The sequence below is a fragment of the Muntiacus reevesi genome, chromosome 3, assembly GCF_963930625.1.
Source record: "Muntiacus reevesi chromosome 3, mMunRee1.1, whole genome shotgun sequence".
NCBI classification, from domain to species: Eukaryota; Metazoa; Chordata; class Mammalia; order Artiodactyla; family Cervidae; genus Muntiacus; species Muntiacus reevesi.
This window is the reverse complement of record NC_089251.1, coordinates 232,089,461-232,233,639: the sequence shown is the minus strand read 5'-3', so window position 1 is coordinate 232,233,639 and position 144,179 is coordinate 232,089,461. Positions and strand designations below refer to the sequence as shown.

General features: G+C 37.7%; 1 protein-coding gene across 1 annotated transcript; it reads left to right on the top strand.

The window, feature by feature from the left end:
- Nucleotides 1-62,742: 62,742 nt before the first annotated feature.
- ACVR1C (activin A receptor type 1C) lies at nt 62,743-141,736 on the top strand. The gene is made up of 9 exons (XM_065927865.1): nt 62,743-62,792; nt 91,572-91,802; nt 114,218-114,457; nt 119,920-120,150; nt 122,746-122,913; nt 124,224-124,380; nt 126,224-126,348; nt 130,656-130,786; nt 141,238-141,736. The coding sequence occupies exons 2-9, from the start codon at nt 91,649-91,651 to the stop codon at nt 141,364-141,366; spliced, it is 1,335 nt and encodes a 444-aa protein (XP_065783937.1). The 5' UTR covers nt 62,743-62,792; nt 91,572-91,648; the 3' UTR covers nt 141,367-141,736.
- The last annotated feature ends 2,443 nt before the right edge of the window (nt 141,737-144,179 follow it).

Genomic DNA, 144,179 nt, shown 5'->3' with positions numbered 1-144,179 from the left:
TGGTATTTGTGTGTGCTGGTGGAGGGATTGTGAATAGGAATTAACAGTAGGGAACAGGCTGGAGAGATAGAAGCAAAGAAACAAAGACGAAAGTTTTCCAGGAGCCCCAATATTATTTGGTTAAGTCTCAAAGTTTGTGTATTATTATTATGAACCAATTATTTGGGCACTAGGAAGTTTGCAAAGTGATTTTATAAAAATTTGATGGGAGCAGTAGCCATGTTTCCTGATGAAGAAAAAAAGTTTAAGTCACAGAACTGGTACGACGCTAAGCTCAGACAAGGGATGGGTAAACTACAGTCTTCAGGACAAAAATGGTCCACTGTCTGCTTTTTTTTTTTTTTTTTTTTAATAGAGTTTCATTGGAACACAGCCATTCCCAAGTCTATAGTCTTGCCTGTGGTTCCTTTTGCTCTATAACAGCAGTTGATTAGTTATGACAGAGAAGTCTTGACAGGAACTGCACAGTGCACAAAACCAAAAAAAAAAAAAAAAAGCCATGCTATCTGGCCCTTTACAGAAAAAAATCTGCTCCAGGATCCCATTATGCCAGCTGAGTGAATTTGATTTATGCCAGTAGTGTATAGGACCACAAACATGAAACAATTTTAGGAGTATTACAGATCTCTGGTGCAAAAACAATACCAAAGCAAGACCAGAGTAATAGCTAAAATTCCTACCATTCATTAATCACTTCTGGGAATTAAAGCATGGAAAGCTTTATTTAAAATATTATCTAGGGAAAAAGTAATAACTTAAATATTAGTTTTTAACATTCTATGAAATAAACCTGATTTATTTCTTAACCAATAGGCAGGCATGTCCTAAGTGGACAGGCCACGAGATATAAAGTTGCAGTGACACAGGGGATGTCATCTAAAGAACGTAGAGACTTGAGATGAAAACCAAGAGAAAGCATGCTCCTTTGTGACCCAACAATCGTGTTATAAAAATACAAGTTAAGAATGGCCTTGGACCATCGTAGGGTTACAGAAATATTCTGTTTGACCCAGCTGATGGTTACATGGTATACATATATATAAGAAAAAAAAAAGGCCAATCATTAAGCTGCATACTTAGAGTTGTGCATTTCACTATGCTAATTAAACCTCATTTTTTTTTAAAGAATAAAAATAAGTGAAGATTTGAGAGAAGATTGCCATTGGTAGTCAAAGAAAGCTATTGGTGGGTTAAGAAAACATCTAAATTAGATTTTCTTTATTGAGAAAATAAGCAAATTTCATCATTTGTGATACACCAGATGCCCCCATTCAGGTTTCACATCTGATTAACCAGGATGCCTAAAGTTGCAAAAGTCTGAAAAATAAACACACATGATAAAATCTATTTCTCATTTCCACTGTATAATTGTTAGGGATTCAATTTAGGTTATACCTGAATGATCTGGTGGTTTTCCCTACTTTCTTCAAATTAAGTCTGAATTTGGCAATAAGGAGTTCATGATCTGAGTCACAGTCAGCTCCTAGTCTTGTCTTTGTTGTCTGTTTAGAGCTTCTCCATCTTTGGCTGCAAAGAATATAATCAATCTGATTTTGGTGTTGACCATCTGGTGATGTCCATGTGTATAGCCTTCTCTTGTGTTGTTGGAAGAGAGTGTTTGCTATGACCAGTGAATTCTCTTGGCAGAATTCTATTAACCTTTGCCCTGCTTCATTCTGTACTCCAAGGCCAAATATGCCTGCTACTCCAGGTGTTTCTTGACTTCCTACCTTTGCATTCCAGTCCCCTGTAATGAAAAGGACATCTTCATTGAATCATTCAACTTCAGCTTCTTCAGCATTACTGGCCAGGGCATAGACTTGGATTACCGTGATATTGAACGGTTTGCCTTAGAGACAAATAGAGATCATTCTGTCGTTTTTGAAGCAACAGTTAGAACTGGACATGGAACAACAGACTGGTTCCAAATAGGGAAAGGAGTACTGTCAAGGCTGTATATTGTTGCCATGCTTACTTAACTTATATGCAGAGTACATCATGAGAAACGCTGGGCTGGATGAAGTCCAAGCTGGAATCAAGATTGCCAGGAGAAATATCAATAACCTCAGATATGCTGGTGACACCACCCTTATGGCAGAAAGTGAAAAGAACTAAAGAACCTCTTGATGGAAGTGAAAGAGGAAAGTGAAAAAGTTGGCTTAAAGCTCAACATTCAGAAACCAAAGATCATGGCATCCAGTCCCATCACTTCATGGCAAATAGATGGAGAAACAGTGGCAGACTTTATTTTGGGGGGCTCCAAAATCACTGCAGATGGTGACTGCAGCCATGAAATGAGATGCTTACTCCTTGGAAGAAAACTTATGACCAACCCAGACAGCATATTAAAAAGCAGAGATATTACTTTGCCAACAAAGGTCCGTCTAGTCAAAGCTATGGTTTTTCCAGTAGTCATGTATAAATGTGAGAGTTGGACTATAAAGAAAGCTGAGGGCTGAAGAATCGATGCTTTTGAACTGTGGTGTTGGAGAAGACTCTTGAGAGTCCCTTGGATGGCAAGGAGATCCAACCAGTCCATCCTAAAGGAGATCAGCCCTGGGTGTTCATTCGAAGGACTGATGTTGAAGCTGAAACTCCAATATTTTGGCCACCTAATGCTGACTCATCTGAAAAGACCCTGATGCTGAGAAAGATTGAGGGCAGGAGGAGAAGAGGACGACAGAGGATAAGATGGTTGGATGGCATCACTGACTCAGTGGACATGAGTTTGGGTGGACTCTGGGAGTTTGTGATGGACAGGGAGGCCTGGCGTGCTGCAGTTCAAGGGGTTGCAAAGAGTCAGATACGACTGAGCGACTGAACTGATACAATAAAGTCTGAATAAATATATTAATATAGCTTAGTTGTCTTCATAAAAAATAATATTAGCTAACATTTAATGAGTTATGTGCCAAGGAATATGGAATTTATCATGCATTAATTCATTTAATCCTCACAATAACCCTGATATAGATACTATTATTATTCCATATTATACATGAAGAAATTGAGACAGTAAATTGTGAACATCGTAAACATCAACATTTAGGAATCAGTGAACATTGACCTCTTAGGAATCAGTGAACTAAACTGGTTGGGGAGGGACGAATTTAATTCAGATGACCATTATATGGGCAAGAGAGCCTCCCAGGTGGTTCTAGTGGTAAAGAACTCACCTGCCAATGCAGGAGACTTAAGAGACTTGGCTTCAACCCCTGGGTTGGGGAGATACCTTGGAGAAGGGCATGGCAACCCACTCAAATAGGGAAAGGAGAATCCCATGAACAGAAGAGCCTGGTGGGCTACATGTCCATAGGGTCATAAGGAGTCAGACACGACTGAAGCAATTTAGCACACACTGTGGGCAAGAATCCCTTACAAAAATGGAAAAGCCCTCATAGTCAATAAAAGAGTCTGAAATGTAGTACTTGGGTAAAATCTCAAAAACGACGGAATGAACTTGGTTCATTTTCAAGGCAAACCATTCAACATCACAGTAATCCAAGTCTATGCCCCAAACACTGATGATGAAGCTGAAGTTGACCACTTCTAGGAAGACCTACAAGACCTTCTAGAACACCAAAAACAATGTCCTTTTCATCACAGGGGACTGGAATCCAAAAGTAGGAAGTTAGGAGATATGCGGAGTAACAGGCAAATTTAGCTTTGGAGTACAATATGAAGCAGGGCAGGGCTAACAGAATTTTGCCAAGAGAACACACTGTTCATAGAAAACACCCCTTTTCAAGAACAGAAGAGATAACTCTACACATGGACACCACCAAATGGTCAATACCAAAATCAGATTGACTATGTTCTTTGCAGCTGAAGATGGAGAAGCTCTAAACAGTCAGCAAAAAATAAGATCTGGAGCTGACTATGGCTCACATCATGAGTTTCTTACTGCAAAATTCAGGCTTAAATTAAAGAAAGTAGGGAAAACCACTAGGTCATTCAGGTATGACCTAAATGAAGTCCCTTATGATTATACAGTGGAGGTGATGAATAGATTCAAGGAATTAGAACTGATAGAGTACCTGAAGAACTATGGACAGAGGTTCATAACACCGTACAGGAGGCAGTGACTAACATCATCCCCAAGAAAAAGAAATGCAAGAAGGCAAAATAGTTGTCTGAGGAAGCTTTATAAATAGCTGAGGAAAGAAGAGAAGCAAAAAGCAAGGAAGAAAGACAAAGACATACCTGATTGCAGAGTTCCAGAGGAAAAAAAGCCTTCTTAAATGAAAAATGCAAAGGACTAGAGGAAAACAACAGAATGAGAAAGACTAGAGATCTCTTCAAGAAAACTGTAGCTATCAAGGGAACATTTCATGCAAGGATGGGCATGATAAAGGACAGAAACAGTAAGGACCTAACAGAAGCAGAAGATATTAAGAAAAGAATGCAATAATACATAGAACTATACAAAAAAGTCTAAATGACTGGGATAACCATAATGGTGTGGTCACCCACCTAGAGTCAGACATCCTGGAGTGTGTAGTTAAGTGGGCCTCAGGAAGCATTACTACCAACAAAGCTAGTAAAGCTGATGGGATTAAAGCTGAGTTATTTCAAATCCTAAATGATGCTGCTGCTAAAGGGCTGCACTCAATATGTCAGCAAGTTTGGAAAACTCAGCAATGGCCACAGGACTGGAAGAGATCAGTTTTTATTCCAATTCCAAAGAAGGGAAGTGCAAAAGAACGTTCAAACTACCTCACAATTGCACTTGTTTCATGTGCTAGTAAGGTTATGCTCAAAATCCTTCAAGCAAGGCTTAAGCAGTATGTGTACCAAGAACTTCCAGATGTACAAGCTGGTTTTAGAAAAGGCAGAGGAACCAGATATCAAATTGCCATTGATCATTGGATCACAGAGAAAGCAAGAGTATTCCAGAAAAACATCTACTTCTGCTTCAGTGACTACATTTCTGCTTCACAGCCTTTGACCGTGTGAATCAAAACAAACTAAGGAAAATTCTTAAAGAGATGGGAATACCAGACTCCTTTACCAGCTTCCTGAGAAATCTATATGCAGGTCAAGAATCAACAGGTAGAACCTTATTTGGTACAAATAACTGGTTCCAAATTGTGAAAGGAGTATGACAAGGTTGTATATTATCACTATGTTTACTTAACTTCCATGCAGAGTACATCATGTGAAATCCTGGGCTGGATGAGTCACAAGCTGGAGTCAAGATTGCCAAGAGAAATATCAACAACCTCAGATATGTAGATGACACCACTCTAATGGCAGAAAGTGAAGAGGAATAAAAGAGTCTCTTTGTGATGGTGAAAGAGGAGTGTAAAAAAGCTGCCTTAAAATTCAACATTCAAAAAAATAAGATCATAGCATCTGATCCCATCACTTCATGGCAAATAAAAGGGGTAAAAGTAGAAGCAGTGACAGATTTTTCTCTTGGGCTCCAAAATCACCATGGATGGTGACTGCAGCTATGAAATTAGAAGATGTTTGCTTCTTGGGAGGAAAGCTATGACAAACATAGTTAATATATTAAAAAGCAAAGACATCACTTTGCTGATGAAGGTTCATCTAGTCAAAGCAATGATTTTTCCAGTAGTCATGTGTAAATGTGAGAATTGGATCAAAAAAAAAAAAAAAAAAAGAAAGAAAGAAAAAGGGCTGAGCACCAAGGAATTGATGCTTTCAACTGTGGTACTGATGAAGATTCTTGAGAGTCCCTTGGCTTGCAAGAAGTTCAAATCAGTCAGTCCTAAAGGAACTCAACCCTGAATATTTGCTCGAAGGATTGATGCTGAAGATAAAGCTCCAATACTTAGGTCACCTGAGGAGAAGAGCCAGCTCATTGGAAAAGACTCTGATGTTGGGAAAGACTGAAGGCAAAAGGAGAACAGAGTGGCAGAAGATGAGAAGGTTAGACAGCATCACCAACTCAATGGACATGAACTTGTACAATCTCCAGGAGACAGTGGCGGACAGGGAAGCCTGGTATGCTGCAGTCCATGAGGTCGCAAAGAGTTGGACAACTTAGTTACTGAACAACAAAACTGTCTAAGATATGCTCAACATACATAGGCAGACAGGCTCCAGAATTGCACTTTTTATCACTTTGCTATATAGTCTCTCAACAAAGATGGCCATTTCCTTGGGAATCCAAATTTATTTGAGGACTATAAGATTATCTTTTTTATTGAGAAACATGGGTTTGCTTCTAACCACCTCCAGGTCTTCATTTGGTCTCTGGATTATATTTAATAAATATGCAATAAATAATGTAGAAATTAAAGAACATGCAGGATATGACACCAAAGCACAAGTAGCAAATGCAAAAATGAAAAGTGGGCCTACATTAAACTAAAAAGCCTTCATAATAATCAACAGCATAAAAAGGCAACCAATGGGAGGAAATAAATGCAAACCATATATTTCATAGTTGATAGTCAAGATACATAAGGAACTCCTACGAATCAATAGCAAAAAACCAATAAAACAAATATCCCAATTAAAAAAATACTCCTTTTCCTATTTGGAACCAGTCTGTTGTTCCATGTCCAGTTCTAATTGTTGCTTCTTGACCTGCATATAGATTTCTCTTGAGGAAGGTCATATGGTCTGGTATTCCCATCTCTTTCAGAATTTTCCAGTTTATTGTGATCCACACAGTCAAAGGCTTTGGTATAGTCAATAAAGCAGAAATAGATGTTTTTCTGGAACTCTTGTGCTTTTTCAATGATACAGCAGATGTTGGCAATTTGATCTCTGGTTCCTCTGCCTTTTCTAAAACCAGCTTGAACATCTGGAAGTTCACGGTTCACGTATTGTTGAAGTCTAGCTTGGAGAATTTTGAGCATTACTTTACTAGCATGTGAGATGAGTGCAATTGTGTGATATTTTGAGCATTCTTTGGCATTGCCTTTCTTAGAGACTGGAATGAAAACTGACCTTTTCCAATTCTGTGGCCACTGCTGAGTTTTCCAAATTTGCTGGCATATTGAGTGCAGCACTTTTGCAGCATCATCTTCCAGGATTTGAAATAGCTCAACTGAAATTCCATCAGCTCCACTAGCTTTGTTTGTAGTGATGCTTCCTAAGGCCCACTTGACTTCACATTCCAGGATGTCTGACTCTAGGTGAGTGATCACACCATTGTGATTATCTGGATCGTGAAGATCTTTTTTGTACAGTTCTTCTGTGTATTCTTGCCACCTCTTCTTAATATCTTCTGCTTCTGTTAGGTCCATACCATTTCTGTCCTTTATTGAGCCCATCTTTGCATGGAATGTTCCCTTGGTATCTCTAATTTTCTTGAGGAGATCTCTAGTCTTTCCCATTCTGTTGTTTTCCTCTATTTCTTTGCACTGGTCATTGAGGAAGGCTTTCTTATGTCTCCTTGCTATTCTTTGGAACTCTGCATTCAAGTGGGTGTATCTTTCCTTTTCTCCTTTGTTTTTTGCTTCTCTTCTTTTCACAGTTATTTGTAAGGCCTCCTCAGACAACCATTTTGGTTTTTTGCATTTTTCCCCCTTGGGAATGGTCTTGCTCCCTGTCTCCTGTACAATGTCATGAACCTCCGTCCATAGTTCACCAGGCACTCTATCAAATCTAGTCCCTTAAATCTATTTCTGACATCCACTGTATAACTGTTAGGGATTTGATTTAGGTCATAATTGAATGGTTTAGTGGTTTTCCCTACTTTCTTAAATTTAAGTCTGAATTTGGCAATAAGGATCATTAAACCTTAAAAAAGAGGTAGTTGTGCCATATGCAACATGGGTGAACCTGGACAACATTATACCAAGTGAAATAAACCAGTCACAGCAAAACAAATTTCACATGATTCCATTTACATGGGGTATCTAAAAATAGTCAAATTCATAGAAACAGTGTAGACTGGTGGTTGCCACCATCTGGGCATAGGGCAGGGGAAAAGGGAGAGTTGCAGAAAAGGTATAAAGTGTTAGATAAGCCAAATGAGTAAATCCTAAAGTTCTCTTGTACAACATTCTGCTTATAATTAACAATACTGTATTGTACACTTAACAATGTGTTAAGAGGGTAGATCTCATATTGTGTTCTTACTACAGTAAAAATAGAGGAACTGTCACCACATAATATATAATTAGATTGTTCCATTTACTCAAAGTTTTATAGCTCTTCCTTTGATGTTTCAACACTCCACGCAACTATAGTAGGTACATTCCATTTTTTTTTTTAATCCAAGTCTTCCTTTGTTTAGTTCCCTGACATACCTTATCTATAAAGGAGCTCAAACTTCTCAGAAATTTAAAGATAAAGCACACAGGTGTATCAGGGGGATTTATGGAGCAAACATGTTTAGTCATCCCTTAAAAGCCTATCTCAAATGTTACCTCCTTTTTGAAGCAGTCCCTAAATCTTAAGGCAGGATGAATCTTTGTCTCTCTTCTTCCAGATCTGTGGCTATTGCCATATGTTACATTTTAACTCCACATGGAGAGGAAGTGTATCATAACCAGCCCTATATTCCAGAGCCTAGCACATCTGGCATGCAGTGGAAGCTCAATAAACATTTGATTTCTGAATGAAGGAAAACACTTTTAGAGGTGCTTGGAAACTTTGTGTTATTTTGTATACAAAGTAGCATCCTTAGACTGATTGAGCGGTAACTTAAACTTACAAATACACTAAGATTAGGTAAGGCTGATTGCTAATTAACAGTCTGCTCTAATAGTCCTTGCATTTGTTTGGTTACAAATAAGCACAAATTTTCCCCCAAAAAACTCACAAGTGATTGTTGAAGTCATTGACATAATTTTTCGAATGTATTTATCCATGGATTTCCCCAAGCCCTGCCTCCAACTAACAATCTTGAAGAATCCACCAATGTGTTTCTCAGTTTAATTCCTACAGTATTTGACAGATTAAAACATTTTATAACTCTGATTTCTTGTTCCAAGCATCAGTCTAAGTATTTGTGTTTAGGTTTGCATTCTGAACATCTCCTTAGACCATTCTACCAAATGCCCTTGAAAGAATTACTAGGCTTATATATCTTCTATCATACCCAGAAGATCATGACTGATCTTCTGAACTAATTACAGTTCTCCTCCCTGCAGCTTCTGAACCCTTTTCAACACAGTGCTCAGGACAGTCACTACCACACAACCAGATGAGGCCTAGGCAATATCTCTGATGCCCAGGTTTTTTTCTACCCATACCACTGGTCTATGTTCCAACATGTTTTCCCAATCATCGTACCTATCTCTCTCTTTCATATGTACTGGAACCACCTAAAAACCCTGAATCTGAAAAGCTACAATAGTTATTAAGGTTTTAATTGTCCTGGGGCCTTGAAGTTTTCCCTATCCTTTCAACTCTTGGAGGTCTTAAGGCCTCGGTCTTTCGCCTGGGACACTCGCATTCCTTTGTTTTTCTCCTGACATGAAACAGGATTCAGAAGATTTAGTTCTTCCTCTTAGGCTATCAAAGTCTAGGAAACACGAACAAAAGTACCTAAAAAGAATCACCCTTTTCATCAGCACCTTATTATTGTGAGTTCCAGATTTATTGATGGTCATGATAGGAGCTGAGTCCCCAGGAAGTTACATTCTCAACAGTGGGATCTTCAACGACAGAAAATATCTAAAAGTTGGGATAACTCATAAATGTGTAATGCCCCACAACTGCAACACTCCATTCTTTTACCCATGTGTAAAGTCAGTGGTGACTTTTACTATATACAACGTGAAACTCAAGGGAAAGCCATGTTTAACTGCTGAATGGTATAAATTAAGCTAAAATGAGTAATTTCGGGTCTGTAACAACACTTTTCACTCTCCCTTCCTAGAGCTCCTTTTCCCTGAGAAACTGCTCTGTCCCTGGTGACTAAGAGTATCAGACTGACCTGATAAGGCACCAGACTCAAGCTCTTCTTTTCCCATGTGATTAATACTCAATTAATCATTCTCTGTCCCACATGACTGGTCCATTAAAACAGGCCAGCAGAGTTCCTCTCATGACACTTCCTAAATATAGGGGCTAAGAAGGAAGATTCTCTGATATGGAAAGTTTTTCCAGCCACTTATGACTCCAGTTGATGCTCATAATTTCAACCATATGGAGAAACTCACCAAAAAAACAAGCTAATGCAAGCAAAACCAAGAGATATAGAGAAGGAAATTCCTGAGGACACTACCTGAGCATTGAATTCTTATCATACCTGATCCATTCTATCATTGACCTTGTCAATTACATTGGTCAATAGAATTTTCTTTTTGGCTTGAAGTAGTTTGCAATGAGGGGCTTGCTTGGTGGCTCAGATAGTAAAGAATCTACCCACAATGTGGGGGACCCAGGTTCTATCCCTGGATCAGGAAGATCCCCTGGAGAAGCGAATGACTACGCACTCCAGTGTTCTTGCCTGGAGAAGGCCACGGACAGAGGAGATTTGAGGGCTTCAGTCCATGGGGTTGCAACGAGTCAGATACAACTGACTGACTTAACACTTTCAGTTTTACAATGCATTTCTGTTACCAGAAGAAACTTGATTACTATTATACACATATTTGAAATATATACTATTATACATGAAATATCTTAATATTTGGGAAACCAAAGTTATACCCCAAACTTTGCTCATTGGAGCCGCTACTATATTCCAACTTGCTGCATCTATATGACTCCCCTGAATTCCTACCACCCAAGTCCTAAGGATCAACTAAGAAGCAAAAGCAAGAACCATATTGATGAATTCCTTCTCTGGTTAGATAGAGTCATCAGCCTCTTGACTGAAGTCTTTCTATCTTCTTTGCATGCTCGGTCCCTCAGTTGTGTCAGGCTCTTTGCAGCCTCATGGACTGTAGCCAGCTGGGTTTCTCTGTCCATGGAATCTTCCAGGCAAGAATACTTGAGCAGATTGCCACTTCCTACTTCAGGAGATCTTCCTGACCCAGGGGCCGAACCTGAGTCTCCTGCATTGGCAGGCAGATTCTTAACCACTGAGCCACCTGGGAAGCCCACCTCTGTAATATCTAAAGTTTTTAACATCCCTATCACAAACACAGCATACACTCCTCTACTTTAAACTTAACCCACAAAAGTTTGTGTATTAAATGTCCTGCTCTCAGTCTTTTGCCCCATTTGGATTCCTGAGCATTGGCAGCCTGTCATATACCCTTCAGGTCAAAGATTGTAAGAGTTTTCTCTACGGGATTTGACCAGCCAAGAATTAAAGTCTTTGAGATGATGTTGAAAGCTCTTTAATTAAATATTTTACCCATGCACAGAGAGCTTCCAGGCAGCTTTTCAGAGTTCCACTCTTAATTAGCAAACACCTGGAGAGCAACACTAATACAAATACAGAGGTCAAAACTAACAAGAAAAGATAAACATAGAGGAAACAAAGACTTCATTTTTATGAAGAAGAAAACCCAGAAAACAACACATGCACTATAATTAATATTTCAGAGAAATCAGAAACAAATGCTGCAAGCACTGAATAACATCCAGTATGTGTACGTGTGTGTATGTGTATACATAAATACATATATTCAGAAACAACAATCAAGTTCTTTGTCAATTTAGATGTGAGTGGAAATGAAGAAATACAAACAATTGGAAGGTGGGGCTGAGAAAATCTCTCCAAAAGTCAGGCAATACAATATAGTATGTAAACAATGGAGAAGACGTAAGATTTCAGGAAAAAATCAGAAGATCCGAATTCTACTTAGCAGGTGTTGCAGAAAGGGAAAACAGAGAAAATGAGGAGAGGGAATCATCAAAAAGTAATTTGGTACATTTTTTTGTAAACTCAGCATCACTTTCTAGACTAAAAGGGCTCACGAAAACCCCAGCATGATGGAAGCAAAAAGACCCACAGTGTATCAGCTACCTCTTAGGTAAAATATCAGATCCTCCTGGTCTCTTGTTTCAGTCACTGCTATGGCAACCAGATCTGGTTTACATATGTCTCACTTCAAGCCAGTACTGCATGCCTCTTGAATCCTGCCCTGAGGCTTTTCTATTGGCACTAACGGTGGGAGGATGTCCCAGAATTCTACTTGAAACTCATACAACCTTAACTTTTTCTTATCTGGAAAACCAACACTAAAACATACAAAGATGCATCATCATGAAATTTTAAAACACTAGGGATTAAAAAAAACCCTAAAAGCTTCTGGAGAGAAAAAGAAATAAATCACATAGAGATCAAATATCACAACAATACTAGAAAGCTAGAAGACAACAAAACTTTCCAAGTTTTGAGGGGGGAAAATTTCATATAACCAGGGGCAGAAAAGGCATTTGATAAAATTTAACACCTATTTATTAAGAAATTCTTAACAAACAAGGAAATGAGAAAACGCTCTTAATCAAATTAAAAATATTTATAAAAATATAATCTGCAGAACTATTGATCAAATATTCAGGTAAAATAAAGGCATACAACTTCACAAAAACCAAACAAATAACAGAACAATTTCTCAGGTATCTTTTCTCAGGTAGTTACCAGAGAATTTTATCCACCAAAAATGATGTGGTAAACCAAAAAGAAAACATGGGATACAGGAAACAGGGAATTTAAACCAATAAACAGGCAAAGGAAATCTCTAGGATTATGGTAAAGGGAGCTATCAGGAAAAATGTTCTAAGGACCTGGATGACAAGACCAAATAAATGCAGGTCAAAAGGCATTAGGTTCTAGAAACTTTATCTTCTTCAATAAGATAAAGCTAGAATACCTTAAGTGTTTAAACATAACAAGATGATAAATATATAACTAGAGGAGGTTTTGGTGATTAAAAAAGCAAGATAGTTAACAACTATGGCAACCCACTCCAATATTCTTGCTGGAGAATCCCATGGACAAAGGAGCCTGGAGGGCTACAGTCAGTAGGGTTGAAAATGACTGAAGCAACTTACCACCACCACCAGGGAAACAAAAATGTGTCCAATAAATAAAAATAATCATAGTATGTTATATGGTCCAGCTATAAAAATAACCACAAACCAACACAGTGTAAACACTGAATATTTACTCAACCAAAATTATGGCATTAATGGTTGTTGGGAAGATGGAGTGATGCGAAAGTTTCATGTATGGAGTAAAGCTGAAGAATATGATAAAGAGCTGCATCTCTGTATTCCACAGTAGAAATTCAGAGTTTAAAAACAAAAGTCTCAAGAAATAGCAACATAAACAAAATGGAAGTAAACATGAAAACAACAGAATGATTTGGAAGTGATTGCCATCAGAGGAAGTATTGGGGTCAAGGGCAGGAGACTGCAACTGCCTTGTTTCGCTTTATAAAAAACATTCGGGTGGGGAGGGAGGTGGGAGGGGGGATCGGGATGGGGAATACATGTAACTATATGGCTGATTCATGTCAATGTATGACAAAACCCACTGAAATGTTGTAAAGTGATTGGCCTCCAACTAATAAAATAATATTAAAAAAAAAAAAAAAAAAAAAAAAAAACATTGGAAAATGGACTCGAATCTCTGTGCTGGTATAACCTTGGATAAAAATGAAAATTTGGACTTCTGCTTTAAGCCATTAGGAAGAAACAAAGTTTGGACTTACTGTCAGGCCACAGTTAACTAGAAACTTGAGCAAACCATACGAACAACAGGTAGCACAAGACTTTGATAGCTGATTTACGGGAAACTCTAATGAAGGTGAACCCTATGAGTCCTAGCAGTTCTGCTGGAGGAAATTTCCCAAACTTAGCGCAGAAAGAGGGAACCCAAAGGACTCTTGCAATCTCACTAGATAGAGGAGAAAATTTACAGTTCAAGGAATCTGAGGGAGCTAGAGTATGTGGAGAAGAGAAATGGAGAGAGAAATATTCACTGGGTCCCCTTTATAATTTGGCTAAGTATTAATCCACACATCCATAAGGTGAAATTCTGTAAGTATGTAAAGGACAACTTCTAAGGAGAACAGCCGCCAGAGAGTTGCAAGCAGAACACCCCCAGAGCTCACACATCACTTTCCAGTGAGTTCACAAATAGCCAGGGTAAAAAGTTCCTATGAAATAGAAAAAGCACTCAGTGGAAACCACAGTAGAAGCAACCTCATGGTGTCTTAACTAGCCATAAAGTTATAAAGTCTATTCTAGATGTGTCTTATTGAAGTCTTTAAAAAAAAAAAAAAACCTTTAAAAGAATCAAATTTATCTGCCAATAAGCTAAATGATTAACAGAACAAAGCTCAACAAACACTCTTTGAAGGACTACAACAAAATTCAGCTCTCAAATAACATAAAATTTACAATGTTCAGAATCCAATAAAAAAATCACTACACATGTATAAAAAAGAGAAAATATAACCAACCAAGAGAAAAATCAGTCTATAGTAACAAATCTAGAAATTGCACAGAGATGTGGAATCAGTAGACAGGAATTTCAAGACACTTATTATAATTATGCTTTAGAATTTAGAGGAAGGGAATTCCCTGGTGGTCCAGTGGCAAGAACTCACGCTTTCACTGCTAAGGGTGTGGGTCTAATCCCTGGTCAGGGAACTAAGATCTCGCAAGTCATGCAGCCAGAAAGAAAGGAAAGAAGAAGGGAGGGAGGGAAGAGAGGAAAGGAAGAAAAAGGAATAGAGAATCAGAGGAAAATGAATACAAAGAGGATGGAAATATAAAAAGGAACTAAAAAAAAGAACTTCAACATGTGAAAACTACAACATTGAAAACATCTATTAACATCTCCCTTGCTGGAGATAATTAACAGCAGATTAGGAACTGGAAAAAAATATGGTGGACTTAAAGAAAATGCAATATTTATTCTCAAAAATGAAGCATAGAGAGGAAGAAGACAACAGCAGCAGTAGCAACAACATAACTTATCTCCTTTCTTCTCTCTTTTGTGGCATAATTGTTAAACATTTTTCACTATAAACCTCTAAATATATTATTTTCATTATTATTTTAAACACTAACACCACCACCATCAAGGGTCCAACAAGACATACATGTGACTGGAATACCAGGAAGAGGGGAAAAAGGGGGTGAGTGGGGGTAGGTAGAGAGACATGTAAGCATATAGTGCCAAAATTTTTTCCACATTTGAAGAAGGCTATAAACGTTCTTCAAACCTTCTGGGTTTGAAGCAAAAGCAAGCAGAAAGAAGGAGATAAATAAAGATACGAGTAGAAATCAATGAACTAGAAAACAACAAAAACCATCTGTGAAATGAAAAGCTTGTATTTTGAAAAAAAATCAAAAAAATTGATAAATTTGTAGGTAAGTTGAACAAGTAAAAGGAGAGCAGATACAACTTACCAATATCAGAAATGAAAGGGGATTTTACTATAGATTTTTTAAAGTGAATAGTAAGGGAATACCAGAATAAATTTATGCCAATAGATTTGACAAACTAGAGGAAATGAAAAAAATTCCTTGAAAGGCACAAATCACCAAAGCCAACTCAAGGGGAAAAAAAAACAAAAAAAACTTTGAATAGCCTTATGTCAAAACAACATAATTTAAAACCTGTCCAAACAGAAAATATCAAATTGAATCCAGCAATATATCTATGGACTAGTATACCATGACAAGTGGCATTACTGCACAAACTCATTTCAGAAATGTATAATGAATTGATAGAAATCATCTTAACAGAATTTTAAAAAGTACAATCATATCAATAGCTGTAAAAACAAGTATTTGACAAATCTGAATACCCATTCACAATAAAAATTCAGCAATCTAGGACTAGAAACTTTTAAGCCAGATGAAAGGCATTTACAAACAACCTACAAGTAACTTAATGGGAAGAGACTGAATAAGACAGGATTATCACTCATACTAATTCTCTTCAATTGTTGTACTATAGGTTCTAGCCAGTGTAAAAAACAAAAATAAATAAAAGCATACATATTAGAAAATAAAAACAAAAGCTGTTTATTTACAGATGATATTATTAGCCACGTACACATATAAAGAAATCCACATAAAAAATCTGTAAGTAGTAAGTGACTTTAGCAAGATCTCAATATCAAATGATGTTAATACACAAAATCAGTTGTTATTTCTTTCCTCTAGCAGCAAACAATTAGGATGAGAAATTCTAAAAAAAATAACATTTAAAATAACATCTAAAACATTTAGGTGTAAATTTTTCAAGAGACATTCAAGATGTCTACACTAAAAACTAAATTATCTTACTAAGAAAATTAATAAGATCTAAATAAAGAGATACATCATACTGAGACAGGAAGACAATATTTTTAAGATGCCAGTTTCCCCTAAATAGATTCAATGAAATTCCAATGAAAATCAGAGCAGGCATTTTTTGTAGAAACTGACAAGCAGATTCCAAAACTCGTGTGGAAATGCAAAGAACCTAAAGTAGCCAAAAGACTATATTGGGACAAGAAAAACAAAGTTTGAGGGCAGATACACATCTTATTTTAAGACTATTAAAAAGTCACAATAATCAAGAGAACTTGTTGCTGACATAAGGCTAGACATACAGATAATGGGACAGAAATAGATTTTCTCTCTATATATATATTTATACACACACACACACACATATACAGTCATACAATTTTGGACAAAGGTGCCAAACAATTCAATGGAGGAAAAGAAGACTTTTCAACAGGCGGTACTAGAACTGGATATCAATATGGAAAAAAATGAGACTTGTACCTTATATCATGTTAAGAAAAAAAAAAAGTAACTTGAAAGGGACTATCAGACTAATTGGGAAACCTAAAAATGTAAAACCTATGCCACTTCTAGGGGAAAATATATAAGAGAGTTTTTGCAACCTTGGAGTAGTCAAAAGATTTTATAAATAGGACACAAAGAGCATTTTAAAAGAAGAAATAATAAATTGGCCTTCATAAAAATTTAAAACTTTTCTGAAAAATGATCTAAAGAAAAATAAGACAAGGCAAAAATTGGGATAAAATATTTATACTACATAATCTGAGAAATAATTTACATTGAAAATACATGCCAAAAACTATACAACTCAGTAATAAAAAAACAATTAAAACCCGGTAAAAATATTTTAACAGACCAATCACAAAACACACACAAAAGGCCATTAAAGCGTGAAATGTTATTAGTCATCGGGGAAATGCAGATTAAATCACAATGAGATACTTTTACTTCATATCTATCAGCATAGTTACAAAAGACTGAGAATGCCAAGTGCTGCAGATAATGTGGGGCAACTGAAACATGCACACTTTTTTAGGTGGAATGCAACATGATATTGGCATTTTCTTATAAAGTTAAATATACACTTAACATACGATTCAGCAGTTCTACTGGAAAAGAAATGGTGACTTATATCCACACAAAGACTTGTACCTAAGTGTTCACGGCAGATTTATTCATGGTAGCCAAAACTTGGAAACAGCCAAATGCCGAACATCTGATAAATGCAGAAACACTGCAATACATTCACAAATAGACTACTGCATAGCAACATAAAGGAACAAACTACGGTGCACACACAACATGGATAATCCCAGAAACATTATGTTGAGAAAAAAAAAGCAGCCAGACAAAAAAAGTATGTACTGTACCTTTTGTGATGATGGAAACGTTCTGTATCTTCATAGTGATGGTGGATCCACATGTGTATACACTTTTCAAAATTCATCACCTGAACAGTTAAAATGTATGCATTTTGTGTAAAATGGACCTCAACAACACTGATTAAAGACTAAATAAAAATTAAAAGGGGTGACAAATGAAGAGACAGAAAACAAAGAGGAAAAGGAATATATGAGACAACAGCAAAAACAACTGGATTAGGAAAAGGAAGTGGGAAAGGTAAATTGAAGACAACAGAAGGGTAAAATAAAGGGGGTTTCAAATTAACTCTTAAAGCATTCACTACTAGGGACTTGGCCCTTTACTCTTTCCCTTAATCTTCATAATACATTGCATGTTAAGGATAGTTACCTTCATTTACCTAATTTCCATTTGATAAGGAAACTGAAACCCTGAGAATTCAAATGTTTTTCCATATTTTTATATTTTGTCATTGCTCCCAAATTCTTCCTGCCATATGTCACTAACACCCTTTGCAAGTCAATTTTCACTGGGTGTGCTCTCCAGATGCTGAGATGGAGTTTACAAATAAATGGAGTATTTATCAGGGACCAACTTCTGTGTGAGGCAAGAGGAAGATAGGAGGGAGAGGAAGATAGGATGGGCAGGGGGAGAAGTCAAACAATGCAGGCCCAACAAAGCCTCTGCCAACACTGGGGGACAGTGAAGAGTATATGGATCCTCAGAGTCTCCCACATGGCATCTGCTGTCATGCAGGTCTCTGGGCAGAGTCTCTTCCTAGAGATCACCCAACTTTCACTGATGTGATTCCAAGACAAGAAATAATAACAAAAACAGTAGTGAATATGTTTTATGTGCCAGGCATGGTCCAAAGCATGTCTTAACTCATTTAAAAACTCACAACAATCCTCCCAGGTACACACTTTTAATATCCACTTGATATCTAAAAACTGAGGCAGAGAGAGATTTAGTATCTTGCCTAAGGCTACACAGCAAAAAACGTGGAGATGTGAGGACAGGGTTCCAGAGTCTGCCTTCAGACTATGCTTTCCCAGCATCAAAAAGACACTGAGCCCTTTTCAGCGACATACTCTAGATATACTTGATCAAGTGCTACCTGGAGTTTCATAGGTAATCAAAGAAAAGCCACTCACCACATCCTTAGATTGCTCTCCCACATGAAACGAAAACCTTATAATTAAATACATCTTCTGCCTCTGGCAATTGGTTCTGACCCACCTGGCCTTGAAGCCAACATTTTTGCACGTAGGAGCCTCCTAAGAAAGGCTTTCAGTTGTGAGGGGAAAGTTCTAGCTAAAGCAAAGAGCCACCTTTAAGAAAAATAGAGTGAATTTACATTTAATTTGAAATGAAGGGGTTTTAGGTGGGTACTTATACTCTGCCTCCACCAGGCCCAGATTGGTCTGTAATACAATCTGACTGTTGAATACTTAAAAATAGAGATAATTGAACACCCCACGCTGTGATGTGGGGCCTTGAAATTCAGTGCTGAGTTCAGTGGTGGGAGTGCTGATTTGCATTAACTTAGTCATGCCCACCTCAACAACTTAGGTAACTGATGTTTAGGTCCCTAGAGTTTCCTAGTAACCTAAGTGTTCCTAGGAACACACTAGACCAGAAATCAGATTTAGATTTTAATCCTAGTTCTGCATTTAAGTAGTTCTGTAACCTTAGACAACTCAGTCAGTTTTTTTTAGGTTTCAGTTCCTTCATCCACAGACTCAGGGGTTTATATTGAATAAGTTCCTTTATTGTTAATTCTGCAATTCTCTGAGATCAAACAGGGAATATATAGGAGCTATATATAGTTATAGTTATATAGTTATTTATATATATATATTATATATATATATATATAGTTATATAGTTATTTAGCTCCTATAGTATAGGAGCTAAAAGGCTTTAATTGGAAAACTGTCCTTTCATAAAATGTTTATCTGGGGCTTGCTTCATATCTACAGGGGCACAGTCCCTTCTTTTATCCCACAATAAGCCTCTTAAAGCAAAGAGTCTCAACATTCTTATGTTGAGATAAATGAGGTAACAGGCAAACCCTATAAAAGAGTCAACACTCTCTCAAGAAGCAGCATAATTCATGGAAGAGTCAGGATTGCTAGAGAATTCTAGCAGAGTTCTTCCATAACTCAACTTACATCCTCATTGTTAGACAGTCTTCATGATAACTGTGTCCTCCCAGTATAAAGGATCAGAGAACAAAAGAAAGAAGACAAAAAGAACTCCAAGGGAATAAATTTTTCCTATAAAATGATTTGAGCTCAAGAACAAAGAAAGCAGAGTTTGCTTCAATGAATGTGTAGGATGTATTCTTAACTCACTAGATTTCATTCACCTAAACAGAAGGCATGTATTGAATATGGCTACCTTCAAATCCACAGAAAATCAAAGGGACAGAAGGGAAAACTGGACAGGTCCTTTTAGAGACCAGCTTCTCCATTTTACTATTAGGGAAACTGATGGTCAGAGAAAGAAAGTGACTTGTCCAGATTTACACAGAAAATTACCTACAGAATTATTACCAGGACCTGAATCTGCATTCATTTATTTATTCAATGAATATTTATTGGTCAACAGATGGGAAAGACTCTAGCCTACTCTCGTGAAGAGGCAATCAAATAATAAATGTAGGATTAGAACTGTGACAAGTGACCCAAAGGTACACAGTGCTGTGAGAACATATAATAGAGAATCTGGCCTGCCCATAGATACAAAAACCCTTCTTTGACATTTAAGCAGGCAAAGAGGGATGAAGGGAAAGTATATTCCTAACAGACACAACAGAATGAGTAAAAGGTCCTGGTGCAGAAGGGAACATGGCATGTTTCAGAAGTTAAAAGCTAGAGCGTGGAGAAGGAGAGGAGTGACGGCAAGAGAGAAGACTGGAGGCAGACTTTGAAGGTAGACCATGAAACTATGAAGGTTATGTTCATTTATTCATTGCTTTATTCATTCATTCTTACATCACTGATTTAGTCATTCAACCATTTTTTTGGAACATCCAATGAGAAACAAGTATTGTTCTGATCATTGAAGTTTGAACGATGAACATAAGATCTCTGCCATCATGGGGATGACATGGGGAGGGAGACAAAGATAATAAAGAAATAAAATGTAATGTGGAAAGTAGTGATAGGTACCATGAGAATTAATGAAGAAGGGAAAGGGGAAAAAATAACAGTGGTGCAAAGTCCTATTTTATTATACAAAGGGTGACAAAGATTTTTTTGTTATGATAAATGTTTAGCAAAAGATAGAAGGGTGAAAAACACTTAGCTATAAGAAGAAAAAGTGTTCTAAGAAGAGGAAACAGCTGAGGCACAGGTCCTGAGATGGGAATGTACTTGAAATACTTAAAACAGCAGAGAAGCCAGTGTTCCTGGAACAGCCAGCAAAGGAAAGAGTGAGGATTTTAGAAGAGATCTTAGAGGGAGCAGGTAATAGGGTCTTGGAGCTGAAGTACAGTCCTTGACTTAGACTCTAAATGGAACGGGAAGTCCTTGGAGCATTTTGAGCACAAGACTAATAAGATATGACTTATGTTTTAGAAGGATCACCTTGGCAGCTCTGTGGACATAGACTGTAAGAGGGTAAGGGTAAAAGAACAGTTGGGAATCTAGATTAATCACCCAGGTAAAACCAATGGTGACTTTGATGACGGTGGCAGTCAGAGCGGTGAGGAGAGGTCAGATGCTGGGTGTGTTTCAAAGATAGAGCCTACTACATGATACATGGAATATAGGATAAAGAGTGTTGGAGAAAGAAAGAGAGTCAAGGATAACTTCAAGGGCCTGACCTGAACCACAGACTGAATGGAGTTGCCATTTACTGAATAAGGCAGGCCACCAGACATTTTAAATTGGGAAGGGGAGACAGCATGATCACACATGTGTGTCTAAAGGATCACTCAGCTTGCAATATGGATAATGGGTTGGAAATGGACAAGGGTGAATCTGAGGTGCCTAGTTAGGAGTATAAATAGGTTGACCAGAGGAGAGAGTCATTAGTGGACCATCTGTGAAAAAAATTTTTCCCCATTTTAACAGCTTCATTTAGTAGTTATAGATGTATATTAATGAGTAATAGAAAAAATAAAACACACCAACCCTGAAACTTAGAAAATTGCTTAGGAACAGGCAAATATGGTATATTAAATTTGATCTAAGAAATAGGTTAATAAGTAAATAATGGGATAGTTGTCACTTGGAAAAATTGTGATGGTGCTATCTAGATACAAAAGTTTGAAACAAATATACTATATTACACTGCCTGTTTGGTAAGCCTCATTGGTTAAGCGAGATTTTTTTTTCATTGAGTCAGACTTTGGGGTATACACTGAGCACATAAGCTAAATTATCCTGCACTGTCTTGGGAAATCTCCTTCACGTGAGCTGCAGCCATGTCTATTTGGTGTGACTCAGCCACCTGGGTATGGTAAATGGAACCAGGCAGAAACCAATCAGATGCTCTCTTCTGGAATTCAGATTTATGATAATGACAACAAGCTCACTTCTGTGAATAGACTGAATGAGAATCTGCAAACCTGGGAGCTGGGGGTGGTGGTTGTCTATTCTGTGGTCTGGAGAGGCAAAGGAAGCTAGCTGCAAAGAGAAATAAGAAGGAAACAGATGCACATAGAGATGCTAAGACAGAATGGACTGAAAGATTTTCAGTATTTCGTTCTTGTCTTCTCCTGAAGCCCAGTAGCCTTTCTGCACTGGATGCTTGAGACATTCTGTTATAGTGATAATAAATACAACTTTTAAATTTAGCTCACTTTTCATACTTGCTACCAAAGTGTTATACCTAACAGATATTTCCATAATTAAGAAGCTGAGGGTAGAAACTTTGTCTTTAGAATAAAGTACCACCTAGGGAACTCTTGGAGTTCCTATATCCAAACTCATCACTCCAATAAAAAGAAAGCTTCAAGTTGCCCAACTTGGTGATAGAGGATTCACATGGCTTTGAACTAGCTTACAGAAGCAATAAAATAAGTGAGTCTAATAGAGAGACGTAAGCCAACATTGGTTGAGAGAAAAATTAAGATGCCACTGTGATTCTATCTAGGAAGAGGAAAGAATGAGAGAAAGAAAGAAATCAGTGATGAAGTTTCAAAGAAATTATTTTAAAAGAGAAATTTATTAAAATAAGTTTAAACATTCAAATGTATCAGAAAACTTCACATAAAAATCATTGTTTGAATTCCCACAATATATGAGAGTAAGGGAAATCATGGAATAGAATGAGATGGTTAGATAGCATCACCAACTCAATGGACATGAACTTGAGCAAACTCTGGGAAATAATGGATGACAGGGAAGCCTGGGGTACTGCAGTCCATGAGGTCACAAAGAATCTGACAAGGCTTAGCGGCTGAACAGCAACAACAAAGGGAAATCATATCAAATTGAGAAGTCTCTTCCCGGAGGAAGTAATGTTTTAATATTTCTGTTTACAAAATGTTCTAAATCACGGTATACCAGATTCCCTCACCTCATCCCTAACACCACCTTATCCTCTCTGCCATGACTTTTTCTTTTCTCCCCAAAAATCTCAAAAAGTGTGCTGCTGACAGAGATACTACAGAGCTGACCAGAAAATAAGAAACTGCATCTAGAGAGAAGATCAAGATGGTGGAGTAGGCGCGGATCTCCCCTCCCCTACAAGCACATAAAAGTTACATCTACATATGGAATGATTCTCAATGAAAATATTAACTGAAAATTGGCAGAAAAGCTCCTCCACACCAAAGCTGTGAGGCAGGTCCACGTGGACTCCGGTAGGAAGGGAAGGGACCTGTGCCCCTGGCGGGGACTCAGAGGGAAAGGGAAACTGTGGAGATCCTCCCTGAGGAGTGAATGTGAGACCCCAGTCCTGGGGACTGACGCAGGAAACACAGGCCACCTTGGCCGCTCGGGGGGTCAGTGGGACTAACGGGGCGGTGGGAAGCCCGGGCTCCACTCCTGAGCGCACACTTGCTCGCTCCTGAAGCAGGGAACATAGGCTGAAAACTGCCGAGGAGGCTGGCCAGTTTCCCGGGCCTGCCCTGGTGTGCAGCCCAGCCTGAGACCAGCAGACGCTCCTGCCTCACGAGTTCCCCAACGGGAAGGCTCAGCGGTGAGACCAGGAGGCAGTTCACACCCAAAGCCACATCTGCCTAGGGCAGAGGCAGCCTTGGGGCGCTCACACAGGGGGCACCTCAGAAGCGTCCCTGAGCCGTCTATGGCCAGGCTGCCACAGCTTGCCTTCCAGCCTCACCCCACGAGCCCACGCGGGCCGTGACTGCCCGGCGAAGCGCCGCTCCAAACCAGGGCAGGGTGGCATAGACTGAAGGCAGAGTTCAGCTGTGAGAGAGGCAGAGGCTCGGACTCAAGCAGCGTCTGAGCAAGGCAGGGGAAGCCTTTACTGGTGCTTCACAGGCAGCCATTAGACCCAGTCTGGGACTCTGGCCCCGGCCGGACACCGCAGTCCGCACCCTCACCCATGCCGAACACCCACACCGGCCGCTCTTGCTGGGGGTGATGGTGGCGGTGCTGGACGAGGGGAGAACGCACGTTTAAAGGAAACAGCCTCCTCAGACCTGACCCTCACGGCTTCTGCCCCAGCAAAGCGGGACCCAATCCCACCTTCGATAGGGCCATGTGTAACAACTCACCTGCCGAGTCAAGTCGCCCCGAAAATGGCTGAATCTGGAGCCTGCGGCCCATACCTGCCAAGGCTGGCAGTCGAGAGAGCGGAACACGGTGGGGAGGGCGCAGCCTGACGATGCTGCGGTGGCCTCGCGCGGGGTCCTCGCGCTGCAGCTGCGTGCGGGCATCGTGCCTGTGCGCGCCCCTCCCGCCGCCGCCACCGCGGCCCCGCTGTGCTGAGACTCCGGGGTGGGAGGGAGCCGCAGGGAGCCGCGAAGCCTACCGTGTAGACCCGGGTGGAGTGGCCCCGGGTGCAGATCGTGGTGGTAGCAGCAAATAAATAATGAAAAAAAAAAAAAAAGTGGAAATGTCAATATAAAATTTGAATCGTAAACTCTTGGAAAACAGAATACTGAAACTCTGGGCCTTTATTCTCAAATGATATTAATTGGATCTGAGTGTAAGCTGCCAGATTTGGGTGGAGCACTGTTCCTCCAGCCTGCGAAGCACTGAGGTCCCGTTTTGGCTTGCTTCACTACTCTCTGTATCTGCCTGTTTCCTCTAGGCACCCGAGTTTACAAGCCCCTGACCGTAAGCCTGGGGCCAGGTGGTGGGGGATGTAAATATACCATAAAGTGAGGCAGCTGCTAGTTTTTCCCAAAGTATCTAATCCTGGGCTGGTTCAGTGATGCTGTATCTTACAATTCTTCAAGTAAAGTTGGAAATAAAACACATCTGTGAACCACCTCCCCGAGCCTACCGGGTTGCCATTCTTCACTGAACTATAGGACCCAAGTCTGCATCAGAAAGCCCTTGGTATTTTAGGGCCGGACCTAGGCTCCACTTCCAGAAATGCTGGTGCAGAAGTCAATTGTGGTTTTCCAAGGGTAAATTTAGTTTAGTTGAATTCAACAGGCATATTTACCAAGCATTCACTGTAAACAGGCCTCTTAGCTAAGCACCATGAAAAGGGTAGACGGTACAAGACCATATGTCAACTTTAATGAGCTGTCAGTCAACCACATCTTTGACACTACTGACAAATAAGTAGGTCAGTTACCTTGCTCTTTTATCCCAGTATTACTTTTTCCTTATGGAGCCCACTCCCCCAGATTCCAGTGTTCTCTGTTACTCAGGTACGTCTTTCTAATTCTTCACTACTATTTCTATTTCTACTATTATTACTACTTTTATGACTACTATCACTCCTATTATTATTATACTAGTGGGAGTATCTACACTACAAGTACCCCTACAACAAGTATTGCTACTCCTGCAACTGCTGTTTCCATCATATTATATATTGTCTTTGTGTTAATCACTTTATATGGACAATTTCTAATGTTCACACAATTTTAGAAGACAGTTGCTATTTTACCCATTTTACAAATGGGCCAATTAGGTTAACCAACTTTCTTGAGGTCATGCAGAACTAATGTTATTTTGTGACTTAAAATAAGAAATATATATTTGACATTCATCCCCGTTCCTGATACAAAACTCCTAAAATCTTTAGAATTTCCTGTGATGAGAGCAATACAAGTGGCTTTTGTTATGTGGATGAATGACTTTTGGAAAGCATGTGAGGATGGGGCAGGTTGCCAGTGGAGTTAACTGTGTGGTTAGAAGGTTGGAAATTTCAGTCCCCTTCCCCATACCCACTGGAGAAGGAAATGGCAACCCACTTCAGTACCCTTGCCTGGAAAATCCCATGGACAGCGGAGCCTGGTATGCTACAGTCCATGGGGTTGCAAAGAATTGGACACAACTGAGTGACTTCACTTTCCTTTCCCCATACCCACACATGTTCTGTCACCTCAGAGGAGAGAGAGGCTGGAGATTGAGTTCAATCACCAATGTAAGTAATTTAGTCAATCATGCCTATGTAATGAAGTGTCCATAAAAACTCGAAAGCACAGGTTTGGAGAGCTTCTGAATTGGAGAAGATGCAGACCCAGAGAGAGCACGGAATTTCTCCCCACTTTCCTTCTATCTTGTCTTCCATATGGTTGTCTTGATGTGTATCTTTTTATAATAAGCCAATAATCTAGTGAGTAAAGTGTTTATCTGAGTACTGTGAGCCACTGTAGAATCAAATCCAAGGAAAGGATCATTAGAACCACCAATCCATAGGCAGTGGGTCAGAGGTACAGGTGACAACCTGGATTTAGAATTGGCATTTCAAGATGGGGGATGGGGGGGGTGGCAGTCTTGTGGGACCAAGCCCTTAACTTGTGGGATTTGATGCTATCTCCAGTAGACAATGTCAGAATTGAGTTGAATTGTAGGGCACTCAGCTGGTGTCTGAGAATTGCTTGGTGATGAAGAAAAAACCTCACACATCTGAATGTAATTGATGAATGCATACTATTGTTAGTAAATAGCAAAAATGGGACTGAAATACAAGTCTGTTGGATACTGCTGTATCTGAGTGTCAGGACTGATCTTTGCAAAGTAGTAGCTCTCTCCTGAGACTCCGGAAACTTAGAATATTCTCCTAATGCTTGGGTGCATTAAAATTACTCCAATAACTTTGAAAGCCAGACTCCACTCTCCTTGCTATAATGCAGCCAGGAGATTGTTTTGAGACACACATCTGGTCACCACTTACTCTAAATATTTAACAGCTTCTCATTACTTCTCTATACACACCTGTCTCCTTCATATGGTTTATAAGTAGGCTGACCCTAAGTCCCACATAGTCTGTTTTAGACTGCTATTTCAGCATAATTACTAACAAGCCCTTCTTTCACTCACAGATGTGTCCTGGTTGGCTAATAGATTTTAAGTTCATCCTATTTATAAGATTTTTCATTATTTGGGTTTTGCATACCTCACTAGTCTTACCTCTCATCATTTTCTAGCTAAATTTTTTGTCTCAGTCTAACTAAATGTCTTTCCAGTCTCCTGACACATTCTTTCTTTTGCTTCCAGACTATTGCCCACACTTTTCTTCTGGGTCACTTTTCATCTTCTTTCAACACTGCTCATTCTTTAGTTTGCAGCTTAGATCAGTTACATGTCTGCCTTGCCATCACTTGGAGAGCCAGTATTCTTGGCCTCATGGTTCTTAGCACTGCTGCTGCTAAGTCACTTCAGTCGTGTCCAACTCTGTGTGACCCCACCCCTGGGATTCTCCAGGCAAGAACACTGGAGTGGGTTGCCATTTCCTTCTCCAATGCATAAAAGTGAAAAGTGAAAGTGAAGTCGCTCAGTCATGTCTGACTCTTCGCAACCCCATGGACTGCAGCCTACCAGGCTCCTCCGTCCATGGGATTTTCCAGCCAAGAGTACTGGAGTGGGGTGCCATTGCCTTCTCTGGTTCTTAGCACATTGGAGCTCAATTATGTATATACTTGTCTGAAGCCACCACTATACCGAAAACTCTATGGTGGGGAACATGTCTGTTTTGCTCATGTTTCCCCCAGGAGTTACAGCTATCCCAGTTACAAAACAGATGCTCAGTAAATATTTGATGAGTAAATGAGGGAATTTGGGTATATGAGAATGCCTATGAGAGTATCAACACATCTGGGCTGTTAAGTATGGAATGGCAGTTTAATATTCAGCAAAACAAAGGGCAGGGCCATCTGTGTCACTGTGAGGTGAGGTCTCATGGACCTCAGCGCCCATCAGGAATGTCTTTTCTCTTTCTGGCTTCCAAAAAAAGTTTTAAGTGTAATTTCATCTGTATCAACAAAAGACTGGTGGTTGAAGCCTGAGCTCACAAAATGTAAACTTGCCTTGTTCCTTTCCCACACCTAGGTCCCATACTACACTAGGGAAAACACAGTGAGCACAAGGCAAGTTTTAGGTACAGTTGTGAAATGACAGGTGGCTAGGTTTTCTTTCACATCCACTTCTCAGGTCCTATCCATTTAGGGCACCGGGCTAGGTTTCTGAAAGGCTTTCTAAATATTCTATTGTGCATGTGTGTATGCTCAGTTGTGTCCGACTCTTTTCAACCTCATGGACTGTAGCCCTCCAGGCTCTTCTGTCTGATTATCCAGGCAAGAATACTGGAATGGATTGTCATTTCCTCTTCTAGGATCTTCCTGTGAGGATATTCAAACCCAGAATTTTGCTGCCTGATTGCTCTCTTGGTTGCATTCTGAACACATTTTTCTTTCCCTTGATTAGGTATGAAGAGAGCAGGGGTCTGGAAACCATGGACAATGGGTCAAATCTCGTTTGCTACTTCATTTTGTAAATTAAGCTTTATTGAAACAGTTATGCCCATTTACCTTCTCTTGTGGCTCAGGTGGTAAAGAGTCTGCCTGCAATACAGGAGACCTGGGTTCAGTCTCTGGGTCAGGAAGATCCCCTGGAGGAGGGCATGGCAACCTACTCCAGTATTCTTGCCTGGAGAATCCAATGGACAGAGAATCCTTGTGGGCTACAGTCGATGAAGTCATATAGAGTCATTACCTTCCTTTTTGTCCATGGATATTTTCTTGCTATATGGAAGACTTGAATGGTTCCTCTGAAGATCCTGTAGCCCACAAAACTTAAAATATTTATAATTTGAACTTTTACAATAAAAGCTTGCTGACCCCTGATCCTATACCCCAATCTGGGAGGCCTTGGGAAGAATCTAGAAGCTTGCTACTCCAAGTGTGGTCTGTGAATCAGAGACAACTGCATCATAAAACTTATTATGAATCTAGAAATCTTGGACCCAACCCCAGACCTATTGAATCAGAAACAGTATATTAACAAGATTTCCAGGTGATTCGTGTGTACATCAAGGTTGGAGAGCAGTGATCTAGATGCCTCTGAAGATTGAGGAGACTCCTTAAAGAACTCACTCTTGAGAACATATTGCCTCTAAGATGTGCAGAAAGTTTAGATGGTGGTTGAACGTTTATGGGTTTCAGAAATATCATTATGCGAACACGCCATACTTCAGAACTTCAAGGAAGGGGCTTCCCTGGTGGTCCAGTGGTTGAGAATCCGCCTGCCAGTGTAGGGGACATGGGTTTGATCTTTGCTTCTGGAAGATTCCGTCTGCCGTGGAGCAACTAAGCCTGTGGGCCACAAGTATTGAGACTCTGCTCTGAAGCCGAGCAGTTACAACTACTGAACCCATGCACTGCAACTGCTGAAGTCTGTACACCCTAGATCTGGTGCTCCACAACAAGAGAAGCCACCACAGTGAGAAGCCCACACACTGCAACTAGAGAGTAGGCCTGACTGGAACAACTGGAGAAAAGGCCCCGTACAGCCAAAGTCCCAGAACAGCCAAAAATAAATAGATAAATAAATCTTAAAAAAAAAAAGAACCTCAAAGATAAAAACCTCACCAATGGAATCTTAAAACTATGAAAACTGACAAGGTGACTATTTGGGGGCCAGAGAAACTGTAAGTTCTCCTAAAATTACATATTGCTGCTGCTGCTGCTAAGTCGCTTCAGTCGTGTCCGACTCTGTGCGACCCCATAGACGGCAGCCCACCAGGCTCCCCTGTCCCTGGGATTCTCCAGGCAAGAACACTGCAGTGGGTTGCCATTCCCTTCTCCAATGCATGCATGCATGCTAAGTTGCTTCAGTCGTGTCCAACTCTGTGCGACCTCATGGACAGCAGCGCACCAGGCTCCCCTGTCCATGGGATTCTCCAGGCAAGAATACTGGAGTGGGGTGTCATTTCCTTCTCCCAAATTACATATTAGGCAGCCACATACTTTGATGGAGGCCAACCCTGAGTATTTTTGAATCCAAAAGGGGCTCTGGGGGATCAGTGGTGCTGGTCAGAAGCAGTTGTTCTTTTATTACATGGCTCGGTGCTCTATTTTATTGCAATGACAAAAATACCCACTCCATGTCCATCTCACTGTTTCTGATTTCTTTTTTCCCTGTATCTGTACTTGGTACTAATAACTTTGTGGGGGAGAGGCAGAGAATTTTCTTTAAAGTTATTTGCTATCCATAATGTGTTTTGGTGGCTCTAAAATGAAAAAAACAGTCACATCAAAAAAAGCTATTTTTCTATTGCTCTTGAGACATAGCACTGGGGACAATTCCTGGAAGCCTGCAAAAATCATATTAGCCATAAGACAGCATGATAGAGCCTGTTCCAACAAAAGAAATAGGTTGACTGCCATCAAACAATGCTTTCTGTGAATACCAGTGAGAGTTGTAGAATATTCTGTAAGTTACTTAGAGACAAGTATGAATGTCTCCAATAGCAGCACATGGTGTTCCGTTTTAAAGCAGTTGTGTCTTCCCTCCCCAAACAACCCAAAATAAAATCTGGAGCCATGGACACAGAGTGCTCTTTTGTTATGGTAAGTGAGTGGTTCTAGAGCATCAACCTGGGAAATTGAATAAATCTCTCGTCATCTTCGTCACTGTAACATTTTGTCACAGCGAGGAACACACAAGAAGTTGGTTTAGTTTGCCTGCCTGTTTTTGTTGCTGTTGTTTTGCCTAAGATTTTTATTTCACTAACCTTGGGTTCAGATCTTTTTGTCAAAGAGAAAAGAACACAAAATTTTTTAGCTCGTTAATTTGGACAAAGTACATTTTGTTTATTTTGGAATCTGAGAAGAATAGTCCTAATCACTCTCAATTCAACACTGGAGCAGGGGACAGGGTTGGTTTAGAAACCATGGTTTTAATGTCATCTATTCCTGCCCTTACTATACCCATTTCAATAGTTAGGACTTCATAAATTAGATGTTGGATATCATTTTCTTTATCTCACTTACCATTTCCCTGATGCAGATTCAAATGAGTCAGTTAAAATAAAAATTTTGTCTAGAAGAAAAAAAAAGAGAGAAAGAAGAGATTTGTACACTCCAAAATGGATCTTCAGGTCCTTGCAATAGGATGCTGATTGTATAGATTCATTGAAGCAGTTTCTCAGTTAGGCAGGGTTGAGGATGCTGGTCCAACTGGGTTTACAGACCTAAAGGTCAGTTGTGCTTGAATGACTCAGTGCCCCAGAGCCTAGGGAGCATATAAGTGGATTTAAGATTCTGGACTACAGCAAGTTTTTCTCATCAAATCCTTTGCTGTTATAAATTTAGCCTCCATGTCTTGAGAATGAAGACTATCTAAAAATATTCCACATGTCAAGGGAAAGTCCACCACCTCTTCTTGAGGCAGGCTGTTCTGATCCAAATAAACTCTTGGAATAAGTGGAATTCATGTATTTCCTTGCTTATTAATTGATTTAAAAAGTGTTAAAGATTCTAGTTCAACAAATGGTAACTACACTGGGTTAGGTCCTGCATGAGTACATGTGTTTTCCGTTACTCCTTACAATTACCTTATAAATTAAATTGTTTACTCCATTTACTGATGAGGAAACACTCTCAGAAAGTGAGTAAACTAGCCACTACATCATGCTGTATCGGGTTATGAGTGAATTAAAATATTCTCCTTTATTAATTCATTGTCAACAAGTAATGATTACGGTAACGAATATACAATGTGCTAGGAACTGTATTCAGTGTCTGCAATACAAGGTCTTTGCTCTCAGGGCACCTCTACCAAATGGGGAGATATGGATTTCATCTTTCAACAAATCTGAGTTGTTGTTTTTGTTGTTTTAACTCTCTTTTATTGCTTTTACCTGGCTTTAAGAGTGAATGTGCATTATGGCCTGTGCTGAGTAGGACCTTGGTCAGTTGGTTTGGGCAGAGCCTTTGCCCTAAATGTTTATACTTTCTAACAGATATACTAAACATGGAGATGACTGCACAGCTGTAAGGCAATGGCAAACATGCTCATTAACCACAACAGCTAATTGAAGAATCTCGAATTTTGAAAGACAACATTCATTCAATAAGTAAAAATAAACTTTGAGTGCCCAAAATAGAAGTCACTGAGTCTATTTACTAAAGCTCACGTACTTTATTTGCAGGAAAACAATTCAGGCCCTCGCTTTCAACCAATTTACTCTTATCTCACACAGAATTTTAACACAATTGGATATCTGCCTGCAGCTTACAGTAAATTTAAAAAGAAATGGTGTTTATCCTTGCTTATTGGATGAACAAAAGAAGAGATTAGATTTCCACAAACAAACTTATTAATAATTTTGCTGAAGGCTGATTTTATCTACTGGAACTGGGAGATAGTGCAGAAAATGTGTTTGAAAGAGTTTAAAACAAACACATTTGATTTGCCTTTCCGTGAAGAGTATGATCGAATTTGTTGTTTTCAAAACCACCATCTCTTTCATTGAAAATAACTGCATCCTTTACCCTTTTGTTCCATCCCCTCTCATTTCTTATTGGTTGGTGTGCATGGCTCTCATGATGTTGATAATAGCCCCAGTCAGTCATTAACTAGAGAATTTTTGCCAATCTAATGAGAATGACTTTTACTCTTATACCCTCACAGTTTCCCAGGAACCTGGGCTTGAGGTGGAAAACACCAAGCTAGAGTTTCACTATCTTTTGGCAAAATAGTACTTCCTGGAGGCTTGCCTAAGTTGCTTCATGTTGTCAGTCACTAACTAGGCTTTTCCAGGGAACAGCTACTCTAATAAGAAAGGAGGTCCTAAAAACAGAAGGGAAACAGATGGGCATGCTAAATTCAAGGACAAAATTGCTAGCCATCTAGGCAAAGGGATTATGGATCTTGGTTTAGGAACTTCATTCCCAGGTGATACACAGGTTACTTTGTTGACTTGTGAAGAGTCTTTATTATTATTATTATTATGAGTATGTGACTAAATATTTCTCACAATATAGTATCTGATGGTGGCTCTGTTCTGGAGAGAGAAAAAGAGGAAGTGAAAAAGGTACCAGGAAGACTTCATTTTGATGATTTGAAGAATTACAATATGAGTTACCTAAGGGAAAATGGATCTTTGAAGGTGAGAAATCAACTACAAATTCTTGATTTTCTTTGAATAATGTAGGAAAGGGATATGTAGTATTCTTGTCATTTTTAAGAATTACTTAGATGGACACAGAGTAATGTAGAATTTTGACCAAAGGTATCAGAGTAATGTAAAATGGGGAAAAATACAATGCAGATCACTTGACTAATGTTTACATGTACTACAGACTAGTCTCATGTTTTTATAACTCATTTTGATAAGATTCCCACTCTTTAAAGGTTATGACCTTTATGACTAAATGACTGAGAAACTTCTGTCTTTGAGTCAGGATGGTGAGAGAAACATGTATGAGGGATATCACTAGATAAGACTAAAGTGAAAGTGAAAGACACCTAGTCCTGTCTGACTCTTTGTGACCCCATGGACTATACAGTTCATGGAATTCTCTAGGCCAGAATACTGGAGTGGGTAGCCTTTCCCTTCTCCAGGGGATCTTCCCAACCCAGGGATTGAACCCAGGTCTCCCACATTGCAGGCAGATTCTTTACCAGCTGAGCCACAGGGGAAGCCCAGATAAGAGTAAGGCAAGGAATAATACATGCAGTATCACTCTCAAAGAATATCTATGTCTAGTGAAAAAATTTATTTGACTCTTTTTCAGTGTTTCTTCTTGAACTCAGATATTTAAGTTTCATTAATTTTGTATTTAAAATAATTAACAGAATCAGGGATTTATTTATCTAATGATTAAGTGTCTAAGACAGTTACCTTAAGGTCACTTACCTTAAAAATGATAAACATCGATGAGACTTACATTGCAAATTTTCTCAACTTTAATTCTCTTTGGCCACTGTATATAATCACATTTTATATTTTCTAGAATTTTATAGTTTGTAGATGATCCAAATATTTTTACCTTCCATTTTCTTTCATAATGCTCAGTTCATAAAACCATAGCCATCGCCGCCACCACCACCACCGTCATCATCATCTTCTTCATTGCCATCATTATTATTGAGACTATATTAAGCTCGTGACACATATTAACTCTTTGTTAACTCCCAATAATCCATTAAAGTAGATGTTATTATTATCTTGATTTTTCTGAAGAGGAAACTAAGGCACAAAAAGTTAGTTATTGGCCCAAATTTATACACCATTGAGGATACTCTTTTAAACATCAGTCTGTATTGCTTTAGGCCTAGTGAGACTTTAAGGAAATTTTAATTTTAGCCCTTTATTTTGCAAAATGAGAAGCTAAGGACCACTGTGTATTGACTTTCCTTTGGCCAATTCTTAGCAGAGCTTTGATTAGAACTCACATTTTCTGATTTCCAGTACAGTGATCTTTTCAATACTACAATTTGCTCTTATCTTCTAGATAGTACAATCTTTACCAGAATATCCATTTCATAGGGGGAAAATGTAGAAATGAAAACACTTTGCTCTTCCATAAATAACATGTTTGGTAGGAATGGAGACAGCCTATTGTTAAAATAGGATTCTGGGAATACTTTTATATTCATTGCTACCTGTGAAGCTCTGTTAACCTGGATATTTCAGGGACAGCATAACATATCAGCCATCTTCAGCATTTTGGGGAAGTTATTTTTATCACTAACTTGTATATTATGAAGGGTTGTAAATCCAGTGATCTTATACTCATTCTCTGTAATATCATTGACAAATAAGCCACATTGAATTATATTGTAAGAACTTGTAGTATATAATACATTTCTCATACCTAAAACAATGAAATTAAATAACCACATCTCTAGAATAAGGTTGAACAGTACTTCAGTAAGTGTGAATAGAACTTGATTTGGCTTCTTCAGTCCTTGGAGGACTCCATAACCATCCAGGACTAGTTCTATAGGCATATGCAAGATAAATGAGTTCTTTTCAAAATGCAAAACTCATTGTTCGTTAATATATGTTAAATACAACTAAAGATTCAAGTACATTAAAGAACACGTGGAAACACTTTCTCTCTGTTAACAGCTGGCATTCCAAAAAATTTGAAAGTGAAGGAATTCTATTATTTTGGGGTACTCGGTCCTGGATGTTCATTGAAAGGACTGATGTTGAAGGTGAAACTCCAATACTTTGGCCACCTGATGCGAAGAGCTGACTCATTGGAAAGGACCCTGATGCTGGGAAAGATTGAGGGCAGGAGAAGGGGACGACAGAAGATGAGATGGTTGGATGGCATCATTGACTCGATGGACATGTGTTTGGGTGGACTCCGGGAGTTTGTGATGGACAGGGAGGCCTGGTGTGCTGCGGTTCATGGGGTCACAAAGAGTCAGACATGACTGAGTGATTGAACTGAACTGAACAATTGTATTTAATTGTGAAACCATAGAACATGATTCTTCTTATAAACTCTACTAATTACAGAGCAGAATTTCTGTATGAAATCAAATTAATTTTAATCCTTCTTTGTGGTGAGGAATTTAGATTATGAAGTACCCAAAGGACTTCATTATAAAGCAGCTTCACTTATAAGCAGGGTGGCAATCTACCTATTTTGCTTTTGAGCACGATTCAAACTTATGGGTAAAATATTCTCTTGGGGTAAAGCAGATGCCTTGAGAGGCTGCATTAATAACTATTTGCAGTAACTCTTTATGATTCATGAGCTAAGTGGAGTTATTTTCCTATGGCTCACCAGACCATCTGTAAATTGGCCTGACACAGAGCTTCAAAGAATAAATACATAGTAAAAAATTCAGAGTTAGAATTGAGGCTGTTTCTTAACTTAATATGAAATCCCAGTTGTTGTTTTTAACCTAATCAAGTGCTTTTTCTTTGCACTAAAGTCTAAATGTTGACTAATTTCAGGTCTAATTTCAGAATATAAACTTTAGCATTTGGTAAGCAAGTATTTCTCATTTACATACATTTCCTAAGGTTTGAGTATATTGCATATATTTAGTAAAAAAAAAAAGCATGTCACTTAAAAATTACCTAAAAATAAAAAATTAACACTAAAAAGAAAATATGCATGTCTAGGAGACCAGAGAAAAATAATAAAGTAATAATAAAATAATAACATATATTCTAAAATAATAAGATACTTAACCACAAGGTCACTGACTTCTCTATTTTCCAAACATAAATAAGCTCTCAATGACTTTAATTATATGGATAATTGTTTAGTTATCTACATATAAAAGTGTATATATTTTTGATAAATGAACACATGACCTTGTGCAATTCAAACAACACCGAGGTGAATAAAACATGAGAGTGATTACCTACCTCTAGCCTGCTTTTCCAGGTATCCACAGAGTATAAAATTCAGGCCCTCTTTTCACAGACATGCTTAGATATGTGCATATACACATACCTATATAGTCTTTGTTTTATGATCACTGGAACTTATTGAATGGTAACATATTTTTTAGTCTTAAAAGTGAATGACCATGTATAAGGATTAGTTTAACAGCAGTATTGTCATTCCATGTATCACCTTTTAAAAAATTATTTGTTTGTTGATAGATATTGAGGTTGCCTTCAACTTTTTTTCTATAAATAAGGCTTCCTGTTGAAGATATCCTTGTATATTTCCCAATAATATTTATCATTATAATTTTAATAAGTAAAATTTCTACTTAATTAAAAATTCAAAAGGTACAAATGAGTATATGATGAAAAATCAATCTCTCTCCTACTCCTATTTTCCAATTACTCTATTTCCTTTTTTTTCTTGTGAATCCTTCAGAGATTTTCTGTGTGTATGTGTGTGTGTACAAATTTTTCCCCCATATATGCTGCCATTATCTATGCACTCCTCTATACCTTATTTTTGAACTTCATAATAGATTGGTTTGTTTAAGCTACTTATTTCTTTTTATTGTCTCTAAGTATTCCTTTGTATGGATTAGTGATATTTATTTATCTTATTAAATATTAAGTAGTCCCTTATTAAGTTGTTTCCTATCTTTGCTATTACAATAAAGTAAATATCTTTATATGCACACCATTTTCACATTTCTGTAGCATCATGCTTAAATGGGAAATTGTTGGATCAAAGAGTGTGAGCAATTTTATTTTGAAAAATTTAAAATTACAAGCTTCCTTTGTAGACAGGCTGTATCAATATACTTTTCAACTGACAGTGTATAAGAAATATATATTTTCATAATTCATTTTGCAAAATGTATTTTTCCTTTCAACTCTGTCCAACCTAGTTTTTCTCTTTCTTGCCAAACTGGTAGATGAAAATGTAACTCCACTATGATTTTGCCTCCTGTTTTTAAAAAGTATCAGTGAGGCTAAACAATAATTCATATATTTAATAACCCTTGTATTATCCTTTCTATTAATTTCTATTAATTAATCATCTGTTAGTGGTGTTGGTTGCAAATTCCCACCCTCCTCCACAAAGTTGTCATTTTGGTCACTGTCACTTTGGTCACAAAATGGCTTTTGGTCACTTTTGCAATGAGGAAAGTTTTTATTTTTATGCAGTAGAATTTATCACCTATCTTTAGTGGTTTTGAGTTTTGGTTGATAATTAGAAAGTTCACATGCTTTTCAAAGTTGTTTAAAAAAAATCATGATCTTTGTAGCACTTCTATGGATTAATACTTTTCCATGTTTAGGTCTTATGTCCATCTGGAAACCCATATCAAGTTTTTAATTTACTCATACTAATTTAGTGCTCGACTAACATGGCACAAAACCCTACTTAACTAGATTCGAAGACCTCACCCATTTTGTTAGTGTCCTTAAGTTGTTTTTTTGGTTACTTCCAAAGGGGTTTTTCATAACCCATCTGATATGAGGCAGGATAACTTCTTGACTATAATTATAGCTTCTGAATTTTGATTTAAAATCTACTTCTGCTGTTTACTAGCTGTGGCAATGTGAGAAGTTGCTGAAGGTCATAGCAATAATAAGGCCTATATCACAAGATTACTAAGAAAATTAGATGAGGTGATACATGTCATTCTGATTCACCTAACTGGCAATGTGTGGCATGATTATTATCATCACTGTTAATGTGATTATTAATAATTAATAACAGTATTATTATTGCTATTTTTATTAAAATCAGTTTGCTGCATAGAGTCCCAATTGAGACAGATTCCTCTGCCAATCTAGAGAGAGCCTGAATGATGCTAAATGTACATGTAATGGGAATGTCATTGTCTAACTTGCAGTCTATAGACATGCCACACTCCCAGAGCCATGTGATTTTAGAGCTGGATTATACAGAAAAGTAGGTTCCCTGTTGGTCACTGCACATTATTATAGGGCCCCTGAAGAGCCTGGCTTGCCCACCAAGCTTTTAAGAATGCTGTAGATCCATTTTCATCTAATTATGAGCTTCAAGTACAGGTCAGTAGGCCTGGTGAGTAACTGGTATAGAAAATAGGGCTTCCCAGATGGCACTTGTGGTAAAGAACTCACTTGCCAATGCAGGAAGCATAAGAGATGCAGGTTCAATCTCTGGTTCGGGAAGATCCCGTGGAGAAGGGCATGGCAACCCACTCCAGTATTCCTGCCTGGAGAATCTCATGGACAGAGAAGCCTGATGGACTACAATCCACAGGGTCTCAAGGAGTCAGACATGACTGAAGCAACTTGGCATGCATGCATGCAGACCCATGTTCATCTAATTATGAGCTTCAAGTCCAGGCCAGTAGGTCTGGTGAGTAACTAGTATAGAAAACAGAGAATAAGAGTATATTTATAACTCTGAAAGAGATAAAGCTTTCCTGAATAAATTCAGGAAATTTAATAATTTATAATTATTAATTTAAAATTAATAATATATAATTACAGAATAAACTCAGTAATTATAAAGGAAAACATCAAATGATTTTAATATTTAAAAGTTCAGAATTTCTATGCAACAGATATCAAAAGCAAAGTCAAAAGACAATTGCCAACCTTACAAAAAATTTTTGCAACGTATGTACATAAAATGATATTAGCCTTAATATCTAAAGATTTCATGTCAATTAATAAGAAAAAACAACCTAATAGAAATTTGAGAAATTACATATGGTTAATAAACATGTGGAAAATACTCAAATGCAAATTCAAACAGAGATATATTTTTGTCCTTAGATAGACATTTAAAATATTTATGATAGCCAGGAACACAGTTTGGGAATACCTACAAAATTATACATTCACTCTGAACTGGAAAATGCCACTTCAGGACATCTTTTCTACACACGTGTGTACTAAGATATATGATTAAGAGAATTAATTGCCACATCATGAAGAAAATATACAAACAACCTAAATATCCATCAATAGAACAATAGTTAATATGGAATGCTATATAGTGGTTAAAAAATCATGTGGTAAATCCTGACAAGGAAATGTTTCACAAACATGCCATTATATGAAAGTGCAGGTTGCAGAACAAAATGTATAGTGTGATTACAGAGTGATAAGAAATCCGCTGGACAGAAGTATATATCATGTATATAACTACATTGAAGAATGTCTGGAAAAGTCGTACCTTGGGTTGGCTAAACTGTTCATTCCATTTTCTCTGTAAGCTCTTACAGTGAAATGCTACAGAAGAAAGCCGAATGAGTGTTTTGGCCAACCCAATAGTTTAGAGTGCTTCTGATAAGGAAAGTGGGATCCTTTGAGGGAAGGAAGGTGGGGGGTAGGAGAGAGAATATGGGGGATTTTCACTTTGTATCCTCTGTATCTCTTCATAGTTTAAAGGTTGATGACTGACTGTATCAAGTACTTGTGTATCTAAAACACGAACACATCATGGTTGTCCTTACACAGTACTGCTCGCTGCAAAGTTGAATGGAATGTGAGTGCATGCTAAATCACTTCAGTTGGGTCATACTCTTTGAAACCCGATGGCCTGTGGCCTGTCAGGCTCCTTTGTCCATGGGCTTCTCCAGGCAAGAATACTGGAGTGGGTTGCCATGGCCTCCTCCAGGGAATCTTCTCGACCAAGGGATTGAACCTGCATCTCTTATGTCTCCCACATTGGCAGACTGGTTCTTCACCACTAGCGCTGCCTGGGAAGCCCTTAATGGAATAGTTACTTCTAAAGTCTCACCTAAGATAATTTATATTTTCAGAATACAGTTGGAAAACCATTTATAAGGTCACAAATAATCAGGGTGTGTAACAAGATTGTTAATAAACCACTGAATTTAGGACTGGCTTCATCGCAGTACGTGTTTTAAGACAATGCCGAGGTCTTCATTAGAACTGGTGCCAGGTTATAATGAGATGATTTTGCTGACAAACTGCATCCAGCCACATCGTACTAAAGTCTTCACTGCACCAAGCAGTGTCACATTCTGGAACAGGCTTCTTTCTCTGCTGCAATCCTACTGAACTTTTGCTCTTTAACATATAAGAAAAACAGGGGCAGAATGAAACTTCCTTAGTATCATTAAAATTGTGAAACTGAATTACAGTTGTTTGGCAAAACTGTTGCACAAGAACATCATTAATCTTTCTTCACATTTCATGACAAAGGGCTTGATGCCCTAATATTCATGAATATTTTGCTTCTAAGAACGGCCTTTTAGGTCTGTCATTTGTTTTCCTGCTTTTTGACACAGACAAGGGACCAAAAAATATTTCACGTTCCTCTTGTCTGTAAACACTATTTGCATTAGCAAAGCAAGAGTGAAAATACAATGGTAAACAGCAGTGATGTTCACCACAGTAGCAGGGAGTTACCATGGAATGAAGAAAACTGTGACAAAACAGGAAGTGCATGCTCCTCCATCCAGAGGCAGCATTGTTTAGTTCCAGCTGGTTGTTATCATTCTGGAAGACCAGTGTTGCAGATTTTCTAATTTTCCAGGAGAAAAAAAAAATTCTGAGCTTATGTGATTCTTAAATATTGGGAAATATGAAATATATACGCAAAATATAATATATAAAAATCACTTAGCCAGCCCTGTAAAACATACAGAAGCCAAATTTAGCTTGTGGATCACTTTGCGACCTTGGTTTCATGTCACTCTTGTCCCAAATGCTCTGCAACATAGGTCCGCAAGCATGGCAATGAAAAAGGATGATCTGTGAAAACTATTAAAAATTCAGATTACGAGGCCCCATTCAGTGTACTAAATTTGCAACTATGTTTTTAACAGGTTCCTCTATTGACTGTATGCAGCCAGCCCAACAAGAGCTTCTGGATAGCTCCTTATCAGTTACAAATTGAAATGGAAGATGAAATCCATCTTGAATGCAAATTGCAATCCGTTTATGGTAGTTGCCTGGTGCACTAATTTGAGGAGGACTATCTATGTCCAGGTATAGTGGAAGCCCAATGACTGTTAATGATGTCTACCTTGGGAATAGACAGGGAGGAAGGTGGTACATGTGCTGTTCCTTTGCTAACCATGACCAATTGGTTAGGATCTACACTTTTTAAAATAGCATTTAAATCATTCCATCATGCGGCCACACCTTCTTCTCTAGTCTCATCATCCACTATATCCTGCCTCATATGTGAAGCTCCAGGATCAAGAAAGTATTTGCTGCTTCCCAGATGTGTCATTCTATTGCAATGCTCTGTGAATTTGCTCCTGCACTTTCCATCTCTCACCCCCTCCCTTTCTGGCCAGCTCTACTCCCTGACTGTGGCTCAGCATGGACATCTTCTTTCAGAGGAAGATTTTTCTCACTTCTTCTCCCTCCCCCTTCATTTCAGGATAAATTAAGTGCTTCCTAAAAATATCTCCATCATGGAATTTGATTAATATTATTAAAATGACCAACTTACACTTGCCATTTCCTCCCCAAAGCTTCAGGCCCTAACTGGAAGCTTTCCCATCTTGAATATTTTATTAATATATGTATAAATACACAATGTACTATCAATTACATAACTAAACTACATTTGCAGTACTGAATTGATGATTATTAAATTGAACTTTGCCATTTTTACAATGGATAACCTTGTATTGTGTATATATTTATAGTGGAGACTTATGTTTCTTGCTGAATTATACCTTGTAAGGCAAGATTCCTGGAATCAAAAATGTTAAATTATTTCATTGATTTATTTCTCTTGTTATTATATCCAAGAGGAAAATGAGGTTAGGAGAGTCAGGAAGACTATCTGTGTAGTTGAGCTAAGTTTCTGGAATCATAGTATCAGGATTCAACTCCTGGCTTTACCACTTCCTAGTCATGTGAACTAAGCTGTAAATTCTAAGCTTCAGTTCTCTTTTGAGAGGATGAGGAAATAATACTAAGTCCTTCAGAGGGATAATATGTTGTTTCAATGAGAAAACCCCTTTTTCATGCTTGGTAAAATTCCTAACATGTTGTGAAAACTAATTAAATATTGGTTTACTCCTAAAATACATAGTAGTTAGTGGAAGAACCAGAAAGAGAACACAGATTTTCTGACTTTCATTCCAGCTACTTTAACAAGTTTAACTGATCCTCTGTATGTAGGTCAGGAAGCAACAGTTAGAACTGGACACGGAACAGCAGAGTGGTTCCAAACAGGAAAAAGAGTACATCAAGGCTGTATATTGTCACCCTGCTTATTTAACTTAAAAGCAGAGTACATCATGAGAAACTCTGGGCTGGAGGAAGCACAAGCTGGAATCAAGATTGCGGGGAGAAATACCAATAACACAACTGAGTGACTGAACTGAACAGAACTGACTAGACGGACCTTTGTTGACAAAGTAATGTCTCTGTTTTTTAATATGCTATTTAGGTTGGTCATAACTTTCCTTCCAAGGAGTAAGTGTCTTTTAATTTCATGGCTGCAATCACCATCTGCAGTAACTTTGGAGCCCAGAAAAATAGTCAGCCACTGTTTCCCCATCTATTTGCCATGAAGTGATGGGACTGAATGCCATGATCTTAGTTTTCTGAATGTTGAGCTTTAAGCCAACTTTTTCACTCTCCTCTTTCACTTCCATCAAGAGGCTCTTTAGTTCTTCTTCACTTTCTGCCATAAGGGTGGTATCATCTGCACATCCGAGGTTATTGATATTTCTCCCGGCAATCTTGATTCCAGCTTGTGCTTCCTGCAGCCCAGCGTTTCTCATGATGTACTCTGCATATAAGTTAAATGAGCAGGGTGACAATATACAGCCTTGATGTACTCCTTTTCCTATTTGGAACCACTCTGTTGTTCCATGTCCAGTTCGAACTGTTGCTTCCTGACTTGCATACAGATTTCTCAAGAGGCGGGTCAGGTGGTCTGGTATTCCCATCTTTTGAAGAATTTTCTCCAGTTTATTGTGATCCACACAGTCAAAGGCGTTGACATAGTCAATAAAGCAGAAATAGATATTTTTCTGGAACTCTCTTGCTTTTTTGATGATCCAGCGGATGTTGGCAATTTGATCTCTGGTTCCTCTGCCTTTTGTAAAACCAGCTTGAACATCTGGAAGTTCATGGTTCATGTAATGCTGAAGCCTAGCTTGGAGAATTTTGAGCATTACTTTACTAGCGTGTGACATGAGTGCAATTGTGCAGTAGTTTGAGCATTCTTTGGCATTGCCTTTCTTTGGGATTGGAATGAAAACTGACCTTTTCCAGTCCTGTGGTCACTGCTGAGTTTTCCAAATTTGCTGGTATATTGAGTGCAGCACTTTCACAGCATCATCTTTTAGGATTTGAAATAGCTCAACTGGAATTCCATCAGCTCCACTAGCTTTGTTTGTAGTGATGCTTCCTAAGGCCCACTTGACTTCACATTCCAGGATGTCTGACTCTAGGTGAGTGATCACACCATTGTGATTGTCTGGATTGTGAAGATCTTTTTTGTACAGTTCTTCTGTGTATTCTTGCCACCTCTTCTTAATATCTTCTGCTTCTGTTAGGTCCCTACCATTTCTATCCTTTATTGAGCCCATCTTTGTATTAAATGTTCCCTTGGTATCTCTAATTTTCTTGAAGAGACCTCTAGTCTTTCCCATTCTATTGCTTTCCTTTATTTCTTTGCATTGATCACTGAGGAAGGCTTTCTTATCTCTCCTGGCTATTCTTTGGAACTCTGCATTCAAATGAGTGTATCTTGCCTTTTCTCCTTTGCTTTTCACTTCCCTTCTTTTCACAGCTATTTGTAAGGCCTCCTCATACAGCCATTTTGCTTTTTTGAATTTCTTTTCCATGGGGATGGTCTTGATTCCTGTCTCCTATACAATGTCATGAACCTCCATCCGTAGTTCATCAGGCACTCTGTCTGTCAGATCTAGTCCCTTAAATCTATTTCTTACTTCCACTGTATAGTCATAAGGGATTTAATTTAGGTCATACCTGAATGGTCTAGTGGTTTTCTCCACTTTCTTCAATTTCAGTCTGAATTTGGCAATAAGGAGTTGATGATCTGAGCCACAGTCAGCTCCTGGTCTTGTTTTTGCTGACTGTATAGAGCTTCTCCATCTTTGGCTGCAAACAATATAATCAATCTGCTTTTGGTGTTGACCATATGGTGATGTCCCTGTGTAGAGTCTTCTCTTGTGTTGTTGGAAGAGGGTGTTTGCTATGACCAGTGAATTCTCTTGGCAGAACTCTTTTAGCCTTTGCCCTGCTTCATTCTGTACTCCAAGGCCAAATTTGCCTGTTACTCCAAGTGTTTCTTGACTTTCTACTTTTGTGTTCCAGTCCCCTATAAAAGAAGGACATCTTTTTTGGGTATTAATTCTAGAAGGTCTTATAGGTCTTGATAGAAATGTTCAACTTCAGGTTCTTCAGCATTACTGGTTGGGGCATAGACTTGGATTACCGTGATATTGAATGGTTTGCCTTGGAAATGAATAGAGATCATTCTGTCATTTTTGAGATTGCATCCAAGTACTGCATTTCGGACTCTTTTGTTGACCATGATGGCTACTCTATTTCTTCTAAGGGATTCTTGCCAACAGTAGTAGATATAATGGTCATCTGAGTTATTTCACCCATTCCAGTCCATCTTAGTTCACTGATTCCTAGAATATCGATGTTCACTCTTGTCATCTCCTGTTTGACCACTTCCAATTTGCCTTGATTTATAGACCTAACGTTCCTGGTTCCTATGCAAAATTGCTCTTTACAGCATTGAACCTTGCTTCTATCACCAGTCCCATCCACAACTGGGTGCTGTTTTTGCTTTGGCTGTATCCCTTCATTCTTTCTGGGAGTATTTCTCCACTGATCACTGGTAGCATATTGGTCACCTACTGACCTTGGGAATTCATCTTTCAGTGTCTTATCTTTTTACCTTTTCATGCTATTTCATGCTGTTAGCCGTCTAGTCAAGGCTATGGTTTTTCCAGTGGTCATGTATGGATGTGAGAGTTGGACTATAAAAAAAGCTGAGTGCCAAAGAATTGATGCTTTTGAACTGTGGTATTGGAGAAGACTCTTGAGAGTCCCTTGGACTGCAAGGAGATCCAACCAGTTCATCCTAAAGGAGATCAGCCCTGGGTGTTCATTGGAAGGACTGATGCTGAAGCTGAAACTCCAATACTTTGGCCACCTCATGCAAAGAGCTGACTCATTTGAAAAGACCCTGATGCTGGGAAAGATTGAGGGCAGGAGGAGAAGGGGACGACAGAAGATGAGATGGTTGGATGGCATCATTGACTCGATGGACATGGGTTTAGGTGGACTCTGGGAATTGGTGATGGACAGGGAGGTCTGGCGTGCTGCGGTTCATGGGGTCGCAAGGAGTTGGACACAACTGAGTCACTGAACTGACTTGAATGGCAAACTAGTTGTTCCCTAGTTTTGGCACTGGACTTGCCCTCTAAGCACCTAATACTTAGTAATAGGGTTGAGTAATGAGAGCTTTTTGTTGGAGCCTTTAAAAATAAGTGCAAGGTAAAGATAAAAGATTCTTAAACAAAAACTAAACAAAATGAGAACTATGATAGAAATTTGGATGAGATGAACAGACAAATTCTTTTCCTCACATGGAATATATTATGTAAAACATTCATGTAAGCCACTGAGTATCTTTCAAATCAAGTTTGCTTCTAGTGGTTTAAAAAAGTCACCCAAGGTGAATTGAAGGGAGACATGTCTGGCTGTGTCCTCTCAATGCCAACATGCTTGTAAAATGGTGAGCATTTGTGAATCCATGCTGAAATCATGACAACTATTTGAACCATATCATTGTGAATAGTATGAATCAATTATTCTTTTAAACACTGTAGCATTGCATCATGTTGAAGTTCTTGTTTCTAAATCAATTTTTCAGGATTCTCACTAATCTGAAGAAACCAAAGAAATATCTTACCATTGAAGTGGAGCAACTAATTGCTTATCAACTCAACTTTGCATATAATGTTCTGCTCAATAAAACGTCCTGCATCCCTTTCATGCCTTGCCTACATTATCCTCTAATAAGCTTCAAGACATTATTTAATGTTAGCCATGCTCACTGGAAATTGATTAGTTTGATCATATATCAAATTAATCAGTTTTAAATAGATATTTTAATGTTATTAAAATTAATCTTTTAATAGTTATCATCAAATATGTTCCTTGGACTGCAAGGAGATCCAACCAGTCCATCCTAAAGGAGATCAGTCCTGGGTGTTCATTCGAAGGACTGATGTTGAAGCTGAAACTCCAATACTTTGGCCACCTGATGCAAAGAGCTGACTCATTGGAAAAGACCCTGATGCTGGGAAAGATTGAGGGCAGGAGAAGAAGGGGATGACAGAGGATGAGATGGTTGGATGGCATCATCGACTCGATGGACATTGGTTTGTGTGGACTCCGGGAGTTTGTGATGGACAGGGAGGCCTGGCGTGCTGCAGTTCATGGGGTTGCAAAGAGTTGGTCCCGACTGAGTGACTGAACTGAACTGATGGTAGGAACCTAAATCCTTTTGAAAAAACTGTATATGTAGTCTGTGCAGAGTTGAGGCTGGTATGGAACACTTGCTTCTTTATGACAATGTGATCTATCAAACCAGTGCTGAGACTACCCACCTCCAGTTTTTTTTTGTTAATGAGTAAGAATCATGTCATATGCCTATGTGTGTGCTAGTTGCTCAGTTGTGTCTGAAGCTTTGTGACTCCATAGAATGTAGCCAGCTGCCAAGCTTCTCTGTCCATGGGATTCTCCAGGCAAGAATACTGGAGTAGACTGCTATTTCCTTCTCCAGGGGATCTTCCCCACCCAGGGACTGAACCTGGATCTCCTGCATTGCAGGCAGATTCTTTACCATCTGAGCCACCAGGGAAGCCCCACTAGACAAAGGGGAGTGACTTAAACCAGTGGTAATTGATTCCACAGAGTTGAATGCATTGCCACCAACAAATCAGATAGAAGAGGATAATAAGGGATGGAGCAGTAACCAAAGGTGTGTGCTGTATCACCTTTAGAAATCAATTTAAAGAATAGATTCTAGTGCCAGGAGGATGTTATCTCACACCAAGATGGCATTCCTAAAGATCGGGCATTCACGTCCATAAACAGCTTGGAGGATAAAGGTGTGCAAAAGTAACAACTGTTGTGAATTTAGCTGTGGTAATAAGATATATACCATTTAAAAACTGCTCTGGTATCTATGCAAATGTGATATGTATTGAGGGAAACTTTTATTATTTCAGGCCAGCAAACTGGTAGTAGTTAATAAAGAGATTTTAGTTAATAAATAGAATTAGTATTACACCAGGAGGTTCAGTAAACACTAGTTGTTCCCAAACCTGGCTGTGAATCTGAATCACATGGACTTTAGAAATTCGAAGAGGCTGTGGGATGGATGAAGAGGCGTTAGTAAGAAAAGTGGGATGGTCCAAGGTATTTGTAATTTGAACAATAAAAAAAGCTTTGAGATACTTTGTGACCTATAGCATAACACTATATAAAATAAAGACACCTGCCCTGAGCACACTGGTATTCTTAAAGAGCAAATCAAGTGTACTCAGGTGTGAATAGAAACCTTCATTTAAAAAAAAATGGGACAAATTCGCTTGTGTTTGCCTCTATCCAGTGGTTCTTAACTTTCTTGATTCAAGGGCCTCATTGAGAATCTAACAAGGTTATGGAAGGCTTCCCAGAGAGATGCACATTTGCATATTCACACAATGCTTTGAATATTAATACCCCCTTCTCTAATGTTCTTAGTCTTATTAGAGAAATTGAAGCAGCATAACTAATAACTAACAACAGATACAATTGATCAAGTCCTTACCAGTTTTCCAGGTTATACCTAGACCTAATGAATTAGAAGCTTCAGGGGCTCAAAAATATATACTTTCATAAAGTTCCGTTGTTGTTTCTGATGAATTTAATTGGATCCCTCTTGATAAGTCAGAGAAACAAGGGACAAACAAGTTAAAAAGCCAAACTTTACATTCAATAAGCTTAAGTCATTTAAACTCTGTGAGCCTTAGTCCATTTCACCTATAAAATGGGGAGGGTAGCAGTCCTCACAAGAGTGTGATGAAAATAAAATAGGATAATGTATGACTGCACAAGAGCATGCATCTTGCATAGAGTAAGCACTATATGCGACTTTTATTTATTGTATGTACTTATAAGGGGCCCAGTTTGTTTACAGTGAGGATATTGTCCTAATATTAATTTCTTGAGCTAAGAAATTCACAACAATTTAATTTTTAAATTAAGTTGGTAATATCAAACTGTTATACTAAAATAAAAATAAAATAGCAAACGCAAGAGCTGGAGATGTCTTTTATTTGAGTCACATGATGCATAAACACATGACCAAGGCAGAGCTTCAGAAAACAAAGCTCACAGACCTCCAGATCCACAGGTTTCATCTTTAACCGTCATTTGGCAAGGCTTTTGATAGGTTTCCAATTTCTAAAGCTTTAAAATTTTCATGTCAATATAGTGAATTCTTGCTTGTGTGAAAGGAGACCAATTGTTCAAAAGGGTTCAGAGTTGAAAAAAAAAGTAAATCATATTTTCTGTCTAGCAACAAGAAAAACAAACCTCTGAGCATGATGCAATAAACATCGAAGAAGAGTTAAGATTTAGAGATGTACCCTGATTGTTTGGCCAACAAAAAAACAACATTCTTATTGAAAATGTTAGTTTTAAAAAGGACAAAAATGGATGGGGTTTGGGGTAGGGAAAAAAAAAAAAAAGGACTGTAGAGGCATTGAGTGAAATAACCAAGGAAATAGAAAAGGAGTGAGCAGCTTAAAACAGGGAAGCAATGATTACTGCTTGCCTTTTGAAAGAGATTTTAAGGTAATTTTCATAACTCAGTAACTTTATTTGGGAGGTTTTCTATCATTTCTTATGTTAATGTGTCTTTGACCCATTCAAGGATCTAAGAAGTGGGTCAGGCAAGTTAAGGTCAATGATGGTGTGTCCAGAAATAGATCACTTTTAACATTCAGTAACATTTAGTGACCCACGAGGCTACTACTGTCTCTCAGAGAGACAACATGTAAGGTAAATATTTGCCCTGAGCTGGTGAATGTCCTCTCAAAATTTTGAGTGGGGAACCGTGGCTGTGGATCAGTGCTTTCATAGAGAACAGTCAACTTGTGTTTGCCTTTTTGCCATGGTCTTTATATTTTTAACTCATGGACCCCACTGAAAATTTGACAAAAGTTTCCATATACCCTTCCTAGAGAAACAATTTACATTTACATAGAAGCATAGTTTGGATTGATCACCAGTTCTCTAATATTCTTGGTCATCTAGGGAAATAGAAACAATGTAACTAGTAGTAATAGTTTCAGTTATTAATTAAACTATTATTTCCTTCTCCAGTGGATCTTCCCCACCCAGGGATCGAGCCTGAGTCTCCCGCATTGCAGGCAGATTCTTTACCAACTGAGCCACTGGGGAAGCCCCATTAATAACTAATAGCTACTATTAAGTCCTTGTCATGGTACAGACATGGTGCCAAGCCCTTTTTTTTTTTTAATATGCATTACTTCATTTAATCTTCACCTTGACTCTATGAATTAAAGATTATCATGAACCCCATTTTATAGATCAGAAAACTGAGGCTTATGTAACTTAAAGAGCTTGCTTGAAGCTCCACAGATAGCAAGTGGCAGAACCTGGAATCAAACTGAGATATGTCTGATGGCAGTGTATATAATCTCAAGTACTCCTTCATAGTACCTCTAACTTTTTATAGAATTTTTTTTTAGGCACTTAAGATCCCAGATATTATAACCTGGATTCTAAAAGACTAAAGGATTAGTGAACCTTCTGAATTTATATGCTACATTGTATGCGTTTGTGCATGTAATGTGTGTTTTTCTGGAGATCCATAGCTTTAAGCAGATTCCCTTAGGATACCTCATCTGAGATAATAAAGAGTCAGTAATTTATATCTGTCCAATTTTAGCTGTGGATTGAGTTAGGCCATCACATAGCCACATGGACCATCTTCCCTCTACTTCTGTCACCTCATAGGATTGCTGTCATTGAGTTGTTTTTGGAACAATGTCCTAGTCTTGAAGAGTACTGTCAGAAATAGCTGTATAAAATCTACTACTACTAATGCATTTACTTTAGAATATTTTAAAATACATCTTTCAGTGTCTTCTAAACAAAACCCCAAGGAATAAATTATTTTTATTTTTATTTTATTAATTTTTTTAAAAATTATTTTTAGAAGAGAGAATTTACCTTCCTTATGTATCACAAAGAAAATAATGATGCATCCCTTTACCCAAAAGCCAAAATGTCAGGCTCATACCTACAGTCCAACTCTAGTACCTCTGGAGGGATCTTTGGTCTACATACTTACATTTTACCTCACCCTACTTATACTCATCTGCTTTGTGTATTTTTCCTTGTTTTTTTTTTTTTTTTTGTGTGTGTGTGTATGTATAAACAAATATTTATGTTTCATTCCATGAATTTTTGGGGGGTGGGGAGAAGGAAGGATGTACTATTTGTAGCAAGTAAGGTGAACACAAGTCCTCTTTCAGAAAGCAGTGTCTGAATTACATAAATTCTTCTAAAGCATCTCAAATTCTTTATAGAACACAGAGGACTATAAATTTAAAATTTAACTTTTCCTCCTTTCTTTTCTGTCACTTCAGGCTTAAAGAAAAGTAAAAGAAAGTGAAGTTGCTCAGTCGTGTCCGACTCTTTGTGACCCCGTGCACTGTAGCCTACCAGGCTCCTCTGTCCATGGGATTTTCCAGGCAAGAATACTGTAGTGGGTTGCCATTTCCTTCCCCAGGGGATCTTCCCGACCCAGGGATTGAACCTGGGTCTCCCACATTGCAGGCAGATGCTTTACCCTCTGAGCCACCAGGGAAGCTCTAAAAAACCCAGAAAGCTTAAAGAAAGGCAGAGTTTTAAGACCTTGAAAATATTTGTTTCTTAATTTCTTAACCCTTAAAGATCATTTCAAGGAAATGATCCCCAGTTAGGGCAATATAATCTATTAAAATAATATAAAAGCCTTCAATGACAAATATTTTTCTTACTGATTAACTTAGAGGACTGTATCTTGCTTCCTTCCTACCCCACAAATATTTTCTCAGGCAACATGGATTTCTTTCAATCATGATTGGATTTTCTGAGAAGCAACTGTACTGTAGCTATTTTGTGTTGTGACTCTAACAAAAATCATATGGTTTAAACCCAGATTTGAAAGGGCAAAGTTCTCTCCCGGCTATGTATACTTGAGTATCTAAAGGTGACGTCTAGCCAATCAAAAGATCAACATATCAGCATAGGAGTTAGCTAGTATGTTGGTATTTATGCATAGAGTGAACATTTTATCAGGAAAGAACTTTGGATTTTCTTAATGAGTTACAATAAGTAATTGGTTAAGAGTCTAAATGTTGGTACCGTAAAACATGATTCTTGAAAACATTTTAAATCAGATTGGACCAATTAGGAATTCTACTGGGAGACTGTAAAAAAGTCAGGAAAAACCGTAAGACAGCTTCAGTGGATGTCTGAAAAAAAATGTATATAGAAAATCTTATCCATAGCCTTGGTTTTAATTACCTCCTGTATATCAAGAGAACTCTCAAATTTTTGCTTCTTGCCAAGATCAGTCTTACAAACCCTATACTTACGTATATCACTACCAGCTCCACAGCTCTAATGGAATGTCTCATCATTCTGAACTCAGTATCTGAAATGGAATTCATACACTTCCAACTTGACTGTTTTTCTGAAGTATAGTTGATTTACAATATTGTGTTAATTTCAGGTGGAAGACAAAGACCCACGTGATCTGAATACTTTTTCAGATTCATCTCCAGCACTCAAAGTGAGATATATATATGTATATATATATAATTGAATCACTTTATTTTATATATATATAAAATTGAATCATACATATACATATGCTTTTTCAGATTCTTTTTCCTTATAGGTTATTGCAAAATATTGAGTATAGTCCCTGTGCTATATAGTAGATCCTTGTTGGTGATCTATTTCATATATAGTAGTGTGTATGTGCTAATCCCAACCTGACTCTCCTTGGTGTTTCCTCTCTGAGTGGAATGGTCCACCCAGGGCAGGCATCAGAGCCCCAAGGGATACTTTGAATCATTCTTCCCTTTCCTTTCTCCCCCTCCTCTTTCAACAAACTGCTCTTTTTTCTATTTCTTCTGCCAAAATTTGTTCCTGCCAAAAGTCTTTTTTCATCTAAATGACTGAGAAATCCTCCCAGCTAGTGACCTAGATTTCACTCTTGCCTAGGCACAGCCCATTCTCCACATTAGAAGCTGGGGTGATAGTTTAACATTTCAGTCTGATCAAGTCATTCCCTTTATTGAAAAATTTCAGTGACTTCCTATTACTTTAAAAATCAGGATACAAATCCTTAATGAGGCTAAAAGGTACCCATGTGATCTGAATACTTCCTCAGACTCATCTCCAGCACTCATATTTCTCTAAAACCAAGCGCCTACTTGCCTTCAGTCTTTCATACACATGTACATACACATACATGCACATGCATACAAGCAAGCACTCAACCTCTGACTAATTTCTATTCTAGTTTCAAGACACACTTCCTAACAGAAACTCACTTCCTAACAGAAACTTTCCTTGCTACTTTTGACAGATTCACCCCATTGTAATTTTTATAGTACCCTATATTTGCCCATTCTAATACTTATCACACTTCAATTAGTTATGTAACTAGTTTTTAAGATTTTCTCCTTTTGTTTGACATAAATTTCAAAGAAGTAGCTGACATTTCTTTTTTTTCCTACACTATATACCAGTGTCTGAAACAGTGCTTTGCATAAAATAGGCATTGGGTGAATTAAGAAAGAATTGATGAACCACCTGTGTAAGTTAGGGCAAAAAGCCACTCTAAATAGTTATATGATTTTTACCTTTCAGAAATTATTAAACTTTAATATTGCTATTTCTATTTCCTTTGCAGATAAGTCAAATTTAAACAAAATTTATAGTAAAAACTAAGAAAGAAGAGGATGGACATTTCCATGTAACTGAATGCTTATAGTGTAGAAGGGCTTTAGATCATCAAGCGATATTAATTCTAGAGTAATTCTCACAATTGCCAGTGAGAATTCATGAGACAGGAATGGAGACCCTGAGGATAAGTTGACCATTGTTACAGGGTTATCAAATGACAGAGATGGCAATAATTCAAAGGTCTCAGCAAAGTAAGTTCATATTTTGGAAACAATAGGACCAAATTTATCTTCTTACTATGGATAATATCTTTTAAGTTGTATGCATTCAATAAATATTTATGAACAATTATGTCAACTTATTTAGATTTTTGTTAAAAAAAAAAGAGACACTGGGATCTAGGTCTGTTTGACTCAAGTGTCAAGAAACCATTTGCATCACATTATGGTCACTTCATTTATGGAATGAAGAAAGGCTCTTAGCAGGAGTGCTTTGATATGCACACTGAAGATGTATTAATTTCCCATAAAACTTAAAACTAAAGTGAAAGTTTAGGGCTTTCTGGGAGCCATCTTAATTAAGTCATGATAAAGCATAGCAAATTTTCCATCTGTTTCCATGCCACGTGCTATCAGATACTTTGACCTTTGAGATTTACGAGAGTATGAAAAATCCTGTTCTCTATTTTGTTTATCTTCCCTTGTGGCTCAGCTGGTAAAGAATCTGCCTGCAATGTGGGAGACCTGGGTTCGATCCGTGGGTTGGGAAGATCCCCTGGAGAAGGCAAAGGCTACCCATTCCAGTATTCTGGCCTGGAGAATTCCATGACTGTATAGTCCATGGGGTCACAAAGAGTTGAACATGAGCTACTTTCACTTTAAGGACATAAAAACCTGCTAATATGTCTTCCCAGACCTTGAAGAAAGAGATGACAACCGGTTGTGCACGTCACTGCCTCCCTCTGGGCTTGGGCTCTTAAGAGATCATTGCTTCAGGGTAATGGAACAGGCCACCCTCTTCAGCAAAACTCATATTTGATGCTTTTGATTTCAGACCTATCGGTCTTCCACAGATACGTCTGTTGCTGTATTAAATTGGGTCCCTTACTACTCTGTATGTGTGTGTGTGTGTGTGTGTGTGCATCTAAGTGTGTGTCTCTTTTGGTGCTTTGCATTCTGATATGGTTCTTCTGTGAATTGATAAGGCCACATCTATGTAGCTGGGGGAAAGGAAGAGGGTCTCACTTTAAAGAGTTGGATAGTCCTGGAGTTGATGATGTGGTGAAGAGGAGCATTCTCAGAAAAGAAGGAACATTTAGAAGGTGGGCTTTAGAAAAGCTTTAGAAAGAGGGAATGTCTGTTGCTCTCTGGAGTCAGCCTCCCCTTAAATAAGGTGGGCTCTGTGGGACAGGCCACAGGGAAATCAATCTGGAGCTGGGGTGGGAAGTGGCTCTCTAGGAGACCAGGAGATAAAACATGAACAACCAATGTTTTATTAACTATGTTGCCTGGCTGTATCCTCCTTTCTGGTTGGGTTTCCCTTTTTTATTATATCAGAGCTTAAAGTGGAGTTTGATTCTCTCTTGAATTCCTGGATCAACTCTAGTACTAGGAATTTAGAGAACAGTCGTGTTCCACATTAAGCTGGTTTATTACAGGTGAACATTTTCTTCTATTTAGGTCCCCATATCCCCACTCTCTGGGCCCATGTAGTGGTAGCAGATTTGTTTATTAAGTTGTTTATCCATCTACCTCTTCACCACAGGACAATATTCTTTCTATTGAAACCTCAGAAGGTATTAGACTTGAGTTATTGAGCAAGATTCTGGACTCTTTATTTATTTATTTTTAAATTTTGTTTATTTATTTTAATTAATTTATTTTTTAATTGAAGGATATCTTTAGAGTCTTTTTCTAGTAAGTTTCTCCATAAGTCCTCAGATTTTCCCCATAATCATTGCTGTTTTCTGAAAGTCATGTAAGAAAAAAATTTATTTCTTAAAAAAAAAACACCCATGAAGGCATAATACACGAATATTGAGCTATCGTACTAGACTGATAGAATTTTGTTCTTTCTGAAATATAATTTATTGACCAATAACAGTACAATTTCAGAACCTTTCTTGTTTGAATGGGAAGAATGGGTAGGAGATTAGGAGCCCTTCGTAGAGGACAGGGGCCAAAAGGGTAGGGAATAAGAGAGGCTAGAAATATCAAAGACAAGCTGGGCTTACTTGGCCTCTTTTCTTGAAGTGAGGCTAATTTACTTTCAACTGGATATGAGTCCTTTTGCAAGAGTGGAAAGTGATAATAAGCCAACTTGGTTTTCAGTGATGGATCAAGTACTGGGTGATTTTTCTTCAACCACAACAGTTTCTTAAGTATTTGATCCCCAGAGAATCCATAAATAGAAGTATCAGCATATGTTACAGCTCTGTACAAGAGATAAGAAAAAGGGGCATACCAAGAAAATAATGTACCCATCTTCCAACATGTCATGATCTACTATATAGTTGATAATCCAAATGTAGGAGTCACCTTGAAGGAAATGAGTGGTTTGATAATGACATTATGAACTTCTAAGAGCAGAACAGATGTGGGGCCCCAGTCATAAGACAAGTACCCTACTTGGCAGCTGGATAGTAAAAGCTTTGCATCACAGATAATCCAATAGGAAGTAACTGAGTTTGAATTTTGGGGGGTATCTCTCAACATCCTTCACATCCCTCTCAAACTTGTTCCTCTGGAGCTTTGGGCAGTAATGCTTTCTATCATTGTTATTTTTGGTTTCCTGTCCTTTTAGGTTTTAGAACCCTGACTTTTGAGTGTAGGAACAAGAATACTACTTTTAGGGGAGAGAAAGCAAATATTTTGATAACCATTTTTAGGACTTTTGTCATTTGCAATCTTTTTTATCTTGTGCATTTTATGTTTTACATTTTGTTTTGAAAAACATGGAGAAGCAAGGCCCTGCCAGACAGATAACAGTCAAATAGAAAGGAACAAACACAATCATGTGGGCCCTTTCATTTGGAAGCATGGCAGCCAATATTTATACATAAACTTTATTATCGTAAAAGGAAAGCAAACATCCAGTATTTTCTAAAGAATTTCACTGCCAACAATACTAAATCCTTGTAATTTTAATTATATTTAAGTATTTATTTCCTTCTCGCATAAGTGATTAAAATTCTATTCCTTGTATTTGTCCAACTTTTAAAAAAATTCAAAAAGACTTCCACATAATTTTTATCTCATTATGAAAGATTTTTTGCTTGGGAAAATATTATTTCCAGTTTGTGACAATAGAACTATTAACACATATTTGCATATTAATCTAAAGTATTCATTCACAAAATAAACCTTGGAGATATATTTCCCCATTTTATAGATGAAGAATATAAAATGTGGTAAAGTTGTGGCCAAAGAGGGTTTACATAAGGTCTGAAACATTAATTTCTGGTTCTAACTTTGTAAAGATTTAATAACTTGTCTGAATTCTGGAAGTGTGATTAGAAACCCAGGCTTCTGATTCCCAGCTCGCCATTCCTCTTGGACCATCTTTGAACATTCATCTTATTAGGAGGGAATTCTCTATCTTATGCATCCTTATCCCTCACTATAAAAACTGGATGCTTGGTTCTCAAGCCTTCCTTGAAGCTACAGTTAGAGTGAAGAAAGCCACAGTTAGCAGCAGGAGCGACCCTAGCAGAATCATCCTCTGTCCAGCCTCAGGGTGTTGATGGTGCCAGACGCACTGTCTGTGTCCACTGGGACTCAAGGCAGAGCACCTCAAAGGCCAGTAGGATAGCAGGGCTGGCATACTATCCCTGTCTGTATAACTTCCAAGCTTAGTTCATGGGCTTTTCTAGAGAAGTTATGAGCTGCTTAGTATTCTCTAGTAAGTTATGAGCTGCTTAAACTTACTAAGGTAGGTTTATTTGCAACTAAAACCTTGCCTGATATAGAGCTCAAATTTCTTTTACTGGAATGACTTCGCCTCCAAGTCAGAGAGTTCCTTAGTGAACATTCTTTGGTCCCTTTTAAGGTTTGCTTGCTCAGTTTTAATATTCATTCTTATTATTGCTACTTACCCAAACTACAGTCTCTGGTTTTGCAATGTGAATACAAAGGGGCAGATATTTAGCTATGAAAACACTGCTGTCATTGGGCTAAGTCATTCATTTAACAAATACAGTGCTAGTGTGTAGGGAGCAGGGAGAAAAATGGACATACACTTGGAAAAGCAGGTTTGGGGCAATATGGTGAGGGTCTTAAATGTCATTTACTTATTCTTTCAATAAGTATTTATTCAGTGCTTGTTATGTGCCAAGTTAAGTTCTGCTGCCAATGTCAGAACTACCAGCATTAGAACTAGCAATATATCTTAGGTAGCGCTCAGTTACATGATTGCAGATTCTTTACCAACTGAGCTACTAGGGAAGCCCAGTTACATGATCACATTTGTGCTATAAAAAGATCCCTCTAACTGACAGGTCCACGAGAATAGATTGCAGAGGAGTGAACCTCAAGGAAGGCAAACCAGTGAGGAGGCATTTTTGACATTTCAAGCTAAAGGAGATGATGACCTGAGGTCAGATGGTCGCAGTGAGATGGAAAGAAGTGAAAAAAATATGAGAGATTTTTTATAAAAGTCAGAATCCATAGAAACTGCTGATTAATTGAATATAAAAGATGATACAGGAAAGCGATAAGGGGGGAAAAACAGGTTATTTGTCTGAGGTTAAAAATATCTGTCCTCTTTGAGTCATTTACTTAGGAAAGGGTAGATTTGTACTGAGTCATCTAACTCTCCTATTTCCTTGTGACCTCACTCTGGTAGAGTATAATTATAGGCCCACTCTAAGGAAATGATACAAATAGTTGTGGCTTGCTTACTTGGAACTGGATCTCTGACCTGCCTTTTACAGATAGAGCCTGTATTGAATGCAGCGAATCATCTCAGCACATTGACATTAGTCAGCAGAAGAGAAAACAAAGTTTGAGTTTGTGGAAAGACCTTATTTATTAACAGTATTAAAAGCATGTGAAAATCAATGAAGGGGTACAGCCATTTGGGAAGGTGATGAAAACACATAGTGTGAATCTTAAAAAAGACTTTAAGCTTTTATTAGTGGCAGTTGAGCTAAGAAACTGTTTGATATTCCCCTATTATCCATGTCCACAGAGGGGAGTCATTATTTTTCTTTTTTATGAGACCCAAGCTGTCTCATGAGGTATACACTTGGAAGGTACATATTGTAGAATTTCAACAAAGGTCCTAAAGCACATGACTATTTTCACGGAATAGAATCAACAACAGATGAAGGAGAAGAAGAAGAACTGAAATGAAATCAGGATTCCCCAATGCAAAGATTTTTGGGATTAAGAGATGAGATGAGTGGAGACAAGTGTCTCATGCACTTTTTTAGAGAGAATGTGAGTTTAGGGAAGGAAAAATGCAGTAAAAATGAGAAAAGATTAGACCTTGACAGTATATAACAAATTATCATAGCAAGCCTCCTCACCATATGCTTGTTCAATGACAAGTTCATGTTCCAAGATGAAATGAGAAATTAAGATGCATGGCATTCATGATTCTGGAAAGGATAATAATGAAAGAAACCTGTATGATAAAAAAGAAACCTAAACAACTACATTCAACCAGTAGTCATTTTCAAAGTTCTGTTATTACACATTTATTTGCCTTATTGATTCGGAACGTTATTCTGCAAATGTATCAAATCTTTACAAGTTATACTTGCTTCCATTGGTTATATAACATTTACTTACCCAAAGTCTGTTTTGCTGACGGGTTATGAACTTCTCAATTATTTGTTGTTTTTGTTTTCCTTCAATGATGAGAATCCAGGAGTCATGATATAACGTTGCTATGGTAATGAATATGTACAAATAGATGACTAAGGGTGTGGAGAAGGTTAAATCTTGAGAAACATATTTGCATGTAAATTTTTTTCCAGTGAAATTAAAAAAAAGTCTCCCATGTAAATTTTTTTCTGTTACATACAAAAATGTGAAAGATGTACTATGTTATATCACATCTTGAACAATGCATTTGTGCTGCTTATACTAAATAGCAAGAGTCACTCCAAAGAGTATTTTCTTAATAATACTCTTTGAATAATAGCTCATTTTAAAAGATACTACATTAAAACTGGATTAAGTTCCATAGGTGTGTTTATGTGCATATACAGATAAAGTATATTCTTTTAAGTAAAAACTGTGACACATTATAAGCATGAAACTCTTTTCTTAAAGCATATAAAAAATATTTACAGTTGCCTGATATTTTTACAGCTGACTAAATATTTACTTTGCCAGTCACTGGAATTCAATATTTGGAGAGTGGTTAACACTTTACTTAAAATCTGCCATAGTACTAATGTTAGAAGAAGAATATGCACTTAGGATAGAGGAAAATGGGATTTGAAGATGTAGTGTAAAATAATCCTGTAAACTAAGGTACTTAGATTTTGAAATTTTTTTTTTTTTCCGTATCATAGAAGTTTGCACCAAGAACTCAAGAGTTCTTGCTTCCTTCATTGGCTGGCCACATGTTGGCTGGCAAGGTATCTAATGAGTCTCGGCTTTTGTATACTATGCTTAAGTCAAAACAAACATGATGATCTTTTGCCATTTGAAGAGGATTCATTAGACCAGCACTGTCCAATAGAGACAGAATGTGAGTCACATATGTAATTTAAAATTTCCTAATAGCTATATTAAAAAGCAATAAGCAATAGGTGAAATTAGTTTTAGTAATATATTTTATTTAACCCAATGTAGCAAAAATATTATCATTTCAAAATGTAAATAATATAAAAATTATTACTGATACATTTTATATTCTTATTTCATAGCAAGTCTTTGAAATCCAGCATGCATTTTATACTTACAGCACTTCTTCAAGTGCTCACTATTCACATGTGGCTGGCAGATACCACAGTGGACAATGCACCATTAGGCTAAGAGGAAAATGATGAGTTTGTTTAGAATATTGATGTTATTCAGTATCAGACTTCTTAGGATACTAACCTTGTTTTCTTAGAAGATGAGAGCTTTCCAGCTTGCAGGGACACTACTTACTGTATTTACGAGACTAAATATGTGCAAGCTAAAGATCTGACATGAGTGTAATGCCTTAAGGTTTGACAGTATGTTCACATTCACTACCCTTATTAATCTTGCAGTTCTGAGAAATAGGGAGGAAAGAAGTTCCATTTACTTTTGAGGAAACAGGCCCCAATCTTTAGGCTCCAAGTCTCATGATCCAATGGTAGATTCCAATCTAGGGTATACTTAACAAATAATGAGCAAGCCAAGTCAGTCAAAATACAATGTGTCCTAGCATTTTCTTGTCTTCTCTCAAAAAAGCATCTGTTTTGTGGGTGTCTGGAAGGGCTCAGGCTTGTCCCACATCTCCATTTTTTTTTTTTTTTTGACTTGTTTACTTGGATCCAGAGTGAAAGGAGAACAAAGTCATTTTATGCTTACGGATGTTTTGATTCATGCAAAGTGGTGGTGGTGTTTGGGTTCGGTAAGATCCTCAAGACTGTCATTATCATGCAAAGTCCGACAAACATCCCATCCCCAATACTGGGGTTTCTTCAATTAAGTCAGTTGTATACATCATTTCACCTTCATCTATGAAGTCTTTCACAGACTTCAGAAAGAACATGCATTATTTAGTGCTAAACTAGATGAAGAAGCAAGTAATATCTCTTACTCTAAAGCAATTAATCTATATGACAACCATTCTTCAAAGAGCCACCTAACAGCAGCAATAACACCAGTACTGGATTCTTGGCTTTCTGTGTTTTTCAGTTTAAAATAATTCCATTCAGACTGACATATATACACTACTATACATAAAAGAGATAACTAATAAGGACTGATGCTGAAGCTGAATCTCTAATACCTTGGCCACCTGATGCAAAGAGCCAACTTGTTAGAAAAGACCCTGATACTGGGAACGATTGAAGGCAGGAAGAGAAGGGGACGACAGAGGAGGAGATGGTTGGATGGCATCACGGACTTGATGGACATAAATTTGAGCATGTTCCAGGAGTTGGTGATGGACAGGGAAGCCTGGCAGTGCTGCAGTCCATGGGGTCGCAAAGAGTCAGACACGACTGAGCGACTGAACAAGAAGGACCTACTATATAGCACAAGAAATTTTACTCAATAGTCTCTTAAGGCCTATGTGGGAAAAAAGTTTCAAAGAGTGGATATACGTATATATATATATATATATATATATATAACTGAAACTAACATAACATTATAAATCAACTATAATCCAATAAAAATTCGAAAAAGATCATACTCACTTTAATGTACAGGCTAAATATGTGAATTGAATTTAGGCTAATTATTAATTGGTAAGACTGCCCTTACACTTGCAAATACAATCCACATGGGAAACACACTCATTTGATAAGCGCCAGGGATTTAAACAATACTAAAAGAAGTTTCTAAAATATTACTTTATATAATTCTTCACCTCTCCTTAAACCCTGTGTCTGATTCCACTCTGCCCCTGTGTTTCAATTACTAAAACTGTAGTTGCTAAAATATCTTCCGTAGGACTGGTCCTCTACTTCCTTCCCAACCCGGGTAACGCACTGCAGACGACCACATAGGCTGGCGCAGGTAGTCTGCCTTCGGCCGCCATTCATAGAAGGATGGGTTGCTAGAGGGAAGGGTTGCTTGGAAGGCACCAGACCAGAGAAGAAATTTCTACAGGGAACCCAGGCAGGGGGGCAACCGATTATTTCCAGAGTTGGACACAGAGGGCGCCCTTCCACAGAGGCGCGCACAGCCAGGACGTGGCGGGGTGTGGAGCCCGGGTGTTTCAGGGTTCACTCACGTTGGAAAACCTTGAGGGCGCTGACGATAAGTGAGTGTCAAGAGACCTGGACGCGTGGATCGACAGTGGCAGACTACAGAGCGGAGCCGCCGGGAAGCAGCTGCTGCAGGCTTTAAGTTTTCCGAAAGTCTCAGCAGGGCTTTCCCTCCTGTCCCGACCCGCTTCTCAGCGCACCCCGTCTTGGGGACTCCGCGCCACCCCACCATCTTTCTTATTCCGCTCCCTACCCATCCCCGCCCCGCCTCTGGGCGATCTCACCGCCTCTCCCTCGAGCCGCCTTTGCCCGCCTGCCGGGCAGCGCCAGGCCCCCGGCAGCAGCCGGAGAGCCCAGGGGCGGAGGCGCGGCGGGGGCGGGCTCTGTCGCCCCCCACCCCCGCCCCTGCCAGCCCCGCTGCGGGGCCAGTGGCTGGAGCCCCGCGCACAGCCCGCCGCGCGGGGCGGGGATGGGGGAGGCCGGGGAGGGGGACGCCGGCGCCGAATAGAGCCAACCGCACACTTCAAAAGGGTGCCGGGCTGCGCTTCCTTTCCGCGCCCCGGGAACTTCAAAGCGGCCCGCGCAGCCCGGCCGCGGCGCCCTGTGGCCATGACCCGAGCGCTCCGCGCCGCGCTCCGCCAGGCTCTGCTGCTCGCCGCCGCCGCCGCACTCTCGGCAGGTACCACAGGCTCTCTTTTCTCCGAGCCCGCGAGGGTGGAAGTCGGGGGCTGTTTGCGGGTGGGCGAGGGATGGGGGAAGAGGTGCTCGGAGCGAAATGACCTTCCTCGGGGAGGGGTGGGTAGCGCCAGCTGGATTGAGAGGGGCGTGGGACAGGGCGCAGCGTGGGCACCTGACGTCTGCTAGCAGGGAAGACAGGTGTGTCGAGGATGAAGCCACTAGGAGGAGGGAAAAAGCTACAGGGACGTGGGGGGTATGGTGTTAGGGGGGAGCTGAGGGGAGCTGAGTGACAGATTGGGGGGCAGTTTGCAGCGGAGGGAGTAGGAGAGTGTTTGTGGGTGTGCTCAGAGCTGGCAGTTGGGTGACACCCTGAGTTCACCCTGCTGGGGCTTTAGGGACGCTCCGTGCTGAGCTCCGGAGAGCTGAGCAAGGATGAGGAGACGGTGGTGGGAGGGTAGGGAGTGGTGGTGGCAATTCAGTCTGAGTTTTAAGAGATGAGGGTTACCTCAAAAGCCGCTGGTGCCAAGCTCCGTAGGTGGGAGTGGGAGCTTAAATCTGCGTGGTTTGCAAGGCACAGTGCTTTCGAGGTATGATCTTTACTAAGAGTTGCAGGGGAAAAATGTTCTGGCAAGAATCCCAGCGTTTTTAACAGGTCTGTGCTTTGATAGGCTAAATAGAACCCTCGGCCCAAGCTAGAAATTAAACATTTCTTTATAATGTTTACTAGAACTGGGGCAAATGCATCTTTTAGTAAATTTATAGTGTGCTATGAGGAAAAACCCTTTAACTCTGAAACTCTTTTCATTATAACGTTATTCTGGGTTATGAAGAGGGACCAGGAGCAGATTCCTTGCTAACTCATTCTTTAAACATTCCAAAAAGACATTTACGTTTTTTGCACATAAAAACTACGGTGTTTTTCCGTTGGGCTGTACTTTGTCCAAAGATGATTTTGATGCATTTTTATTTTCTTAGATGACAATCTGTTTGACATTAATAGCTATACTCCAGGGCGGGTAGTTTTCCTCTTAGCAACATATTGGGGAGAATGTTTTGAATAGTATGATTGCTGTCACATGCAGAGTCAGTGTTTCAGATGGTCTGAGGGGCTTACCAAAAGTTGTATTTAAATGAGAATTTAATTGTTGGAAGTGATCAGTTGATGCAACATGAGGATTAAAACATTTCAGTTATCTTTGAAAAGGCCAGCCTTTTAGGAGAGCGGTTACCCAGAGACTTAGCAGGAAGATGATGTGATAAAGGGAAACATTTGTGTTCAGAGTCAGTAAATTCATCAATGGGAAGAAAAATGGCTATGCAAAGTCTTTATAAGAAATGGGCAGAAACTCCACTAACTTGGAGTATTCGAAGTGCTCTTGATGATTTAATTGAATTTACACACTTACACGCATACACAGTCTGCTGGAGATCACAGTTCTGAGTGGGTACCTCTGAAGTTGCCTCTGAAGGCTATCTGTGCACCCTTTTTTTATTTCAGGGAACTAATAGTTTTGTTGCAGACATTTAAACAGTAGATGCAATTACTTTTTAATCTAGCTTGAAAGGTTTATTTTTTTATGTGACAGAATCTTTAGAAAGTTTCAGTGTTTAGAAACACTAGGCATAGCAACATAGGAAAATATGCCCTGCTATGTTCTCAAAAAGGCATGGAAACTTTTGAAATTAAAATGTGCAAAAAACAAAGAAAATTAGATTATCCCTTCAAATTTGCTTATTTCCTGAAAATTTGAAAAAAAGAAGTGAAAATTGCTTGCTTAGTCGTGTCCAACTCATTGTAACCCCATGGACTAAACAGTCCATGGAATTCTCTGGGCAAGAAAACTGGAGTGGGTAGCTATTCCCTTACTCCAGGGAATCTTCCCAATCCAGGGATCAAACCCAGGTCTCCCACATTGCAGGCGGACTCTTTACTAGCTGAGCCACCAAGGAAGCCCAAGAATACTGGAGTGGGTAGCCTATCCCTTCTCCAGGGGCTCTTCCCAACCCAGGAATTGAACTGGGGTCTGCTGAATTGCGGATTCTTTACCAACTGAGCTATTGGGCAAAGGCTATAGAAAATGCCTGATATGGAGATAATGTGGCAATATAGTAGAAAAGTACTTATCAAAATCGAACTTTTACAGTGAACTTTTCTATGTGGAATGAAATCATTTTCAAATCTCTTAAAGAAGCTTTACTTCTCTCTTTGTGTCCCACAGAAAAAATATAGATTGTGCATTGCATTTTTGATTCTTGTTTTTATAAAAATCTTTGATTATTTGATAGAGGGATTCAAGGTAATTTATTTCATCTTTTAAATTGTTTTTCTCATGTAGTTACCTTCATTCATTTTGACCTAGTCACTTACAAACTGCATTGTTAATTACATTTACCATCTTTTGAAAACATACATGCAGTGATTGACATGTTATATGAAAAGTTGCTATTGACACAGTGACATAGCAAAATTGCATGACAGAAAACACCACTTTCCAATTTGACTCTGCTGAGCACCAGGCCTAGGACCTGAAATATCTGAAAATATTGATGAACCAATAAACCCTTTTTGCTTTGGCTGTTCTCCCCCAGCGTCTCTAGCACCTTAGGCATGTTAAGCCTTGACAGCAGAGTAGAAATCATTGCTCCTTGTTGAGAATCTCAGAGGGTAACTGCTGATCTGGTAGAAACTTAGAGAAATTGTTTATTGGTCTGGGCTGGCTAAAAAATTAGGTTGCTCTGAGTTTCTCTATCTAGTTTCTGTGTTCCTTGGTGTTTGATAAGGAAAACCTGACATGACCTCACAACATGTATCATGTGTACTAAACAAAAAATTGTCAGAAAATGTCCTGGAGTTCTCAAATTTGAAGCTGGACTTGGGTGTTATACAGATTTACACATTGTATATCCCCTACTTATTTTATGAAAGTCCTTTGTCTTCTAGTTGGAAAGGATTATTAGCCCTCTAGAAGTCTAGGCGCTGTTACTCTAAAAGTGAAAAGATAACTTTCATTTAATAACTCGAGTGGGAGTGGGGCTTTCAGGTAATAAGTTTTGTCTTGTTTTCCCACTTAACAGCAGTTAGCAGTTCCTACTATACATTTTAAGCTGTGCTGAAAGTGAAAGCTTTGGACTGACTGAGTTTATCATGCAAAAGATGTCACCTTTGCCTTTCTTTAAGGACGGTCATTTATTGGTTGACTGACACAAATGTAGCAAGAGGCTCTGTGCTTCTGAAAAAGAGACTTTGGACTAGAAGCCACTCTGCGGGAGTACTTGGGGGCATATTTCTTCATCGTCTCTACTGCCTGCACCCATTGAGAATTCCTCCGTTTTACTACGAGGATGCAAAAACGAAGTATTTGAGGTGTGAGAGTATGAGAGGAGCAAAGGATAAGACCCAGTTTTGACCTAAGTAATAGAAGAGACCGTTAAGAGGGGTGAGGCTAACTGCAGGAGCAGTCTGAGGAGGACTGCTCATGTCCATGGAGGCAAAGTTGGATCTTGGTGTTGGGTATGTTGAGCTTTAAATGTATATTAAGCACTGAGTGGAGATGTCAGGTGAGCAGTTGGTTGTATTGAGTCTGGAGTTTTGTGGGTTAAGACTAACCTGAAGCTTAAAAATCTAGAGCCAAAGGCATTTACAGATAATTTTAAAAGCCACATTAAATAGTCATATACTTAGCAAATCATAGCATGTCCAGTTGAACTGAATTTCAGGTAAACAACAAGTAATTTTTTAGTATGTTGCAAATATAACATGGGACATACATATATTAAAAATTAATTGCTGTCTGATATCAATTTAGCTCGGCATTCTGTACTTTTATCTGACAATCTAACACTAAAAAAAAAGTATTGCAGTGAGATGAACTGCTTCAAATATATGAATTCCAAGCTTTTGCATTAGAAAATGAGCCTGTTTTCCTGTCCTTGTCTCTTAAAACTTCTGTTCTTGTTCTGCTGCCATCTCCATATGTATATCTGAATAGGTGATTTCCAAGCCTTTGAACTGGATGTCTCCACGGCTTAGTCAACAGTGAGGGATACCTAGACTTTACTAACTTACAGGAAGGAGTACCTTAACATGAAAGGATGTGTGAAAAAGAAGTACTCTCTAGAGTCTGTGAATGATTATTATTATGTGAAAGCAGTTGGGTTTTCCCAGGGTTATGTTTTTTTTTTTTTTTTTTAACGTGATTGTTACTTTCAAATCCATTTTTAGAGTACAGTGGGACTGGTTCTACCCTGGTATATACAGAGATTTGAGGATGTTCAAGTCCCTTACATACAACTCTGTAGTATTTGCATGTAATCTATGTACATCCTCCCATATACTTTAAATCATCTCTAGATTAGCTATATGAACTAATACAATATAAACACTATGGAAATAGTTGTTAAGTACAATGTAAAAACTATGTAAAGAGTTGCTGTGCTTGCATGCTAAATTGCTTTAATCCTGTCCATCTCTTAGCAACCCTATGGGCTGTAGCCTGCCAGGCTTCTCTATTCATGGGGATTTTCCAGGAAAGAATACTGGAGTGGGTTGCCATGTCCTCCTCCAGGGGATCTTCCCAACTCAGGGATTGAACCTGCGTCTCATGTCTCCTGCATTGGTAAGCAGGTTCTTTACCATTAGCGCCATCTAAGAAGCCCACCAACACATGGCAAATTCGGTTTTTGCTTTTTGGAACTTTCTGGAGGTGGTTGGTTGCATCCACAAATGTGGAACCTATGGATAAGGAGGCCAACTGTATTCTCCTTTTGAAAGAACTCTAGGCAGTAGCTGAGATCAAGCTTATTGTATTTTTCTTGGCAGAACCTGCACCTCTTATTGTAAACAAGAAAAAGTTAAGGAGAGAGGAGAATGAATAGAGTCACATATGACTTAATAACCTGACACAGTTTGAGGTTCCAGAACATGTTCCTAAGAGAGTGATTTCAAGTCCTTCAGGAGAGGGTCAGGGATACATAAATGTCATCCAGAGGCTGTGTAGTTCCTGCTCTAGCTAAACCAAATATTTAGTGTTGGCTTCATTTTGAAATATGTAGGGGAAAAGTATCCTATAAATGATCAACTGTGGGCATGAACCATTATTAGCTCAAACAGATATGTTTGTATGTATATAAATAATTTTAATAAATAAACAACAGGATTAATTTTCAAATATAAATAGAAAACAGAACTAAACAGGAGAAAAAGGAAAAGGTTTAAGAATAGAGTGTGTATTATCTATCATTCTTTAACATTTATATCTGTGTGGCTTTTTTTGGATTTTTTTATTGCTTCTGCTGCTTCTGCTGCTAAGTCACTTCAGTCATGTCCAACTCTGTGCGACCCCGTAGACGGCAGCCCACTAAGCTCCTCTGTCCCTGGGATTCTCCACGGAAGAATACTGGAGTGGGTTGCCATTTCCTTCTCCTATGCATGAAAGTGAAAAGTGAAAGTGAAGTCGCTCAGTCGTGCCCGACTCTTAGCGACCCCATGGACTGCAGCCTACCAGGCTCCTGCATCCATGGGATTTTCCAGGCAAAAGTACTGGAGTGGGTTGCCATTGCCTTCTCCGATTACTTATGACTTCATATTAAAAAAAATTTCACAGCTAATAGTAAAAAAATCTCAAGGTTTATCTTTATGTTGTTTAAGAAATTGGGATAATATTGGAATATGTTCATAAGTGATATAGAAATTCCAGATGAATGCACAAGTATATGAATATACTAAAGCCATCAAATTATATACTTTAGATTGGCAAATTGTATGGAATATTATTTAATTTCAACAAAACTGTTAAAAAGTAGCTTTAATAGTAATAATAAAAATAAATTCCACTTTTGCTAACAGACTTAGGAATACCTGAATACTGTCTCGGTTCAGCTGTGGGTCTCCTCCAGTCTAAGGGGAGTTACTAAGGGGGGCATGTAGAAAACAAAGGGAAAATAAATCAGGGTAACTTTCTTTGTCACCTGGTACTTTGGCCTCGAATTGTATATTAGAACTCTAATATCCTCCCTTTTTCTAAACTTTAAAAAATTAAATAACCTAGGATAAAGAAAGGGGGCTTGTGATAAGTCAGAATCCTAGATCCTGACACTACGATATCATCAAAGGGTCTTGCAATTCTTGGATGAAGCTGGAGTGACAGAGTGGGGGCCCTCTATCTTCAGTAGCTCATGGTGCTTCAGCCTTCATGGCAGCTCTGACAGTTCCAGGCCGTAATCTCAGGGGTGACTGCTAAGTAGGAGAAAGGCAAAGTCTGTGGAGAAGGGTGACTGGTTGTGTTCTATGATGAATGCTGCCCTTCCCATTCTTGCTATGCAAAGAAGTGGGAGACAGGGCCGTGACCAAGAGCCCTGTGCCTTTCATGTTCTTTGAAAACTGAAGCATGTGGGCCTTTTAGTTCCCTGGAATCTGAACAATAATGATCACTACTCCTTTGCATTTAAGGATCTAGCAAAAAGTAACACAGAGAGAGAGGAGGTGAGTAGGAGTGTGAAAGAGACGAGGAAGACTTTTATTTCCACAGAAGCCAACCCTCCATTATTTTTCACTCTTTTGCCTTATCACGTGGCTCTTGAATTCACCTGCTCTGATTGACCAACAAGATTCTGTTCTGTCCTGATGCTTCCCTTTTTCTCCTCTAGAATAATTTCCCTCTTCAGTTGTTTTCTTCTTCTTATTTAGAGTAGGTATGCGAAGATACTGATTCTTTGGAATTGTTTTAAATTAATCCCCTCAAGAATTCATGGGTGAATCATTCAGTATGACTCAAGAGCTTGGCTTATTATTTTTTTAAAACAATTTAAATGTGTCAGTGACTTAAGCATCCCAAATTAGATCAATCTACTTTTTCATTAAACTTTTCACATGGAGAAAATGATTAGGTTGCTCTAATTTTGCAAGTAAAACACATATATTTTCTTCTAATTTGTTTTATCATTTTTATCTCATGCTAGGGTGAAATGACAAAGATAGATGCCACATCTCTGTATGTTGAATAAGCTCCCTGTAAATTTTTCATTCAGTGTCATGATTGAATTAATACACTGGTCAAAAACCAGATTAGAAAAAAAATCTAATCCATTGGGATCTGGACAATGATCATTTTAATGCAAAATATCTAGTTTTGTAAATGCATGCTTAGTTTAGAGATGTTAACTCAGAGGGTGGTAATCCAGATTAACAGTTTTCAGGAACCAGATTGTTTTAAAACAGAGCCAAAGTATATTAAAGAATATTAATTCATCACGTCTCATAGCTTCATCCCATGACATTTTCCTGGCCTGATCCTCTAGAAATGTGTGGTTTTTTTTTTCCCCCTTTCTATTTTCATTATTGCTCTTCAAGGGTAAAGATCTGCATTGTGAAGCTTTACCTCTCTAAAACCATAGGAAGACTGCGTGTGTGTTAGTCACTCAGTCATGTCCAGCTCTGTGCGAACCCAGGAACTGTACCCCATCGGGCTTCTCTGTCCATGGGATTTTCCAGGCAAAAATACTGTAGTGGGTTGCCATTCCTCTAGGAGATCTTCCTCTAGGAGATCTTCCTGACCCAGGGATCGAACCTGCATCTCCTGCATTGGCACTCAAATTCCACTCAAATTCCAAAATTCCTGGAAATGTGTGCACTCTAAATTTGAAACACTGAATAAGGAATAATTATATGATTAGCAGAAGATTCCTTAAAAAATAATAAATGCATAGTTGAATGAACTTCTCTCCCTTTTAAAATCTTTCTCTTCTATAGCTGTTCTCTATAAATATTAGCTCTATTATATTAAAAAGTGTTGCTTGTTTGCATGTAGAAGAAAGTTGACTTTGTTAAAACAGCTGGACTTGAACTCTCCTTTGGATATTATCATTATCATAAAGATTTTCATAGTATTTCCTTATTACTTTTTAATACCTATAGTATTTCTGGTGCTGTCCCTTCTTTTATTCTTGACATTGAGCATTTGAATTTTCTTTCTTTTTACCTTGATCAGTCTAGCTGGAGATTTATCAATTTTATTGATTTCTTTCAAACATGTAAAACATGTGAGGTTAATAGCACAAAATACAAGAAAAGGGAAATAGAAGAATATGATAATAAGGTTCTTAGATTAAACTATGATAATTTAAAGGTGCATATTTTAAATCTTGTAGTAATAACTAAAAAGGAAGCAGAGATGTAGCTTATAAACTAATATTAGAAATAATATAGATTACTAACAGTCAATTAAACCAAATGAAGGCAAAAATTGAGGAAAAAAGGAGAGATATAAAAATAAAAAGATAACATTTAAGCATAACCACATTGATACATACATTAAGTGTATATGCTCTAAACACTCCAGTTAAAAGATAAGTATGGAAGACTAGGTGTAAAACAATACCTAACCATATGTTCTCTTCAAGAAAACCATTTATATACACATAGGTATGTATGTCAGAGAAGGAAATGGCAACCTACTCCAGTATTCTAGCCTAGAGAATCTTGTGGACTGAGGAGCCTGGTGGGCTGCTGTCCATAGGGTCGCAAAGAGTTGGACACCACTGAAGTGACTTAGCATGCATGCATGCATTGGAGAAGGAAATGGCAACCCACTGCAGTGTTCTTGCCTGGAGAATCCCAGCGACAGGGGAGCCTGGTGGGTTGCCGTCTATGGGGTCTCACAGAGTCGGACACGACTGAAGAGACTTAGCAACAGCAGCAGCAGCAGGTATGTATGTGGGCTTCCCAGGTGGTGCTAGTGGTAAAGAACCCACCCACCAATGCAGGGGACCTAAGAGATGTGGGTTTGATCCCTGGGTCAGGAAGATCCCCTGTAAGAGGCCATGGCAACCCATTCCAGTATTCTTTCTTGGAGAATCCCATGGACAGAGGAGCTTGGCTGTTACCATAGGGTAACAAAGAGTTGGACATGACTGAAGTGACTTCACATGCATGCATGTATGTTTACAGGTGTACATATGTACACATAAAGTTAAGAATATGAAGATGGGAAATCTCTAATATGCAGACATTCAGCACCAAAAAACTGAATGGTTACTATATTAATAGAGATAAACAATACAAATATTAAGCATAGCTGGGATATCTGTATTAATATTGAGAGAGTAGATTTTATAGCAAAGAATATCACCAGTGATAAAGAAAGACATATCATAATAATAAATATTACCAGGGATAAAGCAAGAAATTTCCTAACAATAAATATACATCAAGAGGACATAATAATCTTAATGTGCATGTACCCATTAACAAACTTTTCAAATATTTGCAGCAAAAATTTCAAAAACTAAAAAGAAGAATAGCCAACTTCAAATATAAGTTGAAAATATTAACAATCCTCTCTCAGTGGTTGATAAAACAAGAAGACAGAAAATCAGTGAAGATAAAGATGATTTGAATAACAACATTAAGCAACTTACCTGAATAACATTTATAGAACACTACACCTGACAATGGAATACATATTATTTTCAAGTGCACATGGTACATTCTCCAGGTCAGATGCACGTTAGACTCTGAAATAAATAAAAATGAAATTAAAAATAGCTAAAATCATACAGATGATGCCCTTTCATCTCCAATGATTTAAATTAGAAGTCAGTAACAAAACAATCTGGAAATTCCCAAAATATTTGGAATTTAGTCAACACATATTTAAATAGCCCACAGGTCCCAGAAGATCACAAAATATAGAAAATATTCTAAACTCAATGAAAACAAAAACACAGTATAGCACAATTTATGGATGAGCTGAAGCAGTTGCTGGGGAGGAAGTTTAGAGCTATAAATGCTTATAGCAGAAAAAAAGAAACGTCTTAAGTGATGACTTAAGAAAGGGTCAGCAGACTATGACCCATTGGCTGTCCAACTTGTAAATAAAGTTTTATTGAAACACAGCAACACCTATTTATGTATCACCTATGCTTGCTTTTATACTACGATGGCAGAATTAAGTAGCTGCAACAGAGACTGTAGGGCTCATGAAACTAAAATATGTACTATCTGACCCTTTAAGTGGAGAAGGAAATGGCAACCCACTGCAGTATTCTTGCCTAGAGAATCCCGTGGACAGAGGAGCCTGGTGGGCTGCCGTCTATTGGGTCGCTCAGGGCTGGACACGACTGAAGCAACTTAGCAGTAACAGCAGCAGACCCTTTAAGAAAAAGTCTGTATACTTTTGATCTAAGGTACCAGCTTAAGAAGATAGAATAAAAAGGAATAAATTAAGTTCAAAGTAGGTAGAGGAATGAAATAGTGATAAGAATAGAAAATGATTGAAGGAAAAATAAAACAAAGAAAATCAATAAAACCAAATTGTTTTTCATCTGAAAAACTTACAGACCAATATCTCTCATAGAGACGCAAAAATCTTCAACAAAATATCAAGTTGAATTCAGCAATATAATAACAGGGTAATACATGATGATCAAGCAGGGTTTGTCCTGGGTATGCAAGACTTTTCAGTGTTAGGAAATCTAATATTACAATTCACCATTTCAGTAAAGAAAAAATATGGGAATATCAGTAGGTTCACAAAAACCAAATGACAATACTCAACATCTGTAATGCAAGTTCTCACCAAACTAAGACTGGAAGTGAACTTCTTAACATGAGAAAGAGCTTTCTCAGAAAACTTATAGCTAACATTGTACTTATCTGTGAAAGACTGGATGCTTCTCACTAAGAGTGAGGACAAAGCAAAGATGTCTGTTCTTACTACTTCTAATCAATATCAAATGGAAAGTCCTAGCCCATGCATTAAGATAAGAAAAAATGTATATAAAGCATATGGATTACATAGGAATACATGCAAATTTGTCTATTCACAGATAATTTGATTTTATGTATAGAAAATATTAAAGAATCTCCAAAAAAGTTTTAGAATCATTAAGTTCTTGTTGAAGTTCAAGGTTGCATGATACACTTAATATAAAAAAAATCAATTGTATCTTTATATAATAGCAATGGAAATTTAAAAATTGGAAAAAAGGAACTATGTACAGTGGCATCAAAAAATCCATGTAATACTGAAGTGTCAATCTAACACAATATGTGGAAAATCTCTATTTTGGAAAATAAGAAACACAGTTGAAAGAATATAAAGACCTAAATAAATGGAATGATATACTATATTCTCTGAACTGAAGTTTTAGTGTTGCTAATATGTGAGCTATTTTCAAATAGGTCTATAGACTCAATGTAATCACAATAAAAATCCCAGCAGGGATTTTTGCAGAATTCACCAAGCTTTAAAAAATTATGTGCTAAGTCACTTCAGTCGTGTCTGACTCTTGGTGACGCTATAGACTGTAGCATGCCAGGCTCCTCTGTCAATGGGGGTTCTCCAGGCAAGAATACTGGTGTGGGTTGCCATGCCCTCTTCCAGGGGATCTTCCCGGCCCAGGGATTGAACCTGCATCTCTTATCTCTCCTGTATTGGCAGGTAGGAATTACATGTAAAGGGAAATGAGAACCAAATGAATTTGGAAAAAGAAGAAGAAAAGTGAAATCTTCAAGTGCCTGATCCAAGGCTTATAAATCTAGAGTAATTTAGATAGTGTATTGTTGGCAAAAGAAGAGAGGAACATTGATTAATGGAATAGAATAGAGAAACCAGAAATAGATCCACACATTAATTATCAATTGATTTGTTTTTGCTAAGGTGTAATGGTAATTCAATAGAGAAAGGACATTCTTTTCAACAAATGTTGCTGGAAAAATAGGCAAAAAAATAATAATAATAAATAAAGAGAGAGAGAGACAAAGAGGAAAGAACCTCAAAACATGCCTGGTATGGTTATAATTGTTAAATCAGAATGGGTCATGAATGTAAAAATAAAATCTAAAACTATAAAAACTTAGAAGAAAAGCTTCTACTCTTGGGTTAGGCAGCATTTCTTAGATGCAAGCACCAAAAACATGATCCATAAAAGAAAATATTGATAAATAGGACTTTATCAAAATTTAAAACTTCTAGTCCTTGAAGGGTGCTACTAAGAAAATGAAAAAACAAGCTGAAAGCTGGGAAATAATATTTGCAAAGCACATATTTTATAAAACACTTAATTCAGAATACATGAAGGATTCTCAGGGCTCAATAACAAGGAAACAAAGAACCCAGCAAGAAGTGAGCAAAAGACCTGAACAGGAAGATACCTGAATAGAAATAAGCACACCAGAAAAATGAGGAAATGCTTATTATAACCACAATGACATGCCACCACATACCTGTTTCAATGGCTAAAAAACAAAACAACGAACAAACAAATAGCAAGATGACAATGCCAAGTGCTGACAAGACTGCTAAGTACCTGGAACTCTTAAATATTACTGTTAGGAATATAAAATGCTACTTTGAAAAACATTGGTAACTTTCTATAAATTTAAAATACACTTTCTATAAAATGTGGTAATCTCACTCCTAGATATTTAGAGAAGAGAAATGAAACGTATTTTATATAAAAATCTGTATATTAATATTTCTTACAGAGTTGTTCCTAATCAGCAAAAACTGGGAAAATATGTCCTTTAACTTGTGAATGAATCAACAAACTGTTGAACCTTCATTCAGTGAACTTTCTTTAATTAAAAATTTTTAAAATGTTCTATTTCTGTTTTGTAAACAATTCATTTGTATCTTTTTTTAAGATTCCACTTACAAATGATATTATATGATATTTGTCTTTGTTGACTTACTTCACTTAGTATGACAATCTCTAGGTTCATCCTCATTGAATAACTTGTTGTATGCAACAACATGAATGAATCTTAGATGCCTAGAGTTGAATGGCAGAAGCCAGAATCAAAAGGCTACATTTATTCAACATTGTAGAGAAGGCAAATGTATAAGAGCAGAAAACATCGTTTGCCGTGGGTTGGGGTGGAGGGAGAAGTTTTCTAAAAGGTGTAAGAGGAAATTTGGGGGAGGCATGACTGAGCTGAAGTTGTCAAAACTAAAATCTATATACTAAAAAGGAGGAATGTTACAGTATGTAAATTATATCTCAATAAACTTGACCTACTTCCCAAATTGGAGGGCATGTAAAGTCAGCAGATAGCTGTTCAAATTGGTTAATCAAGAACAGCTTTGTATTTTTAGATTAATGCCCTAAGATAAGAAAATACCCTAATACAAAAATAACTGAGTAGGTGCCTCTGGAATCTGAGACTGGACAGATCCTTTTCAATTTTTCCTTTTCCTTTCCTTTTCAATTTTTCCTAGCCTACTTTTTTTTCCCCAATTTTAACCACCTGCATTTATAACAACAAAACAAAAAAAAAATTGATTACAAATAATTGATTTACTTTTGTTAACTTCTGTTATATAAGTAAGGGGTTTCTGTACATATTAAAATGTTTTTGTGTATATCATCTTCAGTCTGTAAAATGGCATAGAGAGAAATGAAATCAAATTAGGATAAATAAGTCTATGTCTCATTCATTAGCATGGAGTAGGGATTTTTTTCTTCTCTTAGGAAATTGCAACTGAGGGTCATTATCCATACACAGATAAAGTCCATTGTAAAAGTGGTATTGCTTACCTGCTCTTTTAGGTTAACGTATTTGGTTCAACTTGAAAGGTCATTTCTCACCTTCAAGAGAGCACTTATGGGCTGCTTCGGCTCTTTTTGTTTGTTTACTATAGCATTAAGCTTGCTTATGGAGAATTTTGCTTACAGCTGCAGTCTATACAAAGAGCCATTAATGCATTAACAAACCTGATTTTGCTGAGTCAGGTTAGAGGTACCCTTGCTTAATACAGTGTCATGCACCCAGTGGGCAGTCAGCATTTTCTTGATTGTCTTCTACACACTCAGGGAAACTCACCATGCCGATTTTGACTCTCTTTTAAGACAAAAGATGAGAGGAAATGTTATAGAAAGATCATCAAGGTAGGCTAGTTTGTTGGTTTATGTCCTCGAGATCAGGTAAGCTTCCAGTGTAGAGCAGGGGTCATTATGTGATACTCATATATCTGAATTTTCAGGGATTGCCTTATTTTCAAATATGCTAGCTTACTTTCAGAGCACAAATTTAAATTTTTGAACTCAAAAGTAGAGTTGCTATAAGCAATGGGGTAACATGGTAGTGCACATGTGGGTGAACGCCAGACTACCATCAGTGTTTTTTTAAAGGCATATGCAGAAGAGGTGGCTGAAGATATCCCTATGATATCCTCAGTGACTGTGGATGAACTAAGTACTTTAACAGAGGGAGAAGTGATGTTAAAATCTTGTTCTTTCTGACTGCAGCATTAATGTGTGTTCATTATAGGAGATTCGGAAAAAGTGTTGAAAAATGTGAAAATCATCATTTAGTTTGATACCTCAGAGATAAGCACTATTAATGTTTTGATATATTTCCTCCTAATCCTTATTTCTATGCATATGTATGTTAATTAAGATCACATCCTATATGTTTTATGAGTCTACTTTTCATTTGATTTTATGATTCTTCTTTTCATTTGATAGAGTAGTGAGCCACTCTAATTAAATGGGCTTCCGCTGTGGCTCAGTGGTCAAGAATCTGCCTGCAAAGCAGGAACCGCAGGAGATTTGGGTTTGATCCCTGGGTCGGGACGGTCCCCTGGAGGAGGGCATGACGACCCACTCCTGTGTTCTTGCCTGAAAAATCCCACGGATAGAGGAGCCTGGTGGGATACAGTCTATGCAGTTGCAAAGAGGTGGACTCAACTGAAGTGACTGAGCACGGTGCTCTAGTTGAATATTATTAAATACAGAATATTATGCCATCATATGTATTATCAAAATTTATTTAAACATTTTGATTTGGAGATATGTAGGTTATTTCCATTTTTTACTTTTGTGAATAAATCTTCTGCAGTAGAAATTTTATTTTTTTTGCAGTAGAAATTTTAAATAAAATTTTGTTTTTCTGATTATTTCATATAGAGGAAGTGGGAATACAACTGCAAAGATGATAAACCTTTTTAGGACTCTTGAGGCAAATATGTCAAATTGTACTCCCTAAAGTTTGTAAATGAAACTCCATCTGTGTATAAAGATGAAATTTAATTGATCCCCTCTTGTCATTTCTGGGTGTTATAACTTACAAAATAATATTGAATAAAAATTATATCTTTGTTGTATTAATTTTCTGTTTTGATTATTAATGAGATCAAGTCTTTTTATGTTTATTGACAGTTTTTCTTTCTCTGTTCATCTACTTCATTCATTTCTCTACCGACATACTTGTCTTTTTTTTCCTATTTTATTTATTTATTTTTCCATTTATTTTTATTAGTTGGAGGCTAATTACTTTACAATATTTAGTGGTTTTTGCCATACATTGACATGAATCAGCCATGGATTTACATGTGTTCCCCATCCCGATCCCCCCTCCCACCTCCCTCTCCACCCGATCCCTCTGGGTCTTCCCAGTGCACCAGCCCTGAGCACTTGTCTCATGCATCCAACCTGGGCTGGTGATCTGTTTCACACTTGATAGTATACTTGTTTCAATGCTGTTCTTTCTGAACATCCCACCCTCGTCTTCTCCCACAGAGTCTAAAAGTCTGTTCTGTACATCTGTGTCTCTTTTTCTGTTTTGCCTATAGGGTTATTGTTGCCATCTTTTTCAATTCCATATATATGTGTTAGTATACTGTATTGCTGTTTATCTTTCTGGCTTACTTCACTCTGTATAATGGGCTCCAGTTTCATCCATCTCATTAGAACTGATTCAAATGAATTCTTTTTAATGGCTTTTCAAATACATTTTGTCAAACTGAAGAAGTCATTGATTCTACTTGATAGTAGAATCATTTTTGTGAAAAATTTTAGTATAGTTAATTATAGTATTATAATTATAGTTATAGTTAGTATAATTTTATATAAAATTTTAGAAAAATTGTAGTATAACAATCAATATGAGAATTAAGATTCTAGATCCTTCTACTCTTTGATCATGCCTAGATGCCAAAATTTTTTGTTTTTGTTTTTAAGACAAAGAAAGTCTATTTGGAGTTGAAGCTGCTGATTTTATCATGTTAGTGCTGCAGTTTCACTACCAAAGAAAATGTTAATCAAAGCCATAAAGAGTTAAATAGTCCCAGTTATATTCAAGGAGTGAGTTTTGGGCTTTGAATGATAATCTCTGAACAGCTAATAGTCAATAACTTATAACAGCAGGAACTTAATTTTTAGGTTTTTAACATCTGTGTGTCACATGTCTTATATAAAACAGCTTTCTTAATCACCAAACCTTGTGAGATTAGAATTATTGTCCCTGCTTCCCCAGTGCACAGTCATGTTTAGAGAGGTGGAGAGACTTCTTAGGCTATGCAGCTGGCCAGGTGAGTGACTCAGGATTTCAAATACAGATGTGGAGTCTTCTGAGGCAGAGGATCCTCTCCCTAGACCTTGCTGAATTCCCACAATGTTAAATTCAAATGAAGAGAGCTACAAAGATAAGGGTTGTTTTTATTCTTTTGCTATAGTTTTCTGTTTTGTTTTGTTTTGTACTGGCTTATTGTGACAATAGCAGCAAAACTCAGGACAACCTGTCTTAGACTTTCTCTGCTTTTTGGCTTAATATGAGTTGAGCCTTCCAAGGTCCTCTAATTTCTTGTAGTTCTTCACTTTTATGTCTTGAAATATATTTGCATAGCTGGAAAAAAAGCAAGGAGTTATTTTGTTTAATAATGCTTTGATAAACAAAAATGTTAGTCGTTCAGTCATGTCTGACTCTGTGACCCCATGGACTGTAGCCTGCCAGGCTCCTCTGTCCATGGGATTCTCCAGGCAAGAATACTGGAGTGGGTTGCCATTCCCTTCTCCAGGGAATCTTCCTGACCTAAGAATTGACCCCAGGTCTCCTGTATTGCAGGCAGATTCTTTACCCTCTGAGCCACTAGGAAAGCCCAGAAAGAAAACATAATTCCAGGGAAAGCCTTGTAACCCACCTTTTATAGCAGCTGTGATAATCCTGCAAAGTCTGAGAATTACATATGTTTTTAAAATTATGAATTTAAAAATTCTATCTCCCATTCATCAGCTTCCACTCCTATTCAACTTTTTAAAATAGAGGATCAGATAATGCTGCCCCTTTTATGCTTCTACAGTGTAAGTTTTCTTCATAGTATCCAAGCTAAATAAACTTTTGAGTTTTGGGGTCAGTGTGGAAAAGTTGGGATCAGCCCTAGAGAAAACTCCCTTTTAAATCACTTGCCCTCCTTTTCCCCTTTCAACTCTTCACTTGTCACTCTATTTTTAGTTAGAGCAGCTTCTTACTTTGTATAGTTTCCTTTTATTTCTAGATTGAGAATTATCTGTTCTTTACCATATCTGATCATAGAAATGAAGAAATGTGGATTGTGAAAAAAATTTCTGACAAGTGAGCCCTTGAGAACTCTGAAGACTAACTTTTCAATTTTATTTGCTACTTGCATTCCAAATGTGAGGCTGTTTTGTCTCTTTTTCTATCTGCATATTCTTTTAGTCCTGTAGTTTGACTGGTGATTATTAGTTACTCTTTTCTTGACTGATTATTTTTAATTGCCTCCTTTAAATAAACCAGAGCTTCTTTAGCTTTTAAAACTTTACATTTGTGTCAACTTTCTGTATTTTATTCTATTTTTCACAAATAGATGAAATATGTCTTCCGTTTTCCTTTCACCACCAAATTCTCTGTGATCCTCTCCTACATGATTTCTATCTTCTCAACTTCAGTGAGATTGAAAACACAAAACTAGGCTTCTATGGCTCAGTGGAATTCCAAAGTATGAACTCTGATTACATAATTCAGTCTTTATCAGAATAATGTAATATTCTTCTGAACAGGTTTCTTTGAGAACTAAGATTCTAATATAACTTCTTTGTTCTCTGGGTATGCATTCATTGACATTGTTCTGTCTCATACTGCCTGGTGGCCATCAATGCATTCTCCGTAAAGTCATAGAACTTTAGAACTGAGAAGGACAGTGTGTGTGTGTGTGTGTGTGTGTGTGTGTGTGTGTGTGTGTGTGTGTGTGTGTGTCTTGTCTCACTTTTTGTGACTCTCATGGACTGGAGCCCTGCAGGCTCCTCTGGTGATGGAATTCTCGAGGCAAGAATACTGGAATGGGTAGCCATTCTGTTCTCCAAGGGATCTTCCTGACCTAGGGATTGAACCTGATTCTCCTGCATTGCAGGCAGATTCTTTACTGTCTGAGCCACCATTTTTTCTTGGATGGAACAGTTGAGGTTATAGAAGCCTCAAAGTTCATGTTACTAGAGCTAGGATTAACACCCCATCTCCTAAATACACTGGGCTGAATCAGGACTCCTGAGCTATTCTTTTCTTTACATACGTTCATTTCTCCATGTAACAGAATAGCAATCTGTGCTTATCACTACAAGATGTTGCTGGAAATCATATTCTTCAGGAGTTGGTTATAATTGGTAATATTCTCATGGAAACAATATTAAAATTATGTGATGTGTTCTGATCAAGACTTCATCATAGATTTGAGAAGCAGTATATTGAACACAGGTCTATAATAATTTAAAAAATACCATTGTCCAGTAAAATAGACTTAAAAGTGCAGACTGATCAAATACAGTACTAATATCTGTGCCCCTATAATGGTGGAAGCATTTACACAGTGAATCACTGGTAGATGAGCATTTGCCTAGGGTGAGCTCATTGAGTTGAGCCCAGAAGGCCCAGCAATCTGTTTTCTGAGCAAAGAAAACAGTCAAAACACTGGTCTCCTACTATTAGCTTTCTTTGTCGCTTGGGATGCATGGCTTTTATTCAGGTTTTTTTTTTGAACATTTCATATTGAATAAAAACAGCACTATGGATGGTTGCCTCTTCCATTTAAGAGAAAATTCCTGTGTGGATTGTGGCCATTAATCATCAACAAAACAGTGCAGGAACAGGTTGAACACTCTGAGTTCCACTTTTTGATGCACAGTCCACCCCCAGATTAACAGTTTGTATCAGAGAAATACAAAGAAATGTGACATGATAATAGCAATTGTTTTTCAACATTTGAAAAATGTAAAAGATATCCTTGATCTTTTAAGCCCTGTCCTTAGATCTGTGATTTATATCCTTACTTGGTTGGTATTCCTTTTCTTTTTGAAAATGATGGTAATAGAGATTGCTTTTTTTTTTTTTCTCAATGTTCTTCCTGGGGAAAGCAATTAGTTCAATCTTTGATTAAATCCTAGAATTACTTTTGAGATTTTATAGGCGGTGATACCCCCAAATCTAGTAATCAGTATTGTCAAGTATTATTTTATATGAACATCAACATAACTGCTCAGTGGGATCTTACTGAATATGCCAATAAGACTTAAAGGCTTAATTATCCATTTTTCTTTTCTTACAATTTGGAAAAACTTTGCTAGCAGTATTTGGATAGCTGGGATCTTGTGGGGGCAAGTAAGAGATTTCTTTTAATAAATTCTTATCTAGCAAGCAGCAGTTTTCAAAGCCCTTCCCCTGGACTAGGGGTGTGACAGTCAAGGGGATTGGAGAGCAGAAGGCCACTTTTCCAACGGAGAAGCACATTCAAGTCGCCACGGCCTTGATTTGTTTCTAGACAAGCTGTACTCCCCATGTGAATGTGTGTTCAGTCCCTCCGTCGTGCTCCACGCAGCGAGCCCTTGGACTGTAGCCCGCTGGGCTCCTCTGTCCGCGGTCTTCTCCAGGCAAGAAGACTGGAGCGGGTTGCCACTTCCTCCTCAGAACCCGCATCTCCTGCATTGCAGGCGGGGTCCTTACCACTTGTGGCTCGGCTGGTAACGAGCCCACCCGCAATGCGGTAGACCTGGGTTCGATACCTGAGTGGGGAAGATCCCCTGAAAGGCTATCCACTCCAGTATTCTGGCCTAGAGAATTCTATGGACTCGTCCATGGGGTTGCAAAGAGTCGGACACGACTGAGCGACTTTCACTTTCCTTACCACTAGCGTCCCCTGAGATGCCCGTACTTTCTATCTCAAATGTCAAAGAACAGAAAACGAAGGGTGGCAGATTAACGAGGCTAGAGAAACGCTCTTCGGAATGGTTCCGGTGAAAAGTAGCCGGCGTCTTCTCTCTGCTGCCGCCAGGTGGCACCCGGGATCCCCGGGAAGGCATCTCTGGACTGAGGCTCTCGGGGCATGCCCGGGGAGAAGCCAGGCTGAGCGGACGCGGTCCGGAATTCACTCACGCCAAGGCCCGGCAGACCATCCTTCGGGTCCCGGCGACCCCGGGGAGGACCTGCAAACCCCCCAGGCGAACAGGAGGTGGAAGTTCCCGGGCCCTGCGCTGGGGGAGGGCTCCGACCCCCAAACGGCAACTCTGGGGAGGGTGGCCCAACCTTCCCAGATAGTAGCAGAGTCCAGAGGGCCCTGGGAGCGTGGTGCTCGGGACGCCAAGATGCTTGGACTGGGAGTGGAGTTCCATCTGCGGAGTGGGTGTTACAGGAACGTATCGGTAAAGTGGAGACAAGTTAGGGCCCATGCATTTCACCCCACAAGAAGAGCTATTTCCCCACTGTCCAGTGGGTGAGGACTGCCCGTGGTTTCCCCAGGCTGGTGGGACTGACTGGAAGCTAGTTTGAGGACTGCTGAGAGGCTGGGGTGGGACTGGTACTCTGAATGGCGGGGGTGGGGGTGTGTAGGGAGAATGGGGGTGCAGTGATGGTGATGGGGGTCGTGGGGAGACTGGGGATGGTGAAGAATAATTGTGCTCCTCAAGACTCACCTCAAAGAAGCCTCCCCTATCTATCCTGCCCCCTCCCCTGCTGAATTAAGTAACATTCAGCCGCTGTGTCCTAATACACTGGACACCACCTCTGGCTCCATTACGTACACTGTAGTAATGTCCTTTAAGACTGTCATTCATTTAGAGAATGGCCTTTTTGCTCTTCTCCCTACCTCCTTTCTTACCATGGTGTTTGATACATAGTAAATATTTGTGATGGTTAATTTCACAAGTCAACTAGACTAGACCATGGTACCCAGATTTTTGGTCAACCACCAGTCTGGATGCTGCTGTGAAGTTATTTTTAAGATGAGATTAACATTTTTTTTTTAACATTTTTTTTAATGATATTTTCTTTTTATTTACTACTTTTTAATGTTTATTTATTTATTTTTGACTGTGCTGGGTCTTCCCTGCCGCATGGGTCTTCTGTAGCAGTGGCAAGCAGGGCCATTCTAGCTGCAGCTCGCAAACTCCACAGCACAGGCTTAGTTTTACTTCCAGCCTGTGGGTTCTTCCCGCATCAGGGATTGAACCCGTGTCTCCTGCATTGGCAGGTGGATTCTTTACCTCTGAGCCACCAGGGAAGGCCGAGATTAACATTTAAATCAATAGTCTCTGAGTAAAGCAGATCACTCTCCTTTACTGGGTGGGCCTCATCAAATCAGTTAAAGGCCTATGAGGAAAACAAACTGAGGTCTCCAGAAGAAAGAATTATGCCTTCAAACCATATCTTCAGGCTTGAGGTGCAACATCCACTCTTCCGTAGGTCTCCTTCCTGCTGGCCTAACCTGAACGTTGGGAATTGTCAGTCTCCATAACCTAGTGAGCCAGTTTCTTAAACTAAATCTCTCTCTCTGTTTGTAGATATAGATGTTTATATCTATAGATATATGTATACATGTGTGTGTGTGTGTGTGTGTGTATGTTCTACTGATTCTGTATCTTTGGAAAACCCTAACTAATACAATATCCCTTTAGAAAAATCTAGTTTGCATTTATCACTATATATTATAATAAAACTTTTTTTTTTTTTTCAGATTCCACATATAGATGAAATCGTGTATTTGTCTTTCTCTGTCTGCCTTTTTCACTTAGCATAACGTTCAAGGTCCATCCTGGTCACAAATGGCAAGACTTCATTTCTTATTATGGCTGAATAATATTTCAATGTGTGTGAGAGTGTGTGTTTGTGTGTGTATACTGTATTTTCTTTATTCATTCATCTGTTTATGGACATTTAGGTTCTTTCCCTATTTTGGCAACTGTAAATAACATTGCAGTGAACATGGGGTACACATATATTTTCATGTTTGTATCTTTGTTTTCTTTGGATAAATATGCAGAAATGGATTTGCTTAATCATATGATAGTTCTGGGCTTCCCAGGTGGCTCTGGGGATAAAGAACCTGCCTGCCAATGCAGGAGACATAATGAGACACAGGTTCCATCCCTAGATCAGGAAGACACCCTGGAGGAGGGCATGGCAATCCACTCCAGTATTCTTGCCTGGAGAATCCCATGGACAGAGGAGCCTGGTGGGCGATAGTCCATCGAGTTGCAAAGAGTCAGACACAACTGAAGTGACTTAGCACAGAGCACACACGCATGATAGTTCTGTTTTAAATTTTTTGGAGGAACTTTGACTCCATAGTGGCAAGGTCATGATGTGGGAAAGAAACTTGTTATTTAGAGCTATAAAATGGAGACAAGCGGGTCTAGGAGGCTTAGTTATAAGAAATGACTTTCAAAGATTTGGAAGAATCCAGACTTTCTAGCCTATTAGGTTATAATAACAATTGTAGGTTTTGTTTTATTTAATGTAATTGGATTGTAATTGAAATCCATTGAGAGTTACTCTTCTCCTAAGAAGACAGTACAGACCTTAGGACTTGAAATAAAAGTTTGATAAAGAGCCACTTAAGCTGCCAAAGTAAAAAAAAGAGCTTCTCAACTTAAGTCAGTATTACATGGGACGTCAGCAGAAGAAACGTGTCCTGTGATTAGGAACAACCTTTTCTTTGACATGCTTTGCTATGGGAGACCCCAAATAGTCAGTCTTTTTCTTCATTACATGATTATCAGTTCATTTCAGTTCAGTCGCTCAGTCGTGTCTGACTCTTTGCGACCCCATGAATCGCAGTATGCCAGGCCACCCTGTCCATCACCAACTCCCGGAGTTTACTCAGACTCTTGTCCATCGAGTCAGTGATGCCATCCAGCCACTTATAGACAAAGTCTAAAGTTGTAATTGTGTATATATTGTGATTTTAGAGATTAATCGAGTCTTGATGTCTATACCAATTCAGAGAGGCTTTGAACTTTCCTCTACTTCTCCCAAATATCATGTTGACATTGGAAAAAACAATGGATTCTCATATGATAAATATAGGGCAAGATAACCTTTAATATTGACTGGAGAAGTTTTGTTGGATTATAAACTGGTAGGATTAGCTCACCCACTGAAATGTCAGTGTGTGAATATGGGAATGCAAACCTGTCCTTCACCGGGTGCTCATGTTTCTGACAGACAGCTCTCTGTCTGTCATAGATATGGTAACCCTAAAGTTACTTAAGTTGAGAATGAGCTCAGAGTAACAGAGGGCTGTAAAACTGGAGGGGTCTTTGTATGTGTTAGTCGCTTAGTGGTGTCTGACTTTGCGACCACATGGACTGTAGGGAGCCCTCCAGGCTCCTCTGTCTATGGAATGCTCCAGGCAAGAATACTGGAGTGGGTTGCCATGCCCTCCTCCATGGGATCTTCCTGATCCAGGGATTGAACCCAGGATTCTTGCATTGCTGGTGGATTCTTTAGTCTGAGCCACCTAAAAATCTTCTAATCTACTTCCTGACCTTATGATATTTCAGATGAGGAGTCTAAGATGTGGAGAGGTTGAAAAATTTGTCTGAAGAGTTAGGTGGTTTATGGTAGAGGTGGGCTGAAACCTCAGCTTTCATTTAGTGCTGATTTTGGGTTAAGGATATTCTGAGTGGCAAGTACTAGAATTCAAGATGTACTGGACTCTTCTTAAATTGAACTCTGCAACTGGAGGTGAAAGCAGTTGTCCTGGGTAGAATCTCTTCTGTTAGGGTAGTTCCACTCCTTCTCAGTTTCATTCCTTCTTAGACCTTTAAGAAGGTCTCTGGGAACACAGTAGCCACTTGCACAAAGGAATAATTTTCCTTTGTGTTTGGTATACAATAGTTTAAGAGTTCTGAATTTCTTTGGATATGTCTGGGCAAATAGAATTCTAGAAGTTGAATTTTGGCTGAAAGGTCATTTGGCCAAAAAGTTTGCATTTGGGACTTCTCAGATGGCACTAGTGGTAAAGAACCCGCCTGCCAAAGCAGTAGATGTAAGAGACATGGGTTTGATCCCTGGGCTGGGAAGATCCCCTGGAGAAGGACATAGCAACCCACTCCAGTATTCTTGCCTGGAGAGTTTCATGGGCATAGGAGCCTTGCGGGCCATAGTCCATGGGGTTGCACATAATTGGACATGACTGAAGTGACTTAGCACTAATCTAATATTTTAATAAAGCTACTTTCTTTCCCTATTCTTTCTTGCCATTAAGAAAAGCAAATACTTTGAAATGACCACATGACAAGAAAATAAAAATTTGAAAAGAAATAAAAAAGGAAGACAGATCCCTGCCTGGTTTCCTTTGACCCTGTCTAGCTTTATTTCGCAGACAGCAGTTCTGGTTGTCCTGGCTCCTTTCTTGTTGCTATACTTTTCATATTCAGCACACTAATGAGCTTAAATTATTCTTTTGTTAACTCAGAAGCCTGCAAATGATGAATGGCAGCAGGTCAAACTTGAGACAGTTTTCTAAATTAAAAAAATATTTTGTTTATTATCAAACTCACAAATTAGGGACATTGAATCAACTAATTTCTGGAAAAGAAGAAAGGGCATATATCAAAAATTTAGGTAAGGCACTGGCCAATAGATGTGTTAGCATATAGCCACCAAATGTAGGAAATCAGTTTATTGAAAATAGTATCTAGTTCAAAACAGCTAATATTTCCTCACCGAAAATTATTAGTAAGAATAGCACACAAACACAAGTGATACACTTGGTTCTTTTATGTAATCTGATGATTTTTGCATTTCCAGACGCCAGGGTATGCTTGCCCTCACGTGTAAATATGGATGAACATTTATTTTCTGGTTGATTAGGAATGTTCACATCCTTTGGTTTCATGTGGGTAACAGATGTCTTGTGGGTAACAGATGTCTTGGCTTTTATAGACTAATTGGCAAAAAGGGGGAAGAAGAGGATAATTAAAAGGGTGGGAGGAGACACAAGAAAAGTGCAATCTTCCTTGTGGGGAAAAGTCTAATAGGCCTCCTTATTACGGGTAATTACCTTCTTCTTCAACTTCATTTGCTATCACTTTCCGTATGACTCAAGTACAGTATAATGAGAAAGTATAAAATAATGTTAAGTCTGACCTGTTGTCTGCTAACAGATTATCCTATCGTAGAATATTCTAGTGCAATTGACTCAATTAATGTCAATTTTTAAAAAAACAAAATATGAATGTGTGTTGTCTCTAATGGCAACCTATGTTTTAACTGGTAACACTAGAGTTCTATGTTGAGTCTTGCATTTTTTATTTCCCACCTATTCACTATGTGCAAGATTAACTATGTTGGTAGATTGTGTATTAGATACACATCTTAGGTTCTTTTTAGTTTGCTGTTTGTTCTCTGTGAGTGACATACAGTAGAGCTAATTGACTTGGAGTAAATGAGGACATTTAGCAATTGTTTGAAGCCATTATCATCAATAAATTCTCAATTTTGTCAGTGTTTTCCATTGTGCAGGATTTAAAGTAAGCATGTCAGTTACTATGACTTAACTGTATCACTTCGGTCTGTATTATTCTTCTGATTGGTACCTTTTACTTTAAACTGAGGATATTTTTATAGCCTGTTAAACATTCAGTGAGTATCTACATTATTCCTTGATAAGAACTATTACATAATCATTTCTATAAGGAGCTAGTGATGCTTCCAAGAGAAAGTATTAGATTAGGTATACTTAGAAACTAACACTTAAAACACTTAAACCAACTGAAAGGTAAGGTTATTTATACTAGATGTAAGGCACAGGATATCTGACCACCTGTCTCTCAAAAAGTAGGTAGAATTTGTTTAAAAAGTTTATTTGAATATAAAGATCAAAATCTCAACTGTCCATTGTTAGGTAATTTTAATTTGTTTTTGCTATATTAGAATTATATTTTATTCTAAAAGTAAATATTATTTCTTATATATAAAATATAAATGTTTTAAGAAGTTATATTTTATTTACCATCGATAGAAACTGGTGATGTGGGAAGATGGTTTTTGTACTCATCTTGTTTTTAAAATAATATCAGCTTTGGTAGGACAGAAGCAACATTGTTTAAGTAGCCTAATAACTGCCACATAAATTCAGTCACTTGATCTTTTTGAGCCTCATTTCATTATCTGTAAAATGGAGAGAGTGACAACTAACTCCTATGGTTGCACTGGGAATTATACGCAATGATAAGCACGCATGAGACTAGCATATGTTTAGCTGCTGAGTACCTTCTGGTTGTGTTCATTCAGTGGACCCATATCCCTAAGTTACGTGCCTTGATTTCCAGGTTATACTTCTCTTGGAAATAAAAAATTCATGGAGACTCTGATGTTACCACCATTTGTAGTAACAAATGGTTTGAGACTATGTGTTGGGAGATTTATTCTTCCCAACTTCAAACGCTTAAAATATGAGACTGAAGAATAACCACAGTAGGGAAGTTTTTTAACTTTGAAAGAATTTTTCATATTTTGTGATTGTAAATTTCCATAAGTTGTAATTTAATAGAATTGTAAGATAAATAATACTCAGTGAAACTTCAGGATTTCTGGACCTACTGCCCCTCCCCTGGTTCATTTCCCATTTTCAGAGGAAGTCACTGAAACCCTGTAAGGTTAAAGACCTTCTTCAAAGTCAATCAGCAAGAGAGTGATAGAGCTAGGACTGGAACCTTCAACTTTTCCTGAATTCTTTATCTATACCATCACCAGATCATCCTGCTGTGTCATCATCTGGGATCTAGCCTGGGCCATTAATAGAATGAGAACGTTCAACTCACTCAGCAGTATGAAAGGAGATGCATTTCTTTGTAAGGTTTTTCCAATGGTCTGTGTGCCTAGTTCATTCAGTCATTCCTATATGAATTACAAATGTATTTTGATTGTTTCTAGAACAACTAGCTCTAACTCCTCCAGTAAAATGAGACAGTCACTAATTGCATAGTAATTAGTAGTCGCTAACTTACATAGTGCTTTCTAGGTATTAGGCATTATTCTAAGGGCTTCACATAGATTTTTTTATTTTCCATAACATCACTATGAGGAGGAATCTCTTATCTTTCATATAAGGAAATGGAGGCACAGAGGAGGCAAGCAATAGCCAAATATGAAGGCCTCTGTCAAATTTGAATCAGGAGATGCTAGAGAGATTCTACTGTCAGAAGATCCCTGGGTGGATGAATCTTTATTATATGAGCTCTGTTTAATGCAGGAAGAGTGACTTAAAACATTTTCAAATCATCTACATTTTATATATCTAGTTCTACTGAATCCCAATCAGTCTACATTATAAGGTTACACCATAGCACATAAATATCAACAAAAGATTATATTTATTTATATTGATAACCAGTGGTATAAATAGAAGAGTAACCTGTTATGCTTGATCCAGTGTTGATAACAAAATGGTATTTTATTTCATGATTTTAAGTTCCTTAGTATGTAATAATAAAAATGGTTATAGAGATAGTATGTTACTGGTCAAGAAAAATTATCAAAAGAAGAGAGAATTTCTATTGATCAATATGTGGTTTTTCTTTCTTACACATGCAATTATATAGAAATATTATCTGTATTGCTTACATTGACATTTGAAGTTCAGTATAAAAATAGCCATTAATGTATCACATATTTTACAGGTATAAAATCAGCTCCAATTTGAGTAATTAGCAATTTCAAGACTAATTTGAGTAAAAATGGTTGGAGGGAAAAACTTTGGACTTTCACATATTGCAGAGGGGTGTTGTGATTTAACAAAATCTTCATTAAGTAATGATACAAAAGGCTTATTCAGCACCGTTCTATTTTAAAGTAATTCAAATGAAATTTGAATAAGTTACTCACAACCACTGGATTGTTTCATGATAATAGATATTTTATATCAGAACAGAAGTACTCTACCACTTTGATCATATGAGTTAATGTGGGGGGTGTGTGTGTGTGTTTATTAAGTGGGGAATGTTGTGGAAACTTGTGAAAGGAACAGATTAGCAAAGTCTAATTTTTATTGATGTAGATTTTTTGCATTCTACAGTTTGATGTGTTTTGCTCTATTGAATAGATGTGTTCATTAAAGAAACTTGCCTGAAGGTCATGGTTTATATTCAAATGAGTCTCATTCTAAGATGTATTCTTTAGTGAAAAGGGGGACGTATAATGGCTCATCAATGCCTTAAAAGTACTGTGACAATACAATACTGTTAAAATATCATAGAATATAAATGTAAAGAGTCACACAATTTTTTAAAGCTGTGACTATCTGCAGCTAGATTTGTGTTTTTAGCACATTGACTTTAAAGTTTAAAGGTGAAATTGTAAATGAACAGAATACACTGGATTGTTTGGATAGTGAGCTCCTTAAACAATGCTTAAATGCTCTACAAATGATGCTGGACTGCACTTCTAGGTTGCTGTGTTACTGTATCCTAGCATTTCATAGGAACTATTGATTTAGGAATGAGCTGGTTGAGTTTAAAAAGGAGGGATTTACACCAAGGATGGGAAAATTGTTTAAAAATATAGTATCAACTGAAAAGATTGCTTGTAAAAATATAAGCAACAATAAGTGATGACTGGGCAACGCTTTTGATAAAACACATGACTGAGAGAGAGGAACAGTTTTAGCATGTATGTTTTATCCAGTGCTATTAAACTGTCTCAGTTTTCATTAAGATTGAATTTCTTTGCATGATAACTTTCGCATCTTAAAGCGTTTTGCCTTACCTTTTCCAGGTTTGAAGTGTGTTTGTCTTTTGTGTGACTCTTCAAACTTTACCTGCCAAACAGAAGGAGCATGTTGGGCTTCTGTTATGTTAACCAATGGGAAGGAACAGGTGATCAAGTCCTGTGTCTCTCTCCCAGAATTAAATGCACAAGTCTTCTGTCATAGTTCCAACAATGTTACCAAAACGGAATGCTGCTTCACAGATTTTTGCAACAACATAACACTGCACCTTCCAACAGGTAAAAGGTTTATCTTTGTTCATTCCAAATTTCATTTTACTCTTGGGAAATTATAAGCATGATAGAAATCAAACTGTCTTATGTTTCTTTAAATAAGAAAATCTGTTTTACAGTTCTTTCTATTTTTTTGCTAAAATTCTCTAGAGCCTAGCTGAGGTTGATTTTTTAAAAATTGTACAAGACTGTCGAAACACTGACAACAGCATAACAGTTTTGAAGAAATCTGTCCACATGAATTGTATTTTTTGAAGTGATTAATGAACCTAGAATAAAATATAAACTTTTATGTATCCTTTTAAAGGAAAGAAATGTAAATGTATACCAAGAAAAAAGAAGAGAAAAAAGAGCAAAACTAAAAATAGTAGATTGCCAACTTTTATGGAAACAGAATCTTTTTTTCATGGGTGCCTTCTGCATATCTTCTTTGTCTGCCCACACTCAAGTGAGAGCACTTGTTAGCAGAAAAACAGAGTAGAATTTGACCCTCTATTATTGTGTGAATATATTTCTGCCTTTCCCACAATTTCATGGAGTTTCATCCTAATTTATAAGATATAAAAATGTTAATCTGGCCTTTTTTCTGGAACCTGAAATTTGGGGGACTATTAAAGAGGTAAGGAATTCAAATTAAAAACTAATTTATAACATGAAAATGTCCTGATAGTAAATTTTCTTTAATATGTTAGTATCTATACAAAGATAGATATTCTTCTTCACAAATGAACATTTGAAAGTACTGTTATCCAGTCTCAGGTATTCATATATCACCATATTCTACTATAGTATTTTTAACTTATTATTATTATTAATAAACTAACTGCTCCTTTTATTTTTTTTTACTAGAGAACATTTACTTTATGCAAAAAACAAGTTTATTTGGCATAAATAGAAGATAGCTAAGTAAATAAACAAACAAATGTACTGACTGTATTTCTGGTAGCTATTTTACATTTTCTTTTTAAGAGAAGATAGTCATGTTAAAAACATACTGACATGAAATGAGACATTTTGATACATAATCAGAAAAACTAAGAGAACCAGAGAAGAAAATCTTGTGTGATTTAATGTTATTTAGTATCATATTGGTTTACCACTTCAATAAAATCATTTCATATACCACCTTTGATACTTGTCTCATTCTTTGGGAAACATTATTCTAAAGCATTATCCTATGTGTTACAACCTCAGAAGTCATACTTGGAATATTTCATCCCTGAAAGCTACTAGGAATCTAAGATTTTACACCACAATTATTCTGTCTCAGATTCCATAGACTTCCTTGGTTTGCTAGTCATCTGATGCCTATTGTGATACCAGAATTTATTTTCCTTATACTTTCTTCCCTGGTTTTGGTAGATCAGAGACATGAAGATCCCCTATATTTGATGCTGTTCTTCCCATGACCAAGATCAAAAAGACTGAGGGGAAGGAAAGTCTCCATATTAGTCTGTGGCAATGACCTCTTTAATGTGTCTTCTCAAGAAATAATTATCCATAAGAACATGTTCTGCCAGTCAGTAGGGGTACAAGATAATACTGTGCAACAAAATGTCTAGGAGGACAAAATATTTCACATACAGCTGGGCAAATTAAAGGTACTGAGTGCAGTCAGGATGTGAATCCTTCCCAGTTCAGCTCTAAATTCTACCTAACTACTGAGATGCCTGTATTCTACCTTCAAGTCCAGTTGGTAACCAGCCTTTCTTAGAAAAAAATGCAACAAATGAGCAATTTTATTGAGGTATAATTTAGATATTATGAAATGCACACATCTTAAGTGTATGGTTCAATGTGTTTTGACACATACATTTATGTAACTGCCACAACATTTCTATTATCTCAAAATGTTCTCAGTCAGTCTCCACTTTCACCAAAGCCAGGAAACTGATTTTCTAATCCCTGTAGATTAGGTTTATTTTTCCTGGAGTTTCACATCAGAGGAGTCCTATGGAGGAGATTATTTTGCACTTCGCTTCTTTCATTCATCCTGTTTTTGAGATTTATTCGTGCAGCTTGTTACCTTTTCACTGCTGGATAATATTCCTTTGTAGGTTTGCTTTGTTCTTTTTACACACCCATCCACAATGGGTATTCAGGTTGTTTCCATTTTGGGGCTGTTGTTAACAAAGCTGCTGAATAACTGAGTACAAGTCTTGGATATATGTCACCTTCTCTTGAGAAAATATCTGAGTAGAATTGAAGGATCATATGATAACTGTGTGTTTAATTTTTAAATCTAATCTCTCAAATAGTTTTCAAATTGCTTGTACCACTTTATATCCCCAGTAGAAATGTCTGATAGTTTCAGTTGGTCCGTTTTTTTTTCCAGAACTTAGTATAAACAGTCTTTTTAATTGTGGACATTCAAGTGATTGTGTGGTGGTATTTCATTGTGGTTTTCATTTGCATTGCCTTAATGGTTAATCATGTTAAATTATTTTTTTTCTTGTGCATATTAGACATTTATGTTTCTTTAGTTATAAAGTGTCAAAATCTTTTGCATATTAGAATTCATTTATCTTCTTATGGATTACTTTAAGAGTTCTTTATATATTCTGAATACAAGTCCTTTATCTGATAAGTGTATTATGATGATTTTCTCACATTCTATGGATTTTGACATTTTGTTTCCTTGAAGGTGTCTTTTGGAGAGTAGAAGATCAAAATTTGATGAAATGCATTTTATTTTTTTTTAAATTATTAATGGTTCTTATATTTCATATCCTAAGAAATGTTTATCTATCCAAAGGTCATAAATATTTTCTTTTATGGCTTCTTCTAGGAATTTTAACATTTCAGCTTTTACATTTAAGTCTATGTTTAGTTTAAATTTAATTTTTTTTTATTTTGTGAGGTTAGGTGGAATATTTATTTTTTCTATGTGTATTTGAAGTTGTTCCCAGCATCAGTTATTGCAAAATCCATCCTTTCAATTTCTTTGACCTTTTGATTGAAAATAAAGTGACCATATGTATGTGGGTATATTTCTGGCCTCCAAATGTCTATAGTTATGCCACTATGAGACTTTCTTGATTATTATAGCTTTATAGTAAGTGTTAAAATCAGATAATATGACCCTCTCAGCTTTGTTCATTTTCAAGTTGATTTGCTCTCCTAAGTTATTTGCATTTCCATTTGAGAATTGGTACTTCCCTGGAAGTCCAGTGGTCAAGACTACACTCCCACTGCTGAGTGCACAGGTTCGATCCCTGGTCAGGGAACTCTGGCATACCATTGCACAGCCAAAAAAAGAAAAAGTGGGAAAAATAAATTTTAGAATCATTTTGAAAACTTTCATAAAAATACAAGGCTGAAATTTTTATTAGATTGAGTTGAGTATGGATTAGTTGGAGAAAATAGTCAGGTAACAATATTAACTTTTTTGATCCATGAACAAAGTATGTTTTTCCATTTATTTAGTTTTACTTAAGTTACTCTTAGTGTCTTGTGGTTATTAGAAAACACATCTTATACATATTTTGCTTGGATTCTTCTCTAGGTATTGCATGCTTTTAGATGCTATCATAAATGGTATTTTTGACATCTCAATTTCTAAATGTTAACTACCAGTATATGAAAATAAAATTAATTTTATATATTGACCTTATATCCTATAAACTTATGAGAATAACATATTCTAGTAGCTTTTAAAAAAATTCTTTGACATTTTCTACATACAGAATAATTTTGTCTGTGAGTACAGCCAATCCTTTCTGATCTCTGTGCATTTTATTTCTTTTTCTTGCTTTTTTTGCCTTGGCTAGGATCACCAATATGATGATGAGTAAGAGTGGTTAAAGTAAATATCCTTGTCTTTTTCCTGGTTCTAGGAGGAATGCCCTCACTCTTTTACCATCAAGTATGAAAGGTTTTTTTGTTTTTGTTTTTTGGTAGACCATTGTTATCAACAGAGGAAATTTGCTTTTATTCCTAGTTTGGGGAGTCTTTTTAAAAATCATGCGTGAATATTAATATTTTCAAGTATTTTCATGGATTTATTGAGATTATAACATGACTTCTTTACTGATATGATGGATTACCTTGATTAATTTTCAAAGACTACTTATAACTGGGAAGGTATGTATGCTAGTAATTAATTTGCCTACAAAGAAGTGCTTTGTGACATTTGATGATATCAAATTTCTTTTCATAAACTAAGAATTTGTTTCTTTTAGTGACTTGGTATGGTAAATTGACATTCAGTTGAGTAGGACTGCATGTGCAGTCCTCTTGGATTGGATTGTTCTCTCTGTGAGGTAGCGCTGAATGGTTATTAGCTGTGTTTGGAACAGCAGCGTTGGAGAGGAGTTGGGAACGCTCAGACTGAGCGGTGACACAGCCAGCGCCAGTAACTTTGCTGCTTTTGTGTCATCAGTAAGTGTGGTTGATATCCCCTGCTTTGCCTAAAGAGGATTTATCAATTTCAAATGTGATCACATATATATGAAATATATAAACATGCTCTGAAAAGCAGTGTGACATTTCTATAGTACTTAATACACTGCATCACATTCACGAGTAAAATAGTAGAAGAAAACGTCGAGAGGTGACCAGAACAGGTTGAAGAAAATCTGGGACTTCTCTTTTCAGTTGCAACTGAAAACCAAGTGGGTCCTTGCCTCTTGGCTCTTTCAGCCATCACCCCAGACTGTGGGGCCATTTCTGGCTAGCTGACTTGGTGTAGACATAGTGACTACTCTTGTCATGTTTCAGCTGTCTCTTTTCTGTCCTTGAGTCCTGCTTATGATGATTGAGTTCTTGCTATATTTCTTTGTGACAAAATTCCTACGCTGAATACATCTTGTGACTTTTTTCTCCCCATTTCCTCTTCTTGATGGTGTCCTTATAACTCAGCACTTGGAAATCTGTAGCCACAAACTCTTGCCCTCCTAAAATCCTTTTAAGTGTTTGATTCTAATTCTTCTTAGACTAGTAGCTTTCGTACAGGTTTCCATTGTGACACATCGAAACACATTTTGTATAATTTCCCCCATATGCACACATATCTGAAATAAGAATTTTACAAAATATTCTTACTTGTAAAATGTGCAAAGTACTCCATGAACTTTCATTAAGTAAAAATTCTAATCATATTCCACAAGTTGTTTACATGTTTACAGTTTAAGAAACACTGCTTAGTTGATATTTAAAATGTAGTAATTTTAAATGCAATGAGGACATTTGTTATTTTAATTTACTAGTTCAACAATCTGTTGGTATTAAGAATCTAGTTACTATTTTAATTTACAATGTTTTTTTCTTAAATGGCCTTTTAAGACCTTATGCATTCATTTTTAATACTAAATTGGATTAAAGTCAAATTAATTTGGATCATTGTAACCAAGATTTGATTTAGGTCACATAAAATTCAATCACTTGCCCTTAAAAAAGTACTTCTTTGTTTGACATTGCATGCAGGTTTAATCCTTAGGAGTTAAGTTTTTTGATAGAAGTAGTTTTTTAGTTTGGTAGACATATAACATTAGAAAAAATTGCTTGTTTCCCTGGAGCTTATTCTGTTAGATATATTTGATGTCACCAGAGTGACCTTCAAGTTCAACTATTATCACAAATATTTAGAGGGTTTTTTCTTATGTAAACTTGAAAGCCAACAACCATTTCCTAAAACAGTTGTGTTTTGACTAGTGCTTGGAGTTCATGTCTCTACTAATAGCAAATATGTTGTTATTTTCATTAGGCAGCATACCAAATATATTTAAAAATTACAATTAAATACAGGCAATGCAAATCAATTAAGCAAGAGAAACATATTTTATGTAGTGTAACCTAATTTCTCATTACTGTTTATTTTTAGACCAGATAAAAATAACTCTTAAACTCCAAAAATATCTACCCACCTTTCCAGATGCTGCTTGTCTTGCCCTGACTCCAGTGACTTTAGATTTAGTACTTCTCAGGCTTTATTAAATTTCTTTCACGGTAACTAATGCAGATTGTCCATTCACAACTACCTCTGAAATTAAGAGAGAAACCACTTTGGCAGGAAAAATTCAGCTTCAAAAGTAAATGATGTATCCTTAACTCTTAAAGAATATTTCCTTTTCAATAAAAAAAAGGACTTATTTACCCAAACGTGTACTTTTTGGGTGGAGGATGGGGAAGGGAGGTTGTTTATAGGGTGAAAAAACAAATAATAAGTGGAAAAGTTCCATTTTTTTGTAAAAGTTCCAAGAGATATTTTGGGTGTGTGTCCCTGTAATGGGTTCTGTCTGTGAGCTCTCTAATAAATTTCAGTTTCTTCACTGATTTAGTTTAAGTTGGGCCTTTTATATTCTTCAAGCTTCTTAAACTCTTTTCCCTATATTTTCTAATATTAGAGTCTCTGATCATTTTAATAATTATAGCTTCTATGAATTTGAATCTGCTGATTTGTATTCTTGGTTGGCCACTTTCCTTGTGTGTTTTGTAATTTTTTGATTGTGAGCTCATATTTTGAGAATCATATCTGGAGGAAACTTTTGAGGCCTATTTTTAAATATATTCCTCCACAGGAGATTTATATTAGCTTCTGCCAGGTATCTGGAGGTGCTACCAACTGAAATCTATTCAGTATTTTGATTAATTTTTTTTTTTTTGCCAACATATAGCATGAATTCTGCTCTAAGTATGCCTATATAGATGCACACTTATGGTGAGAAGCTTTTTTTCCCCTGCTCTACTGAAAGTGAAGATTGAGACAAACAAATAGATGAATATAGACCCAGGGTCTCTCTGCAGAACATTTTCTATTTTGTTTTATTTTCAATGTAATACCGTTCATATTTGACTGATTTATACTAGGATCTCTGATCTGACCTTTTGTGATTTCAGGAACCATCTCCTGATCTTGTGATATAGTCTGATAAACCAAGCACTTAACTGCCAAGGATTGGCAGATGCCTCCAGGGTAAATGGTCATCCTAGTGCTCAGATATCTCTTTGGATCTGAATCTTATTTTTGGTTGCTGAGTAATTAATTTATTTCCCTACCAGGTTAATCATATAATAGAAAAAAGATTTTCATTTGTATTTTATTCAGCATTTTTGTGTATGCCGTACTAAGAAGGGCTTCTGTGGACATCTAAAGTGTAACTTGGCAGAAGTGGAAATTCCATGATGGTTTATTTTTGAAATGATGCTGGCGTAATTATCTATCCATCTGGAAGAAGACAGGGCTGTACCACAGTGTCATACCATATACAAAAATAAATTACAGCTTGATTAAATATCTAATTGTGAAACATAAAACAATTTAAATGTCAGAGGAAAATTTAGGAAAAAAAGATTTTTATGACTTTACAGTATGGAAGCTGTTTTAAATAAGACAGGAAATCCAACTGTTATAAAAGGAAAAGACATAATTGACTACATGGAAACTAAAATAAAAATGAATAATAAAAGACAACATAAGTGAAACCAAAGATAAATGAAATATGGGATAGAAATATTTGTATCATATATGACTAGAAAAAGTAACTATTTAAAAAATAATGAGCCGCTGTGTGTGTGTGTGTGTTTGTGTGTGTATCCATGTGCATGGCAAGAGAAAGAGTGAAAAGAGGGAAGAGAGAGCTAAATGAAAAAAAATGGGCAAAAAACACATTTAACAGAAATTTTATATAAGAAAATATTCAAAGTGGTCAAATATTGAAAAGATGATCAAGTACTGAAAAAATAAATGTTGGGGAGATGCAAATTGAAGTAACATACCATGTTTTTCCACTCATTGGATTGGTAAAAAAAGTTAAAGGAGGATGTTTTCAACTAAAAGTTTCAGACACTTAGATAATATCTTAACCAGTGAAGGAGTTCACAGCCTCAACATGATAAGAAATCTGGAAATAGGTTCTTTCTTTGATTTGTTAACATACAGACTCAACAGTGTCAACAGCCTTCTTTCAGTTTTCTTTTCATGAGAATCAGTGAACATCATCGTTGTTTAAGGTGTCATTATCTAACTTTCTGATATTCTTATTTGGAACATTTTTTCCTCCTGCATATCTGCTTTTTCTAGCAAGGGAAATGTTGGGTTTTGCTACTAGCAATCTCAAGATTCAGAGAAAAGTGAAAAAGCATGGTTGGCTCAATTTGGGTCGTCTAATAGAAATCGCCATATTTAGCAGAAATATCAAAGGTCTCTTTCCTTACTGCCAGTTTAGAATGGATGTAAATCCATCTCCTTCTAACCCCAGGGAGGAGGCTTGGATTTATTACTAAGCAGAACAGGGGGGAAAGAAAAACAAAGATAAACAACTTTAAAACAAACCCAAAACCTTATCTTGGGAAGGTGTGGACATAGCCTAGCCATCACATAGATTTTACACCTGAGTTTCCATTCCTCGAGTGATACTCTCCAGAAGAAAAACTTAAAAAAAAAAGACCCAGATTAATAGTGTCCTCGGTGGCCTGCCAGAAGAAAGTTCAGACTCTCTGGAGAAATGTTCTTTAATATTAGGTCTCAGAGAGACACACACAAACACTTTTGCAAGGACATGAAAAGTACATAATGAAGAGCAAGCACTCCAAGCTCACAGGGGTTCAAAATGACTTGAGCATGAGCCAGCGAAAGAGAGCACAAGGTTTCAAATGTAGGAGCTATCAGACAATAATTATAGAGCACCTATTCTTCTACGTTTAAAGAAGCAAAAGGAAAATTTAAAACATTTCTTAGAGAATAGGAAATTGTAAAAAAAAAAATTGGACTAGTAGATTTGAACAATAAAAGAAGAAAACTTTTTAAAATTAAAAATACAGTAACAAAAATTAGAAACTTAATGTATAGGTTTAACAACAATTGGTATAACAACAACTGAAGAGAGAATTAGGGATCTGAAATCTGGGTCAGAAGAAACTGTTTTGTATGCAGTAATATAGAGAATACATAATGGAAAATATGGAAGAGAGGATGATAATTAGAGGAAAGTATAAGAAAGTTGATATGTGCTTTGATATGCATATATGTGATATATGTGCTTTAATATACAATGCATATATTACATAAAAATGTTGACATTTCTATTAGTGGAAGATAAAATTAACTTCAATGCAAAAAATATTACTAGAGTTAAAAAAGATCACTTTTTAATGATTAAAGTTTCAATTTACAAGGGATTCTTAATAAATTAAAATTTCTGTGTACTTAAGAATATGGTCTCAGAAATAGAGAAAATATTTACAGATGTATAAGGAAAAATAGAGAAGTTCATGATCTCAGAAGGAGATTTTAATATACCATTGTCTTGGTAATAGAATAGATTTAGAAAAAAGCAGTAAGACTACATGAAGCTGAAACAACATGATTTATGAACAACCTAACTTTTAGAAAATTATAACATAAATTATAATCATCTTATGACATATCTGTAAGGAACATTTCAAAGCCCAAGAGGTTCTACCACAAAATTCTACTAAATTTCCAGGAATAGATAATTGTGTAATTATTACACAAACTCCTCCAAACCATGCACAAATAGGAAACACTCCTTAACCCATTCTGTACATAACTTTGGTATCAAAACTCAAAAAGACAGTATGAAAAAAGAAATAGCAAGTCATTCTCATCTATGAACATTATACACAAATATTCCAGGCTTCCCTGGTATCTCCGACAGTGAAGAATCCACCTGCAATGTGGGAGACCTTGGTTCGATCCCTGGGTTGGGAAGATTCCCTGGGGGATGGCATGGCAACCCACACCAGTATTCTTGCTGGAGAATCCCCATGGACAGAGGAGGCTGGCGTACTATAGTCCATGGGATCTCAAAGAGTCAGACAGGACTGATCGACTAAGCAAAGCCACAACACATGCAAATATCCCAACTTTAACCTGTAACAATACAGGAAAAGGGATTCTGTGAAAAACAGTACAAGGACAGAGAAATGATTATTCCCCAAATCAGGATGACACCCTGGGGGATGGGAAAGGATCTGATCATGTGAGTTATCTCTTGAGTGGGAAACAGGGAAGGGATAAGGGGGTCAGAGATGTATGGGAATTTATAATTATATGCTGTATGTATATATTATATGCACTTTTCTGTGTATTTATTATATTTCACAACAAAAGAAGAGCAAAACATCATGTTTCAAAGTAACTTTTGACAATGGGTGAATTTACAAAACTTACACATTTTCTTAACATGTGGAGTTGATATTGGAGAGCTACCAGGCTAAGGACATTATTCAGTTCTTTCCTTATAAATTTTTATGCTGTCTGTTTTGCTACACATGTGTTCTTTTTTAATGGAAAAAATCTAACGGCTCAAAGTTTACAAAGGCTATGTTTCAAAGACATCTAGTTTCCTCCAATACCCATTTAGTAGCAGAACCTAGACTTAGATGGGTGTGTGGCTGTCTACCGACAGTATTTTGAGCTACTCTTAATGGTAAGTGTGGCCATATGACTAAGTTCTGGCAGTGTTTTAGAACTTCTGAAAAGACTCATTTAAAACACAACTAGCACTTACTATGCCATCTTCCATCATGTTGCCTGAGGGTAAAGGGTGAAATATACCAGCTTGCTTGTACCATGAGGATAATTACACCACAGGGATGGAAATGGGGAGATAATAGGAGCATGACCAAAACTTCATGGAGCCAACCTGCTAGCACTGGACTCTTGTTGTTTAGTCTCTAAGTCATGTCTGACTCTTTTGTGACCCCAAGAACTGTAGCCCGCCATGCTCCCCAGCCCATGGCATTCTCCAGGCAAGAATACTGGAGTGGGTAGCCATTTCCTTCTCCAGGGGATCTTCCCACCCAGGAATTGAACCTGTGTCTCCTGCCTTGCAGGTGGGTTTGTTTACTGATGAGCCGCCAGGGAGGCCCAAACTTTGAACTGCCCATCTTCAAATTTCTTTTACATGAAAGAGAAAAGGAAATTTCTGCATAGCTTCCTCTGTCGTTACTAGCTAAACCCAGTTTTAATGAATACAGAAACAGCAAAACAAGTCATCCAGAGTTCTACCTACTTATGGGTTGTATCTGACCTACAGACAGCTTTCATTTGATGTATATAATTTCTAGGAAAAAAGTGAATTTCTTTACAGTGTTAAACATTGAGTCGTAATATAAAAATATAGATATCTGGCTTATCTTGGGGCTTCACTGATAGCTCAGTTGGTAAAGAATCCACCTGCAATGCAGGAGACCCTGGTTCAATTCCTGGTTCAGGAAGATCTGCTGGAGAAGGGATAAGCTACCCACTCCAGTATTCGTGGACTTTCCTTGTGGCGCAGCTGGTAAAGAATCTGCCCGCAATGCGTGAGACCTGGGTACGATTCCTGGGTTGGGAAGATCCCGTGGAGAAGGGGGAGGTTACCCACTCTAGTATTCTGACCTAGAAAAATTCCATAGACTAAAAATCAAAAGATCTGGCATCCTTGAAGTCTCCCTCTTGGTATCAGATGGCTGAAACAGAAGTGACTGACTTCTTTATTGGGCATGAGCTTTCCTTGTTCATTCATTCGCTCATTCAGTACTTACTGCGCTTATATTCCGGTAACCTTGGGCTTCCCTGGTGGTTCAGATGGTAAAGAATCTGCCGGCAATTAGGGAGACATTTTTCGATCCCAGAGTTGGGAAGATTCCCTGGAAGAAGGCATGGCAACCCACTCCAGTATTCTTGCCTGGAGAATTCCCATGGACAGAGGAGCCTGGAGGGCTACACTCCATGGGGTTGCAAAGAGTCAGAGGAGACTGAGCAACGTTCACTTTCAGAGTTCCTACTTTCAGTAGTTTAGAATATTTTCTATTTTAATATAGTCGAGTTATTCTGTTTAACACAATTTTATGTCTGACTTTCTTTTCTTGTTATTAAAACATGTCTTTTCCTACATGAAGGAATCATATTTTGTTGCTTGTTTCTTTCATAGCTCTGTTGCATTGTGATTTGTAGCAGAAATGATTTTTTGGTGACTGTAGGTGACATCAGAAAGATGCTCAGAGAAATAGTGGTGATGTCAAATGGCATCAAGAGCACACTAAAACTGTCATGAAAATTCATCCAGGATAAGGTCAGGAAACCTGGGCTAGAGAAGCCTGTTATTTATAGGGTTAATTTTTTATAAGACTTGCTATTTAGTTTATGCGTGCACTAATTACCAACCTTCATATGGAAATAGACTATTCAGCAAAGCATTCAAGTTCTGAGTGTCTTTGTTCCTATTTTGCTACCAAAACATACTGTGCTTTAAAGGGTAAATGTAATAAGAATTTCTGATTTTTCCTTTTGGATTTCAGTACACTATTTTAATACTATTGTATTTTTGACTAATTTAAATAATTAGTTTCAATACAAAAAATTTGTGCATAACTTTAAAATGTGGGTACTTTCTTAACCTCAGTACAGTTTTCACCTTCCTGTTCTCAATCGTGTAAAGAAAAAAGAACAATTTGTTATTTATATAACCTAGGGTGGATGAACAATGCATATTGATTAGGTGCATGTATAAATTAGACTTATTGAAACCAAACTGAAGGATTACATTTAAAGGAAGATAAAGTGCCGAAACATTAGAATTGAATTTATCAAAAATTAATAAGTTTAAAGCATGTTATAATTATAAAATTTTGCAGACTCAGATACCAAGTATTATTCTTTGGGGAGTTGAAAAGTCTCCTTATCTTAATTCCTTTAAAGAAACCCATTGATGTCTCTTAACTTTTATGGTTTTCTCTTTTAAACATAAATTCATAGCTCTAGGCAGTGTAAGGTGACAGGACATGCTGAGAAATACTCATGAGACCTCTTGTGGAATTGTTCCACCAGCACATCAACAAATCCATTTGTAGCTCATTCTCTGAGGACTCACCCACACCTGACAGGTGTGCCAGACAGGCATATTTTTTTCCCCATAAACTGAAAGACGCTATAATTTTTGCATTTTGGAAAGCATGTGAAATGTAAGCATACAAAAAGTCAAATTTTTGCTCTAAGAGATTAATATAGAAAGCATTTCTTGTCCCAAGGAACAAGTACACTGATTTTAATTATGAAATTTTCTTCATAGGGATATAATAGGAAATTGAAAGTGAAATTTATAAGCAGTCCTAAATTGAGGATTTTACACTGTATAAGCCATATTCTTCTCAATCATGTAAATACTATTACCTGTTTATTCAAATACTTTTGGGGTCATTATAATATACATTGAACTGACTTAGAATATCATTATCTCAATGTCAGTCCTTTCAAGTGAACAAGCTGCTCTGTGTGAATGTGTTATCTGTTCAGTTCAGTCGCTCAGTCGTGTCCGGCTCTTTGCGACCCCATGAACCGCAGCACGCCAGGCCTCCCAGTCCATCACCAACTCCCGGAGTTTACCCAAACTCATGTCCATTGAGTCGGTCATGCCATCTAACCATCTCATCATCTGTCGTCCCCTTCTCCTCCTGCCTTCGTGTTATCTGTAGGAGTAATTATATTAGCTGGAACTTTAAGACAGAGAAGTGTAACTTTTCCTTCACCATCGATATTTTAAGTGCTTTCTCTGAACAATGCTCTCTGCTATGAGATTGGGTGCTGTTTCCAAGGAAATTTCATTTTTTTCTTACAGAAAAGATTGACTTAAAAAAAAAATATTCCTTGAGTAATTGCTATCTAATTTCTTTATAGAAATGTATCATTGAAGAATGAAAATGAAAGTAAAAGTGAAAGTGTTAGTTGCTCAATTGTGTCTGACTCTTTGTGACCCCATGGACACCTCCAGGTTCCTCTGTCCATGGAATTCTCCAGGCAAGAACACTGGAGTGGGTGGCCATTTCCTTTTACAGGGGATCTTCCTGACCCAGGGATCAAACTCAGTCTCATTCATTGCAGACAGGTTCTTTACCGCCTGAGCCACCAGGGAAGCCTCATTTAAGAACACTCAGTTAAGTTCAGTCGCTCAGTTGTGTCTGACTCTTTGCGACTCCATGGACTGCAGCATGCCAGGCTTCCCTGTCCATCACCAACTCCCAGAGCTTGCCCAGACTCATGTCCATTGAGTCAGTGATGCCATCCAACCATCTATCTCATCCTCTGTCATCCCCTTCTCCCCCTGCCTTCAATCTTTCCCAGCATCAGGGTCTTTTCCAATGAGTCAGTTCTTTGCATCAGGTGGCCAAAGTATTGGAGTTTCAGCTTCAGCATCAGTCCTTCCAATGAATATTCAAGACTTATTTCCTTTAGGGTTGACTGGTTTGATCTGCTTGCAGTCCAAGGGACTCTCAAGAGTCTTCTCCAACACCACAGTTCAACAGCATCAATTCTTCGGCACTCAGCTTTCTTTATAGTCCAACTTTCTTTATCGTCTCTCACATCCATACATGACTACTGGAAAAACCATAGCTTTGACTAGAATAGAATAGAATAGTAGAAAATACACACTGCTATAAATAAAAGAGATAATCAATAAGGACCTACTATATAACACAGGGAGCTCTACTCAATACTCTATAATAACCTATAATAGAAAAATAATCTGAAAAAAGGATGGATATATGAGTATATAACTAAATCACTTTTCTCTACACCTGAAACTAACAAAACTTTGTAAATCAAATATATTCTAATATAAAATGAATAAATAAAACAATATGTGTTTTGATGACAGATTAAGAAACTAACCCTTGTACATGCCCTGAAATGAGGAAAAACTGTGAAAAACCAATTTAAATTCTACATTGTTTGAGTCTCACCTCTGCTTGAGTCAAAGTTCTCCCTACCCCTTATGCTAAAGATTATATTCTTCAATCTAATATTCCTATTTCCTTAAAATATAAAGTAATTATTATTCTTAAATTCAGGTGCTGGTGGACAAAAGAAGATTTGAAGCTTCTCAGTGTTCCTCCCAGAAACCAGGAGGACAAGGAGAATTAGCCAGGAAATAGTTTAATGTGTGGAGTTCCCTGTCTGTTCCACCCTCATGAAATCAGGCCATACATGTAGAACGTGTATGCAGATAGCCATTTACAGATTGAGCACCGAATGGTGGAACGCCCTTCGATACCACATCTGATTTGGTCAAAAGGCAGAAATAATTCTATTATTTCTGTCACTGTCAGGGTTCAGTTGAATCTCTAGAGCAGAAAATATTCTGCCATTGTTCATCTGCTTGAGGTTCACATTTATCAGAAACAACCTGTTTGACATGATTATTCTCTCTGTGAAGAAGGGGGACCATATAATGCCCCCTATAGTGGAGCATATTTTGGAGGGATCTAACCAAATTAACTTCTAACTGGATTTTTCCTGATAACATTTATAAGGGTCACTGTGAAGAAGTAGGAGGCTAGGACAAGCTTTGGTAAGTGATGGTGGTGGTGGAGGGTCCCTGTAATCGGGAGTGAAGTATTACATTGACGTGTCATACAAATAAAACTAGTGTTTGTGATGTAATTCCTTCAACCCATTCTACTTCCCATGTGTGTACTTCACACATATAAGTTTAGTTACATATTCTTTATATTAGACTGATTCATCATGAAAGGAACTCTTCATTATGATCTTTTTATCTCCTATATCCCTTGCGCCTATAAAGTTTGCTCCATAGTTTTGCCTGCAAACATGGCCTGCCCTGCTGCACTCCATAGGGTCACGAAAAGTCAGACACGACTTGGTGACTGAACAACAACAAAGTTGTTTTGGAATTGCACCCTAGATGGGTCATGTATCCTTAGTAGGTTTTAAACTACACAAAGATGTGGAGTCTGCCCAACTTCCTGCCTCCAGCCCCAGAGTTGTTCTCAGAGGATTATTATACAATACACACCCATCCTTTTGGTTCCAGAAATAAATTAGGTATGTACTTTCATTACAATCAAGCAAATGTTTGAAATAATGCTACCCATATTAAAGTAACTTTGAAATGGCAGGTAAAGTAGGTTAATCATGAAGATTTGAGAGATTTCTCATTTCTTAACATGTCATTCTGTTTTTGACCAAAGAAATGATTCCTGTTGAGCTAATTAACAAGGTAGCTTTGAATATCTTAAAGGTAATGTCTTTCTTTTTTCTGTTTCAGCTGCAATTATTTCCACACTTTCCCCCCCCAGAAATGTGTGAAGTAAACAAAAAGCTCTTTAATTGAAGTCAGAGGTCATAGAAGTTTATAGGGTAGATAGACAGTACATCACCATGTCATTTATATGTTCCTGGTGGCATTTCTTCTGGTGCCAGGATAGAAACAGACCCATCAGAAGGCATCCCCAGCAACACTGTCTTTTTGATTATTTATTCTGAGAACTATTCAAAGCCACAAGCTTGGAGAAAGAAATGCTCCTCTTTTGTGGGGGAGTTGGTGGTAGTAAGGAGGCAGTTGAAGGTTTGATATTTATATTAATACATTCATGGATTCAACCTTGCAATAATAGCATCTTTTCACTTGAGGAAAAAGTTAATGAAAGGAAGGGGAGCAGTTTTAATGATAAATTACTCTGTGGTTTCTTTAGGGATGTTTTGGACCCTTTTAAATTTATGTAGCTGCTTGCTATAGCAACTTTTGGGAAGGAAGCACTAACCTTGAAATGGTTCATAAAAATTCACGTTGTCTGGATGAAGGCCTCTGTTTTTTTTGCACGAATGTGTTTTTAGACAGCTGTCCAATCCGTACACATCTCTTCAGTCACTATATGTTCATTTTCTATACATCTCTCCATTGTAATATCTTAGTTTCTATTCAGTTGAATGTCATTCACATACAATGAAGAAATATACCTTTAAGTTGAACATAAATATATTACAGACTTTTGTGCCCATGGTCAATTCGAGTTATTTGAAGCAATTGATCAAGTCCACATCTCTGCCTAGTTCTAAGGCATCTCCTTCTCATAGCATGTACTAAGAAAATGCAAATTAATTGATGTGAAGGTCACATAAATCTCATACACATCAATAAGTTTTTATACTTTTAATAAACAAACAGAAAAGGTCAGCAGGGGAGGAAACATGGGGACCATCCTCACATTTTGTCATCTTTTTCTTTTAATCTTGAGGAGTTTGTTTCCCTAAAGCCAGAAATAGGAAATGGCGAGGAGGTCATGAAAACTGTCCTGGGAGAAGCTGAGGTATCTAAACTGGTTCTGAACTTTATTTGAGCATTGGTAACCACCACTGCTTTCACCATCACCAGTTTTCACTCTTTTTTTTCTCTAGGCAAAGTTGTAAATTCACAAAGATTAAAAAATTTCTCCTTTCTTTCCTCTTTCCTTCCTCCCTTCCTCCTTCCTTCCTTTCTTCTTTTTTCCTCTTCTTTATTTTTTTCCCCTTGGTCTTTGTTGTTCTTTAGTTGCTAAGTCATATTCGACTCTTTGTGACCCTGTGGACTGTAGACTGCCAGGCTTCTCTCTCCACGGAATTTGCCAGATGAGAATACTGGAGTCAGTTACCATTTCCTTCTCCATTTTTGGTATTACTTACCTTCTTACAGGGGCTTCCTAGGTGGCTCAGTGGGCAAAGAATCTGCCTGCAACGCAAGAGACATCGGAGACACCAGTTTGATTCCTGGTGTTCAGGAAAATCCCCTGAAGGAGGGCATAGCATGGAGTAGGTACTCCAGTATTCTTACCTGGAGAATCCCATGGACAGAGGAGCCTGGAGGGCCACAGACCACAGGGTCACAAAGAGTTGGACATGATTGAATTGACTGCGCATGCACGAATGCCCCTTCTTACAATCTTTTGACTTCCGCATGATTCCCTCGAGCTGTGCAGAATCTCACACCTCATACTTGCCCTTCTTCCTGCCCTATTTGTACTTCCTTCCCCTGCTCTGTCTTGGTTTAATGTATTGCACAACTTACATAGCGGAGACTTTTGTAAGCTAACCACTCATCCATCTGGGCTAGTACCTGTCTCTATTCTCCCATCTTCTATTTAATTTACTAGGGAGTGAAATAACTAGAATTAGCAATGCAGCACTCCTAGAACTCACTTTTGGGATTAATGTATACCCCACCATGGAGATGTTTATTCCATGGAGAAATCATCTCAGTTGATGTGGTCTGAGAAATTAGAAATTGTCAAATGGGAATTCTCCTATGATCAAGACTGTAAACCCTGCTAGAAAAATTAATAGGCTCATCCAAGATAACTTACTAAAATGTATTCTTAACTGCACTACTGTCTTTTTCTATCATGACTCATTGGGTGTAGACTACAGTTTTCTTCATTTGTCCCTTGTAGAGATTACAATCAGCATTTGGTTTAGAAGATAGTTTTACAAATGTTTGCCTTAAAATTTGCTCGGTGCTTAGGGAGCTTTCTGGATGGTGTTGCTAGCCTTTTTCTAGCCGAGTCATCTTTTTTTCTTACTAACTCATATCTGTAAATTTGTTTACAAAAGTAGAAATATTGCCCATCTGTAATAAACACCCCTGAGTGCAGTAACCATCACCAGAGAAGAGCACTTTTATAGATATTGTGCTATTTTCAGGCTTGCTGACCTTTCGCCTCTTTATTGGTTGCTATAGTGATGATCTGAGCTCTGCTTAATAGAGCTTTACTAACATGAAAGCAATCAATAAGCTTTTCAACTATAATGTTTATATTGATAGCTCCTAGTAACATGTATCAAAATAAAATTTATCCATATAAATGTATCCAATAGTGGAATTTTATTTTTTAAAATCATGTATCAGTACTGCTGCTGCTAAGTCACTTCAGTCATGTCTGACTCTGTGCGACCCCATCCCTGGGATTCTCCAGGCAAGAACACTGGAGTGGGTTGCCATTTCCTTCTCCAATGCATGAAGGTGAAAAGTGAAAGTGAAGTCGCTCAGCCATGTCCGACTCTTAGTGACCCCATGGACTGCAGCCCACCAGGCTCCTCCGTCCATGGGATTGTCCAGGCAAGAGTACTGGAGTGGGGTGCCATTGACTTCTCCATGTGTCAGTACATGTTTATGTAAATTGAAAATTATTAAGTGCATTCTGTGGCTTTCTTAGAATTCTTGGAATACTTTTGTGAGGACATAAAAATATGGATGCAACTTGAAATGTAGATTTGAAAGACTATTTTGAAGTGGACAATAAAACTTTTTCAGAACAGCACACTTTTGAAGTTGCAGCTTCCATGGTTGATGGTTTCTTAATCAAAGTCAAGTCTGAGAACTCTTTTAGCACCTTGTCCTAAGAACACTCTAGGCCAAGCTGTCCTTCTATGCACCTGTACAACTTCTAATGATTTCAGAGGAACCCTGTGACACTCAGAACAGTTTGATCTGCCAAAATTCACCTGGCAAAGTAAATAGAAGAGCATGAAATATGTTTCCAAAGCTCACTTAACAGTTTTAAATTTTTTATTCATTAATAGTAGATAGAATACTATTTTTAGGATTATAGTGAAACTTTTGTGAACACATTTTTGAGGAATTTGATTATTTTTTCTTTAGAATTAAATAATATTTATTTTCAAATTATGTTCTCATATTCGGATTAACATGTTGTAAGTGAAATTCAAGTACATATAATATAAGAAGCTCTCTTGGATTGTCATTGCAAAGAAGGAAGTCTGAGAAATGACTTAGTTCTTCCTCTCATGAACTACTAGCATATGTGCTTTGAAGGAATTGGATAATAAGTAAATAAATATATGATATTCCAGGTAGTGATAAGATTCAGGAAGTTAAATAAAACAGGAAAAAGGTGTAGAGAATAAACAAGGAATGAGGAGATACTATTTTAGATGGAGTTGTCAGCCAAAACCATCATCTCCTGCCTCAATTATTGCATCAGGTTTCTAATTGGGCTGTTGGTGTTTTCCAGGTAAGCATCTTTACAGCAAACATTTTTGCAGCAAATAGTTTTTGTCATATAACTAATTGGCCTTAAGGCAATTTTGCTGTAGAAGATGAAATAACTGGTTGACACTTTGGTTTGATAGTTTGGTTTCATTTCTCCATTGATGGAGTGCCCCCATTTTTATATTACATGAATGTTAGCTGTCATAATGGTCTATAGAGTGATGAGTAGATGTTGGTGATCTTAAAATATTGGATGATAGCAATTACTGACATGTGAAATAAGAGAAGGTAAAGCCAAACTGTGTACGATACTAGAAAATGATAACATTGGTTTTCAAATCCTTCTGTAACTTGAAGGTGCAGAGTTGAACCCACATTTTCCATGCAACTTTGGAATGTCTGTCAGTGGACATGGACTATCAACATGAGACAGTTTGCCAAGAACAAACAACAGCATAGAGGCCTTCACAAAGCGATACGAACTCAGTTACAAATATACACCCAAGTACTTGGAAACTGATACCTTTTTCTTCTTTTTAAAATTTTTTATTTTTTGGCTGTGGTGGGTCTTTGTTGCTGCATGTGGTCTTTCTCTTAGTTGCCGCGAGCAGGGGCAATTCTCTAGTTGTGGTGCATGGGCTTCCCTTGGTGGTGGTTTCTCTTGTTGCAGAGTACAGGCTCTAGGGGGCGCAGGCTTCAGAAGTTGCAGCACAGGGGATCAGTAGTTGTGGTTTCCAGGCTCTAGAGGGCTGGCTCAGTAGTTGTGGCACAGGGGCTTCGTTGCTCCGCGGAATGTGGGATCTTCCTGGATCAGGGACTGAACTGTGTTCCTTGCATTGCAAGGCAGACTCAACCATTGGACTATCAGGGAAGCCCTGGTACCTCTCTTAAGGAAGGAATACATTTTAGCAAAAAGGTGTTACACTAAACGAGGAGATGAATTAACAAGCCTGTATGTATATGTATATATATATATATATATATATATATATATATATATATATATAAAATACTATGAACAAAAGACTTGGAAGACAAGTTCTTAGGTACAACTCACTAAATAAAATTAGTTATTATGCACTATCACCATGAATCTTTACACATTTAAAAATATATTCAAATATTTCATATTCACTATAAAATATTTAAAATTTTGTTATTCATTTTCACATTTCATTGTTTCCTTTTTTTTTTTTTTTTAATGTTTATTTATTTATTTTTTGGCCATGCCAAAGAGCATATGGGATCTTAGTTCTCCAGCCAGGGATTAAACCCGTGCTCCATACATTGGAGGAGAAGGAAATGGCAACCCACTCCAGTACTCTTGCCTGGACAATCCCATGGACGGAGGAGCCTGGTGGGCTGCAGTCCATGGGGTCACTAAGAGTCGGACACGACTGAGCATCTTCACTTTCACTTTTCACTTTTATGCATTGGAGAAGGAAATGGCAACCCACTCCAGTGTTCTTGCCTGGAGAATCCCAGGGACCAGGGAGCCTGGTGGGCTTCCATCTATGGGTTGCATAGAGTCGGACACGACTGAAGTGACTTAGCAGCAGCAGCAGTCATACATTGGAAGCACGGAGTCTTAACCACTGGATGGCCAGGGAAGTCCCTCATTGTTTCCTTTTTAATGTCACCCTTTTATTTTTTATTTTATCTTTTACAGCAAAGTTACCTTATGGCCAAATAGTTATTCAGCAAAAATATTTGTGGCAAAAATGCTTACACTGAAAATACCAGACACATTGTAATTGGTTTCTTAGCTTTTACTTTCATGCCCCTAGCATCTGTTCATACAGTAGCCACTCAGAATATAAGTTAGATACCATCTTTTGTCTGTTCAAAACCCTGCGACAGCTTCTACTTGGAATAAAATTCAGAGTCCTTTTAGCCTGCAAGAGCCCACATGATCCTTCTCTCTCTGGCCTCACCGACCCCATTTCCTTTCACCTTTCTCCTAGTTTACTGCGCTCCAGGCGAAGATTGTTCCTGAACACGCCCAGTAGGTCTCTGCCTCAGGGCCCCTGGTTATGTTTGATTGCCTTCTGCTGAGAACCGGCTCCCTGGGGCTACTTCCCTTATTGCTCCCTGATACCTCCCCGGAGTGGCCTTCCGTGACCAGTCTGTCTACAAGTAGCATCCCACCATCAGTCTGTCTCTTTGCTCAACTTTATTTTCTTCGACTTATGATCTTTTGCTTTTGTATCACACTTCCGTCCGTGGGTACGTGAGAACATCATGCACCACAGAGCAAGCGTTTGGGCTCGCTCACTCACTGCTCTATCTCCGGCACCTGGAATAGTGGCAACGTGTTGTAAGAGCTCAGTGATTATCTGTGGCAAAAAGGAACGAACGTGCCTTAAGAAGGGATGACTGAAAAGTGGGGAGAAAATAGTCATAAAATGTTAAATGGTCTGGAGGCTTTAAAAAGGATCCCAGGAGCTAGTGCCTTCCGTGATCCTGCTTCTGTCTCCCACTGTCACTTGGCGGAACCTAACCTCGGTTGCATCCTAACCTCAACTCTCTTTCCCCGCCTTCGCTTTTTACCACGGAAAGTCTTTAGCAACTAGCATGAGTGAATATTGTGTAGCTGCCCATTGTAGATGTGAATTTTTGGTGACTGCATTTCCAGTTCTAAAATACTTAACATGGATTGACTTATGGTCGTGTTCTTTCTTTTCTTAATTAAAGCATCACCAAATGCCCCAAAGCTTGGCCCCATGGAGCTGACCATTGTTATTACTGTGCCAGTTTTCCTCCTGTCCATGGCTTCAGTGCTGACCGTATGGGCATGCCAAGGTCGACAGTGCAGCTACAGAAAGAAAAAGAGATCGAACGTGGAGGAGCCCCTCTCTGAATGCAATCTGGTCAATGCTGGGAAAACTCTAAAAGATCTGATTTACGATGTGACTGCCTCTGGATCTGGCTCTGGTATGTGCCTGTTGTTCATTTTTTCAGTAAGAAAAACCCTTATTTAAAAATAAATCCCATTTTTTTTCTTAAAATTTTTTATTGTGGTAAAAGTCACATAATATAAAACACACTATTTTAACTATATTTAAGTGTAGCGTTCAGTTACGCTAACGACATTCATATTGTTGTGCGACTCTCACCATCTTTTCCATCTTCTGAATTTTTCACCTTCCTAAGCTGAAGCTGTGTCTCCATTAAATGCTAACTCTCCATCCCCTCGCCCATCTCTCCCCCTACCCCCCAGCCTCTGGCATCTACCTATCTACTTTCTGGCTCTATGACTGAGTCTTCTAGGTACCTCGCTTTTTAACAAAAAAGGGGCCCAAATATTATTAATTCCATTGTTTAAAATATTTGATATGGTACATGGTAAATTCTGGCATAGAAACTTCTTTCAGGATTTGATGAAGAGTGAAAACTGTCCTGGCCTAAAGAATTAAATCTTCTCAATTGCTTTTTGTGCCTTTAGGTGTTCAGATTCTCATTTTCACATGCCTTCAGAATTTATTTCTGAAGCCAGGAGTTTCTTTTCTCAGCCCTCTGCCACATTCTGGCTAGTAATAATAGTTGTTGCTGTCTTGGTCATGTTTCAGGGGCACAAAAGTGTTACAGGGTTTAAGGATTGAATTCTGGGGAAAAGATATTAGTTATGCAAAGTAGTGTTCTTTGCTTGTGATTATGAAGGTCTTTGGAATCTGTAGTCAGCCCCTGGGTGTGTGTGTGTGTGTGTGTGAAGTTAATAGGGAGCTGACCAGAAATTCAAATCAAGACTATGTTCTTAAAGCTTAGAAACAGAAGACAAAACGGAAGGGTACAGCCTTCTGGTGTTGGCTGCTGCTGCTGCGGTTATATGATAACTCTTTCCCTCTTTAATGGAACTCAGTGGAACCCCTGATGAAGCAGTTCAAAACACCAGGCTGTGTATGGCTTAAACGAACCTTTCTCATAGCACAAAGCATCTGAGGGCTTTTTGGGTTTCCTGCGACAGAGCAGTTTCTCCCCAGTAATTACAAACTCCCTAAGATGGCAGAGGACTCCCAGCTATCGTGTATATTTCAGCACATGGAGCTGCAGAAACATGAACTAGGGTGAGCCTCAGTGAACCATTTCGGTCATTCCTGCTTTGGAAAGATCATTAAGGGTGATTACCCCAAACAGATTTTGAAGACCTCCCTTGCCCATGGCCTTTAGGAGCATCCAGGCAGGCACAATAGAGGAGTGGGGTGGCTTCTGTATGGCAACCATATTTAGCACATAGCAGCTTTGGACTCAGAAGTATTTATCAGAAAAGAGACCTAATTACATCATCCAGAAAGCCCAAGTAATTTCCTGCCTCTGGGGGCATGATCGCTTGCTGACTGACCAAAGCCTCAGTGTTTACACCACTGCACAAATCAGGAGACACGTTTTCAAAGGAGGAATATTGAAAATAATATCTCCAAACTGCGAAGCTTGTAAAACTGAAATCCAAATTACATTGTTGGATAGAAAGATGGCCCTTTTTTTAAAAAAAGTGAAACCTATTGGGATTTAATACTCTCTCTTCCTTGAGTGTTACATTCTGGGGGCCACTGGGCCTTAATTTCTTGAGCCCTAGCGATGTTCTAGTCTCAGAATATTGGCCCAGAAAGCTCTGATTTGTACCAAGTTCCTTGAAATCTTGTATAATTTCTGAAATGTTTAAGTGATTAAATAGACATCTATCTCATCCCCACCAAAACATTTCAGTTTATATGAAGATGTAAAGCAGAAATATATGTTTTGGAGGTACTCCTATTTTTAAAAATAATTTGTTTATTTTCCTGTATTTGGCTGTAGTGGGTCTTTGTTGCTGTGAGGGCTTTTCTCTAGTTGTGGTGTGGGCTCCTCATTGCAGTAGCTTCTCTTCTGGCGGAGTGCAGCCTCTAGGGTGCACATGTAGTTGCAACATGTAGGTTCAGTAGTTGCAGCTTCTGGGCTCTAGAGCATAGGCTCAATGGTTGTGGCTCATATACTTAGTTTCTCTTCAGCAAGTGGGATCTTCCCATATAGGAATTGAACCTGTGTCTCCTGCATTGGCAGGCAGATCCTTTGCCACTGAGCCAACAGGGAAGCCCTGGAACTACTTCTTGAGTTTGTTTAAGATCATCAAGGATTTCCCTTTCTAATAAAAGTAATGGAGACTTTATAACTGGGAGCTGAATATTTAGTTTAAGAAAATATTCATGAGCCAGGGCATAAAATCAGAAATTAAGTTTTTTTTGGTATTTTTGTTCATCTTGAAACCTAAATCTAGACTTAACTAATTGCTGGACCCTCTCTTTAGATTATTCTAAGTTCCTTCTTAAAAGAAAGCTGCAAATGTACCCAAACATGGATGATTTTTTTAATGATCAACCTAAAAGCGTTCTAGGCATTTTTCTCCAAAGCGAGTGGCATATGTTTGGCGGTAACCACTGGATAACAGGAATGAATGGCTATATTGCCTTGGATCACCAGGAAGAATATGTCCATGTGTAGCAAGACTTCTGTCACAAAAGCTCACTGATTGGAGGGGAATCGGGCATTTTCCTTCCCCTCTGCTTCTCTTCCCTGGCAGTGCCTTTAAACAAGAAGCAACTTTGTCAGGTGTTGAGAGACAAAAATTGTGAAGCATATCCCAACCTGGTCAGGGACAAATTTCAAAGCAATACAATGCCTGCAAGAGAGGAGAACCGACTGATGTTTGACTGGACTGTCTCTGAGAGATGATGGTGTCTCAGGTGGCTTCAAAGGGGCTGGGTAGGTTGCTGGTTTCTGTTGTGATATTACATTCCTGATAAATGATGGTGTTTCTACCAAAGAGGCCTCAGTTTCTACGCGCTGCATGCTAAGTCGCTTCAGTTATGTCCGACTCTTTGGACCCCATGGACTGTAGCCCATCAGGCTTCTCTGTCCTTGGGATTCTCTAGGTGCGAAGACTAGAGTGGGTTGCCATGCCCTCCTCCAGGGGATCTTCGATTTACAGGGAAAACCAAAGTCCCTGTGTCTGCAAAGGAAATCTCTAAGAGTGTAATACTTAGATTATTTTTGGTGGTTGCTTTCAAAGATCCTGAAGCAACATTCATTGAATTTTACTCTCTCAACTTAATTGCTGTGCTGATTACCTTAGATGATATCCTACTTTGTCCCTGGTTTGCAGTATTGATCATGTGCCTAATAAGTTTGCAATTTGAAAATATTGACTTATGTAGTTTTCTAGCCAGTTGTCATTGTTGTGTTTTCATAGGTAGTGATGGATCATGGTTATGCTTTTTTGAATTTGTGCGTGCAAAATGAGGGGAGGGAGGAGAGATATTGAAATTGTAATTTGGCTTAATAATTGTTCGTACAACTTTCATTATGTGTCAGGTAGTAAAACTGACTATAGCTTACAAAAATAGCCTGGAAAGTTTGCTGCTAAAAATGTTTCCAACAGGCAAGGATTGTAGTCGTATCCATTGAGATGGTGAGAGAGCAAGAATTTGGATTGAAAGCCAGTGTTTTAGTTGTAGGTCTGTCTTCCAGTTATTCCTGGGCAAGTTTTTGATTACCCTGCAGGCCCAATTTTCTCATCTCTAAAATGATAACATTGAACCAGGTGATCTCAGAAGAAATTTCTGGCTGTGGGGCTTTGTGACTAATTGTTGAGACCTATAATCGCAGACTTATAGTCTGTGCTTATTTAGTCATAGTGGGTGGTTCTCATGAAGAAGAGAACATTTGAACAAATTGTTGCTCATTTCAGGAGTAGAGGTGAAGCCTACAGGAGCTTACAGGATTGATGCTATCAGAGTTTCCCAGACATCAGAGTACAGTGATCACTAAACATCACTCTTCTGAATAAATTATACTGTGATCTCTTCAGCTATTTTCTAATTATAAAAGTAATAAATATCTGTGGAATGTTGTGGAAATCAAGAAAATGTACAACATTAGAAAGAAGAATTTTGCAATTTTTCACCCAATTCCCACTAAATAGAAATACCCATCTAGCATATATTTTTTTTAGTCTTTTTCCTAGACATATTTTGAATAGCTAGATACGCTTATTTAGATGGATAAAATTTGCTGCTTTTCTTTAGCAAAAGTATTTTTTTCTTTTAACAAAGTATTGTTTTTATTATAGCAAAAGTATTTTCCTATGTCATTAAGAAATATCTCTATAAACAACATCGTTATTTTTGGCTCTAAGTAATCCTTCCTTGGACTTCACTGGTAGCTCAGCTGTAAAGAATCTGCCTGCTAATGCAGGAGATGCAGGTTTGATCTCTGAGTCAGGGAGATCCCCTGGAGAAGGAAATGGTAATCCACTCTGTATTCTTGCCTGAGAAATCCCATAGACAGAGAAGCCTGGTGAGCTATAGTCCATGGGGTCACAAAAGACCTGGGTGTGACTTAGTGACTAAACAACAACAACCCCTCCTTAGACTTAATGTTAAGGGCAAGCCATTATGGAGCGTGTAATATGCCAAATACCATGCTGGGTGCTTAACATGCTGATGAATTCTCACAGTGTTCCTTTGAGAGAGAGAATATTATTGCAGTTTTGCAGGCATGGAAGCTGAAGCTTAGAGAAGTTCAATAACTTGTTCATGATTACCATTGGTTCAGCTAAAATTGGAACCCATCTTTCTTATCTGTGGTCGTAATCTCTGCACTGTATTTAAAATTTTTTCTATTATCAGACATTTTCCCTTACTTTTTCTCTAAGTAATAATATATTAAATATTTTGACAAATTCTTCTGCATTTTATGTTACATCTTTAGATTTTCTAGAGGTATAAAGCTATTGGTTCAAAAGAATCTAAACATTTTAATACACTCAGAATATATTTTATTTGACTTTCTTTTATTCCACAGAAAATATCCATTTGATATGTTCCATGACTGTATCTTGTTTTCAATGTAACATGATTGCTTCACTTCATTATTGAATCTGATTCTTCATTTTCCAATTTTAATTTGTTTTTTAAAAATAATTTATAAATAATTCTTCTGCATTCTCAGTGGTACTAGGAACCATATATTTTATTTAAGAGGCTTATGATAGCATATAGTTTTTTTTTTTTTTAGCATATAGTTTTTAACCTTTGTATATTTAGTAAACTGACTGCTTTTAATGTGCAAATCAAAGAAATTTCCAATAATTTTGGAAAGTTAGATATCTGCCCTGGCAGCCTATGTTCAGGAAATTTTTATTTGTGAATATGAATAGAGAAATTCATAGAAAGAACCTATAGTGTTTTTTGAGCATGTTTTGACATTTAAGTTTGGTATCTTGGTGCTTATTTCTTCAAAATCAGTAAAATTATTAAAGCGCTTAAATATTTGCCTTTTATGTGAAAATAATGGTCATCATGACAATTATTTTCTGGCAGTTAGTTGTTTTTAATAACCAATTTCATGTTTTCTTTGGTTAGGTCTACCTCTGTTGGTTCAAAGAACAATTGCAAGGACGATTGTACTTCAGGAAATAGTAGGAAAAGGTAGATTTGGTGAGGTCTGGCATGGAAGATGGTGTGGAGAAGATGTGGCTGTGAAAATATTCTCCTCCAGAGATGAAAGATCGTGGTTTCGAGAGGCAGAAATTTATCAGACAGTTATGCTGAGACATGAAAACATCCTTGGTTTCATTGCTGCTGACAACAAAGGTATTTTAAACCTAATTGAGTTCAGCAAATAAAATTTTATGTTTATTATCAGAGGAAAATAAATAATCTCTTTGTTTTAATAAAGTCTCCATGAAAGTCTCATTTCATTTTTGAGAAAAGAAGATGCTTTCCTCTTGTCCACAGGTAAATGTGCAATAAGTGTACAAGAAAGCAGGGCAGATGAGTGATATATAGTCATGATGACACTATAGCCAGTTTGATATTTAAAATATTTGATGACTGGTATGGCACAGGAACTAACCAATCAGAACAGAAACTTCAACTGTAACAGAGTTCTGGGAGAACCCTGCCAGGCTAGGTTTTATCCCTTTAGTTGCTGAGTCATAAAAAGATCTGGAGGCATCTTGAGGGTTCCAGAGTTGCCTTGGGTGTCTAGGGCAAAGGAATACCATTGGAGGTTTTGAATAGCAGCTGTTAATTAAACAGGACAGAAATGTTTCAATATTTTGATAATTGATACAAAAATACCAGTGAACGATAGCTGACTATTCATCTTTGTTAGTACTATACTTTCCTCTGCACATCACAATTCAACTCCAGGACTCAAGTTTTCTATGAACATTATTAGAACGGTAGCAAGCAAGGTAATTTTAGTAATTAATTACATTAATTTAGAAATTAATGTACTTTAGGTATGGTTTATATCTTGAGGTTTAACATTAACAACCCCAAATAACACAACATTCTGAGATTTGTGGAACAAGACAGATCATCACTTTTTTGGTATATAATTCGGTAGTCACATGCCCAGTAATCAGGGACTGAATATAAAGCCTGTGTATTACCTATGCTGTCTTTCTTCTTTTTGCATAGCTTTTACTCATTTGGCTATGAAATAGTTGCCTTAAAGAGAAACAGAGAACAAAAGTGAGCAAAACTTGATACAGTCAATTATTTTATTATTTGAATCAGTAATACTCATTAAGAAACTTGGAAAGGTATTGATTGCAACCTTTATCTAAAAAACAAATTATCTGTGGCTATTAGAAACCTACCATTACCTATGAAATTTAAAATCTATGGTTACTTCTATTTAATATAAGCTTGGTCATGAAAGTATTCATGATTAATTAGATAGCCAAAGAGAATCTTATTATTGTTATACATTTTGCCCATAGTTACATTTGTTGATGCCTTGTCTTTTCTGATTTGCCAGGGAGAAAGTGAGTAAAATCAAGTAAAGCCAGGGAGAAACTGAGCTTAAAAAAAAAGATTCTTTCCAAATTCTTAACTATACTATTGAAAAGGAAGCATTTCTGATTAAGTTGTTAAGAACTTGTGCTTTTTCTGTATAACATTGAGTGAAACTACCTACTAATTAGCTTAATTTGCAATGTTATGAAAGTAGTAATGACTGTAGTTATGTGGTTTATCCTGATGGACCTAATTTAATCATTACATTTATTGGATTATAAAATAATGTGCACAAGAAAGATAACCCTTGATTGTTTCTTATTTGGTTTAACTGGTTTACCTTTGTTGATGGCCTCCTTGTCTGTGGCTTTGATCCCAAATGGTCTCTAACATCACTTTCATCTTCATGCATTTCTATGTCTCTTGCAACATTTACAATTTCACTTTTAGTCAACTGTCTGACAAAGACATTGATACAAGAGGGCAAAGATAACCGCTACTGTTGAGCAGGGAGAGAGGTGTGAGTAAGGATTAGTTTTATTAATATATGTAGGCTGTTTCTTTATTAGCAAAATTTATCATGTTATGTTGATCTTTGAATTCCTCAGAAATTTTATCACTACCTGGATTTGGAAATGAAATATTTGGGTAAATAGGAGCTCTTGTATGTAAAGCACTAGGTGGAAAAATGCCTTACCAAATGTTCATTAATTATAGTTTCCTTTCACTGAGAATAAAAACTGGTCAGGACTTCCTAGGGCTATTGTAGGCATTTTATTCTGAAAGCTAAAGCGAAGTCTAGGGACTCTAACATGTAGATAATTTTTAGGCTAATTTCTCTTCTGCTAAAAATCTTTTATAAACTGGATTAGCTTTTGGTTAAATAAGGCAAATTATTTGAAAAGGCCTAGTAATTGTGATTGGTACTTAATATAAGCTTTGAAGGGAATTGTAAACTTCCTATTTTGAAAGCTGAATAAGATGAACATGCTTGGAATAGTAGAGCTTTTATGATAGTAATAATGCTTTGTGTAAATTTGCTGTATTTCTGTTTCCTATTGGTACATCTTTCTTAAAAGCTCAAGAATAATTTATAACACAATGCTGAGCCTAAATGCATCTCTCAGTAGTTTCTCCTATAATGTGGTTGCTATTACCAGCAGGTATTGATATACAGGGAATAAGAAAGGAGTAGTTCAGTTGTTGGAATCACTGCCTCACAGTTTCCTATGGTGATGGTGGGTACATGTAATAGGTTCTACTCTATCAATAGGAATTCATTGAGAATTTTCATTCTACTAGCTCGGACTGTATTATCATTGGAGGAATTAACTTTGCTTTGTTAACAATATAGATGTACTTTAAATGCTGACACTTGTTAAAAGCTTTTGGCTTCTTTCTTAACATAAACTTACAGCAACAAAATAATTTTTCTGTTAGATAATGGAACTTGGACTCAGCTTTGGCTTGTCTCTGAATATCATGAACAGGGTTCCTTATATGACTATTTGAATAGAAACACAGTGACAGTGGCTGGAATGATCAAGCTGGCACTATCAATAGCTAGTGGTCTGGCCCACCTTCATATGGAGATTGTTGGTACACAAGGTATGTATTTTCTAATTTTTTTTCTCCTTGAATATGAGGATAGAAGCACTAAGTTGTATTTTAGTGTTCAACTGGGTTTTAGTTTATTACAAAAAGTTATCAAATGTAAAGAAACACTAAAAGTACTTTATAAAGCTGAAGGTTTTGGCATGATATAGCCAACTCTTACCTACATACTCTCATTTTGTATACTGGCCATAATAATATTTTTATTCCCAGTGGCTCTATTGTCACTGTTTAGCATATGTATCTGAGAGATCTTGCTTTGGTAGCAAATGCTCCATTCTCAGAGGTTACAAATAATTGAACTGTTTTTAAAAATTTGGAAAGGGTAAGGTGATCTTAAAAATACTTCTATATCATGTACTTGAAAGCCAAATAATACACACTATCTTGTCTATTTATTGAGTTAATAGAGAATTGGCTCTAGAAAGTTGGTCTTGTCACTGTAGTGCTTCTAAGATTTGGATTCTTGATCCCTTTAAATGCTTAAAAATTATTGAGGACCCAAAAGTTTGTGGATGTGGGTTATATCTGTTAATATTTACTATATTAGACACTAAAATAGATTTTAAAATATTTATTAATTTACTTAAAGTACAATAATTAATAATTAAATATGAAAATAAATAACAGTTTTAAAAACATAATTTTTATAGTATAAAACCCAACCTAGCTAAAATAATGGTTTTGTTTTACACATTTGCAAATCTCCTTAATGTCTGGATTTTCACACCTGTTCTTCATTTAGTCTGCCCCAGTATGTTGTTATTGGTTAAAGTGTGTAAAGAAAAGGTGATATCACACAGATATATCATTGGAAAAGAGCTTCAAGGGCCCCCAGGGATCTTTGGGCCAAATCTGAGGACTTCTGGTCTAGGATAATAAATGTTTGAAACTTGTTTTTTAGGAGAATATTTGCTATGTTCTTATGTGGATGTAACAATGCTAATACTTTCCCTACTTATTCAACAAATATTTATTAGTGGTTACTAAATGTCACCTAGTATTCTAAGCAAGGAGGGATGGTGATGAGTAAGACATAACCACTGTCTTATGTAGCCTACAGTCTACTTGGGAATGACAAATAATGCCTATAAATAAATAAGATAACTCAGAGAGCAGTAAAAGCTATGAAGAAGGCAAAATGGGAGTAGTCTGATGATGGTGAATTGGGATGTTGATTAGGGGTCAGGGAAGACCTTTCTTAGAAGGTAACATCTGAGACAAGTCTTTCAAAATGAATCCTTTTGGAGAGATTCAATCTTCAGTAATGGAAAAAGTGCATACATTTATCTTATGCTTCATAGGTAAACCTGCTATTGCTCATCGAGATATAAAATCAAAGAATATCTTAGTGAAAAAATGTGAAACTTGTGCCATAGCAGACTTGGGGTTGGCTGTGAAGCATGATTCAATACTGAACACTGTTGACATACCTCAGAACCCTAAAGTAGGAACCAAAAGGTAAGATAACATGCTTGTGTAGCATATGTTGTTTAGTTGCTAAGTCGTGTTTGCTTCTTTGCTACCCCACGCACTGTAGCCCACCAGGCTCCTTTGTCCATGGCATTTCCCAGGCAAGAGCACTGGAATAGGATGCCATTTCCTACTCCAAAGACTTATGACTGCCCCATAAACATGAATGCCTGGGATATGTGTTTAGAGAGGAGGGCAGCATATCCAACATCATTAGGCCCAAGAAAGCAAGAATTCTTCTCTGGTTCACTGAGAAATCAGTGGCACAATGGTTATAAAGCAAGGAGACTTTGGCATTGAATCTTACAGAAAGTAGCTATTTGGGTGGGGAATCAGTATAGAGGAATGATGGAATTGATGGTGATATATTACTTTTAGTTTGTCACATCTGAGAATACATTTTCCTACAGAGAGAAAAAGAAAACCAAAACCATCAGCAATGTATAGCTCTTTCAAAGCCTCTATATTTTATAAATGATCTGAAATTCAAGGCTAGTTGTGTATATTCCTACTCTAAACAATTGATATAGAATCAATATACAGATAAGTAAGGGACTCTTACAATGAATGTATATATGTGCTATTATATCCTCTCAATACTTAAAAATATTATATAATATATGGTTATACTTATCCTATGGTTGTACTTATCCTGAAGTCTCCCAAGTTGATGTGTATTAAGATACTATGAGTTTGGACACAGTTCCCACTTTCAAGGAACAGAATCTCTGAAAGTTAAGAACAAACATAATATAAATAAAGCATACCACACATATGTCAAGACAGGCCCATTAGTAATGGAATTTCTGGTGTTTTCCTATTATAGCCAGACTGTAGCCATATGGCCAACATACTTCCATTTCCTTTCATTTGAATTTCAGGATCTGTGTTATTTGGCATAATTCCAGGTTTATTGACCTTGAAATCAGAAACAACCAAAACACTTTCCTGGAGTTGTTAAAGGCCCTTGAGAGTAGAGAATTTCTAAGCTGGTATAGTTAGTGTCCAAGCCATATTTGAGATTACAGGCTGAGTCCTTCACTTGGTTTCCTGGGAGACTTTAGTGAGCCCCAGAAACACTTCAGGATGGTTTATTCCGAGCGGGCAAACCCTAAGGGATCTCTTCTCTTTTCCCTTTAAAAAGCAAGCTTTAACCTGCACTTCAGGGAAGACTTGGATACTGGATTCCTTCAGAGAATCTAAAACTTAAAAGATTGGGAAGAGTGTTGTGTCCTCACGTCACTATTCTGAGAAATCCTCGAAATCTCCCTAGGACAGCTTGGCTCAGTCAGGTCCCATGGATTGTAGAATTCGATTTAATTCTATTCAAACAGCCTGAATTATCTTGGTGCCAATAAGTAATATGAATATATGTTTTGAAGCCAGTGTATTTAGTTGGCCAAAAAGTTCATTGGCCAAGCCAATATAATAAAATTGTTTATTCGGAGCAGGTATTTGTGGAATAATTCTGAGCACTGTGTACCAGGCCCACAATGATGAATAAAATATACTCCTTGCCCTCAAAGAGCTTTCTTGGCTACAAACTGCTGGTGGAACTTGAGTTCCATCTTTTCTGTTGGGTGCTTTCCAAGTATTTGGCTCCTGACCCACATACTTTAACACTAGGATGACCTCTAGTTCTATTTTTAAAGCTTTTAAAATTATCTTTTGATAACTGTATTATTTAATTTTATTCTATTATAGTGGCTCAGATCCCCCTGTAAATTTGATGTAAACTGCCTTAACTTATATGTCAGGATGAATTAAGATTGTGTTTTACCAGACTGCTATAAAATCATAGACGGAATCTGAAATATGCATATTTTTGAAGGTATATGGCTCCTGAAATGCTTGATGATACAATAAATGTGAATATCTTCGAGTCCTTCAAACGAGCTGACATCTATTCTGTTGGTCTGGTTTACTGGGAAATAGCCCGGAGGTGTTCAGTTGGAGGTAAGATTTTGGAAATACTGTTTGTGTCTGCCTTTCCTTGGTGCTTGAATTCAATGCACTATATCAAATTATTTCTAAATATTTAAAAGATTATCTTTTGGTGATATCTTTTCAGTGGTAAAAATGGAGCATCTTGAACAGAATGGAGATTTTAAGTTGTAATTACTGCTTAGTTCTCCTGATAATTCTAGTTTCCATAATAATATTTTGCAAAGCCCTTGAACTTTTTTTTGTATAAGCTGTTTTCCTATTTTTTTATCAGAAATGAAATCCAAAGAAGCTAAATGCCTTGCCAAGGCTACAGGATTTAAATTCAAGTGTTCTGGTTCTCAGGCTTTTCTTGTTCTTTTCTTTCTGGTGATGATGAATATGTGAGAATTAAAGTGGAGGGCAGAGGTGAGCAAAGACTAACTTCCTGATTCGGCTCCCAGCAGTTTAGAGATTAATGAGAGGAAGAATTTGGGAGGATGAAACCCTGTAAACACAGGCTGAGGAAATTGTTGCATCAGTGGAGAAAAGTTAAATCCTGGTAGAAAATGATTTAGAGTTTTCAGTTTCAAGTGAGACAGTTAGGCCTAAGCTTTGGTTTAGCAACTTCCTGAATATCTGACTATAGGTGAGGTATGTGGTCTCACTTCACTTGTCTGTAAAATGAAGATAATAAAACTGACCTCTTGGGCTTTAAGGATTTAATGGACTAATTCAATTAACTCATGTAAAGCTTTTAGTAGAGAGCCTACTCTGTAAACAATAACTGTCAAGATTAAACCACTGTCAGTTATTGCATTTTCTATTGATGTCATTTTGCCTTACATCAATCTTATTCTATAAAAAATGAAAACCTTACAAGGTTAAAATTATATTTAATGAGAAAACATGCTTTTCCCCTTTTATTCCTAGGTTAGAGAGTAAAATATTCAGGAAGATGAAACTATTTAGAAGCAATAGAGTGGTGCAGAAACAAAACATGGACACTGGAATCCCCAAACTTGGGACTGAGTTTCAGATCTGCCACTCGGTAGTGACATAACCTTGAATAAATTCACCACACTTGGTGACTCAGTTTCCTGATTCTGTAAACATGGGATAATCTGGTATTTTCTTTAGTCACTGGTTTTGAGGAATAATTAGTTAAAACATGTAAAGGGCTTAGAAAGATACTCAGTAAATAGCAAGATTCAAGCATATTTGTTATTATTTTTTCAAATTTTGTACTGATATTTGCCTAGATTTGTTTTTAGATTTTTATCTTTAAAATTTCTTCCATAGTTGAAATACTAATTTAGTAACATGATTTGAATTTCACTTTCTAAATTATGGCACTTCTTAGATACTTAAATTTAAAAAAAATTGATAGTTAATTAGACTGATTTTGTAAGAAAATTCTTAAATTTAAGTATCACTTTGATAATTAAGATCATCTTCAAATACTTTTGGCCATTTCTCTGGAACATTCTCAGGTGTAATACTTCTAAAATCCAAATGTAAAAAACTCACCTTTTGAAAGGTTACCTAACAATTTTCAAAAAGAAGAGAACCATTTTGTTTTGAAAAGGATAAACATACGTTATTCATGGAGAAATATACATCATTCACAGATCAATAAGACTCTGCTGTAAATTTTGCAATTAGGTATTACTTTTGAATTACACAATGGCATTTTGTGGAACTCCAAATTTATGTAATTTTATCAGTTCAATTCAGTCGCTTATTTGTGTCCAACTCTGCGACCCCATGAACCGCAGCACGCCAGGCCTCCCTGTCCATCACCAACTCCCGAAGTCTACCCAATCTCATGTCCATTGAGTTGTTGATGCCATCTAACCATCTCATCCCCTGTTGACCCCTTCTCCTGCCTTCAATCTTTCCCAACATCAGGGTCTTTTCAAATGAGTCAGCTCTTCACATTAGGTGGTCAAAATATTGGAGTTTCAGCTTCAACATCAGTCCTTCCAGTGAACACCCAGGACTGATCTTCTTAGGATGGACTAGTTGGATCTCCTTGCAGCCCAAGGGACTCTCAGGAGTCTTCTCCAACGCCACAGTTCAAAAGCATGAATTCTGCTGCACTCAGCTGTCTTTATAGTCCAACTCTCACATCCATACATGACTACTGGAAAAACCACAGTTTTGACCAGATGGACTTTTGTTTATAAAGCAATGTCTCTGGTTTTTAAAATTCTGTCTAGGTTGAACATAGCTTCTCTTTCAAGGAGTAAGCATCTTTTAATTTCATGGCTGCAATCATCATCTGCAGTAATTTTGGAGCCCAGAAAAGTAAAGTCAGCCACTGTTTCCCCATCTATTTGCCATAAAGTGATGGGACCGGATGCCGTGATCTTAGTTTTCTGAATGTGGAGCTTTAAGCCAACTTCTTCACGCTCCTCTTTCACTTTCATCAAGAGACTCTTTAGTTCTTCTTCACTTTCTGCCATAAGGGTGGTGTCATCGGCATATCTGAGGTTATTGATATTTCTCCCGGCAATCTTGATTCCAGCTTGTGCTTCCTCCAGCCCAGTGTTTCTCATGATGTACTCTGTATATAAGTTAAATAAGCAGGGAGACAATATACAGCCTTGACATATTCCTTTTCCTATTTGGAACCAGTCTGCTGTTCCATGTCCAGTTCTAACTGTTGCTTCCTGACCTGCATACCGGTTTCTCAAGAGGTAGGTCAAGTGATCTGGTATTCCCATCTCCTTCAGAATTTTCCACGGTTTGTTGTGATCCCCACAGTCAAATCTTTGGCATAGTCAATAAAGCAGAAATAGATGGTTTTCTAGAACTCTCTTGCTTTTTCAATGATCCAGCGAATGTTGGTAATTTGTTCTCTGGTTCCTCTGCCTTTTCTAAAACCAGCTTGAACATCTGGAAGTTCATGGTTCACATTTTGCTGAAGCCTGGCTTGGAGAATTTTGAGCATTACTTTACTAGCGTGTGAGATGAGTGCAATTGTGCGGTAGTTTGAGCATTCTTTGGCATTGCCTTTCTTTGGGATTGGAATGAAAACTGACCTCTTCCAGTCCTGTGGCCACTGCTGAGTTTTCCAAATTTGCTGGTATATTGAGTGCAGCACTTTCACAGCCTCATCTTTTAGGATTTGAAATGACTCAACTGGAATTCCATCACCTCCACTAGCTCTGTTCGTAGTAATACTTCCTAAGGCTCACTTGACTTCACATTTCAGGATGTCTGGCTGTAGGTGAGTGATCACACCGTCATGATTTCTTGGGTCGTGAAGATCTTTTTTGTATAGTTCTTCTGTGTATTCTTGCCACCTCTTCTTAATATCTTCTCCTTCTGTTAGGTCCATACAACTTCTGTCCTTTATTGAGCCCATCTTTGCATGAAATGTTTCCTTGATGTCTCTAATTTTCTTGAAGAGATCTGTAGTCTTTCCCATTGTATTGATTTCCTCTATTTCTTTGCATTGATCACTGAGGAAGGCTTTCTTATATCTCCTTGCTATTCTTTGGAACTCTGCATTCAAATGGGTATATGTTGCCTTTTCTCCTTTGCTTTTCACGTCTTTTCTTTTCACAGCTATTTTTAAGGCCTCCTCAGACAGCCATTTTGCTTTTTTGCATTTCTTTTTCTTGGGTATGGTCTTGATTCCTATCTCCTGTACAATATCACAAACCTCTGTCCATAGTTCATCAGGCACTCTGTCTTTGAGATCTTGTCCCTTAAATCTATTTCTCACTTCCACTGTATAGTCATAAGGGATTTGATTTAGGTCATACCTGAATGGTCTAGTGGTTTTCCCTACTTTCTTCAATTTAAGTCTGAATTTGGCAATAAGGAGTTCATGATCTGAGCCACAGTCAGCTCCTGGTCTTATTTTTGCTGACTGTATAGAGCTTCTCCATCTTATTTCGATGTTGACCATCTGGTGATGTCTATGTGTAGAGTCTTCTCTTGTGTTGTTGGGAGAGGATGTTTGCTGTGACTAGTATTTTTATAATTATTAAAAGTTCTATAAATGTAATATGTTTTTATATAAAATTAAATGTAATATATAATGTAAAATAGTATATTTTATATAATATATATTTTTTGTTTTATATCATATAAATGATAATCAAAATTATATAAATTTTCATAATAATTTTATAAACATATAACTACTCAACTGAGAGCTTTCATCTTGTAGGTTTGGTATTACAGTGATCCATAATTTGAATAAACCTGATTTTCCAGTTTTCCATCATGCTACTTGTGCCTAGAAAACTTAATTGGTATTATTTTCAAATAAACATCTTTGTTGTTTATTCACACCAGGAAATTTAAATGTAAATTTTTTGTAGGAATTGTTGAGGAGTACCAGTTGCCTTATTATGATATGGTGCCTTCAGATCCCTCAGTAGAAGAAATGAGGAAGGTTGTTTGTGACCAGAAGTTACGACCAAGTATTCCAAACCAGTGGCAAAGCTGTGAAGTAAGGCTATGTTCTTATATGTATTTTTACCACTATAAGTTTGAGGCAAGTATCAGAGAGGATTTTCAGACACCATGTAGTTCCTTTCTCTTAATCTAGGCCTCCAATTCATTTCACGTACGTGGGTATATGTGTTTGTATAAACTTCAGAAGGATTTTATTCCCTTTAGCTGTTGGTATCATAATGCTAAATTATGTGACAGGAACTACCTTGACATCCCAGTGACTTTACATAAGACTTTATTTCTTGCTATGCCAAGTCCCTTACAGGTTAGGCAACTTTCATCAGCATCTGTGCTATATTTGGTGACTCAGTAATCCAGGTGACTTTGACTTGGGATGCTGCTGTTTCAACACATAGTTCCAGAGGCATAGGTCAGGGGAAGGGAGAAGCTAGAGGGTCAGACCCCAGCTCTCTAATGCTTTGCCCCAAGTGACACACAGCACTTCCTCTCATGGTTCATAGACCAGAACCAGTTACACAGTCCCATCTAACTGAGGGCGACCGGGGATGTCAGAAACACAGACATATTCAGAGGGTAGTCAATGTTTGTGCTGCACGATTATTACAATTTTAGTCATCCTTATATTCAACAAGTTATTCTTAATCCCTAATGTATGGCTTTCTTTCATCAGAAAACTTCTCCGTGGCAGGGATCATTGTTGTTTATCTCCTTATCCTGAACCACACATGTAGTAACCATCATAGAGCAGACATATTGCGATGCTTGTTTTGCCTATGTGAAGAGAAAGACTTTTCTAACTCCCACAGAAAGTAGAAGGGAAGGTAGGGGAAAGACTATAAATCATCTAACAAATTCCAAAACTATTTTAATGCTTTAATCTCCCTATCCCAATTATGGCTGTTTATCTTCTGCCATGTTTAAGTGTAATGCTTGAGGTGTTTTTTTAGGTGACATCTTTTAGTTTTGGCTCTGTCATGTGTAATGTCTTAAACAGTTATTTTTCCTCTCATTTTTCCTCTCCTTCATGTTTCACTCAACTCATTTTCTATTCAAGGCAAGATTTATGTCCTGGTATTTCTATTTTGTTTAGAATACAGGTAAAGTATTCTATATAGGTAAAATATGCTTATTTTAGAAGCAGAATTTGAGGCATTTATAACAAAATTGAAATTAAAACTTTTTCTAACATTAACCATTTCATGCATAAATGAAGGAATATTAACATATATATAAATTTAAGGGATGATATTAGAATTCCACGTTTAAAAAATAGATCACTTCTAATACCTTTGAACATTCATCCCTCTGAGAGGCTGCTATTGTAACTAATCATTTTATTATTACTTTTCTTTTCTTTAGAATTTAGCTATATATTTATGGCTAACTTTTGTTTATTTGTGAAATGTACTATTGATACTATGGATATTCTTAGTTTTTTTTTTTAACTTTACCGTATATAGTACAGCTATTATTGGTTTATTTTCATATCTGTATAGTATTCTATTGTATGGATATAGCACAATTTCTTTTTTTCATTCTGCTGTTGATTGTCATATGTGTGATTTTTAGCTTCTTTTAGAGCAACGCTGCTCTGTGTGTATGTGAAGTGAAGTGAAGTGAAGTCGCTCAGTCGTGCCCGACTCTTTGAGACCCCGTGGACTGTAGCCTACCAGGCTTCTCCCATGGGATTTTCCAGGCAAGAGTACTGGAGTGGGTTGCCATTTCCTTCTCCAGAGGATCTTCCCCACCCAGGGATCGAACCTGGGTCTCCCTCATTGTAGGCAGACGCTTTACCGTCTGAGCCACCAGGGAAGTGTATATGTCTGTACAAATTATTTCTTTAGGGTATAAAACTGTAGATTCTTTTGGAGTGTCCACATAGATGGTCATTACCTCCAAATAATGAGAGTTCTAGAACCATTCCTCATAGCTTTGTTATTACAGTTTCTAGGACTTTCAGTATAATGTTGCCTGAAAGGGGCGATAGTTTTGCTCCTTAAAACCTTGCATATCTCACCTTTGAATGTCATATTTGCTGTGGGTTTTGCGCATAAAAACTGACTTTGGTTTGATAAAAGCTTTCTTACTATCTCTGAGGTGCTATGTCATTTCTGCTTTAGTGTCTTTTTGTGATAGATTGCATTTGTGGATTTTCCACTGTTAAACCAATCATGCATTCCTAGAGTAAGCCTAACAATGTCATTTTTATACAATGAATTTTCTACATTTTATGCAATGAATTTGTTCATTTTTGCCCAATATTTTAGTTCTCTTTTGTTTTGTATTAATCCCACATATTAGGTGTTTGTGAGATTTTTATACCATCATCGTTTTTTTCTGGAATTATGAACATGTTTATCATTTTCTTTGTTCAACATTTCTTCTTGGCTCTCAGAGCTTCATTTTAAGGTAATTTTCTGATTTCTTCATGTGCATCTTTAATTGCTTTTTAGTGAGGATCTAAAAGTTGTAAGTTCTTTCAGTGTTTGGGTGTCTGAAAACATCTTTATTTTGTCCTCAATTCTGAACAAATAGTTTATCTGGGCATTAGAATTTAGGTTTGCAGTTATTTTTTCTAAGTACTTTAAAGATGTTATTCCACTAGCTTCTCACTTCCATTATTGTTGTTGAGAAGTCAGCTAATTTTAGATTATTTTTAGTTAATTTATCTTTTCTTCCAGACCTCTTTAAGAACTTCTTTATGTCTTTTGCATTCTGAGTTTCTCTATGATGTATTTGGTATGGATATCGCTTGATCAATTTTGCCTGGATGTTTTGGACTTTCTGATTCTTAAGATTTGTGGCTATCCTCAGTTGTGGAAAATTCTGAGCCATTATCTCTTCAAATAGTTCATCTTTTCATTTTTTTTATTGCCCATTTTTAGAGAACTCATTGTATGCATGTTAGACCTTTCATTTTACTTTGCTTGTCTCTTATTCTCTCCTACTGTTCATATTCCTGTATTTATGAATAGTCTCTCATATTCATCTTCTGGTTCACCAATTCTATATTTACATGTGTCTGATCTGCCACTTGGGCTTCCCAGGTGGCACTAGCAGTGAAGAACCCACCTGCCAAAGAGGCAGCTGCAAAAGACACGAATTCTACCATCCCTGGGTTGGGAAGATCCCCTGGAGGAAGCATGGCAACCCACTCCAATATTCTTACCTGGAGAATCTCGTGGATAGAGGAGCCTGGTGGGCTACAGTCCATACGGTCACGAAGAGTCAGATACAAATGAAGCGACTTCGCACAGCACAGCACAGTCTGTCATTTAACTCATCCATTTAGGTTTTTTATTATAATAGTTATATTTTTCATGTCAAGTTTTACTGACATGAAAAGTACTTTTTCTTTTATAAATAAACTTTTTTAATACTAATGTTTAGACTTTTTGCTTTTTACTTATTTTATTTTTCATAACATTTAACTCTACATCTAGTGTTTTGATAGGTTTGATTTTCCTATTTTTTTTGTTTTAACTGGGTCTTGTTAAAGATGGTTTGTTTCCTCGTCTGCTTGTGAATTTTCATTATGAACTCAGGTTTACTGCAACATCATAAGGCTAAGGTTTGATTTTTTTTCTTTACCAAGAGTCAAGATCTAGGCAATTTTCTTTACCAAGTTCCTTCTAAGACCAATTCATCCTTACAGTCTAGAATTTGTAAACATCTTCATCTGACATTTTTTGTGTGCTTTAGACTATGTTTCCTGTCTTTTACATGTAGTCTGTCAATTCTGAAATTCTAGACTGTAAGATCCAAAGATGCCCCCAGAACAGCTCCTTGCTACAGTGATTTCTTTTACCACTCTGGATTCATGCCTTCTCATTGTTTTCCCCTCTGTTATTTATCCTATTTATTTACCAATTCACTTATACTGATTTTTATCATTATTTTATTGTGGTGTAATTTACATATAATAAAATGCATAAATTTTAGTGTACAGCTTGATGACTTAAAAAAAAAGTATACGTGTGTACTTACCATCAAGATCAGCACAGGGAATTTCCAGCCCAACCCATATCCATTTTTGTCTTTCATGTCCTTTCTTAGAATATTTTGTACAATACTTATTCTGTCATATTCCCATAATTAAATTAATTTTTAATTTTCATTTAAAGAAAAATGTATATCCTCTATAGTGTTAATATCTGCGTTTTTACAAAATTTTAAAAAATATCTTAATTTCACTGTTCAGTTCAATCGCTCAGTCTGTTTGACTCTTTGTGACCCCATGGACTGCAGCATGTCAGGCCTCCCTGTCCTTCACCAACTCCCAGAGTTTACTCAAACTCATGTCCATTGAGTCAGTGATGCCTTCCAACTATCTCATCCTCTGTTGTTCCCTTTTCCTCCCACTTTCAATCTTTCCCAGCATCAGGGTCTTTTCCAATGAGTCGGTTCTTCACATTAGGTGGCCAAGTATTGGAGTTTCAGCTTCAACATCAGTCCTTCCAATGAATATTCAGGACTGATTTCCTTTACGATGGACTGGTTGGATCTCCTTGCAGTCCAAGGGACTTTCAAAAGTCTTCTCCAATACCACAGTTCAAAAGCATCAATTCTTCGGTGCCCAGCTTTCTTTATAGTCTCACTCTCACATCCACACATGACTACTGGAAAAGCCATAGCTTTGACCAGATGGACCTTTGTTGGCGAAGTAATGTCTCTGCTTTTTAATATGCTGTCTAGGTTGGTCATAACTTTCCTTCCAAGGAGCAATTGTCTTTTAATTTCATGGCTGCAATCACCATCTGCAGTGATTTTGGAGCCCCCCCCCCAAAAAAAAGTCTGTCCCTGTTTCCATTGTTTCCCTGTCTATTTGCCATGAAGTGATGGGACTGGATGCCATGATCTTAGTTTTCTGAATGTTGAGTTTTAAGCCAACTTTTTCACTCTCTTCTTTCACTTTCATCAAGAGACACTTTAGTTCTTCACTTTCTGCCATAAGGGTGATGTTATCTACATATCTGAGGTTACTGATATTTCTTCTGGAAATCTTGATCCAAGCTTGTGCTTCCTCCAGCCCAGCATTTCTCATGATGTACTCTGCATATAAGTTAAATAAGCAGGGTGATAATATACAGCCTTGACGTACTCCTTTTCCTATTGGAACCAGTCTGTTGTTCCATGTCCAGTTCTAAGTGTTACATACAGATTTCTGTATACAGATTCTGAATACCAGACCACCTGACCTGAGTACCTATTTCTCAGGAGGCAGGTCAGGTGGTCTGGTATTCCCATCTCTTGAAGAATTTTCCACAGTTTGTTATGATCCACATAGTGAAAGGCTTTAGCATTGTCAATTAAGCAGATGTAGATGATTTTCTGCAACTCTCTTGCTTTTTCAATGATCCAATGCATGTTGGCAATTTGATCTCTGGTTCCTCTCCCTTTTCTAAATCCAGCTTGAACATCTGAAAGTTCACAGTTAACATACTGTTGAAGCCTGGCTTGGAGCATTTTGAGCATTACTTTGCTAGCGTATGAGATGAGTACAATTGCGCAGTGCAGTTGTTTGAGCATTCTTTGACATTGCCTTTCTTTGGGAATGGAATGAAAACTGACCTTTTCCAATCCTGTGGCCACTGCTGAGTTTTCCAAATTTGCTGGCATGTTGAGTGCAGCACTTTCACAGCATCATCTTTTAGGATTTGAAATGACTCAACTGGAATTCCATCACCTCCATTAGCTTTGTTCCTAGAAATGCTTCCTAAGGCCCACTTGACTTTGCATTTCAGGTTGCCTCCCTAGGTGAGTGATCTCATCATTGTTATCTGGGTTATGAAGCTCTTTTTTGTGTAGTTCTGTGTATTCTTGCCATCGCTTCTTAATGTCTTCTGCTTCTGTTCAGTTCAGTTCAATTCAGTCACTCAGTTGTGTCTGACTCTTTGTGATCCCATGAACCGCATCATGCCAGGCCTCCCTGTCCATCACCAACTCCCGGAGTTTACCCAAGCTCTGCTCCTGTTAGGTCCATACAATTTCTGCCGTTTATTGTACCCACCTTTGCATGAAATGTTTCCTTGGAAATGTTTCCTTGGAACATTTCCTTGGAAATGTTTCCTTTGCATGAAATGTTTTCCTTCTAATTTACCTGAAGAGATCTCTAGTCTTTCCCATTCTACAGTTTTCCTCTATTTCTTTGCATTGATCACTGAGGAAGGCTTTCTTATCTCTCCTTGCTATTCTTTGGAATTCTGCATTCAAATGCATATATCTTCCCTTTTATCCTTTGCCTTTTACTTTTCTTATTTACACAGCTATTTGTAAGGCCTCCTGAGACAACCATTTTGCCTTTTTGCATTTCTTTTTCTTGGGGTTGGGTCTTGATCCCTGCCTCCTGCACAATGTCAGGAACCTTTGTCCATAGTTCTTCAGGCACTCTGTCTATCAGATCTAATCCCTTGAATCTCTTTGTCACTTCCACTTTATAATCATAAGGGATTAGATTTAGGTCATGGAGAAGGCAATGGCAACCCATTCCAGTACTCTTGCCTGGGAAATCCCATGGACAGAGGATCCTGGTAGGCTACAGTCTATGGGGTCACGAAGAGTCAGACACTACTGAGCGACTTCACTTTCACTTTTCACTTTCATGCACTGGAGACGGAAATGGCAACCCACTCCAATATTCTTGCCTGGAGAATCCCAGGGATGGGAGCCTGAAGGGCTGCCATCTATGGGTCACACAGAGTTGGACATGACCCACGTGACTTAGCAGCAGCAGCAGATTTAGGTCATACCTGAATGGTCTAGTGTTTTTTCCTACTTTCTTCAATTTAAGTCTGAAATTTACAATAAGGGGTTAATGATCTAAGCCACAGTCTGTCCTGATCTTGTTTTTGCTGACTGTATAGAGCTTCTCCATCTTTGGCTGCAAAGTTATAATCACTCTGATTTCGGTATTAACCATCTGGTGATGTCCATGTGTAGAATCTTCTCTTGTGTTGCTGGAAGAGGGTGTTTGCTCTGACCAGTGTGTTCTCTTGGCAAAAGTCTGTTAACCTTTGCCCTGCTTAATTCTGTACTCCAAATTTGCCTGTTACTCCAGGTATCTCTTGACTTCCTACCTTTGCTTTCCAGTCCCCTATAATGAAAAGGATATGTTTTTTGGGTATTAGTTTTAGAAGGTCTTGTAGGTCTACCTAGAACCGTTCAACTTCAGCTTCTTCAGCATTACTGATCAGGGCATAGACTTGGATTACTGTGATATTGAAGGTTCGCCTTGGAAACAAACAGAGATCATTCTGTCATTTTTGAGATTGCATCTAGGTACTGCCTTTCAGACTCTTTTTTGACTATGATGGCTACTCTATTTTTTCTAAGGGATTCCTGCCCACAGTAGTAGATATAATGGTCAACTGAGTTAAATTCACCCACTACAGTCCATTTTAGTTTGCTGATTCCTAGAATGTCGATGTTCAATCTTGCCATCTCCTGCATGACCATTTCCAATTTGCCTTGATTCATGGACCTAACATTCCAGGTTACTATGCAATATTGCTCTTTACAGCTCCAGACTTTACTTCCATTACCAGTCACATCCACAAATGGGTGTTATTTTTGCTTTGCCTCTGTCTCTTCATTCTTCCTGGAGTTATTTCTCCACTGATTTCCAGTAGCATTTTGGGCACCTACTGACCTGGGGAGTTCATCTTTCAATGTCCTATCTTTTTGCCTTTTCATACTGTTCATGGGATTCTCAAAGCAAAAATACTGAAGTGGTTTGCCATTCCCTTCTCCAGTGTACCACGTTTTGTCAGAACTCTCCACCATGACCCTACATGGCATGGCTTATAGTTTCATTGAGTTAGACAAGACTGTGGTCCATGTGATCAGATTGGTTAGTTTTCTGTGACTGTGGTTTTCTGTCTGTCTGCCCTCTGATGGAGGAGAATAAGAGGCTTATGGAAGCTTCCTGATGACAGAGACTGACTGAGGGGGAAACTGGGTCTTGTTCTGATGGGCAGGGCCATGCTCAGTAAATCTTTAATTCAATTTTCTGTTGGTGGGTGGGGCTGTCAGGTCATGGTATTAATTTCACTACAAAGGTTTTAAAGAAAGCTTATATGCTCTGAAAGCCCAAGGGTAGAAATTGTTAGCTATTTTATATATAATGTATATAATTTCTTAATTGAAAGCATATTATTTTTATGCAGCTTGAAGGAACAGGAAAATTTTCATAAAATGCATACATAAAATGCATGAAAATATTAACTAATTGTATTTCAATGATTATTGATATTCTCAAGAAGATAAAGAATATTCAATTGATTTCACTTACTCTAAAAGGATGTAGTATAAGGTGACCATATTCTCTTTCCTAAAATTATGTTTAACATAGTATGTGGAAGCCAAATAAACACTAATCTCTACAGAAAAGATTAAACAAATGAAACTGACCTTCATTTCACCATATGCTAATCAAACGTGCCCTTAAATATAAGAGTGTAATTCCATAAACCAAAATGCCACTGAGCAAAGGCTCCCTATCATCTCCTATAGCTACCTTCAAGGTCCACAAATGATAGCTGCAAACCATCTAGCAAGCAATGGGCCATGCACTCTGCCTGAGAGCAGAGCAGACCTCCTGGCCCCTTTATGAGAGGAGATACCCTGGTCTTTTTCTGAGAGAAGTCACACAGTTCTTGTCACAGGGGAGACACTGTGGATACTGTCTGAGGAAAGATGACAGGTCTCTTTCTGAGGGGAGATGACCTGGTCTCTGTCATAGGGGAGACCCCCAGGTTTCTGTCTGAAAAGAGGCCCTCCCTCTGTCTAGGGGAGAGCCCCAGTCTTTATATGATAGAAGTCTCCCTGGTGTCTGTCTGAGGGGAGACACTCTAGTCCCTTTCTGAGAGGAGACACCCTGGTCCCTTTCTGAGAAGAGACACCCTGATCTCTGTCACAGGGGAGACAGACACCCTGAGCACTGGCTGAGGGGGGCACACAGGTCTCTGGCTGAGGGGAAGCATCTTGAACTTTCTCTGAAAGAAATTGTCCTGGTCATTTTCTGTCTGGGATGCCATGGTCCTTATCTAGAGGGAGATGCTCTGGTCTCTGTCTGAAGGGAAAGCCCTAGTCTGTGAGGGAAGTTGCTGGGGCCCCTTTCTGAGGGGAGATGCCCTGGTCCTTGTCTGAGGGCAGACACTCTGGTCCCTTTCTAAGAGGGGACCACAGGTCTCTGTCTGAGGGGAGAAACCTTTTTCTTGGAGGGGAAATGCCCTAGTCTTTTTGTGAGTTACCTTGATCTCTTTTGGTGAGGAGATGCTCTGTTTCCTCTGAGAGGAGATGCCTGTCTCTGTTCAAGGTCAGATGCCCTGGTTCATTTCAGAGGGAAGACGTCCTGCTCTCTGTTTGAGGATAGCTGCCTTTTTCCTTGTCTGAGAGGAGACTCCCTGGTCCCTGAGAATGGACACCTTGCTGTCTGTATGGGAAAATGCTCTGGTGCCTTTCTGAGGAGAGACACCCTGGTCTTTTTCTGAGAAGAGTTGTCCTGGTCTCTGCCTGAGAGGAGAAGCCATGGTCCTTGTCTGAGGGGAGACACTTTGGTCTCTGTCTGAAGGTAGAGCTCTGGTCTTTTTCTGAATGAAATCCCTCTGGTTTCTGTCAAGGGGAGACACTCTGATCTTTTTATGAGAGGAGGACCCTGGTCTCTGTCTCTGGGGAAATGCTCTAGTTTCTGGGTTTTATTTTGTTTTCTTTCGGATTTATTTGTTTATTATTGTCAGCATGGGGTCTTCATTGCTGTGCTTGGGCTTTCTCTAGTTGCCATGAGCAGGGACTACTCTCTGTTGTAGTACGTGGGCTTCTCATTGTGGTGACATCTTCTCTTGTTGCAGAGCACCAGCTGTAGGTCACAGGCTTCAGTCGTTGCAGCTTGAGGGCTCTAGAGTGCAGGCTCAGTAGTGTGGTACCCAGGCTTATTTCCTTAGCATCTGGGATCTTCCCGGACCAGGGATCGAACCTATGACTCCTGCGTTAGCAGACAGCTTCTTAACCACTAGACCAGCAGGGAAGCCCTAGTTCTTTTCTGAGGGGAGACACTCTGATGTCTTTCTGAAGGGAGTTGCCCTGGTCTTTTTTCTGAAAGAAATCACCCTGGTTTCTGTCTGAGAGGAGATGCTCTAATATTTTTCTAAGGAGAGGTGCCTTGAATCTTGTTTGAGAGAAGACTGGTCCTCTCTTCTGGTTACCACGTGATCCTTGTCTCAGATCTCTGAGACAGATCAGATCTGCTCTGATCTCTGTCTGAGCAAAGACGACCCAGTCTGCGTTTGAATGGAGACACCCTGGTGTCTGTCTGAGGGGAGACACCCTGGACAGGATTTTTGAGGTGATTTGACCCTGATCTCCTTCTCCTATTGATTTAAACTTACTATTTTTATATCAGAGCTTAGCATTAATTCCTGTGTTTGTGATTTTTCTTCTCTTGTGCTGTTGTTTGTGCTAAAGATTTTGATATTTTTTTCTCTTAAGGCACTCCGAGTCATGGGGAGAATAATGCGCGAGTGTTGGTATGCCAACGGGGCAGCACGACTAACTGCTCTTCGGATTAAGAAGACTATATCTCAACTTTGTGTCAAAGAAGACTGCAAAGCCTGTTGATGAAAATCATGTTAAAAAGAAATAATCTCACAACTTTCTTTCTCATTTTCCCTTTTTATGTGAATTTTTTGCCTTTGTTTTGTCCTTGTTTTGTTCTACCTCAAAGATAATGCAGTGCAGTATTTAAGTGCCCAAAGGCACCATGAAAAAATAACTAAAGTAAGTGTGGGCTGGAGTTGATGTCATCTACTCCCCATGTTGTCTTTAATTTTATTTTGAAAAGGAACACATCAGCTCATCTTTTTATTTAAGGAACATATTACAAATGTGTAAAATAAGCTATATAAAGTAATAAAAGTTATTAAGGTTTTATTTTACTTGAATCAGGATCACATGAATGAATAGAAAAAGATATAAAAGCCCAGTTTTTTTTCCCCCAAGATGAAAACTTTTCATTAAAAATGTGAACTGGAACATATTATATTTAAACAAAACGTTAATTATATAATCTATGTTTTTCTCTATTTTTTTTTTTAAAAGTTAAACAGTGCTCTGACGTTTAGGATACAAAATACGTAAAAGTAGAACTGCTTGATCGGAAGATGGAAGTGAGATCAGATCACTTACTTGGTTTCTCCTTCCCTGTCCTCCTACTCTTCATAATGCACAACCACAGCAGCCCCTGAGGCAAACAATCTGAAAGTCACTAAGATTGTTACTTTCTTCTATTTTCACATGAGAGCCCTGACATTTTGAATCATTGAGAAATGTCCCAAAGTGACACAGCTAGTGATAGAGCTGGCGTTAGATCCAAATCTTGTGATAATCCACATGGTAGGTTTAGCTAGCTTCCTACTTTCCCTTTAATTCCTATAGCATTTCTTCTCCCTGTGGAGAAGCAACGTCTTTCATGATATTTGTGGTTTAGTCAAACAGAAGGCAAATTATCTTGCAGAATCGTAATGGACCTGGATGAACTCTCAGGACAATATCCACTGACATTTTCCTCATGGAAATTCCATAGTAAACCTATTTGTTAAACAGTTTTAATGCTTTCTGAATACTTCCAGAGATTAATCAGTCATAAAAATCCATTGTCAGAGATGTTTTTAAGGCATTTCAGAGGTCCCTACTACCTTTGTACATATACATTTAGAAAGAGGACAAGAGAGGAAGAGGTTACTAGGAGATATTTTGAGGAAAAATTAAGAAAACTCTTAAATGAAGTGTAATAACCAAACCCAACTAAGGATTATCAGTAACTGTAAAGGATATTCTCTTGTCCTTTCAAAATGAGCAATGAGTGTGGAAGAATGCTCATGATAATTTTGCTTCTACTTCCTGTAGAGACAGAAGTGAAACATTCTGAATAATACATGGAACATTAAATATTTTTTTCAAATCTATAATTCTGCTTTGGCAAAGGAAGACTTAACATGGTGCAATGTTAAATCTTCTAAAACATTGTTCAGAGTGTTTTTATTCTTCTAAAACATTGTTTCCTAAACTCTGTTCGTTAGAATGCTCTTCTGAGATGATCAAAGACCAAAAGTATTCTTTGATAGACCTTAGAAAGTGATACTGCATATTAGCATATTATGTGCTTTGTGGAGTCTAGCAGTAAAAAATGTTACTTGAATTTCTTTAAACTGGATTTCCCAAATTCTTTGACCAATGGCACTCTTTTTATATAAAACAGGGGAAACCTTTTATTAGCCTACATTTTAGTTTCTACAAAGCATGGCTTGGGTAACAGTGTTCTAAAGGATATACCTATGTAGAGCACAGTCTAGTAATTACACTTCATTCTACTATGAAAATATGTTACTGAGCCCATCTTCATTTGACTAGGATGAGATATCAAAGGCAAGAATCTGACAGCTCTGGTTTGCATATACTTTCACTCTCATTCATGCAGTTATCCATTCATTAAAGCATATCTTCCTTGCCACAACTTTGGGTCCAATAAGGAAATTAAAAAATGGATAGGTTCTGTTCTCAGGGATTTTGAAGTCTAATTTGGGAATCAGAACAGGGGTGTGGGTGTTTGGGGGAAGTAAATTGGCAAATAAATATGATACAAATTAGGGTGTCTCAAATTCTGTGTGATGGTGGTTTTCAAAAACAAATCCCAATTTGCAGCGCATTTAGAAAGTATCTTTATTTAGTTATTCCAGACAATCTAAATTATGTAATCAATTTTTAAAAGTACATATGGGAAGGGATTCTAAAAAGAGCTTATGTGAAGGGGTAATCTTGCTTGTACTTGTTACTTTAATTTCTCATAGATTGTTTCTGCATATATGAGAATGAAATTATTTATGTACTATGACTGTATTACTTTCAAACAAGAATAATATTTTCTCTTTTATTCATGTATGTTGGGTGAATATACTTACTTAATTTTAAGAGATGATTTAAAATCCCCATTTTCCTTGACATTATGTTTTATAATCTATTTGAAAGTGTCCATAATTCCATAATTTTATTGATTCAACTTTCACTCTAGAGAAATCTGTACATTTTGAGATATTTTTCTTGTTTTTGTGTTGGTTAACTGTACCTCCTAACTGAATAGTCTTATATTTAAATTTCCAAAATATATTTTTAAAGAAAAGGGGTAGGTTAACAAAAATGATAAGGACCTTAACTCTCAGAATGATTATAAATAGGAAATGCTTACAAAATAGGATATAGCTTAGAGTATTAGGCAAATTTATTGTATATAACCTATGCTGTTAAACTTTATATTATTTCTTTTTGATAGAGTCTTACCGTGTAATATTTATTTCTTTTGAATTTTGTTACAAGCAAAAAAATATTCTTCTTAGACTCAGAGTGTCAGTGTTCTTTTCTCCTTTCAAATATTTTGG

What these genes read in the sequence shown, in the direction of transcription:
- ACVR1C (XM_065927865.1), top strand. Translation starts at nt 91,649, where the DNA reads ATGTTAACCAATGGGAAGGAACAGGTGATCAAGTCCTGTGTCTCTCTC. An exon ending in AACACTGCACCTTCCAACAG is followed by an intron (nt 91,803 to 114,217) that starts GTAAAAGGTTTA and finishes TCTTAATTAAAG; the next exon opens with CATCACCAAATGCCCCAAAG. An exon ending in GGAGATTGTTGGTACACAAG is followed by an intron (nt 122,914 to 124,223) that starts GTATGTATTTTC and finishes TATGCTTCATAG; the next exon opens with GTAAACCTGCTATTGCTCAT.